Genomic DNA, 142,945 nt, shown 5'->3' on the forward strand with positions numbered 1-142,945 from the left:
GCAGCCTTGGTGAGGAGATGACAACCCATGGATCCTGCAGCACTGTCGGCTTTGGCCTGCAGCCTTACCTACAACGGTCCTGAACTTCACCCGCGCTCCCAAACCAAGCTACAGCCTTGGACAAAGACAGAGATATGAGCACAGAGAGAAACTCTCACCTCCATCACAAAACCAGCACGTTAGCAGTGGGGACCGCAGCTGCTCCCTACCAGGGGACAGTTGGACAACTCTTGCTCGAATGTTTCCCAGCAGTCAGTAGCCAGATATAATATTGAAAAATGAGCCCATTCAGGCAAACAGATTTTTTTTTTTTTACATAGTATTTCCTATTCCTTTTTGCCTGAGGGATGCTCTGAACAGCCCTGTTTAATACGCACCGTATCCAAATGATCTGTCAGATCATCTCACCTGGATGCGGGCGCGAGTCAGGGTGTTCCTCTCTTTTCCTGTCCAGCTTCATCTCCCATTCCCAGAAAAAGCAGGTAAGTCCTGTTATCCTGTCTGGTGAACCCTGATTATTTACTGTGATTTTTCAAGCCAATCATGATATGTTGGCCCCAGAACATGAGAAGAAGCCACTCATCTAAGAATATGGGTGGCTTTTCTGGAACACTTCTTGGGGATCAAAATTCACTCGCTTTTTTTTCCCCAGGTGGTATTATTCCCTTGGGTGGGGGTGTCAAAACCAGCAACACCAGCAGGAGAATGAAAGGACCTGTTATACTCTGGAGCAAGGAGGCTTTCCCATTCTTCATGAGGAGCATAAAGACCTTGAAACTTATGAGGAATCATACAAAGCAGGATTTATATGCAGCCTGGATTGATGAACTATATTATGCCACCTTTTAAAAAAAAAAAATCACAAAGCGATCCACACCCAGCACAACTCAGGGGAATAAAGGCTTTTAACAGACAGCTGCTGCTTGCGAATTGTTTAAAAAATATTCCATCCTGTCTCTACAAAAGGCTGGTGAGGAATTTACAAATGTCCTAATCCCCCTCTAATCCTTTAAAACGCCGAGCTGTGATCACACATGCTGTTTTGTGATTATGTGTCTTCAAGGGCTTGTTTAGATACTTATTAGGAGATAGCAACTCGCTTTTGTCACAGAAAGCCAAAATTGTTTGATATCTCTTGGTCGCACTTTACATTCTTCTGAAAAGAAACATCAGGTCTGCTTGGAAAGATGAGCCACCCCCATCCCGTCTCACATCCCGTCTCACACCGCTGCCACAGCTTTTGGGGACAACCAGGAGCTCTTCTCCACAGAGGAGCCCGCGTACTTCAAGGTTGCTGAAGACGCAAGCAGAGAAATGCTCCTCTCCTTGCTCTCACCTTCTCCTTCGCAAGCGGGGACAGCAATGGCTCGTCTAATTGTTGACAACATTTTAGGACCTACACAGGAAAAGCTCTGGCATTTTATTAGAGCGTTTGGTGGTGCCTTTAGCAAGCACTACATGGAGACTATGGCTGTTTTAAATTGTGTGTGACATTTCTATGTGCACAGATAACCAGGGCAGAGCCGACTCTTAACTGCTCATATGTGTTTAATTAGAGCTGCATTTTTAATCCTTTTAATTTGTATCTCTTTCTTAATAACCTCAGCCTGGCAAAGGTTGAAAAGGAATAAGTTTCATTTGAATATTGGGTAAAACTTGGTAACAGCAGAGCAGATTGTTTAGCAAAAAGGTTACAGCATGTTCTTTAAGAGTATGGGTAACAGTTTGGCTCCATTAAACTCTGTAGCTCGCTAAGCCGAGGGTTTTATCCTTTGAAAATAATTTCAGAGAAGCTTAATAAAAATACACTGGAGCTCGGTATGTCATCCGAGCTCGCTCTGGGAAGTTTAACTGTATCAACGGGGTGTTATTTGCCTGCAAGTAAGATCCCGGCAGCATCGATCAGTTTTTGCAGCGCAGTTCTGAAATCTTGATCCAATCGTGTTATAAATTCGTATTTAATTTTTGCCCCAAAGGAGAAAAAGTCATTGCAGACTATTGCAATACCTGCTGACGAAACGTCCTCAGAGGTTAAAAAAAACCCTACAGGAATGCTCCAAGCTGAATTAGTGAAAATAGTTTCGATAATCTCCAAATCTTGAACCCGGAGCTAATAGAGAAGAATGAACCCATTTCTCAAGCACTTGCTCCTTTGTTTCAGATAAATTTGAAACTTCATTTCAGAAAAAAGACCTGTCATTAAATACAGTGTAACTTTAAAAGAAGAGCAGATAAAAATCAGCAAGTTTTAGTTGTAACTACTGTCATGAGTTTTATCCAACAGACTGGTGGACCTCAGCTCCAGTATCGCAGGCAGACAGAGCAGATTCCTCAGCCAGACGGCTTCTGGCTTAGAAAAAGGCGAAAAGATCACCTTAAAACACAGCGACTCTCAAAGCGATGTTTCGGATATATTCTGTGGCATAATGTGTTTCTTGACAGTTTTGCTGGGCCATCAAAATCCAACCTTTTGGTGTTAAAAATGGCCGCACTGGAGCATTGTCTGTGCCCTTCAGACAACAACTGTTCGAACTCCATCTAAAATACGCAAATAGATATTTGCTGGTTCTGGTGTGTCTGACTAACTACTACCGGAGGCCAATCCTCAGCCTGTTTAATGTTGGTGATCTCCAGGCACTTCCCAACGAATGCTAGGGATCCCCATACAGTGAATAAAAGTTTATTTTCCTTTGTTATCATGCACAGGTCACTTGGAAATAGCCCAGGAATCCCCAGAGGCTGCTGTAGCTGGCTGGAAGGCAGCAGCGTAGGTTAAAAAAAGACCAAGTGTAAAAGCAATGACTTAATTTGTGCTCTGGCAAATCGCAGCATCCTTATCCTCAGGACAACTATCACGCTGACAGCAGCAACACAAGCTTACAAGTAACCTCATTTTTCATTTCTGAAGATGTAAAGAGATAGCCCATTTCATAGTCAGTCCTCAACTTCTGCTGTTACTGCCCAAGTCACCGCACTGAAGCTGCCCACCGCTCCTTCGCTTTTGGTATGATTCAATATGAATTCTCGTTCCAGATGCAAAAGGCTCACTATTACTTTCAGACAGCATTCCTTCGCCTGCAAGTGCTGATGCCTATACTTAAATTAAATATAAAGGCATGTCTCTGCACGAGAATTGTTGCAGCTGTTCCATATCTGCATTAAGTGATCTTCCACAGCCATTGTGCGAGCAGTGTGTCTGCACCACTTTGATTCTCTCTGACTATTCAAATTTTTCCTCGGATTGTTGTGGCCACATAGCACTGGGATGTTTTGAAATCAATAATCGGTGCTCTGGTCAAACTTCTTGCTCAACATTGCTCCATGTCTGTGCTGTCCGTGTTTGATGGGATATTTCATGCTGGGTATTATACGATACTTCCCAGAAGGCATCAGAGTTCTCAGACGAAATTATATAGTTTTCATAACTCCTTTTGTTCATCCCATCACTCAGTTGTTTTCATATGGACCATTTTCTGACATTGTTGAAGAACAAAGATCATCCTTGTGACCATGAAATGCCACCATCCTAGAAAAGCACGCCCGGCTTACCACACCAGCAGAGGGTTGCGATGCCTTTGTGCAGAGGCATAGAGGGCTATTGATACTTGCAAATACCCAGCTTCCACTTCGACTAGGAAAAAGCTAACTACTGTGATACCGAGGAGTTCAGCTGTCGAGGAGAACCTTTTACCAAAGAGATAAATCTCAGAGGGGGAGATGTCACAATAAGACAAACTGTACAATGTGGACAGGAGCTGGGCTGATGAATATACTTTCTTAGGAGGCAGCGGGTGGTACAATCCCACCTGATGCCCTTGTGTTGCGGTGCAAAATAGTGCGACAGACATGGCACCTTCAAAATTACACATTTGCATGTGCAGGGGGCTCAGAGGTGTGTTCTGCCTTTCTAAGTACAGGTGGTGGTAGTTTGTCTGATCCTTCCGGAGTGAAACAGCAAAGGATTTCATTATTCTGGCTGTGCGGCAGTGGAGAAGTCCACGTCTGGCACAGCTGCACTGACATGTTTCCCCAAGAGCAGCATCCAGCACAGAGGCAAACCGAGAGCGACGCGGGCTGTTCCCTCCATCACACGGGCAGTTGTTCCTAAGGACCTGCCCTCGTCCTCTCTGCTGTTCACTTTTTCCACTGTGCTTCCAAAATCTGCACCGCAACTATCTTAGTGATACAAATTCTTTGAATACCTACCTGCCTTGATTTCATTTTCTAGCAACATTATTTCCACGAGCATTCAAACCAACATTATCAACTTCACCTGAGTCAGAGCACGATGGCAGCTGCTAGGGAAGAAACAAGAGGATGACATCTACTCTCTTGCTCAGCCAACAGCTAAAACACTGTCTTTTCTTAGTTTTTAATTTTTTTTTTTTTTTTTTTTTTTTAAAAGCAACTCGGTGCTGAGTGCTGGAATCTCTCACAGACACAGCCCGGCTTCTCCTGGTAAGAGCAAATTTTGCAAACTTCCCAAAGTTTGACCTGGAACTGCCCTGACTCTGCAGTACTTCTACCAGAGCTGCAAGTGCTCCTCATCTCCAAGAGACACACACGCTCCCACTTTACTGCTAAATCAACGCAGCCGAAGCCCATTTCCAAAGCAGACTGACAGCACCGACTCAAATACGAGGGGCTGACATCAAGCATTGCTTCCAGATGCAAATGTCTTTAGTTTGAGTGAACACAAAACAACCTATAAGGATGGGAATGGAAGCTAATCACCACTGGCTGTGAGAGGTACGGGCAGTCCCAGCAAAAATGCAACCTGCTTTCAGTGCCAACGTGATTTCCACCAGGAGAGCATGCTGCGAGAGCGCACGGCCCTTCCAGGATCCTGCTGTGCCGCCACTTGGCAAAAGGCTGCTTGCTCAGACCTCTAAGGCCAAGGGAAGATAAAACAAAATTTACCAGACTGTGCCATGACCGCTTTGTATCGCATGTGGTCAACACAAAGGAACATGATAAAAGCAGAGCAAGTGCCTCCCTAATGCCCTACTGTCTGAAACGCTCTGAAACCCTACGCTGATGCCAACAGCTTCAGTAGGATGTCAACCTTGTGAGCAAGCCAGATCATTGTGCCATCTTCTCCAAAAATCCTTCTCTGCCTTTGATATGTTAATCCTGCGTAAGGCAAATTCTCCCATTAGAATGTAGTCCATTCTGGTCTCCACGCAATCTGCATTATCCAGTTCAAAGTTAAATTAAAAATCCCAACCTGTGTGAATGTTGCAATCACATTATGAAATCTGTAAATCTATTTTTAATGTCTTAATGCTGCTCTAGTTGAACAAGGCAAATAGACTGCTGCATTGCATTTGCTTTACACTTTTTTAGATTCTCATGCACTAGTTAAATATTCACCCTGCAGTGTTTGCATTTCCAGTACTGCAAGACCCTAAAATAGAAGACAAGTTTTTCTTTCCCTCTTTTGTTTTTAAAATTCCAACTACGGGCAACTTGACTTGGAGATCTCTCCAACTCAGATGTGGAGTACTCAATATTGCAGAGAGAGCTGCTGAAAACGTTTCAATGTAATACTGATGCCAGAACATAGGATTTAAATCGCAAACACGCAGCTATTTGCAGTATTTTTAGGGGGTGACGGAACCAAATATTTTATTTAATTTCAACTTCAAGATACACTCAATGTTCATTCTGTGAGCAGCTGGTTTTTAAGAGAGAAAATACGTGAACAAAGGTGGAACAACTCAGGCAATGGGCCCAGCTCAACTATCCCAAATCGATATTTTATAGCACTTTACTTCGGGGAGCAGTTGGTGCTCTTCATTCTGATCTGCAATGGAAACAAGCTCTGAAGCGCTGGAATTTTCTGTGCAACAAACCCTCTATTTTCTGACCAAGTCTCTTTGAAAAATCAGTGTATTAAACAGTCCAAATAAATCCTGCTGTTTTCACTTGAGAGCCATCCTATTAAGAGACGGGAACTGTTTCTCCACTCTCTTCTCCCTCTAGAGACGTTTCCCCTCTTTTTGCAGTCCATCTCTTTATTACATTAGTATTTATCCACTCATAATTACGATGCATTCCCTGAGCTTACAAACTACATACACATGAAAACACCCGGGAAAGAAGGAAAGGACAATAGAGACAGCAGATTTACCCTGTGCTGACAGATTCTTCAGGGCAGTCACTATGGCAAACTCCCGCGCTACCCAGCGCAGGCACCGCAGCTCTTTCTGCTCTCCGGGCCCCCGTGCGACGCTGCGACATCAGCTGCTTGTCCTCACACGGAATTAGGGGGAATTAGCGCACGTTTCTGCGGGTGACAGGAGGGAAAGCTTTAGCAATGCTGTTGTTACCTACAGCCGCTTATTAAGCTTGAAAACCGGAGGTGACTTACAGCCCAAGTTAGGGAGTTTCAGAAACTTTGGGCAGCAGCGAAAGGGAACGAGAAGGTCGCGGAGGGGCGAAGCCGGGCTTCGGCTTTGCGGGGGTGTCGGCGGCGGGGCCGGGCTGGCTCTGTGCCCAGCCTCCCTCCCCCCGCAGCCCAGCCAGCGCCGGATCCGACCCCGGCCTGGCTCTGGGCTGGGCTTCTGGTGCCACCGCATGGATAACGCCACCAAGTGCAGCCCGTGCTGGGGCGCCGCGGGGTTTTGGCGCAAAGCCAAAAAGAGTGCGTGTGGGGGTGTGTGTGTGTGTGGGGGGGTGTGCGCTAAGGAATAGATTCCGTCTAATGACCCGACCTGCTGGGGTTTCAGCTCAGCAATCGTTCTTCAGTTGGAGGGAGAGGCGTTTTACAGCCCCAGCTCTCCCACCCGGGGATGCTGCGGATGCCCCCGCCCGCTGCTCTGCAGAGCGCATTCGCCCGCAGCACACCCCAGATACATTTACAGGTACTTGTCCTCAGGTAGCCGGGGTATCTGTGCCTAAATCTTCACCCATTCACTCAAATTCCGGCTCTTTCCTGCGGTTTTGAGGCACAGGAGCGCTGGGCTGGTTCTGCCTGTGGCCCCTGCCCTGCGCGGCCGGCGGCAGCCGCTGCAGCCAGTCCGACGGGTACGTTTGAGAGTGTTTAATGATTCCTTAAAGAATGGAAACATGCAAACCAAATGAGCTATGAGTAGCTTAAATCTCAATGGGGAAGTAAATGGCTGCAGTTTAAGAGATCCAACCAGCCCAGCATGCCCGCTGCTGACCACAATTCAAATGCAAGCAGATTCTGTTTCACTGAATTAAACAAGAGTGCTTGTTCAAATATTAGGAAAGCCAAGAAAAAACGTTCTTGGAGAAACAAATCCTGCTGTGCTGGATCAGCTCCATGGACTAACTAATCCCGGATTGTGTCCTGGGAGTCACCAGCACCAAATACCTCTGAGAAAGGTGCAAGATACAGACACCTCATCTCGTCCCCAAACTGTAGGGACGTTAATAGTTAAGGGAAACGCTTACAATAAATATATAAGAATTAGGTAATCTTAAGTGGACACCATGAAAAATTAGAGCTCAACTTCACAAGCTTGAACAGATAAAGCAGCTTTAACGACTGGGTTTTCATCTTTGTTAGTGTAATCTATTGGTCTCAATCAGATCCCAGCTGGGACGAGGAGAGCCAGCTTCAAGGGACAGTTATGGGCTTACTACAAATAGGCGTTACTGCAGCAGGAATGCCACGTTCTCACAAGTAACCTGTAACACGAGGCCTGGCTGGAGCTGGGACACGGCACGGCCAGCACTGGCCGGGGAAGGGGTGTCACTGGGGGGGTGAGAGGAGCATGTGCAGGTACTGCCGTCGGCCTCAGCCAGCGCTAATCATCATTTCCATTCATAAGCATAAAAGAGTCAAGTATTCCCCCCCCCCCATTGCCATTTAAAAAGTATCTGACCTAATTATTACTATCCCTGTTGTGTAAATTCAGCACTTTGTCAGTCTGAATAAATGTACATTAGCCTTAACATGAGTTAAACAAGTTTAAACAATGAAGGAAGCTTTGTAAAGCTCCCTTGCTTTTTAACTTATTTGACACCACACTAAAGAGCCCATTTAGACTAAAGAGTTCAGCACATTTTGGGACCCATTAAATACCCAGGTTGAGACTAGATATTCCCTTTTTATTTTTTTAATTTGTCCTACCCAGTTGCTAAAGTCAGCATAATTGAGCAATAAACTGCTTTGCATTTCTTTAGCTTTGTAGGCGAGTTGAAGAAAGCTACGCCCATCCCGATCCCGCCCAGCGCAGCCCTCTCCACGCTCCTACGGCAAACCCCACTTATCACTGCAAAGTGGATATTAAGTGATTCCTCAGAATTACTTTTAATTATAAAAGAGGAAACTCATGGCATAAAAATGTGACATTCCTGACCGTTAGGAAAACGGACGCTGTCAAATTCTTTCTATTTTAGGGTAACAACATATTTCTTTCCGGAGTCCAGTCAGCCTTTGACAGTCCACGGAAGAGCATTCCTTGTCTTCCGTTTACAAATTACACTGCACCCTGGTACGGACATCTTCTGTCCCCCAAATGTAATAATTAAGCCTTAAGACATCCTCATACAGTGGGGAAATAATTTACATGGGAGAGAAGGGCATGAAAGACTGGACACCCATCCAAGACCACGGAAGGAAGAGGGAAACACCTTCTTATCAGTAACATGGAAAGGAAAGAGACTGAACATCTTGATGTGCTCCCCTGTGGGTACAACTCTGCTCTTTAAAAACTGCCACACAGGGAGCAAAATAAGAACTCTGTGCAGTGACAAGCTACGGGCCGATCCCGACTCAAACTGCCATCAAATTCAGGACGTGGCCTGGAAGATGGAGGAAAGTCCAGCTGGGCGAGGAGCCTCTCTGGCTGCGTAACCAACGCAAATCAGCCCCAAAGCGCTGCAAAACCAGAGCATCCATCACCCTGATCATTCCCTGTTCCTGCTCTCCTGATCATCATCAAGCAAAGCACTGTCTTATTCCTGTAAGCAGCAGAAACGAGAGATGCAAATGAGAAGGAACAAGGGAAAAACCGGGTGAAAAGAGAAGCGGTTTGGTCTGACAGATGAATGCGTCTACAAGGGAAAGGGGTTGTTTTTCACCAACCCCAACCCTTAACTTTTGAGAAAACCTCTTAGAGATGTCACAAATACTACAGAAAGGTTGGGTTCTGCTGGATATGTTACAAAGAGCTGGTAGGGCAACATTTTAAAAAGAGGATTTAATTTTACTCAATGTCACAGCGAAACTGGTTCTTCCCCCCAAAAGATCTGTAGTCAATTTGCAAATTGAATTCTGTCACTGACCTGTTAGAGATATTTTAATCCACATGAAGTTAAATGCTTGACAAAACCACAGCTATGAAATTGTTAGCAGTACCTCCACAGTAACTGGGCAGTCGGATGGATATTTAGATTAAAACCCTGGCTTACAGGCAGAATTCCCATCAATTGCAGATGGATTAGGATTCCATCCCTCTTGCTCATTTTAAAGGTTGGTAAAGTTTAAGACACAGAAAAAACCCAACTCAATTATAATTTCTAGCTGTCAGGAAGGAATTATATCAGTTCCATCTTACAGAAGGAAATCTGCGCTGTCTAGCAGTAATCAGTTCCATATTTGTGAAGCCTTCCAACAAAACACTTTTTGTCTATGATTTGTATTCATCTTAGGACATACTGATTTCAGACCCTCTGTGGATTGTAACGTATAAACAGCCCCTTTATTTTTAAATGCAACTAAGAAACTATTTGGCAGGGTCACCACAGTTCTGAATCTTGAGCAAAATATACCAACTGCAACTGGCGTCTAGGCTGCAAAGCAAGCAGGACGGGACACTTAAAGACAATTGTGTTCGTTCAGTTTCGCTAAGAATAGGACATGAATAAGAAATATTTTAATCTAACAAGCATCGTGTTTTGAAGAGAACTTTAAGCTTTCTTTGGTCAATTTGGCAGGCATGTCATGAACTCATGGCATGGAAGTCGGAGACCGAAGCAGAGAAGTTCCGAGATTCCAATAAAATCTCCCAACCATCTTAGCAAACCGCATGCATTTTCCCACTGCACGCCTCTCAAACTTTATTCCCATTAGAGAGAAAATAGTTCTACAATTACTTCTAAAAAAATAGTCAAGTGAAATAAAATTTAACATACTGTTACAGAATGAACTCTGCCCCTTGAAGCTTACTATTCACTAATGACAGAGTTTTATCAGCAGGATGTCACTAAATTCTGGTCTTTCCAGAACAGATACTACACACTCCTCCTCTTCAACTCTGCCTTCCCATGGCTGTCAGGGGTGCTGCTTCTTTTCTGAAGGATTTTAGTCTAATTTTCTAGAGATTCAAGGTTGCTACACCCTCACTTGTATCGGCAATGCTATAAATCATTGCTTAATTACAATTAAGACTCATGGAGATATAAAAGCCTTGAAGACGTGCTGTTCTTAGAGGTCTTGCAGAAAAAGATGGCTGGGGAGACAAGACCTCCAACAGCAACGTGCAAAAACCAGAGGTATTGGAGGTTAGGGAATAAAGGAGGAAAGTCACCTTTTCCTGCAGCCTGCGGGAGCCAGGAAAGAGGAATCCACCCCAAACCCACCTTTGCCAGCTCCAGGATGTCAGGCCTGAAAGGTTCCAGGTGTGCAAGGTTCACTGTCCTCCATGAAGACAAAAAGCCCCAGTGTCAGCGCCTTCGGTCCTCGTCGCAGATCAGCACGTGGCACAGGCGAGCCCAAGTCGGTCCGTCAGCTGCAGCAGGGCGTTAACAGCCGCTCCACACGCTGTTACGGACCATCAGGGACAAGGGGAAAAGGTAGTTTACAGGATACCCTGTGAAACAGCATGAAATATCACATCCCATTTGGTATGAGTAGGGAATTAAGCTGCAGCACTGAACACCGATACCAGGCTGATCTCTGCTGAGTCTGAATGTGTGAACACCCTCGGGTTTTCAGTTTTAGAGGTACCAATATTGAAAGGACTGAACACTCTACAGAGACAGGCAGTTCACAGGACAGTAATTGAGGATATATAGCTTTACAGCCAGAGAATCACAGAATAGTTTGGGTTGGAAGGGACCTTTAAAGGTCATTTAGTCCAACACCCTTGCCATAAGCAGGGACATCTTCAACCAGACCAGGCTGCTCAGAGCCCCGTCCGACCAGACCTTGAAGGTTTTCAGGGATGGGGCATCCACCACCTCTTTGGGCAACCTGGGCCAGTGTTTCATCACCCTCATTGTGAAAAATTTCTTCCTTCTATCTAGTCTAAATCTTCCCTCTTTTAGTTTAAAGTGATTACTCCTCGTCCTGTCGCAACAGGCCCTGCTAAAGAGTTTGTCCCCATCTTTCCTGTAGGCTCCCATTAAGTACTGAAAGGCCGCTATAAGGTCTCAACCGGAGCCTTCTCATCTCCAGGCTGAAGACCCCCAACTCTCTCAGCCTGTGCTCACAGCAGAGGGGCTCCCGCCCTCGGAGCATCTCTGTGGCCTCCTCTGGACCCACTCCAACAGGTCCGTGTCCTGATGTTGGTGCCCCCCCAGCTGGAGGCAGCATTGCAGCGGGGTCTCCACAGAGTGGAGCAGGGGGCTGAATCCCCTCCCTCGCCCTGCTGGCCACGCAACCCAGGCTATGGTTGGCTTTCTGGGATATGAGCACACATTGTCAGCTCTTGTCCAGCTTTTCATCCACCAGCACTCCCAAGTCCTTCGCCCTTTTCACTAGGGCATATCTGAGCCAGGTTTCACAACCAGAATTTGATTACTGGGCTATATGAAGGAAGTTGTTGAATTTCAGTCCAGTTCCCAGTGGGCAGGTTCCACATCACAAAAAAATCCCCCTATTATACAACTAACACTAATTGGATCCTTTTTAAGCTCTTCAGAAGAGAGGCCAAGGCTTGAACATCATGGAAACAGAACTAACTGTTCTGTGAACTCCCCAGAACAGAGACACATGGATGAAATGCTGTGGGAGACTTATGTGGCATCTCAAAAAATATAGGTTTCAGATTCTAAGACTTCTGCAGTCTTCAACTTTCACCAACATTCAAATTCACCTACATTAAAAGAAAATTAAATTGCCCTCCCCCACAAAAAGCAAACCACAACAAAGCAAACATCCTCCAGCAAACTATTCGCTTGAATCTATTAAAACTTGCCAAGTCAACGTTCCAGTCTCAACTGCCTAACCCGGCCTGCCAACAACAGAAGTGTCAGTTTTTTGCTCCTCTATTTTACATTAACAAAAGTCAATTGTGGCGATGAATTGCATCACATGCCAACAATATATCACATTCCTTCACAGCTGTTTTTTGTAAAGGGAAGGAAAAGACCTCATCAGTCACTGACAACACTTCTATAAACCATAAACATCCTAAGAACGCCATCCACAAAGTCAGGATGGTAAACTACTAAACACAATCCTAACTAAGTGGCATAGCACAAACCATCGATTCCAGATAATAAACCCAAGCGTATATGAAGAATCCATACATTAACCAAATCACAGCAGTCATGATCTTATTTTGATAGATGAGCAGGTCAGACGTAAAAAAAGAAGTCACTATTATGCCCCAATGAGGGGGAAAGCCTGTTACCAAGTCAGCAGGCTGGACTTTGCCTAATGTATTATCAAGAAAAAGGAAGCAAAACTGCTTATTATGTTGTCATGTATTCTTTAGCAAAGTAATAGCTAAATCAAAAGTATTAGAGTGAATTCCCCTTAGGATTTATTTAAATAAAAGAAAAATGCATTCCTATAAAATACTAATAGGGCTTTAACCTGTCTTGTCAAAACAGAATTAGACTGCAAATAAAGGGACTACTACAGTATATCTTTTAGTGCAGTAACTCAATTATCTGTAACGAACAAATAATAAAGGATAATAATGAAGAGGAAAAGACTACAGAATGGGGAGAACAAAGCTGATCACTAGACATGCACACAAAGTGTGGCTGAGTGCTTCCTGGAAGTTCAAGCAAACCTCAAACTGTTTGATGTGATGTATATATGCATTCACATCTTTGGAAAACAAAAGTGCTTACCACCATATAAATTCCACAACAAGCCAATTTTTAATTATACCTATCAAAATAATAATAAAATCCTAGCAGTTTCATTCAACATGCTTGAATCATGGAGACCACCTACGCAAATATAAACACAGCATCTGAATCGCCAATTAACTATTGCCAATTATAAGCGGGGACACTTTTAAAAATAAATTATGAGGATAATTAATCATTTTCACACACAAAGGTAACATCATGCAGTGGTTTTAAAAGCCTCCGACTTTCTGCTTAGTTTGTGCCAAGATTATAAAAGCATATTTTAATTTTAAAAGGAAGAGATGAAGGTGAAAAGCTTCCATCCCTCCCTCTGGTCATTTAATGTAGATATTATTGGATTCAAATATTCAGCCACTAAATCATTGCTATGGAACATTAACATTTAAAAAGGATTCCTGTGCTTGGAAAAAAGCTAAGAACAAAAGGCCCAAAGGAAAGCCCGTAAAAAGTTATTCTGTTCTAACGCTGACAAAATAAGCACTTGTATATCTGTTCAACAGAACACGAAGTGTTATGGTCAGATGACAACAGAAAGTTTTATTTAAATCAACGTCACAGGGATAAAAAGCATAAATATAAAAGCAAAACTGAGTGATGTCCTATGCTTAGCATCTTTCTGTAACAAGCAATTAACAGTCAAATAGTTGGTTGCTGTTAAGAATTTTATGTCAGAAAATAAAACAATGCGTACTGCAGATGTTGTGAAAGCAGCACATTTGAGTTGCCTGCAAGTGAAAGAGAAAGGTTCTCAGAAGCCAGCTCCAGCCTTGAGAAGGGTTCCCTCCATCAGCCACCAACAGGTTGGACCTGCAGGACACCGGTGACCAACTGTTTCTCCTTAAAAAGCCAGTTAAGATCTGCCTGCTCCTATTTGGTCACCACACGTTTTTCTCTGACCCTGTGCAAAGGCTCCTATTTTCATGTAAGTTGCTGAATTCAAAATGGCAAATTGCTCCGGAGATGTACACAGAACCTTACTGTTTCAGCAGAAAAGCAAAGAAACTCATACTTCTGTTCCACTGGATTCTGATCCTGTGACAAAAGAAAGCAAGCTCAGACCTGATACTTGTAACTTGAAAACGCCCACCCCCAAAGAAGACCCCCAAAACCTTTGTGGGAAAACAACAGCCTTACTATTACAGGCTCATCTTTATAGATAATGATTTACAAGTGAATCCCCTGTTATTAAAAACAGGCGACAACAATATCTACAATAAGAATGTTGTACAAACATTTTCAAGATTATGCTTTCATATATTCCACCCAAAAGCACCTACAGAACCTAGTTCTACTGAGGGCCCAGTCAGCTAGTACAAAAGAAAAGCATTATTGCTCTTTTTACTGACAGAAAGTTTCATAAAGTTTCAACTTCTGTACTAATGCATTGAAAACGATAGTTACAGTTGCGGCAAATACCAATAGAAGAGAACAGGAGGCAGATCCTGCTACTGAGGACACTGGCTAGTGTGACTGACAGCATCCAACTGGGAGAAGAAGAGAAAAATTTCTGTGCAAATAATCTATCATTTTAGAATGCAGTCTGCTGATACAACAGGGATTCTGGTGATCTATTTCTTATCTAACAGAAGTTGCATGTCACAAGTTTATAAACAACTTACAAACTGAATAATTCCAGATAACATCAGATTACAACAAAAGTCCTGTATCAGAGTTGTACAGAAAAAGCCTTAGGGAAGGAAAGCAGTAATGAATGTTACAATCAGGCTCATCATTGTTTCAGAAATAGTATGCTGTGTGAGTAATCCAATTGGAACACTCTTCCTTTGAACGTTTTGCTGAGCTGTGTGATGTAAAAATAGATTTGTATGCCTCAGATTTCTCCTCGCTGTCTGCAATGGATCTCTTCGTAGTAGTAGAAGCAGCTTTATTGACTTTTCCTGGCACAGATGAATTTCCATTATCTGTTAGAGAAAAAGGAATAGAATGAAGCATGCATAACAGCTCACAATTGAGAAAAGTATTTAAATAAAGACAGAAAAAAATATTTAAAAAATAAAGTGTACAGAGATGAAATATACACATTTTTTCAGGGCTATCACAAATATATCCCATAATTGTACTCAACAGCAAACACGCTCCTAACAGCAAACACATTCGTAGCTTTTAGAACTTATGCTCAAAATGCATTTAGAAATCTTGAAGAGAGAGGAATTCTTTCCTACTTGTGTAACCCCCTTGCACTGTAATTCAGTATTGACAACATTTAGTCCCCTAAGTGAAAAATGGCTCTGAACTCCAGTCTTAAGAAAGAAACATGAAAGTATTCCACCACCCTGAAGTATTGTTTAGAAATTAGCTATCAAATGACAAAAGCTAAACTTGTGACATACTGTCCCCAGGGAATCTATCTCCTCCCTTTATTCTTTGCAAAGTCATTTATGACCAATAACAATGGTCTGCATCATTTTATATTTGGGATAGGAAAATGCCCATCCCTCTGTTTCCAATACCATCTCTCTCAGTGTATTACACCTACTGCTACAACCTGCCCCCCCTACTTTTCTTAACAACGATTTAATCTTTTCCAAAGTTGAAGGATAGTATTTTAAAAAGCACGTGCGAAGTCTCTTGTGCAAAGACATGAATACATAGAAGCCTACAGAAACTCTATATATTTAGTTTAACTTAGGCACAACAGCATGTAAATAGCTAGTAGGGAGCCTGTCTGAAAATGCATTTAACTGATTGTATGTGCAACCCTAAATCATCATAGATCAGGCTCTTTTTATATTCGGAGAATGCTGCTTTTAATGCCAACAGTAGTTGTCTGGAAAGAATTACCAAACGCTGGATTTGAAAGAATGAATATGTATGCCGCAAGTCCAGAAACCTTAGGGTGCCATGTTCACAAATTAATTCTTATGCTACTGGCATTCCTCAGCCCATGGATTTTCCTTTATTTTCCCTCTCTCCTCTTAATCTCTTGCTGGTCAATGTAACTGCTGCCAGAAACATAAACCAATGACCTGACATTTCAAAAGGCATATTTTTTTCTTTTACACTCTTGGAAAAGAAACATACATCAAACATTATTAGAATTACAAGGTTCTTGAACATCCAAGAACCATTATAATCATCTGGAATGAAATATTTTTAAAAGTCTATCCTTTATAAAAAACAGACAGTAGGGGGCAGGTAAGGCATTTCTGATGGAAATTCTCCCAGCTCTTAACATAATTTATCTATAGCTCCTCACTTAACTATTCTCAGATTCTTCAGACAAATTATATTGACTTTTTTGTGGCTGTAACGTAGATGATCGAATACTTCACACAGAAACCTCTAACTGACTTTGAAAATGTACCCCTTCTGATAGTTCTGAATGAAAACATCAGTATGAATTGGAGACATTAAATAACATAATACATATATTCGATAAAGAGAGGGCACCATCCTTTGGACTAAAGGACTGCCAAGTTCACTCTTCGCTGCATGATGACTGTAGGTACCTCAGTACATCCTGAAGTTACATCCCGCTGCTCCCAGTGACACACAGCAAATTAGCAGCTAAAATGGAGGACTAAAAGTCAAGTCAGCAGCTCGGGACATTTTAATACTCCTCATTGAAACAAGCTGCCATAACAGATTTTTTTGACCATGACCACTCACACTTCAGGAAAATAACTAATTCTCCTCACACTGCCTCCTAGCCAATGAAACTGATATACCAAACCCTTGGCTATATCACTGTGTGAATAAGAACCTCTAATCTCATTCATTCAAGTTGGTTCCCCCCAACTTAAAGCACAGCAATGTTGGAGTGACATAAAGAAGCAGATCTGGCTTGTTCCGCAGTGGGGGAAAAAAAAATGCAATGTGGTGAAAAGTGTTTATTATTTTTATTAGTTATCTGCATCACTACAGCACTTGCCAGTCACACGCGTGAGCAGAGACTCTGTTGTTTTAGGTATTTTGTGAAAGTATACCAAAAAGCCAGTCCCTACGCTGGACTATTTAACTCCAAGTATAGGAAGATGGACAGTAGATGGGACAAAGGCAAACTGGGCAAAATAAGGAAAAATGGGTCCACAAAAGCCCTTGCACACTTTCTGCAGAGTCAGTTTTGTAGATTTTGCATATTGCAAAACAAAGCTCTGTATTAAGAAGAAGTTAAATTGACTACAGTTTCTATTGAATAAGGAGCTTTGTGCACGTTCATGAGGCAGCTTCCTACTCCAGCTTGGGAAGGCAGACTTTTAGGACAGACTTTTGAAAGAGGATGTTCTTTGAAACAGTGAGCCATGACATTATGCCTCCCTCGAAGACTGTCAGCTCCCACTTTTATCTTTCCTTTTTATTACTGAGAAAGATAAAAAAAAGGAAGTGAGAGGGTAGCTTCTGAAAACTGTGATACAAAACAGCCAGAGAAGGATCTCCCCTACAACACTTTTCAAAGCAGAACTATTTGTTCACGGTTTTCACATTTAGATTAAAGAATAAACACCAACCTGAACTTTTGGTGAAGATAATCTGCCTCTTTTCTCCAGAACTGGAACTGACAGAATCCTTTCCATTCTTAGCCTTTGATGGACCTGGAGACTCTATGAAAGAAAAGAAATGAAATCATGGATCTGCTTCGTGACTCAGAAGGCTACACATAATTAGTAGCTGTGACGTTACCTTCAGCGGTATCTTGCTGAGAAGCTGATTCTGCTGACTTACATTTCTTTGATTTCTGAAACAACACAAGCAGAAATCTGGTAAAGAGACCAGGACTGAAAGGATATACACGTCCCAACTTGTATTTGAGAGACGCACAATTTCATTTGGTACATTTTTAGGTCTTACACAGTGGAACTCTTCCTTTCACAATATTGCTCCACACTTTTGGTATTATTTCTATATGGAAAAATAATAACCTTGGCAACCTTGAAGACACCTTAAAGCAAATCGGGCAGGCTGAAACTAATCTGTTTGTATTCCGTATTTTGGTTTGTATACTTTGCAGGGGGTGTGTGTGTGTTATCATCATTAAGGTAATCTGATACTCTGAACCCACCTGGCAGGACAGTAAATTGCACGACATTAAACAGGACACAGTTAACTGTCATCAATAAAGATGTCTTTCAATAAAAATTTCTGAATAATCCTGCATCTCATACCCACTTAATTTTATTTAGTTAATTAAAAATCCCTCCTGGGTAACTTTCAATAATTGGGCCCTTTGTTGCAGGATTGTTTGGGAATAAAAGATGCAAATAGTTAATCTAAATTTTTTAAAAGCATCTGTGGACCACGTTTTCCAAGTTAATTTATTTTTGTCCAGATTAAAAAAAAAAACACAAAAAACCAAACAACAGCAACAAGAATTCCATTACTGACTTTGATTATATAAATGCCATGCCGGAAGAAAAAAAAAAAAGCCATTGGCATTATTAACACAAAAGATGACTCTGTATACATTCAGAATGGTGTATGGATTTCAAGAAAGCTACACAAACTCAAAGAAAATAAATATATTTAAATGCGTTACAAAAATTAGGAGAACCCATGCTGTCAAGCGCATGATTAATGCTTGAGGAAAAAAGTGCCATGGCACATGTGGTTGCAAAGCTCAGCCAGAAGGTGGTGGCAGAGGGTTACTGTTCTGAAAGACTCGGCTCTCTGGTGTCCTTCAGTGTACCTAGGAAACCTCTTTTCAGGGTGCTTCCACCTTTGTTATTATGGGTGGATTTATAAAAAACAGTTACCTCCCAATATCTGGCATCTGAATTACGAGATGTTTTTAAATATATGTATGCATATATATGATACACAATGAATATATATTATACATATTTCATCATGGGCACACATAACATAGTTGAGCTGGAATAATTTTTTATAGTAGTGCTCACTGTGTCTTCCTTATGCTTTGTGCATCCTGGTCCAAACACAGCAGGTCCACTTAGACTGCTCCCCTAGCTGGAAGAAGGAACTGAGGAAGAAGTCTTAAACAGCAGTGCCAATGGACCCCAAACTAGGAACTGCCTTCTGATAGCGGGGATTGGAGCTCACGGATCTCAGATTAGAGCGAATGGTGCCAGCGACAGTGGAGAGTACTAGTTCCAGCTGCAAAAAGATCAGGTGGTGCAGCAAGGCAAGGCAGTGTTGCAAAACACCACCAGAACTCAAGGGTGAAATACAAGAGGCTACTGAGAGATTTACAAATACTGTACCTGCCTGTAATATAAGCCTCCACTAAACAAACAAAAAATATTTGCATATTCACCTAAGGCATATAGAGCCCAAAGACCAAAGCCTGACTTCCTTCTGTCAGCCACCACGAGTGACTGTGCTGACACCGTAAGAGACAGAAGTGCTCAGCACACTTAGGTACTTCTTTATGGCGCAGAAGTTGGGGACAGCACCAGCTTTAGACTATTCCAAATTATTTGAACCAAAGCTATAGATGCTTTGTTAGGGCCACCTTCTTACTGAAAATTGGGTGCAAACGACCACTATTTTTATGGCTGATTACTCATCTACTGAGATCTGCTACGTTCCATCATCAAATTATCTTTAAAATTCTTTCAAACATTTAATTACAAAGTACAAAAAAAAAAAAAAAGAAAAGACCCCAACATCTAAAGAGACAGCATAAGATTTACAGTATTGCTCTTACACCAGAAGCTACGGGACACTAAGTGCAGAGGCTATCAACAGAGAGGAAACAGAACAGTAGCATGTTTGTGGGTAACCATCCTTTTCTTTTATTGCCCAGGCCCAATGATGCTGTATTGGTGCAGATGAATGAAGACCCTATGGTCTTTATTCAGAGAAGGAATCAGATGCTCGCTGGTAAGTAAACAAGTATTTGTTTCAAAAGAATCTAGGAAAACATTTGCATGCCACCTAATCCTACAGCCAGACAGAAATCAAGCGCAGTAACAGGGGTGAGATGATCAATTGCCATCTAAAGTTTCAGTTGCTGAAAGTGTCAGACAACGATGATTCACGCTCTTGAGATTCAAATAAATCTGTCTGCGCTCTGGACTGAGTCAACATTAAAGTTTTTGCTTGCTTTGTCATCCTCCAGAATAGCAATGCCACTTCAGAAAAAAATACCAATGCTGAAAAAAGTTTCAAGTGCAGCACTGTCATTTGACAGTACAGTACCACAGAACAACTACTACTGCACAGAGTACTAGTATACAGTAGAGTACACAGTAGAGCTGCAATGACTTTATTTCCATGGCATTTTGCCTGGTCAGATTAAAAAAAAAAAAAAAGAAAAAAAAGGCAAAGATCTCAACAGTATGGTAGGAATTAGCATCACCAGGACTATAAGACTCAGGACTAACTGTAAAACACGACAAAATTTCCAAACAGTGATCTTACAGAATCAGACCAGGAATCTACATATCCCAATATTGTGTTTTTGACAGCGGCCAGTAGAGGATACTTAGATATAAAATGAACTAATAACCTGCCATTAGGAACTACCATAAGAAATACAGGGAAGATTTTGCTTACTACTAGAATTAACTAAAACCAGCTCTTTGTTTCAAGAAAAACCTAAAGTATAGCTAGCACACTCCTCATTTTCCATACAGCATTGAATTCTGTGATTTTCTGAGCACTTTGTACTCCCTGTGAGTCAAGAGTAAGTTTCAGTACTTACTAACTTCATCATGTTATTAGCAAAATATGCACACAATCTGATTACTTTTAAAAGTAGCACTGAAGTACACAACACAGCTTACTGTAAATTATCCAGTCTGCATAAAGATTAGCAGACAAAGCTATGTGATCTAAGAGCTGATTGCATTACAGACAAGAATTCTTTCAGTTTTGTTTTAAACTATATATAAAATGATTACCTTTTCTAATTTACTTTTAAGTCTTCTATCCTCCATTCTTTTCTTCAATACTTCCACATCTTCTTTATTACCATTAAGGACAATCACATCTTCCTCTTGAAAGGGAACACCACACTTTAAAGGGGAAAAAAAAAAGAGAAGACAAAACTAGTATTTTTTTCAAGATCTTTATGCTGTTGAACCTTTGTTAGAATTAATACTGCGTTTAAGCTCTCCAAGGAGCTCTCCAATCCCTCCCCTTGCCTCTTTTCCAGTAGTTCTTTCTCATTTAATACAGTCTAATACTTCTCACCTAAAATGGCAAAGGGAAAATCTCAGCTGTTATTATCACTGAGCAAAACAATACTGATTGCCAGCATCCCTCTTCACAAACAGGAGAATAAATACTCACCTAACCAGTGAATTGTGAACTTTTGATAATCACATTTAAAAGCAGCTCGCATATAAATCTGCACAGCAAATTACAATTTCAGAAATACGCAAATGTTCTGTTCTTCAAAGCCCTGTTCCATGTAACAGGGCTATGGAAATCGCACATTTCCATATATAAGTCCGTTATAAACCACAGTCCACTATTTTTTCCTTTAAAGAAAAGGTCCCGTTGTGTATTTTCTGTTCATGAGTTCCTTGTTTTACTAGCATAAACGTACAGTGACTAGATTAAACAAAGTACTCCTAACTAGAAGCTACTCAATTTCCTGATCCCCATAGCTAAAAATCGAAACACTAAGGTACTTCCTGATCTTTTTAATTATCAACGCATTTGATTAAAATCTAGGCATTATGCCACTCTGCTCTAGAATTTGTCTTTCAACTCAGTAATACAAGAAACAACAACTGATAGGAGCAGTTCCTTTACACTAGGAACACCACTAACAGTGTTATTCCTCTACATGCAGAGCAGATGGCACCAGGCAATTTTTCTCCCCAACAGACAGTAAAACTTGCTTTCTTTGTTTTTTTTTTTTTGTTTGTTTGTTTTATTTTAAAATTATTATTATTAAAATTACTATGGGGATTGAAAGGGGTCATAAAAGCAGCGTTATTCATTAACCCACCCTTGCCTTCTCACTGTCCTTCATCTGATTTATTACACACTACAAAGTTTCAAAATACATTTATAAATTAATCTGGATAATGCATGTAAGGTGCTTCGTGTAATTCCACGTTTGTTTTTTGGTTGAAGACACAGATGTTTCACCGCACACGTCTTCAATCATCTGTGAAGCCAGCACATTGACTATGATGTTTTCTTTTATAAGATCTCAATTTCCTTTTTGTTTTTTTTTTTGTTATTTTGTTAAATCCAGCAGCTTTCTGTTAATCTGGAAGATTAGTTTATAATCCTGCCTTTGTCATTACTCTTCTGTTTTCTAAACAATGGTTTAGAAAGGTTACTCATGCATTTGCAGTAGGAACTAAACAAATGAAAGGACGTATGGACAGTACTTTGACTAGTGTCTGCCCGAGTGATGAACACAGCTTAAAAAATGAATGTGAACACAAGTGGTCAGAGATGTTATGAAGGCGAAGCAAGGGTTAGCGAGATGCACAGTAACTAACTCAGGCAGAATAGTAAGTCACACACAAGAAATGGGTGAGTAGCCCAAATTTTTCCATTGCTACTCAATGAGCTAGTGTTAGAAATACCAGCTTGGTATGATCTCAGACACTTGTGAGTGAGAAGTCTAGAAAATGAAGACAATCAGTCTCCGTACTGAGGCAGGAGCAACTGGCAGCTGTCTTGATTCTAAAGCAGCCCTACACCTTCATTTCTAGTGGGGTGTCTTCCGAATACAGCATGAAAGACTGGCACCCTCCTACAGGCTAGTAATTTAAAAAGTGATTTCTGCAATAATTTTTTAAAAACATATTGTGTTAAGTATACAAAAATAAGAGGAAATTTTCTCCAAGTACAAGTTTATGTCAAAGGACTTTCATTTCAGTAAATGTTGCTTTTTGAAAAAACAAGCAAATCCAGGTTCCCATCTGGAAAACACAGGCAGAACTGTTCTAAAATGAAAAGTATTTACAAGAAACAGGGAAATAAAGACAGTGTCCTCTTTCCGTTCACTGAAACAGATAGTTTTTTGCCATTACAACAGCCAGATTGTATTACAGAGACCAAAACCTTCTAAACATACTTTAAGTACAACAAGTAACAGGCATAGAACAAACTGCACCTTCCCAGGTTTCGCTACCTCCAGTAGGTACGATTTGTTGTTGCGTCATATACGTGCATCAACCATTTCTTAGTTGTCGCTACTGTTGGATGCAAAGCTTTAATTTTGATTTTTAAAAAAGCTCAGTATCCTTTCACGCAAAAAAGGAAAGATTTTTATCTCAATGTTTTGAAATGTTGAGATTAAGAGCAGAAAATAAATTCAGTTTTGCAAATTCAGAAAGATTGTTCCTTCAGATTAAGGCCTTCTGGGGCAGGTGTTTGTTTTATGATATCACAGGGTCTCCCTTGCTGTACCTTTTTTGTAGTTCCTTAATGCTTTTGCAGCACCTTGAATAGAAGACATTCCTAAATGAGACTGAACTTGAGAACTATCCTGAAATGGACGAAAGCATTAGAACGGCAGTTTGCAGATCTGAATGCAAGATTCAATCTGTAATTGAAGAAGAGTGGGATATTAACTGAAGGAGATGCTGGACAAGCAGCTTGATTTTCTTCTGAAAGCCCTTTCAGGGTCCAATTATAAAATTATGTTTGAAATTGTTTATATCTAAATGGCTTAACATGCTTGCATCAAGGAATTATTTAAAGGGTGTGCATCTAAGTCTGATACTCATAAATTACCTATTATGATACCCACCCTACCTATCCCATGTGTATATACATACATACACACACACACAGAGAAATCAACTTTACAAAAAACCAAACCCCAAACCAACCCCAAGACTTAAAACAACAAGAACAAAGCTATAATGAGTTGTAAAAGACCTACTAGTTTAGGCATAAATATAATATTTTAAACTTAAACTCATAAAAGAAATAGCAAAATTACTTTTTCAAATAATAAAGAACTTTTAAATTTCATGTCATTTTCATACGGTAGGATGGTTTCTCATCTTTCTTAAGAGAATAAAATACAAGAGATTTTCTTTAGTAACAATGAAACCTTAGTTTAAGATGATTTCCTGAATTCTAAAGTTCACAGTTTCTTCTTAAGTTTCAGCTACATAAGACAATGGTTGTACCTTTTCGGCTGTAAACTACTTAAGACAGCGATTTTTTTTTTTTTTTTTTACAGCTTCTAAGATGCAGTTCCGTCCATGACTACTCTAGCCTTAATATAAGACAAATAAACAACAGGCAAATATGTTTTAATATCTAAATGTTTACATCAATGCTACAGTTTAATGTCTTCTGCGAAACCTGAAAACTCCCAAATTACAGGCAGCAAGTTAACTCCTGCAGTCCTCCTAAATATGACCATTACTAGGAAATGCATAAAGACATGAGTACTTTTCCAAAATAATTCCCACCGGATTACAGAAGATGTATGAGTACAACCTGACTGTCCCTCTTCAAACTGGGTAGTATTTAGAAAGAGGACTGAACACACACCCTATTCCACCAAGGATCATACATACCACCATTCATTTACCTGTCACACAAGCTCATGTATTAAAGATTATTGTCTCTTGTAACAGTTAACTAAAAATGTATTTTAAGAGAGGTACTCTTCCAGAGATTTATGCATTAGAAAATCAGTAGTGTAAGATTTGATTAATGCAATTTTTGACATTGCCACCTGTGAAAAATAGTGAAGGTATTGTTGGCTTTCGCCATAATAACAAGGCTATAAGTCTTTGACTTATAAAGATAACAACTAACAGCAACTATGAAGAAAAACATCATGAAGAAAAACATCCGAGAGAAACAAAAGAGAACTCCAAAAGACTCCACAAGTGATTAACAGAAGGAAACAGATGCATAGAAGAAGGGAGTTGATGATAATCGATCCTACCAGAAGGAAACACATGCATGGGAAAAGGGAACTGAAGATCATCGATCCTCAGAAACAATTGTCAGAAGGAAACACACAAATAGAAAAGGACTAATGATAATCAATCATTATAAACAATTACTCTGCCTAAAATAGTGAATACGTATGCAATATTGAATGTATATAAGACATGGTTGAAGTGTTAGCTGGTGTGCCTCTGACTTGAGTCGTGCACCCAGCGCTGTGCTTTTCCTTTATCGACTTTGTCCCTATAATAAAATAAGTGCCATTTCTGTTTAAGGGATCTGGCTATTTATTACACCACCCTAGTTGGACATACGCTGTGGCAAAGAGTAAAGATAACTTGGTAAGAGTGGAAAGTCTCCAGATACTAATTCACAGAATGTGAACTTTCACTCAGAGGTTGTAGTACCTCCTACAAAAATACTGTCCAAGCGGAAGCTTGTATTTACAGAGCTTCCCTTAAAGTCAATGATTAAAGTCAACGATAATTTTGTATCTGCCATACCTGCAGCTGTGCCTTAATTTACTTTGAGGTTTTCTTTCTATTTCTTTCTGACCACCACGCTATTTTTATCTGAATCCACCAGCCTTCTTTCTTGTTCCTAGAACCACAAAGCTTGCTAATTCCAGTAAATTTAAGCTGTTAATTTTTCACTTATTAAAAATCACAAGAACCTTTATAAAAGCAGTAACACAGTAAACATTCCGTTTCAAAAGGAGAGATTTCATTTATTATCTTTTAAGCTTCCAGCTACTAGAAATGACCAGAAGCAATTCTTTGTTATACTTATTTGCTGCAAATTGGAAAGTTTCAGCAGGCAAACAGTTAAGAACCAGGGGAGGAGGAGGAGGAGAAGGTTCATTTCCTTTCCAGTTCTCATCATGCAGCATGCTCCGCTTGCAGTGCAGAGGTTAAAGTCTCTGAGGTAAAGGAATACTATTTATAATCACCAGCAAACATATTTGAAAGTCTGATTCCAGCCCTTTAAAGGCTGTCTCAGAAAGAGTGGCAATAGAAATTTGGAGAAGCTCAAGTTTTCTCTCATTATTGTGAAGCTGAGGAGGTTTATGAAGCTAAACAGCATTACTGCAGAATAAATATGCTAAGCATTGCGGGAAGCCAGATGAAGTCTTAAATGAAAACAGTCACGTTAATGTTTAACCCCTTTCACTGACGCGAGATTTCTCCACAAGCGACAGAATGAAGAACGCTGTCTGAATTCTGCTGAAGGACAATGGGACTCTCTATTCATTTTTATTACGCTGCTGTCTCCTGGCTAATTTTGCACAAGGTAAGACTGAATAAATTAGATTGTAGGACTTCAGGGTTTTGGTTTTCCTTTATTAAAACACAACATGTTTTAATCTTTGTAAAGGGACAAATACTTTCACTTCAGAAAGACCATTTCACTTTAAAAAAATACTCAAATCTGCACTAAGGGTACTAAGTTTTGTTTGCTTGGGTTTTTACTTTGTCATAGATATACAGCAGGGTGGAGGTCACTACTACTAGTGGTTTTTGTATCATAAAAATCACAACACTTAAAAATACTTGTTATGCTCTGTTGCAAGCAACTATTAGGGCTGTAAAAAACCTAACAGTTTAAATAGCTTTCATAGTATTTTTTTTTTAAATTGTTATGAGGTCAAATGAACTACACAAGTTAAAAAACAATCAACCAGGAAACCAGAAAAAAATAGCAAAGATGAACAGGTAAACCTCCATAAATCTGTTTAAATCCCAATGCAATATTTTAAAGTAAGAATGCTTTAAAAATTCTAAGGCAGTATTAATTGAGTTTGATGAAGAATTCTTTTCTTTTACTTGATGCGTGTCACAACACAGAGCAGACTTGGCATACTTAGCCCAGGCTTAAGCAAAAAGCAAAGCAAAGTAAAAAGCAGTTAAAAGTGCTAATTTTAACATTAAGTTTTTAGAGGACTGAATTAGTGTTCACTTGCTTATAAAAGATCTACAACAATGGCTGCACAAACGCCTTTCAGACAAAAATCAGACATAAAGGGATTTGGAAATAAGGAGTTAATGCCTTTTAACCATTTTATTAGAAGATTAAGTATTCCTAAGTAATTTGCTTCAGTGAATTATGAAGTCATACGAACTAAATGTTATCTGAATACTACTAATAAGCAAACACAAAAAGTACAGACAAAATAGAATATTTAGAGGTGCAATGATGCAGTCCAAAATCCTATGGCAGGAAGAAACAGTGACTTTTAAAATTGTTTGTTACTATGACACGTACAGCAAGGCATACAGCTAATGGGGCCTTGATGAACTGAGATGATATTTCACAGGCTTATTTTCAGGCATAAACATAATTCCACTTTTCTCGAGTTTACCTTTTTAATCGAGATGAGGAGCTTAGGCTTACAATGATTTTCTGTTAAGTAACATCCATAAAAGCAGCCACGAAGGTGCTTGAAAATCCCTACAAATAGGTTGTTTTTTGAAGAACATCAAACACTGCTCTTGGCACTTCTAAAAATTAAGACAACATTATCCACCAGATTTAGAAAACCTACCCATAACATAGAAGAGGCTGAGTTTCAGAGAGACATTCTGATAACAATAAATACGTGTTAACAGCACTCTTGCATAAAGGCAAGGTAGGCTTAGACTGGGTTATGCCTGGACAGTGGATCTTCTCAACAGTATGCCCTCTTCGAGGGCAGGGTGATATAGGGTAGCATCATCCTTGACAGCAGACAATATCACAGGGGCTAGAGGATTCTTCTAAGTTGCAAATTTCATACACAATGGGACTAACAGCTGCAACTCTATCTCTAAATCTGGTAAAACACCACCAGAAAACCAATGCTTTCATTCTATAATATACCCTGAGGCTGAAAGATGTCAAATCCTGTTCTTGTAGGCAAGGCTTCATCATTTAGTCATTCTCCACAAACGTGTTAACACTGGAGAAGGAATTGTTTCTCCTCCACCTGATAACGGGATGTTTGTGTACTTCTATGCTGCCACATAAAATACAGTTTCTAGATGTTCAATAGGAAAAATCCACAGTAAACCCTTAACAACCTGAAACATCCCTGGAAGCTATTATTTGAAGGGTAATAAAAATTTAAGTGTATGAAACAAACAGGTTATAGCTTGGTTCCCCAGGGAACTACCCTTTGCGACCTGCCCACAAAGATGCATTTAATGAAAAAAAAAACCCTGAGGAGCGCGCTCATTCTGTACAGATGTTCTATATTCTAAGCAGGTATAAAGTCCCAAATATTTCCATAACCGTCTCCAATGTAATTCTTATGTCCAGAATGAACCTTCCCTGCCATGTACCATAGAGATCACATCACATTCACTGATTTAGAGAACCTCAATGCTCCTCCTGTAATTAGTCGCTCAGAATGAAACAGTTTTTCTGACTCCAGGTCCACAAAACCCAGTGCTTCCCTAACAGACACTCCCTCTCCCTGACTTCTGCTATTGGTATATAATGGCCCTTATGCAAATCTATTCTCTGCTCTGGCAGTCGGCTGGTAGCAGGCAACAGCCCTAGTGTATTTTGTTTTTACTGTGAAAATCCTGGCTTTCACCTTTCAGCATGCCTTTTCTCCTCCTTTCCACACAATATGGAAAGGTTGGCGTGGATTTGATTTCCTGAGGTTTTTCGTTCAAGTGGATGAAAGACTCACATCAAGCTTGTTTACCCAGTAAACGTATCCCTTGGGAGATGTGAAGAAAAAACCCACAACATTCTTCTGGGACGTAATTTCCTAATGTTTTTCTTTGGCCTATGCATTCAACGCAGACTGAAGAGCGCTGCGGACTGAACATAAAAGCAAAATGGATGAACCCTCCACCTAACATACAACTCCACTTTCTGGAATGCTAAGTGGAAAAGAGGCATTCTTCCAGCATGAAATCCACTGCATACCAGTAAGGACAATAAGATAAATACATTCTTTCCCAACAGCCTAATAAGTTTTAAAATTGTGGTATTACAGAGTATCCATTCTCTTTGCTCAAATTCTGTATTTTTAATGCTTTTAAAATTCTATGCCTCATTTCTTCTTTAACTACAATGCCCTCTTTATTTGCAAGCTTCTAAGGCAGATGTATACTGAGTTTTCATTAAGAAAGTATTTTTCACTTCTTTCTAATGAAAATGTAGAACCTTCCAACCACAATAACATTCCTACAGAGAAATTACCTTTATAAAAATATGCTTGTTTTCTGTTCCTATGTAATAACAAATACGTTGTGATGTTGACAGCTGCAAAGCACAAAATATTTACAAGTGAAACACTAATTTTATTAAAAACAAATTCATGCAACAAAATAAAGAGAAAATTAATTCTCTTTAAAATAAAAATTTTTCTTAATTTAACTATTAAGCTTAATGGCAGTTGATGGACCCTTCCCCCAACCCTGGAATTTTCTCTAGCAAGTTCTATACCAAATGCTTCATGTAATTGCTGTGGGATTCAGGACTGCTGCACTCTCCTTCTGCTGACTTTTCAGCAAGGCATACAGGAGAAAACAAATCACAATGGAAAAACTCCTATGCCAATACTGATGTAAGTTACAGTTATCTCTAAATGCTAATACTGGCACTAGTGTACTTATCTCAGGATATGCACATATGCCAAAAATAAGAAATGAGTGTTGTCTGCATGTCCTGTTTTCCAAAGCACTAGTACAAAGATGTCAGAGACAAAAAAAAAAAAAAATCTCTCAGAGAGTTAGAAACATTTGCTGACTTTATAAGGATAAAAAATGGTGTATTTTGTGGATTACGTTTTAGTTTCTTCCTTTTGTTTATTTAATAATTTTTCTGCTGATTTAATTTACTGAATTCTAGTCCTCCAGCAGAACTTAAGGTTTCCCAGGCCTTAAGGAAATCTCGGCACCAGCCGTCCCTTGGCAGACAGTGCTCACTGCTCACACGTCTTACCTTGACCAGCCTACGGCACTGCACTCACCTACCGGCAAACACGCTGCCTCAAAGTAGAAGAAACTTCCATCCAGTGGACTAGCACTGCCCCTCCCCCCCCCGTTCAAGTAATGAAGTATACAAAGTCGTTTTGGGTTCTTTGGGTAATTTTGTCCTAAAAAGACTGCTTCGTGGCTTTGCAAGTACCATTTCCAGTGGTTGAGTACAGTGCACGTGGGCACACACACTGGAAATAGAGTAACCTCAGTGTTTAGAAATGCATCACTAATGGGTCATCTATTAAAAAAAAGTCAAAAAGTTTTCTCCCTCTCTTTATCTCACTTTTCCTTTCAGATAATCTAATCTGAACGCTTAAACAAACTACGATGAGAAGACAGTATCTGGAAAATAAAAGATGAACCCACTTGATGCAACAAAATCAGGATTTTTACTGTGCATTGCTGTCTGTATGTTCATCTACACTTTTATCTACCTAAAGGATACGCTTTCTGAGGAGCCAAATGAACAAAAATTCAATGCAAGTACAGCAGAGTGTGGTTTTTACCCAGATGAACTTTGTTCAGCTCTTTTTGTGGGGAAAACCGCTGCCTTTAAAATTGGAAACTTTTGCCAGAATACCCACCAACCCAAAACACTCAGCTGCATTCAGACGTCGTGCAACTGCTCCACGGTTTTGAAGACACTGCATTTTATCACAAGACCACTGTCAGATGAAGAAGGAAATTTCTCATTGGCATACATCATCACAATTCACAAGGAGTTGGAAATGTTTGTAAAGCTGCTAAGAGCTATTTATATGCCGCAGAATATTTACTGCATACATGTTGATGAAAAGTCACCAAAAGATTATAAAGCTGCTGTACAAAACATCGTTAATTGCTTTGAAAATATTTTTATTTCCTCAAAAAGAGAAAATGTTGTTTATGCAGGATTTTCAAGATTACAAGCTGATATTAATTGCATGAGAGATCTAGTGCATTCCAAAATTCAGTGGAATTATGTTATTAATCTATGTGGTCAAGATTATCCCATTAAAACAAACAAAGACATTATACGATACATCAAAAGTAAATGGAATGGTAAAAACATGACTCCCGGGGTAGTCCAACCACTTCATATGAAACACAGGACACAGGTTAGTTACAGAGAATACGTACATTCTGGAATGTCATACGTGTATCCAACAAAGAATATAAAAGCTAAACCTCCATATAATTTGACAATATATTTTGGTACTGCCTATTACATACTCACTAAAGAATTTGTAAAGTTTACATTGACTGATGCACGTGCAAAAGATTTGCTTGAATGGTCAAGAGACACGTACAGTCCGGATGAACACTACTGGGTCACACTGAATCGTTTAAATGGTAAGATATATGTTATTTCTACTATGAGTAACCCCTGGACAAACAGCATTGCAAGGTCTCTGACACAGAGAGCTAGTGAGCTCCAATTCAGAGCTTAACACCACCACTTAACTGAGTTGCATTGCATAAATACGGTGATTTCTTCAGCCTTGATGCTGCTCTTTCAAAAAAGTCACTTCTCCCGATGGCTAAGAAACAAAGCTTGATTCCAGAAAAGTACTACTTACGGTGCAGATCATTATCTACAAGGCTAGAAAAATGTTGACTAAAAGAGGTTTTTGGCTACTTGAAAGCTCATGCTCTCAAGGAATAAAAAAAAGTAGTAAAACTGAGAATTATGTCTGTTCTTATGATGTAAATATCTGCAAACAAATACTTAATTTAGCTACATTTAATAAGTCGTCAGTGAAAATTTTCGCTGTAAGTAGAAAGAAATCTCATCAGAACCGTATGTTTTTAAAGATGCACCAGGGGCGACACCCAACGCAGACTGGGAAGGGAACATACGAGCCATTAAATGGAAAGACCAAGAAGGAACCGTGCACAAAGGCTGCAAAGGTAATGTGAATCCTGATCGTGAACTTAAATTTGATTCACTGACTAGCATTCATTGCAAATTATGTATTATGCTTTAAACTAGCTATTAAGTGTGCCTCAGTGGTCACATATATTTTATTTTGGAAGCATTAAATAAAACAGCAAGCCACCCTACTAAATTACTCCACCGTATCCAATCTAAATAGCTTCTGAGGTAGTCTTGCAGAGATCGTCACAGTATCCATATACTGACAACTGTTCTTTCAACCTCCTATTACCAACGCTTTAACTTGGCTGATCGGTTTTCAGCGAAGAGTAGAGGGTTTACTTGACAAGCATGTTTGTCAGATACTTTCATCAACGCTGGATTAAGTCTTTTCAATTTGAACATTAATAAAAAAGGAGAATAGTGCTGACCACATGGAAAGCATGCAAAAAAATTTTTAAAATATGTAACTGTACAAACGTAGCACAGTAAAGTACTGCATTAAACAGGTATCTAAATAGAAGCAGGAGATCAGAACTTCAGCATGCCCAACTACGAGACAGAATATTAAGCAGAGCAAGGTGTCAGTGAGGCAGCTGGAGGTAACACATATCCATTTGTGTAAAATACAAACCCAAACCCTCGCCTTTATGTTTAAAATCTAGCGTTATCCTCTAGATATATTTCAGTGATGCTGTGTGTGAAATCAAAAGGTAATTTTTGTTAGTAACACAATAGAGTGAAACTATTTTTTTAACTGATTCTGTTCAGCTTGCTGCTGCTTTCAGGTACCTTCAATTTCTCTTTGCAGGTCATTACATCAGAGATATTTGTGTCTACGGGCTAGGGGATTTGCAGTGGATTATTGAGTCACCTCATTTGTTTGCCAACAAATTTGAGCCTGCAACATATCCACTTGTTATGGACTGCCTAGAGAGACGCTACAGGCTTAAAGTACTGCACCAGGCAGAAGTCCCCATCGAAGATCACTGGCGTTTTCAGCAAGAGAACTATTTCAACATGAAGCTGAACATTTGAGCTTAACTAATGTCTAAACAAGTGTTCAAAATACTGAGAGAAACCATTGACATTTTTAGCCATAGGCTTCACTCTGTGCATTACAGCACGAGGGTAAGCACAACACTGTCTGTACTACGGGTCTGCCAGTGAGATGAGGAGTTAGTTTTTATTTATTACAGTAAGATAAAGAGCAACAACTGCTAATGGGTTAATTCTCGAAGAAAATGACATGTCTAAATCTCTAACTTACTGAAGACATGGGGGAAGCTCATAATCCTTTAAGTGACTTATTTAACTGGAAAAATACAGATTCCTCATGTCTGCAGCCAAAAAAAAAGGACTAGCTGGTATGAAAATAATAAAATGGAAGCAATGACTGAACAAAAATAAAATATGAAGAGCACAAGTTAATGTCATGTCTACTGTATGTCTTATGAAATAGATTATTTTGAATAATGAAGTTCATGCTAAAATTTCAGACCTTGTAGATAAGCAAGTGACAACCAGTTTCATACACAGTCCGTTTCACTGTTGTTTTTTTTCATGGCCAGCTGCATCTCTAATTTCATTGTGTAGCGTGGCAACGTCACTCTTGCAACTACTCAGGCTTTGCTCTTAATGAAAGGGGGTGTGTGCCAGTAACAGTAGTTGGGGTCCTGCAACGCACGTTTACCTTTAAGTTCCTGTTTCTGAGTCTCTGCAGGAGCTTAGGGCAAGGAGACAGGAAATTTGAGACCAGGAAACAAAGGCAAACTGAGTGAAAAGCCATCTTTCAATCCCAGCATACCCAAATGAGGGAAACAAAACCTCCCTGAACCTTGCAACAGTCTGCAGCAATTGGAGGAAATCCCTAGAAGCAACCAGGACGAACATCTCATTTCCCAAACCTTCTGCAGACCAAATGCAGCACTTACTGGTCTACAGCAAGGAAGTGGCTTTCAACACACAACACCAGCAAAACCAGGGAACAGTAATAAAAAAAGAACAAGGATCCAGCCCTTTTCCAGGTACGAGTTGTTCTTTCTTCTTCAGGACTTTTAAATTAATCCTTTCACTTGTGCAACCAAAAAGATTAGAGGAATATGAGGAAACAGAGAGGATAAATTTGGTGGCTTTTTATACAATATGACAGCTCTTCCATGGGATTAAACCTTGACACCCTGTCTCCAAAGGTCTTTAGTTAGGTGCTACTGACAGAAAGAGACCAAGAGAAACCTGAATTGTGAGAAGTCATTTCAAATTGTTCATCCTCCTTTAGAGGTATTTTGTCAAGAACGTGAATTCAAGTTTCACTCCAGCACATCCAAACAAAGTCCCAATTATTTTGCACAAACTCTGATGGGAACTAATAAAATACATCCTGTTACTTACAAGCTCCCTTGATCAGAAACTACGAATTATAAATAAACAACTAGGAGCAATTTCAATTCAGATGTAAGCTTCAATATGCACCCAAAATATCACTCGGTTTTTATAGGAAAACTGACTTACAGATTAAGCGTTTTTTCCAAAAAAATTCAAATGAATCAACAAATGACCTAACAATAGAACAGAAAAGTTTTTATTACAAACTTATTCCCATGTTCCCCAAACTGTACTGCTCATTTTCCCACAGGAGTTTCCAAGAAACATAATTTCTTTCAAATGAACTTTAACCTACAGAAAGACCATCTGGTCCCTATTTATTTACAGAAATTTACAAACTCAACCCAAAGCCTGTACTCAGTTTCATGTATAATCCAGAACTTGTGGATAAATATTGCTGGGGATGGCTTTTTTATGGAGGGAAATAAAGAAAAGAAAAAAAAAAAAGCCATGCAGTATGTTCACACGAGCTTGTTGAGAGTCAGTCTGAAAACTATTATTGAAGCTAATGGGTCTCTGGCATGTATTAATCATAGCAATATTCATAATTAATTTCTCTCCAAACCACACCCAATCCACTGCAGGGTACTGCCAGCATTTATCCACTCTGTGTTTTCTTTTAAAACGTGAATGGAACACTCCTTGTTGCTGTCACTGCAGCAAATCCAGTATCTAGCTATCACCTTTCGTCACCATTACACAGAACAATTGTGTCTTACTTCTGAATTGCATTAAAAGGATAAATTCAATAGCAAGGTTCATATAATATGGGTTTGTTTTGCAGAAATGGAACCAGTCAAACTGGGAAAAAACAATCTGCACAAAACCCCCTCATAAAATATAATTTAGGTATGACTGTACACATGTTAATCCAAGAAAAGCACTGGAGGGTGGTCCTTCTTCCTTAAAGGATTTTGTATTTTAAACGAAGTTTTACATATATAAAAGCCCCAGGAAAATCATAATTAAACCACTCCATTCTCAATCACTAAGAAGCAGTATTCTACTCATTATTCTGAGTGACCATAACCACATTCTATTCTTAAAGATTTTTTACTTCTAACAGCAGTAAAAAATTAAGTAATAAAACTGCAAAAACTGAGAGCATTTAAACATACATAACAAGTTTTCATTAAGTTCTGTATGCGTTATCCTGTTGAGTAGATCGATCACAACTTTTAAATCTCAGCAACCAACATTTACTAACTTTTGGTGGCTGTTGATCTAAGAGCACATAGTGTCAATGTGACCTTGTTCAACGAACACTGCTCTATAACATACTGCACACCCATTAACGCTGTATCGGGAAGACGTACGCATAATTTCTGTTTCAAAAATCCTGTGGCGCATGTTCAATAGCTCTATATCTAAGTTAAACATTTGATTAAGTGTTTAATATGGCGCAGACTTTAATAGTTAGGGTATTATTCAAGTGTGTATTAGAGTCTGTTGACTCTGAAAACAATTGCAAAATAAATTTTGAAGTGATACAGCAAATTCCATTATAAAATGTAATCTTGTCCTTAACTTCCAGAGTGACTACCTGAACTCCCAGAGCTTCCAGCACAGATTCAATAACCACTGCCCTGTCTCCAAACTACCTCTAGCATACTGTTATACCAATAACTTCTTAGGCAGGAGAGTCAACATTAAAAATTGGCAATGGTGCCTTTTTTAACCCTCCAAAAGTGAAGTTAAATAGACGCTATATACTGCTAAGTAATTCTTTTATTCCATCATTTCTAGAAGCATAAATTTTGTCAAATAGCAGACTTCCAAACAAGAAGCCACCACAGATTGCTCATGCAAGAATCAGGAAGCCAGTCAGAACGGAAGTTCCAAAACTTTTAATCACTTTGGGTCCCACCAAAACCTACAGACCAACACAGATTAGCACTATTTTACAATCTCCAAGGTCCCGTAATTACAAAAAGAGTAGTAGGAACAGTCTTGCTTGTTCTTTTATTTTTCATAGTCTGATGGAGAATTAAACAGAACAATGGGTGAGAACATCCTATGCAAAAGTGCAAATTTTAAACTGACAGTTTCCGTGTCACACATAACTCTTCCTGAAGAACAGGAAGCAGCAGGAAGCTCAGGGCCTCACCAAATTCTGTTATCTGAAAGCAGAGTTGTTTCTCTTCCTACTGATTGAAAGTCCTATCCTGCATATTTTAGCATGTGACTTAGTACTGATAGTTTAAATTTTCTCTTCTTACCATACAAAACCTCAAATATATGGCTCAAACAAAATACACTTATTTGTAAAAAGGTACTGTAAGTTTTACTCGCATTCCCAAATTGCTCTGGTTTAGACAAAGCTCTTTTTCAACCCTTTTCATTCTAAATAGTTAGAAGCTTCAAAATTTGTCCCAAACACTTCACGTAACAAGCAAAATATGTTTTTTTGGAAGAGAACTTTGATAGAAAGACTGCTTGATCCTCCCTGTACCTAGATTCCATAAAGGCTTTCAAATGCAGTACAACAGCAAGTACCATCGAGATAAACCAAGGAATGCTGAATTCTTCATCTTGGGCTTTTTTATTTCCTTGAATTAGACAAAATCTGCATATGCATTCAATTTTTTTGTAACAATTATTTTGTGATCTGCATATCACTGGGCAAATGGATTGCTCTATTTCTTGTATGAGGTGCCACAGGAAAAAACAAACAAACAAGAAAACTGAGCAGTGAGACAACACTCTGTGGGACTTTCCACGGAGTAGTACGCATTCCCGTGAGCCAAGCCAGAAGGCCTGGTAAGGAAGCAATCCTCTGCTCTGAGCACAGGAAAATAATTGCCTACAGTTTCATAAGCACAACATTTTGTGATATGCATCTTGTAGCATGTAAATACACATTCATTGTCTAGTTCAGGTGATCTGGTTTAAAGTACATGAGCAGGAAGGTGAGAACTGCGGAACTGTTGTTTGGGCTGCTAGATATCGGTATTCCCTGGTGAATGCTTTCACTGCATCATTACAGCATCTGTTTGACAAAGTCCTGTGGGAAACTGTCGCTGTTTACAATTTAGCAGACTATCAAGACTGCTCTGTAGGCTCACAGGCAAAATTAATACGCAAGAATAGCTTGTTTTGAAAGAGCTGCCTTGAATTTCACAGTAGCGGGGAAGAGAACTGCCACACGGCTCCTAGATTGACACTTCTCCAGTTTACATCCATGCATCCCCTGAGATGAAGTGAAAACACAGATACTGCTAGCTGGAAAGAGAGACTGAATACACAGCATAAACAAGCAAATAACAGGATTATTCTTTTTGAACTGCTCTTAGCATGTCACTCTCCGAAGTCACTTTACCACATCTCTGCTCACACAGACGTGCCAGGGACACACAAGGACCAGCATCTGGGCACACACTGACAGACAGACGGTGGCAAGGGCGTGAAGAAAATATGCTGTGGCCCACATGGATCCCATAGAGTAGATTTTGGTTCAAAAAACGTGTGGTAATTCTTAAAATACAGCAGTTAGCACCAGTAGAAACATATGTATGGCAATCTGCAACATTCAAACATTCTGTAGTTCTAAAACTTTTTTGCATTTTGACAGAGCACGTCTCAGAAGAGGATTCTATTTATTAATCAAAATTTCTAATCCTAGCGTATGTACAATACATAACACCTAATTTTTTTTTCTTCTTCATTAGTTCTAGTTCATTTTACTACATGCCCCATTGCTGCATAGGTAGAAAGTGCTGTGGGAACGCTGCTAATTAATGCTTTGGATATAAACAAACTGTTAGCTACCAGAAAGCATGGCAACCAGTTCCCCATGATCCCATTTAGAAGAGTTCTGGTCCCTTTCTTGATTCTGAATACAGAATGAGATTATCATCAGTATATATCCAAAAATCTACCAAATCACTCTTAGACCTTAATCAAAGGAAATGTGGACTAAAACATGTTCTCCCAGCGGGTTACTATTGTCTTTGAGCACCAAAATCCAATAATGAAAAGATGACAGATTAGTATATTATATCCACTTCAGTATTTCTAGAAGCATCCTTCTGAATATTGTGAAGAATTCACATATACGTGAAAACAATTGCATGCAAATATGAGGTTATGATAAATAGTGATTATTAAGATAATCCAGAAAACATGTGGGATTCATTTAGTTTTTATAAGATTATCAGACAGGCCAAACCACAGACAAACCATCTCATTTGTGCATTTAATTACCAAGTTACATCCATCTATCAACAAAAATTTAGACGCAAGCAAAAAACCTCATTAAAAAAATTAGTACCTGCCAACAGGAAAGCAGAGCCATTAGGACTAAACCAGTATTCTATAAAATAAAATTAGCACTGAATGCAGCAATACGAGGCTAAATCTAACTAATAATATTCCACACCACCTGCAACAACTTACCAAGAAAGTTTTTCCTTCACAGGTCTTGTTTAATACAAGTACACTGTATGTTTTATCAAATATCAGGGTCTTCGGTGAAAAATAACTCTGCCTAACTGTGGCAACTATCACCACAAATTTCACTGATAAAAAAAGCAGCGACAGGAAAAAAAAGTTACTTGCAACTTTTATCATTGACCCTAGCTACAAAGAAACCAATATAGCGAGATCAAACCAGCACTGTATAATGAAATACAGTCAGTATTTTCTGGAATAATTCATATAATTGCTGAAAATTCTATGAAGAGCTCCTCCAAAAAAACAGACAACAGCAAGTTTCCTTTAAAAATAGAGAGATCAAAACATAACCTGAAAATGTAATCGGTTTAAACCCATAGAGCAGATGCTGATAAAACACAAACCATGTGCATTCAGGGGAAAAAAGCCAACCAAACCAAACAGCCCAAAAGCAAAACCAATCACCCTTTTTTAAACTGAAATTATAATCAAATATTTGAAAAAATGAAAATTCTAAAGTACTTACTGCAAAATCAAACTGCCTCTGAGAACAAAAACATTTGTTTTCACAACTACACATTTTTATTTAGGAGGGCCATATAGAATTACTTCAGGCCATCATAAAACAGAACTTTTACAAGTTCCACTTCAATTTGCATATTCAGATTAAAACCCCCACTTTATGATAGTGGATGTGAATGCAATTGTATATATATACACACAGGTATGTACCTATATCTGTCTGCGGAGGCCATATGTGACCCCATTGCTACTAAAGCTGAAGAAAAACTCACCTTGTGACAAACTTCCGATTTAATTTCTTTGAGAGCACGTTCAGAGAACACACAGCCACAATTTCTCAAGAAGCAAAACCTTCAAAGAAAAGATGAGACATACGATCGTTTTTAAGAAACCCTGCATCTAAAAGATATATGTGCAGTTCTGATTTAACACAGAAAGAACACTGCAATGAGCTAGCAGGGCCCAGTTAACTCTCTTTACAGATTCTTGCAGCTAATCAAGGTTTCAGCACCTATAAGTAGACACTTATTAATTTACACAATGGAAGAATCGAATAAAAAAATATTAGGTACACTAAACCACAACACGTATTTTCGTTCTCCCTATAATTCAGCATAGGTTTATGACAGTCTCTCCAGGAGATCTTAGCAAAACAGAAGGTTTTCAGATGTTTCTATACATTTGCTATAGGTCTACGCAGGTTACTCTGGAATCACCACCACAATCCATTTCACTTCAAAGTTATACTATTTCAGTGGTTCCACATTCCACCAAGCTTATTGGTTTCACTTACTTTGACTCAAGTTCTCTCCATCAAAGCTGTCAGAAGCAACCCCAGCCAGGGGCTGTTCTCCTGTGCCTCTCCTGTCCACACGGAAGATTCTCCAAGATTGTGTGAAGCAATTATGCACACGGTTTGTGTGATCTCCCTTTCCTGAGAGCTACTGTTAATCCTTTCCTCTCTACCACCCTCCACTGAACTAAAAAATACTAAGGTGTCTCTGGTAAAAATGGGTTTACTTTTCAGGTTCTCTTTAATTCCATTTGAATATCTCCTGGCTAATCACCCTCTGGAGGAAGAAATACTTTGCAACTATCAAGCTTCGAACCTGGCCTCTTCTCACTCATGAGGGTTAATATGCACAGGATAAAAAATTGCTAATTTGCCCAAACCAGGATGCAAAGAAATGTCCTTCCTCAGCCCAAGAAAAATTGATACTATTGCAATATTACAATAGACATACAATCCATCTCCATTCTGATCCTAACAGAGGGAGAGGTAGAATTGCTTGATGTGACACAAAGGGATGTCTCACCCAATCTTTTTCTGCTTGCCCATACCAATTCTCCGTGCTTTATCCCCCAGACAACTTTTAGTCACTTTTCCCTCTGATAACATTGCCCTCTCATCCTTCATTATACATATAAATTAATTTAGGAAGGGATTAACTTTTTATCTTTTCTCTTGAACATGAAATGAAAGGACATTTAGTAGTCTCGTGAACTACCTGCTTCTGAAAGGAGGACAAATATTCCCCACAAAGGCTTAAGTATATGAGTTGTAAAATTATAGATACAAATATTTTTTACCTGCTCTACATTAAGTTTAGTATAGTACTCGCTTCTAAAAACAAAATCCAAAAACTTACTGACCTATGTCTTCCATTCATTTCCAATCCCACCACAGGGCATATAAAGCGTGCAGACTGGATGTCATCGTATTTGTCACCTTTTATACTCTCTTTGTCACCGCTCCAAGCTGGATTATCTGCAAGGTTTAGTTCTGTTACATTCTGAAAAATAAAAATGCAAGCTTTAAGCTGTTTACGAATGAATTTTGAGCCATGACAACATTCCCTAAGACTTTTTTCCCTGTGGTTTACTATTTTTAATGCTTTTAGTATCTGGTGAGAACACAAGCAAATTGAGGTTTTGTAACATGTTTTAACTTTCATGGCACTCTTTAACATTAGACACAACCTGTTTACCTTAATGCTCTTGATATGGGATGCAGCTTCCATAGGAGTTTTATCGGCTGACTTGTCCAACAAAAACTCAATGATAGCATCTTTATTATACAACCTGTAACATAAAATTTTTAGTAGTCATATTTGATTCACATAACTTTCTTTTATTTATAAATTAATAGCTTTTAATATAGCAGCCCATATGGAAACAGTCATACCTGCCTAACTCACAGGCTACAATTGGTCGACATAACTTCTCTTGACTCAGAGCACAGTAATACCATCTTGCCACCAACTCAGCATTTTTGTCAACCTGAAGAAAAAAAATATTCAGGATTTTAAAACAGCTTTTATATTTGCAAATTATTTAAACATAAAATCAAGTAATACTTGAAGCATTAATCAAATCCCCAGGTGTGTTACCAAACCTACTTTCTGCATTCAAAGCTATTCCATAAAATAACTTCAGGAAAATTCATGACCAGTTTCGAGGGTTTACCTCTATCTATTGAACATGTTTCTGCATCTTGGGACCTATCTTCCTAACTCTAACTCAGTTTTCTTTTTTTTTGCCACTTCCACATGTCCTCTTCCCTCTCTATTCTTTTTTGTTCTTTGCATGTTCTCCACTACCCTCTTCTCTCAAGTTCTACATCACATCCCTGCTTGAGTCAACTATCAGTTCCACTCCCTGCAAGGAACAGGATAACAAGAAAAGCAAATCTGGGGATGTACCTGAAGCTCCAGTCTAAACCCATGAGTTTTATGACACATTAGGCCGTAAAAGAAAGGTTGAGATTCACAGCTACTCTGACAGTCAGGTGTGGGGAAGAAATGGATTTTATTCCATTATTTTACATTAGCAAGTGTAATTCGGCTAAGTCTTCTGCCATTCGCTGCGAGATTTTTCACGATCTTTATCACCTACCCACACAGGTGACGCCACTGTATATCCATTACCCTAAAACACAGAAACCCTAAAGATCATCTAGTTCCAACCCCCGTGCCATGGGCAGGGACACCTCCCACTAGACCAGGTTGCTCAACACCCCATCAAACCTGTCCTTGAACACTTAAGACATCCTTGAACATCCTAAAAGGAGAGCCCAAGCCCCTCTCAGAATGCAAGCAGATGGAATGAAGAAATGGTCACGTTCAACACCAACAATGGCCTGGTCACACTATCAATCTACCAAAAGCATTACCAGCAGACACTGTATCCCTAGGTGAAGGAGACCCCTAAACCCCACACGTTCATCATAATGACTTACGTCCAAAAAGCTTTCCAGAAGACACAGGGATCCCAACCGCAACTGCCACTAACACCCACAGCTACAGTCACCCAGAAGCGGTATCCGCACCAGCCCAGTGCCGGGCAGAGTGCGCTCTCCTCCGCCCTGCCAGCACCAGGAGTACCAGGCCGGGCTCGCAGGCGCCCCGGGTCGGGCAGGACCGACCAGGCCTCCACCGGGCCTTTCCCCGCCCGGGCCGCGGGCCACGGGCCTCGGTGAGGGCCCAGGCTCCCACAGCGGGTCCGACAGCCCCCCGCCACCCTTCCCGCAGCCCCCTCCCACCTTCTCAACTTTGCGGGGCCCCTTGACCAGCTCGTGTCGCTTGGGGATGGTGCCGCCATCGCATCCCATCTCGCTGCCCGCTGCGCCGCGCTTCCGGCTCTGCTTCCCCCGCGGAACTGAAGCACTTCCGGCGTGCCCTGAGCGCGTCACCGCTGTTCCCTAGCAACCACCCGGCTGGGGGCGGGGCGGGCGAGTCCCTGCGGGCCGGAGCCGGGCGGAACGTGCCACCGCGCGCAGGAGGGGCCGCAGCGCCGCCTCGCGGCGGCGCCTCTCACCCGCCCGCCCCTCAGTCGGCCGCGCCGTGGCGGAGCGGGCTTTTTCCCCCCCATATTTTGTGAGGAAACGGCCCTCAGGACAACCACTTTTGGGGGATTTAAGGCCAGATGAGGTGCTCCCGGGTAACGGGGGCTGCCCGCTGCTGAGGAGGCGCCTCCCGCCCTCAGCCCGCCCTGCCCCGGGCAGCTGAGGCGGGTGTGTGTGTATGATGGCAGGGTGTGAACACTCGGTCCTTCCAGAAGTGAATTTAATATAAAAACATACAAAGCCAAGGTGAAGTGCAGTTCTGCATTGACCTACGCAAACAGTAATATTTACAAACGTCGACGTTTAAATAACGGTATAAAACACAGCAACTGCCAAGTGAAAATAAAACAGAGGAAGACAACGGAGCTGGTTTTTTTCCACAGATACACCGCGTGAGCAAGCACTGGCGTGGTGCAAATTAGCTGCAACCACTCACAAAACTAATTGTCCGTTTTCAGGGCAAAGACACAGGTAAAACATTGCTAAGAAAGGCCAAAATTTCACATAAAAATTTTAAAATAAATTAATTAGGAAAAATACAAATAACATAGGCATACAAACAATCTACAGGGGTGGTTAGAGGGCCTCCATTGTTGTATTTCAGATCCAGCAAATTTAGGGATAATTTAATGAGCAACACAGACGGATGCAGCGATGGCGGGTGTAAGAAGCCCTGGGCAGCCTTGCCAGCCCGGGTGCTCTGGGTGCCTAACAAGAAATAACGCCCCTTTTCCAGTTCATAGGAAGAGCTTGTCCCAAAGCCTCTGCATATCCAGTTCTGTTTCAGTTGGAGCAATGCACATCTATGTGTACTATGTGTAGTACCTGACAGATTTTTGTCCCATAATAACATTCACCGCATTTGTGTATTAAAAACAAAAATTAGCTTTGCAGCTGTTTAAAAAAAAAAAAGTTGTAATTACGAATTTTGAGTAAAGTCCTCAGGAAACGATTGATGATGGGATATTGTAAGTTACAAAATGTTGTGCAGCATAATTTAAAGACAGCCTTTACATACCCAATTAAAAAAGAAAAAAAAAAAGAGGAAAAAGTATTTCTCTGACCTATATAGAAATTGAAAAATAAGAAATCAGTCAGATAATAAAATAATTTTGCTCTAATACACAGCAAACATTCCTGTCCAGCCACTAAGATGACATTTCCAAGCAGGATCTGAATAATGGAGAAGAAAGTATAGATTTAATTCTACAAATCCTGTTCTGCATCTGCTGTTGTGTGGATTTTCACCTGCTAGAAGTGCACCGGCACCCAGTGCACCCAGGGAACTGCCTGGCAGGAGTTCTTAGAGGTGAAAAAGTTGGTGTCACTGAGGTGCTTTTGACCCCCTTGGCTACCACATGCCAAAGGAGCAAAAACAGTGCAGAATGTGTAAAACCAGCAAAGTGTCTTTCATTCCATCATTGCTCTAAACTGCTGTGTGTACTTCAACAGCTCCTCAGCTTGATGCTGAAGTTCTCTCATGGCATCTGCATTGGGATATTGTATTGCAGCATTTTTGGTGGCGAGAGCCAGATTCTTCAAGAGGCTGCAAAACCGGCTGCTGCTGTGGAGAATGTCGTTCCGAGCATCTTTTTCTTGAGTTTCCTGGCAGAGAGAATCCACCAGCTTTTGTCCAACCATAATGATCAATTTGCTGTGGGATATGAAGATTTCGGGTGGCTGATTGTTGCTCAGACTATTAGTAAACACACCAATTGCCTTGTGCAGTGCACTGAAACACAGCTTACAGTGCTCGGGGAGAGCAATTTTCTTTGCAGAATCCTGCTTGCTTTGAATGTCAGTCTTTTTTGCAAATGGCAAAACCTGGAAAAAGGTTAAAAAAAAAATAAAAATAGACTCAGCATGGTGGCACACCATTTCTTTATTTGTTCTACCCTGTATTCTTCACATGTTTCTTCACTTCCAGGGAGTTTTATTAGTTAATAGTCTCCAAATTGCCCCAGCCCAGGAGTCTCTTACAATCATTTCTCTTTCCACAAAGTACTGGACTTTATGGAAAGTGGTATTTTTCTCACAATAGCCTTTTTTCCCCTAAACAAACTTCACTGAACACGATTTTAATAATGCATAGTGCACAAAGTGCTGTAGCTAATCATCAATCCTTTATACGGTCTGGGCTTCAGGCTTTCAGCTAGTACAGAACATTTGGACTCCATCTTTAATGGTGCTGACTTCATGAGGGTCATGAATGATTAAAACTGTGCAACAACCACCAGAGAGTCAATCCTTATACGAATGCATGACAAGCTATTTTGAAATACTAACTCTCACAGCCTTATCCCAAATGGTACACAAAGGCAAGCAAATAAATAGTCTGACTTTAAACTAGCAGGGTTCATTACATGTGAGGAAAATAAGTATTTTGCATGGGTTTTCAGCAGGAATTCTAAGAACCAGTTCTGAGGAAATGAACTATGAGGAAAGAAATAGATCTCTATGTATAGATATGGGTGTCCAAATGTAAATTATTTTGAATTTTAGCAAGCACAGAAATCAGGGACTACAAGTCCTCATAAGTAATAGTTTTCAAAATCAGAAATACCTTTGGTTTCGAATCTGTACTCTTCTTTGCTACTTCTTTGTCTGAAAGGATTTTCTGTGCCTGTTAAAAGTCAAAATGAAAGCAAAGTTGAAATGGTTTAAATAAAAGACTTAAATATAAATGTGTTTTGCTCTTATTTCAGGGAGAAACAACCACTTGCTATGCAGCCTTCATGTTACAGACAACGATACATTCATTAGAAGAAACTGTAGCATTTTTCCTACTAAAAATGTAGTGTCTGATGCTGCAAGATCTAAGACTGAAACCAACATTAACAAAACATAACATTTCCTAAATTCTGAGGACAAGCCAGCATTTCTTTGTGAAACCAAGAGAGTTATATTCTTTGGCATTTCAGTAATTCTAAGGAGAATGATTCTAACCACCAACAAAAATTATTCTAACTAATAAGTTTGATAATTCATAGTAACAGTTTAATTTGTTAAAGTTTTCTATGAAAACATGCTTTCCAATGCACCTCAAGTTAGGAAGTTAGTATCTCTTGTATAGTCACGTTAAGCAAACAAAATGTACTGGCAAGAGGAGCACTATTAGTCAAAAGAGAAGAAACAAATTGCTAACCCCCTGCTAAAAGCGGTCTCAAATGAATTTAAACAGGCAAGCTAAAAATATTTTCTCAGTGATGGCTGGCTGCCTGGGTGAATTCTCAAATGACAGTTTTCTTCATTACTTAAAATCACTGATCATTCTACGTATGCTATCTAGCACTCTAACAAAATCTTGAATTCACATAACGTCTAGAAGTACAGGAAGTAGTACAAACTGAATCTGGCACTAGTACAAAGATAATATAGTGCTAATGGCTTAATATCTGCAAACAATCAAGAATATAGATAGTAAAATCCGGTTATACTAACCTGTAACTGAACGTAATCACAGTCCTCAGTGTCATTTTCTTTTGGTTTCTCAGAAGAGACTTGACTTTGGTTGGGCTTATCAGAAGCATTTCTTTGAAGTGAATCTGTTTCTATTCTTCTTGGCATGATGATTTGTTTCACCATTTTGTATTCTGGGTTCACATTTGATTGTGTCATTTCTTGTGCCTTCTCATTCTTTCTGAAGAGGAGCTTTCCATTGGCAATGATGATAGATACAAACCTTTTGATATCATCTGGAATCGTGCGGGCTACCATAACAAAGCGATCAAGATCATCTGGGTTGTTCTGAGGTTTCCTGAGGACCAAAGCCTCCAGTGACCAGTTGCAGTTGTTTAGGGTTTCTCTTGTTTCCGTTAAGATTTTGAATGAGTTCATAAGAATTTCTAGCTGTTTTTTAATTCTGGTCTGAAGGTTGTTATCAGTGAGGTAAGAGGCATTTACCTTTATGACTCGAGCAAAGGCCAAGAATTCTCCCAGTGATACTTTTATGTGATCGACTGCTCTATGGATTTCTTCAATGCTTTTCTCTAGGTGCTCTTGTAATCTCCATTTACTACTCACAAAGATCATTAAACTCGCAACCGAGCTGGACACACTGTGCTGCAATTTAGTCAGTGTCTCTATGGCTATGTCAAGGTCCAGTTTAATTTCTTTGGCAGGCTCTTCTGAGGATGACATAGAAAAAGACTCAGCAGAAGAGTTTGAGGATGTAGAGAGTGTGCTGCTTCTGCTGTCCACACTAGACACAGATAATCTGTCTTGTTCTAATTTGGCATCTCTTGAGAGCTGTGGAGAAGCACTGTATGCTTGGTCTCCAGAACTATCACCAGTTTTTTCCGTCTCTTTCTTGGACTGCAAAGTGGTGGGGAAACCTTTTGGAATATCATAAACATTCTCTTCAGAGATCTGATTCTCAGCCTTTGGAGCCAGGAGACTTGAGGGTACATCACAGTTACCGTTTGGTGGCAAAAGGAGGACATCCCGTGAGGACGGAACATCATAAAGATGGATATCCGGAAATGTTAATTTCCGTTGAGTTGGTGGAATATCATATAATTGTGGATTTACAACTTTGCCTTCAGTATTTGTTGCTAGTGCCTTGTACCTGGCAGGTGGTATATCATACAGCACCTGGTTCTCCAAGGAATGGCCAGTAGGTTTTTGTTTTAATCCTGTTTTTTCAGGTGACACTGGAATATCATAAATCCATTCTGACTTTCGAGGATTTGGCAAGGTATTGTAGTGGCCCCAGAAATTTTTCTGAGACTCATTTTCTGAAAGATCAGTTTCTCTTTTGGGAGGGACATCATATAACTGCAACAAAGCACACAGGATTTATAAGCAGTGTTTTATACACGAAATAAGAAACAAAACTGAATTCTCAGAGCATGAATGCAATTCCAGTAATGTCAATGGAACTGCACCACAAAATGGCTAGCCCATAATTTTTATTATCTAAAATGCATAAGCCGCACATATGAAGGTTAAAATATTTTGAGCACAGGTGATTAAATTATACAGCAGTGTCCCCAACCAGCAAAATCTGTGAGCTCTTCCCTGACTCCGTCGGGGTGGGAAGCTTCAATAGTTTTCGGAAATGGCCACAAGAAAAGTGAAATACCAGTTTATTAGTAGGTAACGTTAAATACTCAGTTCTACAGAATGAAGGAGCTAAGACTTTATTAGCCTCTGCATAAGAAAATATTTGGTTTTCCAGTATCCCCACCCACATTCAGATGCATACCCTGACAAAAAAAATAAATCATCAACAGACACAACTGACCATTCTCAAATAACTGCAGTGAGTTTACATTTTTACTTGATACAGGTTCGCTAAGACAGATACAGATCTTGCCCAATGCCTTAAAAGTACATGTATGCACAGCTAAAGTTTACAAGCTGGAAAATGTGAATGCAAGACCACTTCTTTGTGCAAGAAAATACAGACTAATAGTAATAGGCATTTGGGACAGATCGCACCTGGATGCCTTACAAGCACAAAGCACAAGCATGAGGGAGTGCAGGGAGCTACAGGAATGTGCAGCAATAAGAAAGAACTGAAGGTACCACTACATAATACAAATTTTAGAGAGAACTGGCCAGGTCAGGCTTCTCCATCTGCAGAAAACAAGCATGAGAAGGGGAGCCCAGACCAAAGCCAGAGTTTTCTGAATTTCCCATGAACAAAGAATTTAAGAAAATTTGATTTTGGAAGCAATGATAAACCGTGTCTCTGAAAGAAAATCTGCTCCCAGGCTGTTGCAGCTGGTGGGTACAATTGCTAACAGCCATGAAGATGTCAGGAATACCAGCTTCAATTGCTGATCTGCCAGCACCCCAGTTCTGGGTAGCACCAGTCCTGCTGTCTCTGCTGATCAGACCCTGCAAGACCAGCTTCTCCAGTTGTGGGGCAGCTGTGAACCTACAACACTTCTCTTTAAATACACAAAACCAGGAAGCCTCAGATTTCTTCTGCTGGGATGGTCTGTCCTGAGGTCCCACACCCCAGCCCTGGGCATGTGCGCTAAGGAGCCTGTCAAAATTCTCTTGGATCCTAAAACCATGTAGGAAACCCGAAATATTTGGCACTCAACCAATAAGGAGTTCCCATCAAAGCATTTTCTTTGTTGTGAAATTTCAGATCATCCCTTTCTTCAAGGATGGTACTTGTCAAACAGTGAGGAAGAGATGGGAAGCCTGACCTCTCCCCAAAGCCAGGTGTGCTCCCCAAAAAGGTGGCAGGAGAGTGCTACATGGAATGGGGACAGTTAGTTTCTTTCTGTTTAAATATTATAAACAGACATATGAGAACGTAGAGTATTGAATTTCTTTTTCACACTGTCATAAAAAGAAGTTAAGGCAAGAGATCTTGTTGCTTGCAGTCTAAAAAGCAAATGCAAATGCAGTGGTACTCCTAGTCCTGGCAGGTACCCTGGCTATTCAGGAGCCAGGTAGTATTTCTCTCTTTAATGTGAAGGACAGAGTACTGCACTGAAGATGTGCTGGTCTTACCCCTGCCATCACCTTGAGGGAGGTTCCGCACATGTGCCCAGTGTCATAGTAATGAGAGATTCTCTTGTGTCCAATGAGTCTTACTTACGTTGCCCACTGATGAGTCTTTCTGGCTAACAGCTCCTGCCTTTTCTGGACTGGACGAGATGTTGTAAAGCTGCTTCTGCTCTTCCTGGAAACCCTCAGTGGATCTAACCAGCACAGAGCCCTTTCGTGTGGTGGGTGGAGTGGCACCGCTCTGGTCAAAGGGAAAAAAAACCCAGGTTGATTTCAATCCTTATTAAAGCCCACTGAAGACTTCGGTGGAATCAAAAGCTTTCAGGCCATATAGTGCATAGCTCCTAGTTGGGACGTCGTAGGTCAATCCCAAACAGCTGGAGAGCTGGTGGAGCACCTTTCCATAGCGCTGCACGGGAGGGCGGTGGGCACTAGGTGGTGCCAGGCAGCCGCCACCCACACGCCTGGCTTTGGCTCTGGGCAGGAATCACCCCACTTAAGGTAACAACGTGGGTAACACAAAGTCGTCTGTGGATAACTTGATAACAATTGAATTGGAGCGGGCTCAACCCTGCGCTGTCAGGTGCTGCCGAGGAGGGCAAGATGTGCAGGGAGGCTCCACAGACATGCTCCAGTCCCAAACACACCTTTGCGTGGTAGGTGACGGGACCGGGGCCTGGCCTCTGTCCCATCCTGGTGACCTGCACGGGCTGCAGTAAGACCTAGAGGAAACGTGGTGACGTTCACTCTCCCCAGGGAAGCACGGTATCGGTATCGAGAGCAAGATCGTGTAACAGGATGCTTCAGTGGTAGATGCAATCAACGTGTTGCCCTTACGCTGAGTGCGTCATGGTTACATGATCTAATCCCTTGCATTTTCTTGCCCAGGAGGCAGTTGGTGTGGGTGACATTTAGTTTCGTTTTGTACACACTCTAGTGACTCTTCTGTAACATCCTGAAATGTTCCTGATGAAATGACACAGAAACAAAGCACATTTCCTGATGGACAAACCAAGGCAAGAGGCCAACGCTGAGAATTCATCTGTTCCCTAGAACCCAGTGATGGCAAAACTGAAAGTGTGTATTAGAAACGTACCAAATTTAAGACATGCTTCTTTAAATGTCTAACAAATTCAAAAGAAAATTGCTTTAGGTTATGAACTTCCCTAAAAAGTATATGGGTTTCTGCCAAATTTTACAAAAAGCAAAGAGGGAAACACTAGCGTTTACCTTAAAATCTATTCTGTGGTCCTACAGGGTGCCAGCTGCATGGGGGGACCACAGCAGGACTCACCTGCGTGAGTAAGGACTCCCGGCGCTGTGCGGATGGAACATCGTACATTTCACTCCTGATATTTGGGACTGAAGCCCGGCATGCTCTCGGGAGAGTAAACAGGTGCTTTTAGGGGGGGAAAAGAAAAAAAACACAACAATAATGAGAAAGCCGCTGGGAGCAGGAAGCTCAGGACATCTTTAAAAACCTCAATTAGTTGAACAGGCCACCGTTAGAGTAATCATTCTAAAGTGACTAAAAACCTTTCATCTTTTCACTGATGGCGATAGACTGGGACTGACCTTACAAGCAGGCATGGTAGTTTTTCCCCATAGTTCTCCTTTGACAGCATTTCTGCTTTATTTCAGATAAGAATTGGCCCATACAAATCAAAGACAATCTGCCTTACTAACAGCAAGGGAGGGAAAAGATTTAGAGAAAACCCAGCTCAGTTATCACTTAAATCTTTAGACTACTCAAAAGCAGAACCACTAAAAAAAGAAAAGTGGGGGAATTTCTACTTCTCCACTCTCACAGAGCCGTTAGGGTCAAGCTATGTTTAGTGGGAGTAAGAGCAGCAAAAAGGTACAAGCTGAAATGCATTATTCTGTTGTTACGAAAAACGGACTCATTTGAAAGGAGTAAACATAGTCACCTCCATGTCCTGTCCAGCTCCATAGACAGAGAAGTCTCATCTGGGAATTACATTATTTGAGTCAATCACAGACTAATTCTCCTGTTTTCTTAAAACATCATTTTAAGAGCTCTGACCAGATCTGTGGGAGAATTTGCCAAGATGCCAGAATATGAATGTTGGGAAAGGACTTTTTTTAAAAATCAACCCCAAAAACATGGAGCTTGGATCATTTAGCATAGTTTTAGCCTGGCTCTCCACAGCTAGTTTATAAATGGAGTATTGTAAACTACTGATCCACAGAAACACTGCCATGTTACAATAAATTATGTAAAACTGGAGGTAGCGTTCTCCATCATGTGAGTGTTGTGACTAAGTTTAGGGGAAATATGGCAGAGGAACGAGACTCCAGCTTTACAACTGCTTGCTTGTCTTTGTGAGAGCTCTTAGCTCTCATCTGGAGAAAGGGAACAATGAGCAAACACAACTCCCCTCAGCGCTCTGTGGTATGAGCCATCTCCCTTGCAAACAGAGGCAGAAAAACTTCCCTGTGTAGAAAGGGTAAAAGCTCAGTGGTATCAAGAAAGCCCTGCTTAGCCCAGGTCCGTTTTCAGATGGACAAATCTTACTCGGTATATAGCAAAAAGGAAACTCACCGAATATCATATTTTCCTACCACTTTGAGAACAAATTATTTTAAAATAATTTGTTTTGCAGTAAAGCAAGAAGGTGCCCTGTGTATTAGGCAACAAATAAAGAAGCGACAAGGCTTTTCTATAGGGTGAAAGCACTTGGGCTCTGAGGGATTTTGTTTTGGTTTATTGCTTTCAGTCCCTCAAAGACTCACAGTGGCTTTTCCCAGCTGCTCAGAGGACAGCTGGGAATGCCAGGAGCTTTGCCAGTTGTCCCACAGGATCCAGGCAGGGCAATGCAGACCGTTCTGTGCCTGCACAGGCTTTACAGCCCAAGCCTCCCCGGGCATCCGTGTGTGGCTTGTGAGCACCACGATACGGCTGGTGCAGTGACAGCTGTGACGCTGGGCCAGAGGCAGCTCAGGCAAATCTGAACTTCTAAGTAATAAAAGCAGGCTAGGACACTCCCCACCCCCCATCTCTATTAGGGAAAACAAGATCTAAGTACATAAACTCACAAAATGACAGAGAGACAGGAACAGCCAAGGAGCTCTTCTGTTGGGCCATTCATTCAGATAAAGAATTACAGATGATATTTTCAGCCTGATTTGCTGGCACAACGTGGAAAATTTCTATCAATCTCACATTCAATTTGCAAATGCCTTCTTTAGGGTTAGGAATGGGGAGAAATCAGATCACAGCAAGCGCAAAAATATCTTCTGTCACGATTACTCAGTTTGAGCGTGCAGTTATGGTGACTGTCCACAAAGGCTGAATGTGCAGCTGCAGTGCTGAAAATTGGCTTTCAGTCACCAGAGATGCACTGAGTTTGCCTGTTTTCCAGCACCCATTTGCCAGACAGAAGGAGCCATCACCTCGGTTTCCATAACTTTCCTTTTAGCAGAGTGGGAAGAAAGGTGGCCAACTGAGCCCATAAATCAAAGGATCATTAAATCAGCCTAAAAGGCTATATAGTTCAGGGCTGAATTTCTTTCCTTTTTCAATTAAAATTTCTAACATGATTTTCATACACAGAATAAAGAGCCACCCGGGGCTGAAGAGCTCATGGGACTGAACAGAAACTTGCACTTTAACTCCCTCTCCACCTGATCAATTTACCTTTTATAATAAAAGATTCCCCATTCATTTTACGCTGAAGAAAGCACAAGTTTTTGATGTTAAGACAATTGACACAACATTTAGTCAAATTACATGTTCCACGTACATGTTCCATTTGAACACCCAGTGAAGGGAGAGAGAAGAGGCCAAGTTGGGCAGCTGTAACGAAGCCCTGGAAAGCCAGGTTTGCAATTCCCCTCTGCAACTGGGGGGACCAGTGGCTGCTGTCATCCCATACACCCCGGTCACTGTCTCAGCAGCAGCAAGAACAGGCTGGGAGAGGAATTGATTCAGGCCATGCAACCAAACCCTGTGCCCTCCAGCATCTCCAAAATAGGCGCCGCCGCTTTGTGCGAGTGCGGTGACAACCTTGAGTAGCAGAAGAGAGAGGCAGCAGTGCTCTGAGCTTGCTGAGGTGCTGGAAAATAGTAGAAACCAGACCAAAGGCAGCAATCACACAGCAAAGAGTGATTTTTTTTTTTTTTTTTTTAAAAATTACAAATCATCTTCTTGTGCAGATGGATGCAGAGACCCCACATACGACTCTGGATAGATGCATGCTGTAGATCAGAGGAGAAAGTTCTATGTTTTGTTATTTTAACTTTGAGGTCGGTTTGTAAATCATTTCTAGATTCTTCCAAACAAATGGTATATTCTTTACTTCCTGCCCTATTTTACAGCTGCTTTAAACTGTCAAAAAAGTGAGTGACTACAGAACATAGAGACTCTCATCTGTTGCCCAGAGCAGCATTTCTCACATAAAGCTATAAACTGTAGTAGAATTGATGGGAGTTTCCTAAACACCATTTATTTGAATGGCTTTGCTGCAAATTCCACTGAAATGCTCAGGCTGATAGCCTTTATTATTTTCCCCACTTCCCAATGACTGTTTTAATAATAACATTTGTTACTTTTATAGCTGCTTATATTTTTACCTGGCTTGTTGAGCTTTTGGTCCTTTCACTGAGCAGCTGTGCGGCCAAGGCTGGTACCTGGTAGATTCCTTGGGCAGGTTGGGTAGAGACCTTGGCTGGAGATTTAACCCACCCCTCCATCTTCTCATAGGTAGACGATAATACAGTAGGCTTGGGGATGGAGGGAACCTGGTAAATGTTCTGTTGGCCTGCTGGCGACTCTGCAGAGTCGCTTCGGGTGGAAGGAGGCAGGAGGACAGCCTGAGAGGTGGCAAGGAGCTGGAGGCGGTTAGCGGGGGCCAGGCCCTGCCTGCCGTGGAGGGAGCATTTCCACCAGCCATCACTGCCAAGGACGTTTTGGTCCAGAACCGTCAGGATGTCTCCTTTGCGGAAGGCCAGCTCATCTGAGCACTCCGCCTTGTTGTCATATAGCGCCTTCGCCAAGGTATTCTGGAGAGAGAAAAACACCGGCATTGCACCGTAACACCAATACAAGTCATAGAGTCGTCGAATCATTTTGGTTGGAAAAGACCTTTAAGATCATCAAGTCCAACCGTTAACCCAGCACTGCCAAGTTACCACTAAACCATGTCCCTCAGCAGCACATCTACACATCTTTTAAATACTTCCAGGAATGGTGACTCAACCACTTCCCTGAGCAGCCTGTTCCAATGCTTGATAACTCTTTTGGTGAATAAATTTTTCCTAATACCCAATCTAAACCTCCCGTGGCACAAAAATGTTAATTAGTTTCCAGTTTGGTGTTCATCTCCACCTTAATTTCAACTTAGTTCAAGTCCACCAGTTTTCACATTAAACACTTCTCAGAGCACTGGTTTCAGAGAGTTAAACATTTGCAGCCTGTGTCTGCTATCCTCAGTGCACTAGAGAAGTAGATCGTCATAATACTGCAATACGTTTCTTCACCACCTTTCCCTCCAAGGCTCTTGCAGAGCATTGTTAATGTTCATTACTTGGAAAAATAGGTGATTTTTCCCACTGGCATTCTGGGAATTCTTTGTCAGAACCTGCAGAGAAAATGCATCCACCATCCAAAAATAAAACACAACTTGTGCCTCCCTGCCTGCTACCCACGTTGTCTGAGGACTTCAGCTGCACATGAGAAAGACTTTTTTTTTTAGGTAAGAAATAATTAAAGTTGCTTATTTTCCTTTAATTCCCTCCCTGCCAAGAGCCTTGTGAAGGCAGACCTCCCAGTATCATCAGCACTAAGGGGGTGAATAAGCACCCAGTAACACCAGTGGCGGAAATACTGCTGAAGAGCCACGGTGGGCTGCAGTACGTCTGGAGACCCAGACTCCAGCTAGCTGTGTCCGTGTCCACCCCAGACTAGAAAGTCAGATTCTACTGATTCAGAGCATCCCAGGCTAATGATTTATGTGACACATTAGCTCAGGGAAACATCTAATTATCCACACAGTGACACCAAACAAATAGCTCTGCTGGCTCGTAAGTCTTCACGGCAGGTCACTGTGTTTCTGAGCTTATTTTCAGGTAAGGGCACCCAAAACTGTGTCTGCAGTTTTCTCCATCACACAGACATCACCTGTATCTGACTATTTCTGTCTCCAGTATATCTTTCAGCATCTTCATAGAATGCTCTTATTGTAATTTTTTTTAGACAGGAAACTTAGGAAGAGTAGAGTAAGCAGCTTTCCTAAGATCACAGAAAACCTATGAGATAGCAAATATTCGTGTTTCCCAGCTTCTTCACCACAGGGCAGCCCTACCTGTCTCAGCTGAAGCCCATAAGTTTCTGGCAATCATGAGTGTGTAGATCACCATGTTTTATTTTTAGCCTATTTATTTTGGGTATTTGCTTACTCATTACAAGATGACAGTTAAAAGAACAAGAAGCAGCAGCAGCAGGTAGCTTTATTCACCCGAGGCATTTGTGCAAAGGGTAGAGAGCACTGTGGACCTAGTGGTTTTCAGTACAAGATACCGTTGCTTTCAGCTTTAAAATGAGAGCGACTGCTTCCCAGTCAGCAGGACGCTGGCTGTGTTTCAGCATTAGTTTCTTATCAGAAAGTGCAAGTAGTGTCCAAAGAGATAGTACCCAAATAGGAAACATGATGCCTTGTATTTTTGTCCAGAGCATTTGCTGCAAAGCAACAGCCGGCATGACCTTGCAGCAGAAGAAAAACAATTTGTCAGCTGAGCTGATGAGAGCGGCCTGTTGTTAGCAGCATGCGTTTCTTCATCAGGGTGGCCATGAACAATGGCCTGTTTATGATACATGGGCTTGTCCAGCAGCAGCTGCCAGAGATGGACAACAGTCCCATTTACCTTATGTCCCAGCCTGGTTAAAACAATCTCCTCGCCTTGAACATGGGAGCCCACTTTCTATTTGGACAATGCCAAATGCTCTGAGCCACCTGTGTTGATGCCAGGCCTTCAGGAATCCCACCACAAAGTGCTGGGTTTGGGCTTCACACGACATTGTTGCAATTGTGAAAAAAGGAAAAGAGCCAACTTTTCCTATTATTCGTCAGCAACGCTTCCAGATCCGGCCTAACATTTGATCCCTTCTTGCCGGGCACTGTACAGATACTCGGAAAGACAGACGCTCTTCTTCAGGCCTGAGGAGGATGGGCAGAGGGACACTGGCCCTTCTGCAAACGGGCGACTGAAATGTGAAGAGCCTTATCCAGGCACACGCAGGAAATGGGTGGCAGAGCCAGGAAGCCCCAACGCAGGAACTGAGCCCCTGTCCAGTGCATGAGACAACAAGACCGACCTTCCCAGTTGCACCAACACAAATAAGAGGAAAATTTAGCTCACAGCGTGGTTTTAACAGGCATCTGGATGCTGACATTCCCCCAGCTAATTCTTTCTTGTGGAAACAGTACACTAAACACATTATTGGGCATAATTAATTAATCAATGCATGAAGCTAGGCAAGTCTAATTTCAAATCTCATTTGTTTTAGAGTAAATATGCTGATTTTCACTGGGTCAGAATTTGGCCTGTACACATCAGTGAGAATTTCTGCAAGTAAGTGCTGTAGACTACAACCTAAGTTATGCGGAGTGAGGGGGCACTCCTCCCATCAGTGATGCTTCAGCAACAAGCAAACGCGACTGCAGCAGGTATTAGCAAGAGAAATAATTCAAAGTATTCTCCCATCTCTTTTCCTAGACGTTGCTAGGTCTGCTCTGGGGCAAAACAAGTGAAGCAAGAGAACAGCCAGGTCAGTGAAAGCTCCATTCAACAGCAAAGGTATTCCACAGAAGGGATGCCAAAGTTCAACTGACCAACAATTCATTCGCAAAGTCAGATGCGTATGTTCAGGGGTGCTCACATGGAATGAAAAGTTAAGTTTTAAACTTGCAGCATGAAAGTCATAAACCTTTGCAACAGAGGGGTCTCTTCACTTGAAGCACAGCACTCATCCCTTTGGTTTTGCCTGTAAAGCTGTGCAGGCATCCAAAGCCGAGTAGCCCACAGTGAGATACCAACCCAAAGCAGAGCACAGCGGTTCCAATTTTGAAAGGTGGTCTCTGATTTGTGGAGCTCAAATTAGGGCATGTGGGCTCACATCTGTAGGCAACACAGTCTGTTTCTGAGACTACTCAGAAATAGGCTAATACCTAACACAGTATTTCTGAGAATACTCAGAAACCTTTGAAATAATTTCAACTGCAAGCCAAGCAGGGGATAAGGTAAAAAAAAAAAAAAAAAAGCCCAAAAAAACCCAAAACACCGTGGAAAAACTGACCTAGTTAGAACAACAAGTCTGTTTATAGATCATCTCATATCCCAACTGTAGGGCTGGAATCCAAAAAATTAAGAAGTTGTATAGAGAAATGATAGAGACAGGCCCCAACCTCCAGACTACAGAATATGAATGAATTAGAAGACTGTCAGACCTCTGCAGGTCAGCAGAGCTCTCAAACAGCAGAGGGAAAAAAAAAAAAAGAAAGAAAAGCAAAGGTTCTTCTATCCAAGGCAGCGCTAAATTAAATTTCAAGTTGCAGGACACACGGTCAGTATTATTGAGTTGGAGAGCAAATCTTTTCCATCCACTCTCAGTTTCAGAATTGCGTAAGCGCACAGCAACATCATGCAGTTCTTCATGTTTGCCTGTCAGGAGTACCAGCCCATCACTGGCACAGTCACCCAGCCACCGGTACAGTTCCGGGTGACAGTGAAAGGCATTATGATCTAACTGGCCTGCAGGCCTTGGTGACATTTTTCAGTACATTTTTTAAAGGCTACAGAAACTTAGGAAGGTATTTTAATGAAGATTTCTTATCCTTTTGACTTAGAACTAGTCTCTGAAAGAAGTTATAAAAAGCCTCGTGTTGCAGTGCAATATGTGGATGCAATTAAAAAAAAAATCCAACCACTAAGAAAAAACAAAAATCCAACACCTTCCCCAAACAGACGACTCTGTGTATTTTCAGTGCCCGCCGCCTGGCAGAAAGTTGCAGCAATACATTGAAAAACCAATACGAGCAGCACCACGCCACTGAAATAACTTCATGTCTGCTGAATTCTAGTCTCCCCAAAAACACAGAAGGAGGAACATTTTCACAAGGTATAAAAACAACAGGTCAAACGGGTCTGCCTTTATATTTTCCCCTGTTCTCCTTTGCTTCTCTATTTACAGGACTACTAAGTCCCCTTTATTTCTTGTTTCCTTACCAAGCATTCTGATGGCTCACCCAGCCTCTCAGGACCTGAGCACACTGGGGCTGGTCTGGAAGAGACCTGTGAACCATTTCTTTTATGTAGGGCTATTGCCAAAGGAACATAGGCAATACCATTCCTATAAGCTCCATTAGTTTTTCGGAGTCCCGGCTGTGGATTCAACAAGCATTAGCCCAGGATGCTGAAGCAGATGTTGAAAAAAAAAAAAAATCACTCTAATACTGGTAAAACTGTAACAAACCCACAGCAATGCTTGGCATCACAGCTGCTGATGCGTTTACCTATTTTATAGGATATACCTAAAAGCAAGCACTGAACTAGCTGGCTTCGGTACTGGAAAGCGCTGTAGTTCTGTCAGCGAAGAGCTTGCTCTGGGTTAGCTGATTGCTAGTGGAGTTTGATGTGGTACTGAACCCCATGGTGCTAGAAGAACCTGCTGGAGCCACCGAGCTGGCTCAGTTTGGAAAGCTAAATTGGTTATATCCATGTTCCACTGGAGCTTAACCCCCAGCAATAGTCCCACGAGGAGGGTACGGCCACGCTGAGGAAACCAAAGCACTGCGAGGTTGGGCAAGGAACTGCCACTCTCCCATCTGTGCCACGTCCCCTGCTGACAACCAGCCCACGTCCCACGGGCTCCATCTGCTCGTATGAAGAAATAGAGTTACTGAGGAGCCACTGGAGTTACTGGATGCCAAATCTGTTACAATTTGCTTTCCAAAGAAATCTCATTTTTTGAGACACTTTTAAGAGAACTCATTCCAGGCCGTTGATTTTGTGATCCCAGTAACAGCAGGAACAATTTTATAGACAAAACTTACAGGAGGTATAAACCCGTAGGTGTGTGTGAGTGCTTGATCCAACCACAGTAGAGATGGCCAAGCGGTACCAAGTCCCTCTCCAGTCACATGGAGTGAGGTTATCTGCAGTACAGGCTCTGGCTTATCTAATGTGGGGCTATTTGTCAGAAACCGGGCCCTATCTACACTTTCAGCTGCCTAGGACATATGTAAAGAATCACTGTGGCAGCCCCTTTTATCATGTAAGCAGAAGCATCTCTGACCTGCCATTAACTATAAACAAGTACTGCATTCCCAGGATCGCAGAGACCTTGCGGGATGCTTAGCTTAGGAGGAAGCTGTGCTTCGGGACCAATGGGATCTGCATTTTTTCTTTATTACCAGAGGAGCGGAAACTGGCTGTCTAACGCTATCATCCACAAAATGCCATCTAGGGCCAGCTGTGTATAGTTCTTCATTATTTTATGCGATCTCGTTAACGTGTCCTTACAATAACCAACATGCAATAAGTACTAAAGCAACACAAATGAGATCAAAGTGTTGGTTGTTTTTCCTTCTTTGACATTCGTTGCTTCTTCCCTGTCAGCAGCCCTGAAAAAAGCCTCCCAAGACACAGAACATCTTAAAAGCCAGTTCACGGCCCCACGAGAAGGCACCTCAGCAGACAGCGCCGCTATTCTCCTCTCACTGAGCAGATTCTAACAAGACGATGACAGAGCACAGACATAGAGAACTGCCTTGCGTCCTCCGCAGCCTCCTCCCGAGACACTCTTCTCCCCCATGCAGAGTCCGTGACCTCGCGAGAGCAATGCACATCAGTCACATATCTTGAGCCAACCTTACTGAAAGGATTTGCAATACAAGACCTCGGGTAACACAGGTTCGGTTAACTTAAGTATGAAGAACAGTTTTTGTGTAGCTGGGAACGTCTCTCCTTTTATCGGACTGTAGATCAGATGTTACGATAGTAACTCCCCCTACAAATCTGACTTTCTACATCTTTATAGTTTGTGTATCCTTCCCCAGCAACGCTCCCACTGCAAAACCTAACAGCCCTTGGGAGTCTTCCGAATGAAAGCTGTTAACTCCTGTTTATTAATGAGGAGAGGGAAAATTTTAATTAGGAGTCAGTAAAGCTGATAATTATACAAATTTGTACAATTCTATAATATAAAATTCTATAACCTCAAAATGGGAGGCTGACACCTGTGCTCTATATACACACAATAAATCCCTGTGATAAGGCAAAGAAACCCCACTGGTACCAAAATCTTCTGGTGCCTCTCCTATCGCAGTCCCTATCATCAGTACTTTGCAACAGAAAAAAACCACCAAAACAGAAAAAACGTATGCAGGTGCTGCTAGAAAAATCCTTCACAACTATCAAATGATGATCCGAGCATCTTGCCTGCAAGCCTGCCAAAATTATTTCTGTACTCCCCTCTTCCCACTCAGCTTGTGTTTGGAAACTCCAATTCACTACTACAATCACATACTATTTCGTGCGATACGTAGGTACTGTAGTACTTCACAGCACTTCGCATAACAATAAATTAATATATTTCATCTATTGTCTTAAATTTGCTTCTTAAAAAAAAAAAATCTATTGAATAATCTAAAAAAATAGATGGTTTTAATCATGAGAGTTTTTATGGAGGAAGATAAATATTTCTCAGCTGCATTTTGCACATAAAAAAAATATTAGTAAGCACTTTTACTGCAGGAAAATGGGACTTAAAGTATTTGAGAAGGAAAAGATACGACTAAAGGCAGCGGGCTGTGTTTGCTAAACAGTTATGTTCATGCATCAGTAACACCCTCTGACATGTTTACAGAACTGTTTCCAGTTAATCTCCTCACCTCCCAGCAAAGCTGGAGAAATAAACATTCTCCATCGCGCCGGGAGCTGGGAACGCGCTTCCCAGAGCGGTCCCTTGTAAATGGCAGGCCACGGTGAGTCAATTTAAGTTTTGCCCAATTCAGCTCATTGTGGAGAGGTTTCACATGGTCAACATACACAGAAGACAGACGAATTTGCCTTAAATGCCCAGATCTTTACTTGCACGTGTCTTCCTTGTAGCCGTGGGCTTTGCATTGGATGTGCTACATTTTCTGTGACTTGCAGAAGGTCCTTCAACTGCATTTTTTTTTTTTTTTTGCATAATTTCAAAAATAAGCATTCTTGTTATACAGAAGTTTCAGATGTTTTTGTACAACCTTCAACAGGGAATGGATGCCAGGACTTGCTTTTATTGCCTATTCAACGGGTTAATTGATTTTTGGAGGGTGGAACCGGGGGCTAATCATGAGGTTTTAGGTTGTGAATGGTCAAGTGAGTTTTTGATAAAAATAAAGAACAACGAGTTTCTAAACTTCAGGCAGAACCACCTACATGGAAATTGTGCAGCTTCACACTTGTCAGTGCTGCAGGGGTGGGAATTACGAGCCAGTTCTGTTAGTTTTCCCCAAACTCCCTTTTCTCCACAAATGAAGTTAATCAAGTTCTAGCTGTGTTAAATCAGTTTTCAGTGCAATCAGGATTTCATTCCCATTTGTAGCATTTTTGCATGTGTGCTCTTATGCCCAAGTTCAAGGAAAAATAAACTGCCATTTCTGATACTTAAAAACTGAATAAGTGTGAATTTCTGGGTTTGGGTTCCTCCTACTATCCAAAGGTTTTTGCCCATGTGCATTAAGTTACGTCACTTTTTTGACTTTTCTAAACCTTTTAGTATCTCAAGCACATTTTACTACAACATTTATTTCCAAACACGGATTTAAAGATACAGAAGAGTCTGATGAGTATGAGTTTCCTTCTCCTGCCTCACACACAAGAGCTGCTTCACACAGCGCCATCAGAGCAGGGTTGTTGCTCTCCTTCCTCCGCCCGTCCGGGGAACGGGCGAGAAATTTCCAGGACAGGTTGTCAGGAGCAAAGAGCAAATTTTTCATTTGCGGTGACAGCTGTATATTCTTCCTCCTGGGTGCAGGCGCGCGTTGGGATGCTGTCCCTGCATCCATCCCATCTGACCTGCGGCAGAGTTTCTGCCCATCCCCTGGATGCGAGGGAAGAGGCAGAGGCTCCGGGGGGGTGTTCTCTGATTCATAATGAATCAGCGACACCGCAACTCCCAAACGCTGCCGCTTCCTCCAGCTCTCACACTGCAGTTATCTGCCCAAAAACGTTAATTTTTTTTTTTTTTAAGACCACCCTTTTGGACAAAGCTTCATTTATCTAAAGTTTTAACATTTCTCTGGGAAGAGAAGGGGGTGGATTTCCCCGTGCCCTAATCCCTGGCTGTGTCACCGCTCCCGGGCGGCAGCTGGACGCTGCCCTGTCATTAAGGCACTCGGTGACCGCACAGACCCTGCCCCGAGTCCCAGCTGCCAGGGATCAGCTGTACCCTCAGCCTGAAGGGCCCGGGCAGCCTCACAGCCAAAGAAATCCTGCCCAGCACAAAGCAAGCTGATGGAAGGCGTCTGTGCACCCTGTGCTGGAGATCTGGGCCAAAACATTAACGTAGGACTATAAAGTGGATTTCCTCCATCTACTTATTCCCCCCTCCTCCCAGAGCAGAGCAGTATTTCCTAAAAATGAGCACAGCCACCACTCCTTTCCTCTTTTGAGCTGCAGTTCTCTTTGCAGAGAGCGCTGCAGGACGTGGTCAGTCGTTATCCGAGAGCGCACGGGCTTTCCCAGGCTCACAGAACTCATGTTGAAATTACTTGGCATTTTCTTCATCAAAGGGTGACTCAAGTTGTTAAAACATTTCCAGACCCATTTCCTAGTAGTCAGCATGAAAAACCACATAATCTTTTCTGAGATAACATATAGCTGAAGTGTTAATCATTTAAACTCATTATTTCCAAGAAAATACAGAAAGCAAGGGATGCTCTAATGGCCAGGGTCATTCATAGTAAGCTTTTTAATAAGGTACATTATCACTTAATATGTATGGTACAAAACCTTACCCTTCTTAATCACACTGCTGTTCTTGATAAATCATTTTTTTCAGGTTAACTTGGATTGCAAGAAAAAAATTAAGACCACATGCTCTGTTAGTAACACGCAAACAGGATCAACAGCACACTTTGAAAAGCAACCCTCCTGCAGACGCGGATTTCACACTACCCACACTTCCACTACAAATGAAACCAGCAAAGCCATTAAATCAAGCACAACAGAAATAAAATAACCCAGTACTTACATTGACCTTCATTTTGCTGTCTCCTGCTTCCCTGTTACTCCATCCCCTCAGGAGGCGGCTGTGACCCCCCCAGCCCGGTTGAGCAGAGGAGGCAGGAGCAGCGGAGGCGCTGGCTGGAAGCCCCGAGAGCAAATGCCCAACCTCCTTCCACCTCCTGCTGCATTTGCTGGGAGCCCCCAAGGAGAGCAGCTATTGGGGACGAAGGGAGCTAATTATGTAGCAAAATTATCTCCAGGGTGCAATTGGCCTGCAGCTGCTGATGCTAATGAGGGCCTGGTGCAGGACACACAGATGTCCCCGCTGCAGAGCTCCCCCCCCCTGGGAAATGCCTTTTCTGCTTTGCAACTGCATCTGACCGGGAAAACCAAGGGCTGTGGGGGTGAACCAGAACGCCAGGATTGGATTTTAAAGCAGTTTTGCAGAATCATTTTTTACCCCTGTTGTTTGTTTGTTTGTTTGTTTGTTTTTTAACTTAGTAGTGGTTTGGTATAATTTGAAATTTTCACGTTCAAGTCCCTAGAAAACGGAACAGATGCCCTTTGTAGTTATGGAAATCACTGCAAAATAATCACGCTCTTCAGGGGCAGAAAACCTGAGGAGGAAAGCTAAACATTAACGGCAGCTGAAGGGCTTTGTTTCTTTGATTACTTAAAAAAATTCTTTAATGTTATTAAATAATAGTGTTGTTTAAAATTATCCATAATTCCTGTTTGCTCAGAACAGCTCTGCCCAGGTTATGCTTATGCAAATGCACAGGTTTTACCGCTTTGTACTTGTGAATATCTTGAGGTTTGCAAACTTTTACTGGTTTTGCCTTTGTACGTTCTGCCTTTTCTCTGGCAAAAGCCTTTTCCTTCCTCTTTCCACGGTAGCTTCAAGATGAAATTAGACGCTCACTCCCAAACCCACAATCACGTAACTAGAAAAGCAATGCTTCTTGAATAGAAAATGCTGAATTGAAAATGCTTTCTCAACAAAATCCACACCTCAGGGCTGGGGCTGGGAGCAGACAAGCAGCGAACTCCGTTGTCCAAATGGGAAAGAATTCCTGGCACAAAGCAGCTCATTTGAATGCCTTTGGGGTTTTTGTTTTCTCTCTTTTTTTTTTTTTTTTTTTTAATATTACTACCGGCAGTTTCACTAGTTTGAACACTCCACGCAGAGATAAGAGCAGCCCTTCATTTGCTACCGTGGAATTATTCAGGTGCTACCAGCGTTTGAAACCAGCCAGAAATACAAATAACAAAGCCAGAACTCGTGTCCACAAGAATATTTTCAAATACAATTAAATGTTCTCTTGAATTAATCCCAGACAGGCCCGCTGCCGTGCCGGGGCAGGGACACCCTCTGCTGACCCACGTCGGGACAGGGACCCCCTAAGGGACGGGGGCCATGGTGTCCCATGCTGGGACAGGGATGGAGGAGTGGAGAAATCCAGGCAATAATCAGGGAGCAGCAGCATCGGGCAGGGGTCTTTTCCCCAGCCCCAACCTCCTGTGCCACCGTCACCTCCCTGAAGGAACTGGGGCGGGCTGGGTGTACCCCGCAGGAAAATAAGGCAAGTTGAGACTCGGGAGGGGGAGGAAAGGTGTTCACTTAAGTGCTTGCTTAATTGTTTATGGTTTATTCTCTCTCAGTCATCCAAATCAGTGATTAGAAGTTTGTGTTACCTGGCAATAAATTACATGAGGTGAAAATTCCCTGGGTCGAGACCGTTTTGTCCATGGCAGAACTAAAGTGTTACCTCTGAGATTCGCCCAGGAAAGCTGGGCATCGCGTCTGCCTCCAGCCACCTGCGTCCCTGAGAATCGCCCCAAACTTAGCGTCCGAGGCCTGGGAAAACGGAGACTTCACCATTCTCACCAGTATTTCCTCTTGGCTGGTTAAGTAACTCTTAGCTCAATATATTAGCTCTGGCAAATCCTATTTTGAAACACCAGTTTTCTCCCAAATGGTGTTGGAGGTGGAGACCGGGGGTGGCAGTGGCTGTAGGTGCAGAGGAGTGCACAGAAACATCCACACTGTCCTTCACACACGCGTTTGGGGACAAGATGGGAGTATGGAAACTGGGGATTTTGGAAGGAGGGGCAAACTGCAGATCAATTTCATGTGTGTTTAAAAAAACGCTCCTCTTTTTCTTTTGGCATGAGCACAGCAAATGTGTCAGACAGGGCGAGAGCTGTTTCCCAAGCGCAGCCCGTCGCACTAACTCGGCTTTAAGTTGCGCCAGGAGGTGCAATGTTTCCTGTGCGGACTCTGTGGCAGGTGTACATGCAACAAGAAAGAAGTACCACCAGTTCTCTGGCTGTTCTCGTGCGCTGAATTCATTTGCAGAAACAGTTTTCCTGGCGAAGGTGGAATAGTCGGGGCATGGCAATAATGGCAAAGTGTCACCTGCCAGAGCAAAGCTACTGATGGTTGGCACATGGTGCTTCAACAAGTCCAGATAGTAGGGAAAAACACATCCTTAGTATTTTCCTATTAAGTATAACATTCAAATATTATACTAAACAGTACTGCTAGGGTAGTATGAACCTTATAAACAGTTCAAAAATGGTACTGCAGAAAGAAATTTGACTTTTTCAATTGCTGTTCCAGCTGAACGTGAGCGGGTGTGCTCTGGCTGTGCTCAGGGATCTCACAGCAGAACAGGGACCCTCATTGCGTTTCTTTAGCCATTGGCAGTCCATTTAAGAAAACTGAAATATCGTACCTAGAAATAGAAACTCTTCTCTGTGTAGAAATGAAAAATGTCCTGCATCAGTTTTTTCAAGTGTGAAAAATAACCCTCTTCTTATCTTTACGTGCCTCAACGGAAAATTTTGAGTGCAAAAAACCGACTCATCGAGCTACTGCTAAGCTTTGTTCCCCCACTACATTTTGTATCAACTTTCCAGGAGGCAGTTTATTTACAGTAAACATTGAGATCATCATCCAGGATGAAAATAATAATTCCATTACGTTGCTTATTAGACTTGCACATGGTTGGACAATCAAGGCACTGACTTTGAACCAAGACTTCAGCATTCTCTAACCCTTATAGTTGCAGCAGGGTATTTTATCTATGTATATATGTAAAATTATACTAGATGCAATATGAATACACAAATAAATATTAAAAAACTTATAAACTAGTTCCAGTCTTTCAAAAGAAACAAATACAGTGCTTCAAAAGTCTTTCTGTGTGGTGTGTAACAGGGAAATTATCCATCACGCAACAGGTCGCCTGGGCTGTCACAGAAAGTCCCTGACAATAGACCCCCATCTCTAACGTTGCCACAGGATAGCAGTAAGTCAGGTGCAACGTTGAAGTTATATATTTATTATTTCACAAATGTGTTTATTCACAGGTATTTGCTGTTTGGGAATCGAGCTTTATTTGGAGTCCTCCCCAAGAAGACATTTCTTCCAATTAATATTTTTGTCACAAGAAAAAGTGGAGGGAGACAGTAGGTACCTGAGCATCCCAAAGAGCCCTCCGTCCCCCTCGAGATGAGGGCACCAAACATTTCCAACATCCCCGAGCGTTATGCGGAACTCAAACACCATACCTATTCTAGAACCCTTTGTACTCAAAAAACCCCACCAGACGTACCTTTGCAGCTCTGTTGATTCCTATGCTTTTATCCATGGTTGTCATTCCCCAGCAGCGTCACTTTGAGCAATGCAGATAATTACGGCAGGATGAAGAGACTTCAGCTCTGCGCAGTCACTGCGTGTTAGGAACTATGTCTCAAGAAAGCTCATCTGACAGCTCGACCCCTAAAAGCATTTAGGAATTTCTAGAGAAGATTCTCATGAAAGATAATTTCTATGACAGCAGGTAAGATTGAAAGAACAGAACGCAAAACAGAAGCGCCCTGTTAGCATCTAAAAGTGAGAAAAAAAAGTCTGTCTGCAAGTGGAATTTTCCTTGATCTCTCTTGTCACCAACTTGTCGCAATTAACCGCAGTCAGAAGTCTTGCCCTTCTGTTTTGCTGCGTGTTCCTGTATTTCCTCTTTTAGCAATGTAATGAATACAAGAGTACTACGCGCCACGGGGGTGGTACAGTGCTGGATAGAAAGGAGCTGCCACAAGCATCTCAATTCAGGATTTCGAAGATAACGTTTTTCAAACCTTCCAAATTTGTCTCAGCATTTAAGGCACTGATACCATTTTTTGTTATAAAGGGGCTTTGTGAAAACTTTACGCATTACCATCTGTGCCTGGTGAAGGACTGCTCCTGGCCCAAGCACGTACACAAGCAGACGCGGGGGCTTCGCCTCCCGTCCTGCAATACCCGCTCAGTGAGTCGGTGGTTACGCTGCAGCATGTTTGAAGGGTCCCTTACAGCCCCCCGGGGCCAACTTCTGAACCTGAACTACAATTACCTGAACTGCTTTTCCTTTATTGCGCTTCAGTTTTCCCTGGGATTCAGTCTCCCAGGGCAGCTCTGGTGGGAAGACAGCCGCTGTGTGCAGGAAATGAGAAATACTTGTCCCAGACCAGTATCCCCTCTTGAGAAGGTCTGAAATCTGTGTCAATGAGTAGCGAACAAGCCTAATTTCAGGAGTGGCCTTTTAGGAAAGACTTTCCCTAGAGCCAAGGAATGCCAAAGGCTGAACGATATAAAACTGTAATTACGATTTGTCTGCAAAGCTCTGCTTTGCTTTCAGGAGGGCACGGCTCGTTGGCCTCACGTGTTAGCTGTGGCATCACCTCGCCACGTTTCCATGATAGCATCTCCTGAGGAGAGGCAAGAGTAGGTTACATGGCAGATGGATACAACGGACCTTCAGGGAGGTGATGGAGGCTTTCTCGAGGAGGCGATAAATCCCCAGGATGACAGAGGTGCTCTGAGCAGAGCCGAGCTCGCTGGGACGTAGCTACCAAGAGGTACTGACTGCAAAACTTGTGAAGGGCAAGTGACCGCAATGGAATTTTAATTGATCAAATAGAGGTTCGAGGTGTGAAGCCGCTCTGACTGCGGCAGGAAGCATGACCACACGAAGAATGTTTACTTAGATACTTCCAGCTTGCACAGTGAAGAGAGGTATTCCCTGGCAAACAGGACGACTACGTGTGTACACAACCTTGTTCTTCCAGACGCAGCTATGGCTGCCCTTTACCGTACTTCCACGCAGGCTTGCTCCGAATGCCGAACAGCGCCTGGCTCCCCCCAGTCTCATCCCCAACCAACCACGACTACCGGAATGCTGCTGCCACGTTGTAGTGCTGAACTCTTTCACTACAGGGCTGAGTTATCTACCGAAATAGGAGGAGTTCAGTTTCTTCCAGCCCTTATTTCTTAAACAGAACCCCCCCAACTTCTGGCCTCAAGCAAGAAAGAAATGAAAAGAAAGGTGCCCATGCCAGGATGTTTTTGCATTAACAGAATAAACCTCTTAATTCTGCAAAAGACCACAGAATTACGGAAGCTCGAGGTGTAAACATGCTGCTAACTTAGCAACCACAGCAGTGGTTTAATAAATAAGCCATCAAAATAGTTTAAAAATAGAAGAGTTTGAACACCTGTAGCAAATGTGCTACTTACAGACAGCTTCTTTAACAGAACTGAAAAAAAATGTGTCACTCCAGAAAAAAATTGCCACTGCTATCAGTTTAGCTGCTGGCTGTAACAGCAGCGGCTGCTGTCACTGAGGGAGAACAGCACCCGCTAATAACTGTGCCAGGACTTCCCTTTTCCCTTCCACCAACCTCTGGGTCTCATTGTTCCTCCACCAAAAAAGCCACCAGGACTGCCATCTCACGCCCCCCACGCTCAAGTTTTAGAAACCTGAAGGGAGGCAGAGGAGGAGCGAAGACGACTGCTATGGCTAAGAATGTTTTGCACAGCAGTAGCTTTCAAGCGGAAAACTAAATTTCATTCTCTACCTCTTTTAGAAAACCACCCTGCATTCTATACTGTAGGTCTCCAGTTATGTCCAATGCAGATTAACACAACAAACTAATTCTTCAAGCTTTAACATGTCCCCAGTATTCATTTCTCCTTTGTTATATAGAAAAGAAAACTAATACATTTCCTTCTTTATATATTAAATAACTTCTTAAAAGGTAATCTTTATTTAAATACAGACAAAACCTGTACCCTCATCAGCCCTTGACGAGACACTTCATCAGCGGTAATGGAAAGTTAATCCAGCAGGAAGAACAATCTTACATTTAAAAATTCCTCAGGAAAGCAAGTGCTGAACTTTTGACTTGAAGGAAGCCTCCCAAGGGGCAGCCCCAGAGCACCCTACAAGCATGCCTGAATGAACACACATTTCAAACTTTGCACGGGCACCTATCTGTGAAAGCAGGTAGTGAATTTTTAAACTTTGAGAGGGTTTAAGCACAGTTTTCTTAATGATCTTTACTTCTGTTGAATAGCACGAGGTCTGGGAAACTTGGGCTAATAGAGATAACAGGGAGAAGAAACCGGATCTGGGTTTTTGAATAATAATAAAAAAGAATGTAATTCAAGTGCTGTATAACAGACTTACAGGATGACAATTTCTCACATTGACATTTCTGAGGTACATATACAGAAATTAATATGCACAAGTTTCTTTCTTTGAGAGGATACTAAAGGTCTCTATAGCAACATTATTCTTATTTTCACATGCTGCAGCACTGTCACATTTACAGTTGCAATGTGGATATTCCTTGAAAATACCATTAATTTACCTTAGGGTCCCACTTGTTAAGATAAATTCAAAAGAAGACGCGATTTCAAGTCTGAGCTTTAATACCAGAACTAGAACACCATTTCTCGAATTCATCTAAACAATTTAAAATCCTCTTTCAAATTCTTACGGCACAAGACTGGCTCAGAATTGAAGGTCCACTTGGCCAATTAGCAAAAGAAAAAAAAAATCCACCAAAAAAACCCCCAGACTAAAAGATACAAAACAGAGCTTTACAAAGAATGAATCAGAACTGAAGGCAGCTTAAGGCTTCATTAAAGTATTTGCCACGTTCTGCTGTTACTTGTGTAATCCATTCATTAAACAGACTTCAGTGGGATTGCACAGACACAAAGCAGAGCAAACCTGGCTCACACTGCCCAGTTTGAGCAAGACACAGTCACATTATCTTTCGTGGGATTTATAAAGACAGGAGAACAAGTTTAATCCTTCCTGCAAGGATCATTTTATTCTCCCCAACCCCCTCCTTGAGTACAATTAGAGATGACTTACAAAAATTAATGCCACACACACTAATAAAAAAAATTAGCGTGGGGCAAAACTTAGTCTCAGTATTTTGATATTTTTCTGCCACATTTGACAGAATTAAAAAACAGACACAGCACGGCTTTCATCTAGGCATCTGTTGGCAGTACAATCAATACAAGATGATATAATGAATCTGGATAATCACTGTTTTATAAAGCTGTCCTTAGTCTGTCGTTGACCTTCTGTACCAAAATCTAGCCCTGTAGTCGTCACTGCAGGTCATGAAGCCAGGATTGGTAGGAGAATGGACGATACAACGGACAATGCTGTTGTGCCCAAGAGAAAGAAGATTTCTCCGTTCAGCAGTTCTTGAATCCCAGCAGCAGAGACTTATGGTCCTTTCATCTGGAAGCAGCACATAATCTTCTGTGTGGTTGAAGACAGCTTGTGTCCTGTGTACTTGTCGTCCACTCAAACCAGCTCCTAAATGCATACAGCAAAATATTAACCCAAACAGCATCGGTTTTAGAGAGGTTCCAAAGACCTAAGAATAAACATCTCATAGGTATCAATTTCTGCAGTCTACAAAGGAGCCTTATTTTCTCAGTTAGTCTACCATTTCCACATACAACAGATGAATCAATAATGAATGTTTTTTGTGGTTATATACATGGTATATTCTAAAATTTCATAGAGGACAAAGATTAAATGCTTCCCCTGTGTCAGTCAAGTCCAACCACTCAGTATGAGTGCAATCGCTTAACTTTAAGAGCACTTTTGCCTTATATTTTTGGTATGAGGCTTACAGCTGGAACTAAGGACCACAGATAGTGGAATACAGAGATTCTCATTGCCAGTGACAACTTTTGTTTTTAATGTATGTATCATATGGCACATTATATAACCTACCTTGGCCGTACCTTCCCTCTGTACCCTTCAAATAAAATGTGTGTTTCATACATAGGTATTTACTTTGCAATGCACACACCTGCATCCTACCAGATATCTTACAAATGTTTGCTGAGGAGGTGCTGCACCCTGCTGGTTGAGAGCAAAATAGAGCTAGCGTACAAAAAAAGGACAGTACAAATCCCAAAAGCGGATATGCAAAATTTTCAACATCCTCTCCTCTTTCATGCTATGACTCCTAACGCTTAAGCACATTAGTGCTCGACCCAAGAGCTTCCCCCATCACACAGCTGCTATCGCATGCCAAGCTTCTATATCCTTCACCAGTTCTTAAGTCCTGCTGAGATCAAAGCATGGTATTGTCAGCACGCTCTGAGTGTGACTACCTTGCACACAACTGCATCCTTGGGAAAAAAAACACAAAAGAAAAACAAACCCAAAGAAACCCAAACAAAACCAAATGACCTGCAGCTATTTTTCAGAATATTGCCAGGGCACACTAGAGCCGTCTTTTGCACATGAGTCTAATGGTTAAAACAACTGCCCTGAAGTAGGTTCAGTTCCCCATCTGGGCAGGTACTCTGCAGGAGAGTGGCCTACTCTAGCCAGGAACGATTAGGTGTTAGTTTTGACCCTTCCAGTTTCAACTGTGCCCCTAGTCTAGCAATAAATAGAAAAATTGCAAAATCAAAATGATCACCAGCAAGAAAAGTGGCGATGCTGTTCTGTTTTAATAATCAGTGTTTCTAAAACACGCTAAAGAAAAACTAGAGAACAAATCCCTCTGCAGAAGTGTCCCAGTCCTTAGGGCAGCATTCCTTTTTACTTTTCTCTCTAATTTAGTGATAACTTCCCTCCAAAGCAATGGAGTAATGATGTCAGAAAAATCTCCAGGATCTACTCAGACTAAATACATTCACACTGACAGACATACAAGAATCACAGCTTCTCTTCTCTTAGTCTACATTAAGTGTTTTCCAAAATTTGGGGCGATTTATCCTCAAAGCAGCAGTGTCCCATTGCCCTTAAGAATTCTATTCTTCTGACAATATTATCACTCCTGATGTGGGTCAGTACCTAAAAAAGAAGGTACTTGGAAGGTGACCTACCACATACCTGTGTATTTGACCAGTGTTCGACCAGTGGATATCTCCCAGAGTTTAGCTACAGAGTCTTTTCCACTTGACAAGATATACTTTGAATTTTTGGAAAAAATAGCAGAACAGACTTCAGCTCCATCATGTGCCTTCTCAAAAGTAGTGATACAGCGATTCGAAACACCATCCCACAGTTTGATGCATCCATCCTTACTTCCTGTCACATACATGTTTGCACTTGCGTTGTAATTTACTGAACATATAGCGTCAGTGTGCTGATCTTGAGGATTGCAAGACACAAAACACTGGAAAGTATTGATATCGTACAGTCGTAAAGTAGGGTGCTGGGTACCAACAAGTATGAAATCTCCAGAAGGGTGAAAAGAAATTGAGCGCAACATCTCTGCTTCCTGTTTGATCAAAAATACATAATTGGTGTAAGAAAGAAAAAAAATCTGAAATGGAAGTGTAAATTCTGGTGGCATTAAAGTGCTAAAAAACCTAGTTAAATTATCAGTTAGCACAATGTGTTCTGGTTTTGCAAAACAGAAAATGCCTCCTGTAGGATTAAAACGACAGGCTACCTTTAAATGTATCATAGTTTTTGTCATAGAGCAGCTTGCAGTGCCTGCTCATTTTTGGGATAGATATCGCACAAAAGTGACAGGAGACTGTCAGCCAGTCACACACCCCAGAGCCCACCACCACATAATCCCAAACTCTCCTCCAAAACCAAAATAATATAATTGACTTCAAAGTTACCTATATTAGATTTGGTCTAGATTAAGAAAAAGCAGACAGGCACTAGATTTAAGAAATATATAGGTGTCCATTATGCACAAACTCTTAACATGTAATTACCATAATGTCTGCAAATTTTGTAGCTGCATACTCCTACGCACCTAACCACTTATCAACTCAGACACAATTCAACTCACTGATAGCTCAGTACTTAGACATTCAAGCTTTGGTTGCTCTGAACTGGTATTGTATCTAACCTGTATATATTTGAAGGCTCTTTTGGCAGAAGGTTTTGAGTAATCAAACAATTTTAGTGTGTAGTCCCTTGAACCAGATGCTAGGATCTGTTCTGTTGGATGAAAAGCTAAACACGTAACTTCATCCACATGATCATACAGAGTCCGAATAACAGGGTGATTTTCCATGTTTTGCTGTGCTGTCTCATTCATCATGACCTACAAAGAACATTCAACAAGTTAGACTGTTAGAAAGCAGAACACGCTTTTGATAGGAAAAGTAGGTTTTATACTTGCCCAAGTGGGAAACAACAGCTACCTTTCTGACATATGACTAGGCCCATAATCACTATTATCTTGATTATTTGAAGGCCCATATATTGTTATCAGGTAAGATCCCTGCATCTTAAAAAAGTCAACTGACTTGCTCAAGGACAAACTAGTTTCAGTAGCGGAGAACTGATGCAAGAAAACGCATCACCTTCTTCATAAACAGTCCAAATCAAAATATGTATTGCTGTAAGAATTAAGGTAAGCTGGACCAACTGGGAAAACTGCAACTTTTACTCATACTGCTGAGAATTCGGTGCGCAGTTTATGCAAAAAAAACACCCCACCACCACCAAAGAACAACCCCACTTTTAAATTGCTACCTGATAACTGTATTAGAGAAAATTGAAGCAAATGAATATGTATTCTGTGAAACAGTTCTAAAACACAGACACTGGAGTCTGTAAAGGCCAGAAGTATAAGTGGGGTCAAAAATGAACTGTGTTCATACAATATAGCAATTATCAGCAACTATTAGAAGCTATTTCTGGCTCAATCCTCTAGGCTGCTGACAGAGGTTACACAAGTATACTTGCCCTATTTCTTCTTCCTTTTCTTCAAGGGTACTTTATGAGCCTCTGTTGGAGTAGGAAATACGGCGAGACAGATATTTAGTCCAACCCACTGAGCCAGCCACAAGGCACAGACATGGCATGAAACAGACAGCACCTCAAGAATTCACAAAGTGGTTACGATTCAAGTCATATTTTACCTCAATAGGCATAGCACTTTTGGCCAACATTCTCTCTGTGTCAAGAATTTTTATTGAGGCATCAGCAGATCCTGTAGCTATTAACTGTCCGTCTCTGCTATACGTAGCTACACGACACGGTCCTTTATGAGATGTGACATAACAAGTCTCATATTCAGAAGCCTCAGGAGACATGGTCTGTACATCTGCATCAAATTCCAAGTCAATTCCTGTGCCCGGAGCTACTGTATCTGACCGTCCAATTGCATATTGAACAGCACTGTCATCGTTCTCCATTCCTGAAAAGAGAGAAGTTGATGCACTTAAACCAGGTTGAGCTTCTCCTTAGACGGATAGGCTGTGGCCAGATCTCTGATACAGACTTGTGTAACAGCTACGAGTCAGGTTTTAAGAGAGGCAGCCCCTGTTGAACAAAGCTAAGCTAGCAGAGCAGGTTTAGTTACACAGCAGTACCTCCCGTGAGAAATGAGAGGTGCTTTGGCTATGCTAGAGCAGAACACAGCTCTTAAAATTAACGGTGCAAATACAACCAGCAAATATTGTAGGATGGCAAGTACTGATAAATGCACTGACAGTCAGTTACTGAAGCCATCAAGGGGCCTCTGGTCAGCTCTTCAGAGGGAGAAACAAGCCCCAACATTATTACATATGATTTGAAGTAAAAAATTGAAGCATTTATTGATTCTTTTCCTTTCTGGTTTATTGCATTGAAGAAGAAAAACCCACAAACAACTATCCCAGCATTGTAAATGAAAATGTTTACTCCTCTTCACACCCACTCTACAGATTTTTAAATTATTATTTCCAGGATGCATCTACAGAACGAGGACAGTTCAGCACTGGAAGTCGTAACAGGGCAGACACAAGAATTTTCAGCTACGTGCCCAGCTGTGATCATCAACTGATCAAATGCAATAGAAAAGTTTTTGTTGCTTTCATCTACAAATTGCAAGTCTAGCATTCTTATTTCAAACAGACACAAGGCTTCACATATTTATGCCCTTGGAACTCAACTCGTTCAGGCAGCAGAACCAGTTGAGTCACAATACAGAGAAGACATGATGTTATGGCTAGACCTCTTCCAGTAACTTAGTCAGCTTGTTTCAACAGCAGCTCAGGTATTTTGACTGCATACTGCAGCACAGACACAGATGTACTTTCAGAGAGAAAGATACACAGAGAGAGAACAGGCGATACCTTTGCTGCGACCCTAGACTGTGAAGCTTATTTTCTCGAGACTGATATGTAAAAGCCAGTGAAGATTGCCAATGGAAGGGCTTACTCCCTTTCCAACACTGCCAGGAAGAATCATATAGAAAATATTTCTAAAGTCGACAAAGAACTGTGGGGGTCAGTTTTCTATTAGGTCTGTGGACTCAGTGATCCCGTTGTCTGGAGCGTATTTTTAGAAAGTTGCCAGTCACCCAGGACCCTGAGCAGGTGTTTTTAAGTGTTACGGAAGTTCAAACAAACAGATTTTGACAATACTCAGTAATGTGCTTTGCTTTTAATGCACGCTAAGGAATGAAACACAGAACTAGAATGCCCTTCAAAAAATGCCACGGAAGCAAAGGCTGTATCTAAACATATGAAAGTGTTATGCTATTACTAGACATAACCTTTGCATAGAAGATGTCTTTTCAGTAAGATTAACCTCTTAATTCATAAGTATTTAAGACAGGGATTTAGAAACTGGACTTTTATGTTAGCTTTTTATTCCAGCTTACCTAACTTAATTAGGTGCAGCAGTTGTTCAGATGGTGCACAGACCGATTGTGGTTTTATCTCATTTATCAAGCCATTGGCAATATTTATGTATCCATCATATAGCAGCTGACTAATTATCAGTTTATAAAGTTGCTGACGGTCTTTCAAACTGACTTTTGTTCTATACATTGTGAGCAAGGAATGCCTTGGAGGGGCCTGAAATAAAGAAGAAAAATCACATACAAGAGAGTTGCATGAAACAACCACAACCTTTAAATAAAGCACATCCTGCCGAATTTCAGTGCAGACACCAAATACTACCATATTTTAGGTAAGAAAGAAATGAAGTGGGGGGAAAAAAAATAAAAGAAAATAAAAGGAAAAACCTGTTGCACTTGTTTGCTGTAGAAATGAAAAATCTCACCAATAAACGGAACATGAAATGTATCAAGGAGCAATAGAGAAGGCAGAAATCATGCGGCATTGGTCAGCAGGAGGATTCTGTCAGTGTCTTTCGCCGGAACCAGCGGACCCAGGCGCCGGGGAGACGATTAACGTGCAGGGAAGTCAAACGCCTCGGCACCCTCACCCGGCCCGGTCCCTCCCTCCTCCCTCCCCGGGAGGCCGCATCCTCCCGCCCAGCCCGGCTGCAGGACCAGTGCCCGGGCGCGGAGGGGGCGTGGGGGAGCGGGACTGAATGAGGGCGGGGAGCGCCGAGCCGCAGCGCTCACGGGAAGCGGGGGACGGGCACGGGACCCGGGGCGGGCAGCGGGGCCGAGGGGGAGCGGGGGCGCGGGGCGGCGGCGGTGGTACCTACCGACCCTTCCTTCTGCCTCCCTCGCTCTCCCCCTAAAATGGCGACCGGAGCCCTGAGCGCATCGATCGGCGGCGGCGGTAGGGGCGGAGGCGGCGGCGGCGGCCGGGACCGCAGAATGCTCCTCCGCGAGGGCTGCTGCATCGAGCGCCCGCAGATCGATTGGAGGCGACTCTTGAAGGAGAGGATTGTGCAGCGTCACATGACCGTGACGCCCGGCGCGCGCGCCCGGGCGCCGGCAAGGTGTGTCGGCCTCCACCCCCCACACCCCGTGTCACGTGACGGGTGACGCGCCGAGGGAGCCCCCGAGCGGCGGGGAGGGGGCCTGGGGGGGGGGGGGATCCGGCCAACCGCCGCCTCCGGGGTCCCTCACCCTCGTCACCCCTCCGGGGAGGTCGGGGCCTCGGCCGGCAGAGCGGCGCTGGGGGCGGGATGCGGGCGGCAGGCCCCGGCCGGCTGGGCAGCCCGGGGAGCCGGCTCCCAACGGAGGGGGGGGGGTGGGTGGCTGATGGTGGGGGCCGGGGGTCTTTTGTGTCCCAGCTGCAAAGCTCCGAAAGGCTGTTTCCGCCGAGACACCGGAATCCCCAAAGGCGGGGAGGTGAAATAACAAGTGGCGGGCGCTCTTGCCCCGCGCCACAGGCCTCCCCCACAGCTCCAGCCGCTCGGGCTGCACAGCCACAAGCACTGCGGACGGCCAGGCTGCACGGTCTCCCCGGCAGGCCGAGAGCCTGTCCCCAGAGCACACCGCCACCCAACCCAAAGTCCTACTCACGTCAGCCTCAAGAAACGGCAGTCGAAGTGGACGCGGGTCAAGGAGGGGGGATGCCATGCTACCCATGCCCCGTGGCAACTGACGTCTATCGCACGCTGCGGCCACGCGCCGACCTGACATCTTCTTTTTACCTATCCTGTACCACTTGTAAACACCAACACACACACCAGGGTCGCCTTCGCACTTGTTTTCAGCACCGCAGAGACAGTTAAAAGTTGCCTTCAAGCACGGTTCTTCAGAGGCCCAAAGTACTGAACTGAGTTTCGGCTGCTGCTTGTCGCTCAGCAGCCGAGGTCCCCCTCACAGGCGTGAGCAGGACCGCTTGGGCACCCGGCAACTGAGGCGGCACAGCAGCCCTGCGCTCCTCCTGTGCTGCTACTCACGGACTGTGCTGGCCGATCGGTGTCGTCCCGCTGCCGCTCAGCGTCTCCTCGAGCACCTGTGGTGGTTTTGGAAGCTGGCGGGGGGCCGCAGGTCACCGCTGGTGCCACACGAGGGGTCAGTGGGCTGGCGCAGATCCCTCAGGCGGGGGGCACGTCCCTTTCGCACTTGTCCTCGAGAGCTGCCGGCACGTGGAGCGCTGCCCTGGGCCGCACGTCCGGGCACAGGCGAGGCCGAGGCCTGCTTCACCCCTCCGCCCGTCCTCCCGCTCCTCGGGGCCGCCCGCCGCCACCCGGGGCACCTCCCTCGCCGGCTGGACACAATGGCCCCCGGCCCCACTCGCGCTCGGCTCCACGCGAGGTGGCAGCACCGCCTCTGCCGCGGCCCGGGGCGGCGGGTGCGTGTGTGGAGGAGGAGAGGGAAGAGGCCGGTGCCTGGCAGGATGCGGGACTAACCTGGCGCCCTTCCCCCGCCGGCGGCGGCACGCTGCGAGGCCTCGGTGGCTGCGAGGAAGGGAGGGGAGTTGTAGCGTTGCCACAGGTGGGTGGTCTGGGCGTACGCGATTTGCGTAACGGAAGACCCGGCCAGGCAGAGACTTTGCGGAGAAAAGTGTGTAAGCGGGGCGCCGATCCACGCAGTTGGAGTACGGAAGGAGGCAGCGGCGGAGGGACGGTACGTAAAATACGCATGTAGCGCAAACACCGCCCTCGGGGCGGGCGGGTTGGCCCTGCTCGGGATACGCAGCAGGCTGCCGTTGCGCATGCGCTCCAGGGACCGGCGGCGACGAGGCTCAGCCTCGCAACGAGCGGAGGGTGCGGAGAGCCAATCGGCGGGCGGCCCGGTTGCAAAGCAGCCAATCAGCGGGCGCGACTGGAGGGAGAGGGGCCAATGGCGAGCGGCGTCAGTTTAAAGGGGTATTTAAGGGAGGGCGGTTTGAATTCAAACGGCCGCAGCAGCCAGAGGGAGCGGTGGTCGGGGGTGAGCGGGTGGCTGAGTCGGGCGGTGGGACCGCGGCTTGGCGGGGTATTGCCCGCTGGAGACGCTGGCGGGGACGGGCCTTGGCCGGTGGGACGCTGTGGGCGCAGGCTGGCGGTTGCGGGGTAGGGGCGTGAGGCGGAGCGCTGCGGCGGGACGCCAGGCCGCGCCTGGCCTCGGGGCCTCCCGGCGTTGGAGGAGGAAGGGGACGACGGGACGTTTTGAAGAAGTTCTCCGAGACGTACTGGTTTTTGTTGAACTGACCCCCCTTTGCTACGTCTTATCCGTAGGCTAAGCTATATGTAGCTGTTCTCCTCAGGCGCTATGGATAAGAACGCGAAAGAGAACCATTCCGGATACCCGAGTCGTGCTACGAAGGTGAGCGACCTGTTCGGTTTTGGTGGGTGCGTTTGTCCTGATCGCGCAAGAGCTACAGGTTTCAAACTGTCTGTGGCAATTATTACCTGTGCTAAATAGAAAAAAGGGGAAAAACTGCCTCGAAACAACTTTTTCTGTGTGCAGGAATCAGTTGCCAATTTTGTATCTCAGTAACTTTCTCTTAGAAGTGCCCAGGGAGGGCTTCCTTTTTTAATTGTTAATATTATTATGTTATACTTGAATTGGGAAATTCTGCTCATATTTTAAGTATAATATAAGATCTTTCAAAGAGTGGGCAAATGTGTGTAGTCAACTTAATCCAGATATGGCATTCAAAAGCAAGCACTGTATTAATGTCACTATTTGCATGCCTGTGCAGTAGTACTCAAGATCACCCTGATCACATATCTTTCTATATAGAAACATGGGCACTTTCTCACTATTTTAATTTAAAACCTAATAGATCCTGGTAAGGTTTCAGAATAGCATAAGCAAAGCTTCTTTTTAACTAAGCTGTCAATATGATATTTTTAATGAACTGAACCAGAAGACAAAATAATATCTAGGGGAAGAAAAAAGTATCAACTGTTGCATAGGTGTTATTAGAGGGTCAAAAATATGATAAGCTAATCATTAGCATTTGAACTTAACTGTAGGGAAAGTATCCTAGAACAACTAAGAATTTCTTAAATGTAAGCCTAAATTGCCTTCCCTTACTGGAAGCAAAAGATCAAGAGCAGAGAGCTGAACCTTATTAAATAGACTTGCTTTGTTCTGCTGAGCTCCCATTGCAGTGCAAGGTATATTAAGATGAACAGCATGAAAATAAGCATGACTTAAAGCAGTGTATGTTTTTATAGTAAGAATCTACTGTCTTGATACCTTTGGCTGATGTTCTTCAGATGCATGTGGAAAAGTTCTTCTGCTAGCTATGCATAAGTATGCTGTTGTAGAAAACTACTAATTTTTTCATGTCAATGTAGAAATTTAAGAATGCTTTAATTTATAAAACATAAGGTTGGACTACCCTAACATCTCTTGTTAATGTGCCTTGTCTTTTTTCCCTGCTTTGCTGAATGGGGCCATAAAGGTTATAGTATGCTGTTTTACAATTAATATATAACTTTTCTTTTTGAAGATTGCTAATCCCATTGGGGATGGCCCGAAACGTGTCCCTGTGTCTCAACATTCTGCTCAGAGCCGGTTTCTGAACAGTGGAGTTCAAGCGCAACGTGTTCTGTGTCCTTCAAACTTTGCCCAGCGAGTTCCAGTGCAGTCACAAAAATCTGTACTGTCAAACCAAAAACTGTCTAATAACCAGACAACGCAGCAGTCCCGACCAATATTTCCTGTCCAAGTGACTGCTAGGCCTCAAGTTCCAAGCAAGAGCAATGAAAAACCTCAACAGGCTGCAGTACCTGGTAATTCTGAAGATGATGTACATATATTTTATACAGTTGTGACACTTGTGATACTTGTGCTCTATGAAGCAGAGTGAAGTGCAGAAAACCTAAAGCCAATGTTGATGTGTGACAGTTTTGTAGAGAAGTACTTGGCTGTGCCCCAAAGCAGAATAGCAGCACATACTTCAGTTTAGATGTTACTGCGCTATCCTTGTTGCCAGGATTACCCATTTACAGCCAATATAGGTGTTTAAAAATTTCCAGATGCTCAGTAGTCAGCTGCGAGTTAATGTAATTGGCACTCAAATGTCACAGTTTTTCCAGTATTCATGTTAATCTCTTATACACAAGACTACTGTGGTTTTGGGGGGAAGCTTAATGTTTTTTTATTTTTAAGAAATCTTTTAAAATTACATTTTGATAGTACTGATAACTGCTATGCTGCTTTGCCAATAGTAAGCTATGCTACATTGTTTAAGATGTAATTGAATGTATTGTAAAAACTGTTGCAGATACTGCACAGAGGTTAGATTTGCTCCCTGTGTGAATTTTTGTGTTGTGTTCATGGGTCTGGTTCATAAAGTTGATCTACTTCTCTATACATAGCAAAAAATTCTGAAGCAGAAAGCACCTCTAAACAGAAAAATGAAGAAACTGCTAAAAAGAAAAATGAAGAGACTAAAAAGTAAGTTTTGTGCCTAAATTGTTTTAGCTAACTGAGTCCTGCTGGATTAGGCTTGTTTTTAACTTCTAGGACTTCATACTGCAACTGAGTTGCAGCTAAGCTGAAGGCTACTTGAGCCCCTTGGTTGTGGAGACCAGTGGCCCTCCACTCTGCAGAGACAACATATGAAACTAGGAAAGCTTACTTTGCCCTGATAATTGTTGGGAACAAGGGCTTCCTGTAATCTAAAGAAAACTTTTGGCTAAATGAGCAATAGCTCTTCTTGTGGGAGAACACTGATAGCCACTGCTCCAATCACAAGATGTACACTTGAAAACAAAGCCTCCTTCATACGTGCAAGAGACTGGAATCTAACAAAGGGTGAAGCTGGATTTCTAGTATGGCTAACTTAAACAGTTCTGACACGCACTAGTGATTTCTCTGTATTAGTGTATTGAAATGAGTATAGCTTGGTGTACACAGTCTTGATCTTGTACTAGTGTGGCTGATGTTAGTATCTGTGCATAAACTTCAGGAAGGAAGAGACTAACTTCCATAACTTTCTCTTGAAAAGACTTGATGCATATTTTTTCATCTTGGTGTTCCCTTAAAGACTAAAATCTAGTTCAGATCACCAAGTATCTATTGAACAGGAACATTAGAGACTGTAAACCTAGGAGTCAAAGCCCAGGCAAATATCTAGCTTTTGTAACATTCTGTTTCCTCTTGCAGAAGGCAATGGTCTCTTGATGATTTTGAAATTGGTCGTCCGCTGGGGAAAGGAAAATTTGGAAATGTGTACCTAGCACGTGAAAAGAAGAGTAAATTTATTCTTGCATTGAAAGTGCTCTTTAAAACACAACTTGAGGAAGCCGGTGTAGAACATCAACTACGAAGAGAAGTTGAAATACAATCTCATCTTAGGTATAGTGACCAATTACACTCTTTGCTTTGTTTGTGTTCAAGTAAACAAAGTAATGTTTTTTTACGATAACATACCCTGTTGAAGAAAAGAGAAGTTTCTTTTTAAACACGTGATACCTTCAAATGGCTGGTTTAGTATTCTTGGCTTTCTGCACCAAGATTTACCTGTGTCTGCTTTGCAATGAAGTAACCTCTGATAACAAATCTTATTACAAAAAAGCCCACCCTTTGCTGCTTGTATTTACGTGGGTAACTGCAATTTCTCAAGAGTCTGAACTTGTTTCTGGTATTCTGCTTCCTGGAAAATAAGCCCAGCTTGCTGAAGAAATTGTTTTTCACAGAGAGTGTTTTAAGCTTAAATGCCAAAACCCATAAGGATTGGCGCTTTCAATGGTAGTCTATTCTTCCATCTGCTGTAGAAAGGTATGTTTGAGAAGATATGAATTAGCCAAAGTCTTGGCTAGCTGCTTGCTAGTAGGGAGTCTAAGCTGCTGCTTTGATAAACACCATTTACCTGCTATGAAGCTCTCAATGGATATGTTGTGAGCTGAAGGAACATGTACAAGGTGTTGAAGTTCCTATGCTTGCCTTGAAAGGGGGGAGGCAGGAAAGGGAATTAAAATTATATGGACAAATACCTGGTTCAGAAGAATATTTAAATCTTTTTTGCAGGCACCCCAACATTCTCAGATTATATGGCTACTTCCACGATGTTACAAGAGTCTACCTTATGCTAGAGTATGCACCTCGTGGAGAAGTCTACAAAGAACTTCAGAAACTTACCAAGTTTGATGAGCAAAGAACTGCTACTGTAGGTTGTTCTAGCTTCTTACATGTTACGTAGTCTTCATATCTGGAATATCTGAAGCACAAAGCTAGCTCTTCAGATAAAGCTCTGTATTCTGTTGTGTGAAACTGAGATTCCTTAGTTGCTAGTTTGCTTGTGCACTTGTAATGAGTAAGTTGGGAAGACAAATTCTGCATGGCACTAATATAATGATGTTCAGCATTGCTTAATAGCAAGTGCTTGGTCACTTCAGGCAGAGCCTGTATTGCCAGACTTCAAGGGTTTAAGGAATAATTGTTCTAACTTAAACTACTAATTATGCCTAGCAAAGGCTATACTGTAGCCAGATAAGCTAGAGTGACAATGTCTTTATACTTTAAAGATTTGTTCTTTTTCTAAATACAGTATGTCACAGAACTAGCAGATGCCCTATCATACTGTCATTCAAAGAGTGTGATTCACCGAGACATCAAGCCAGAAAACTTGCTGCTTGGCTCAAATGGGGAATTAAAAATTGCTGACTTTGGATGGTCTGTGCATGCTCCATCTTCTAGGTGAGAATGCAATATTTATCTTATGCAGTAAAATACTTCTGTAGTGACAGTGTTAGCTTTCTTGTCATGTAGTTGTGGAACGGAGATAAATGTGAACTTCCTAAAATACTGAGGGAAAAAATCCTTTAAGAACTGGGCCACTCCAGCAAAGGTTTTAACACTCCCTCTCTGTTACACCAGTTCCTGTTATTATCCTGTTTCTTTTCAACTTGTATAGTTCAAAACTTGCTGACCCTGAGACAAGTGAAGCTGGTTGGTGTATTATTATAGGGTTATAGTGTTCCCTGAGATGAGACCAGCACTTGTGTTCAAATATCACACTAGCAATATATTTAATGCATATCCTTAATTAGTCTGAATTGCACCTGACAAAGGAAGGCTATATTTGATCTAGCAAGTGGGATGAAAAAAGGAAGAATAAGACTGACTGCAGTGACTGAGATGCTTTAAAGCAAAAGTAGAAAATTTACTGTTGGAAGTTCTTTACCAGGTATTCTGGTGGAGCTGAGTCTATGCAGCGTAGACTGCACTGAGGTACAGTTGATTGCCAGCATTAGCTTCTGTCTGGCTCTTGAAATGCGTCTTATAATTGCCATAATCAGTAAATGATTAACTTAAACTTTTCTTCAGGAGAACAACTCTCTGTGGGACACTTGACTACCTGCCTCCTGAAATGATTGAGGGAAGAACACATGATGAAAAGGTGGATATTTGGAGCCTGGGAGTTCTGTGCTATGAATTCCTTGTAGGGAAACCACCTTTTGAAGCAGAAACATACCAGGAAACCTACAGAGCTATTTCCAGGGTATGTGACAACACTTCTTTGGACTAGCTGAATTGTGCTGCCTTACAGTTCTGTTGTCTTATGGAAGCTTAACCAAATAGTCATTTTGAAGAAGGGTATGTATTGAAGTAGAACTGTAGCAAGACATAATGCATAAAACTAGATCTCTAAAATGGTCTTCAGTCGTTCAGTAGAATGACTGTAAGAGACCTGAAGACACCTTGCCTCACTTCCTTGGTTCTGCCCTGTTTCTTTCTGCAGCTGAGCTTCTAGCTCTCTCATAAAGCAAATAATCTTCTCCACATAATTTTCTTCTAATTTGTAAAATGAATATTTAACGTTCAAGGTGTTATTAAAAATAGATAAGCTTAACTTTTCCTGTTGCATACCCTAGAAATGTTCCAGCAAACTAATCTTGTTTGAAGAACATAGAAAAATACACTAGTTCAACTTCTACCAGCAGTGAGAACCTTGTTTTCTTCAGGATCATGATGAAATTGTTTAACCTTATCTCAATAGGCATAAGGTGCATAGCCCACAAGGCTGACACAGCTTTCCTTACCTTGGAGTCCTTTGTCTCTCTAGTTTGGTTATTACCAAAGAATTTTTGCATCGTCTTCAGTGTCCTTCTTTTTCCTTAGGTGGAATTCAAGTTTCCTCCATTTGTATCAGAAGGTGCAAGGGATTTAATTTCAAAGCTTCTGAAGCATAACCCATTTCATCGACTGCCCTTAAAGGATGTACTTCTTCATCCCTGGATTACAGCGAACTCTACAAAGATGCCTGACAGCACAAAAAGCAATGTTGCTGCCTCATCCAAAACGCAGTCTTAGCAGGGGTAACTTCATGGCATCAACAAAAGGAGTCTTGTACTGTGACTACTGTAATTATTACAATAGGAAAAGCAGGTCTTGGAATCCGATGGCAATTGGAATGCAGATCTCTGGGTTGGCTTTTAATTGTCTTAAACTAATTGCAATGTAAAATTATTTGACTTTCAGCTGGAGGCTGTGGAATACTTTATACTTGAAATCCAGTTACATGTGGGCCAGGTTGGTTGACTTTTTTTTTTAAGTATTAAGCTGTTCAAGGCTCTTATTATGTGGTCTGTCCTGGTAATGGTTCATTGTTCCAACAATAAGAGGAAGTTGTAGTTCTAGCTTATTGAACAGTGCAATATTCTGGAGATACCTGCCTCCTAACTTATTGGGCTGCTAAGGGTATCATCACTGTGGTGTAATCTGAAACCGAGTGAGGTGAATGCATTTCTCCAAGTGTCCTAGAAATGATGTGTGCATTATTTTTTGTCTATTTTGTCTTAAATGTGAGCATTCAACTTTTTAAATAAATACTTGTTATATGCTGCCACCAGCATGGTAAGTTCCTTGTGGCATTTATCGCTTCCACTGGCTACCTCTAGCCACTTGTTTTTAGCATCAGTACAGCCTTACTTCTTGTCTATGATCACAAAGTAAGTTTACTTCCCACCTCTGTCAAAAAGGAAGCTGGTATAAAGTTTTGCTTGAAGTGCTGCTATGGCAAACTAGGTGTAGTCATTTATTATTACTCTGCAATCACAACACAGAACTATAAGGTAAGTACCAACTGTTGCTACTTACCTTGGGAGTTTTCTACAACCATTTAAATCTAGGCCTGCTTCTTCCTTTTTTTTTTTTTTTCATGCAGTTAATCAAAGTCAAGATGGTCTGAAAGCATTTCTAAGAAAGGTCTGGAAACCATTGTTATCAAAGGGGATATGTAACAGGAACTAATGTTAACATCTAGCGTTTTAAGACATTGCCTAAAATAGAGCAAGGGTCAGGCCACTCACAAAGAAAACATACAAACCAACTATTTTCCAGTAAAACACTTCAAGCAAACTAAAAGAAAGCAATTTATTGTATTTTCAGTGTAAGACTTCATGGTCATCTTCACTATTTTACAAACCACTTTAAAAAATGATCCTTTTACAAGCAAGGATTCTAGAATTCAAAATATATTCTCAAATTAATTTAAAATATACTCTGGAAAAAACTTCATCTAAACAAACTGCCAGTAGTTTATACAACCAGGTAACTTAAATGAAGCTGTTTCTTTACTGCAAGAAGTCTCTAGTGAGTGCTGGTGACTTTTAATAACTTCTAGGTGCATTTGCTTTAAATGATTCCTGCTTTACAGAAGGACTTGTTTGAAAAAGTTTGAGTAGTCCTTTTCTGTTAACTTTACGACAAAACATACTTATCAGAAATGACTGTCTCCCTCAGACAGCTCTCATCCTAACTGCATGATTCCTTCCTCTCAATTCAATAAACTTCAGCAAAAAAAAAAATAAATTACTGTGATCACCAGGGTAATTTCCTGCTATTTTACTTTAATCAGATTTCTGTACGAACAGATCTGTGTCAGAGCCACCTTGGCATAAGTGTAAGCACAAAGACAGAGGAAGACAGTGTAAAAACAGCAGAACTGGAAGGAGGAACAGGTCCAAAAGACCAGTAGGTCTGGATCGAGCTCTCTCACAGAAGCACAGTCCTAAGTCTGAAATGCAGGTTTACCACAGAATGTTATGCTGACTACCTGGTTTTGGGATCCAGTCTTTAGGTGAACTGAAAGGTAGTAGGGGAATACATGCGTGTGCAACTCCATTCTAATAGAAATAGTGTCCAAATAAGGAAACAAAAAGCACCTCTAACTGCTACATCCAACAGTCTGTCAGACAAAAGCACAGGAATTGCTCTTGTGAAGCTATAAGTTGTAATGGCTGCAGATTTGAGTTTCATGCACAGGAACAGAAAGCTGCTAGGGTTAGTTTTCAGATAAAAATGTGTCTCCAGTACAAAGCCAGGTCTCAATACTTTAGAAACCCACAGATACCTTGCCTCTGACTTGATGATCTTTGGAATATGTTCACATAAGAGGTAATTCTGGTTACACTGTTTTCAGTAGACTCAGGATTCCTTCTGAGTCTATAGACAAAAAAAAAAATTTAAAAAGGATTTTACAGAAGGCCAGTTCCTAGCCTATAAATAAAGCACATTCTCAAACTATGAAGTCTTGAAACATGGGAGCACCACACTATTGCACTATCACTGCAATAATTAAGCATCCAGGTACTCCCACTTAAGTTAGTTCAGCATGTGTGTTGTATTGCAAGACTGGGGTCATAATATATGTCTTTTATAACAAAAGAAACACGCACCTGCCACCTTAGATTCCAATATGTACCCTTACCAAAAGAACTATTCATATAGTAGCATATTGTTTATTCCAGACTATTAGGAAGGGACTCTTACTCTGTTTCCCAACTACACAGTAATAAACTAATGCTGCCACTCTTGTTTTGACAAGAAAAAAAATTAAGGCCCCAAAAGCTAGATTATAAAGACCCAAAACTGAATGTTCTAAAGAGATTGATCATTGTCAAGCATTTATGTTACTACTTGCAGTGGAAAACAAATACCATTTTAACAGGTTTTTCTAAAGAGGTGGCAAAAGGGAAAGAAGATGAGGACAGCACTTTTCACAGTGTAACATTTACCTGCAAGAACAAGCAAGAAATACAAGAGCAGATCAGCATTAACATGAATCCAAGTAAGTCTTCCAAAGAAATTTAGCAATCTGAAAAGCTACAGGGATATAGAGCACTTAAAAAACAGAGTAAAAACCAGTAAGAGATCATCATGGATTTGGGGCAGGAGGTTTGAAGAAACCAATCTTCCGGCAGTATCGGACAATAAATGGCACAGAAACGATAGTAATGCTGATTCGGACTGGAGCAAACAATTTGTGAATAGCATATGCCAACACAAATGTGCTGGTACCAGCAGCCATTTTAGATTGCAACGATGATTCACTGAAACCAAGTTTGAAGAGAACTGCAGTCATATCCACACCACTGGGGAAAAAGAAAACAAGATATCTTAGTTTATTTTAAGGTTGTGTGCTAAAGAATGTAAATTAAAAGTGCTATTATTTTTTAGGTAATTTAACATGGCATACTTCCAATTCTGGAATTTATCTTTAAATCTAGATGTTGTTAAATAATAAAAACAATGAACAGTGACAGCTCAAGTTACTTCTGTAGCAACAACACATGCAATAATTTCAGATGCACGCTTTTTTTCTTAAATTGACAAGTTCCCTATGAAGTCAAATATGTTCTTAGTTTTACAACTGTAAAGCTGCAGTATTTGCATGGAGAATACTCAGCCCCTTGCTCAACCTTCTGATAAAATAATCTATTTCTCTGCTTCTGAGTTTTAGAAAAGTTAGAAATTTGTGAATTTGTGTTGGAAATTCATCTTCCCAAAATTTACAGAAAAGTCTATTCTGTGTCTTGATGACATTTATCACATAAATATAGATCAACCCAAACCAAACAAGGTACTTGTTGTTAGGGTTAGAATGTTCTAACAGAGGAGTACAAAGCTGTTCAAATGGCAAGTATCTTATCTAAAAATCTAACAAGGAAGTATTATGGATCTCAAATAAGCATTATCCATCAAATCCATTAATGTTTTAATTCTCTATAGACAGCTTTCATCACGGTTCTTACGTTTGGAGTAATTTTTCAAAAGAAGTTGTTACTGTAATTTTCCCCCCTTCACTTGCCAGTATAGTATCTTGTAACTGAGAGTTAAATCATACCTGAAGGAAAAAATTTTCACTGTCACCCTGTGCCACAACGTAGTAAACGAGAGAAATTAAGCATTCACATGTTCCCACTGAAATCAAGCATAAGCGGCAGGGTATGTTTTGAGAAACAATGTGTTTCTCTGTTTCCTCAGTTGAAACACCTCATGCTCAACAGACATATCTATAACTGATGCATTCCTACCAGAAGCCACATAATTTCTACCTGACTCCTACACAGTTATCTAGTATTTTCTTTTTTAATCTAATCCTGGTTTAGTGGACATTGCCTTCTGCAGTTGCAACTGCAGAAACTGAGTTCAACACCCAGAAAAATAAGTTTATCTCTAAGCTCCAGCACTTTTGTACAGCTTTATCTTTACAGACCATACTACCGTTTGAGAACAAAAGATATCTCTGCAGAACAAAAATAAATTCTCTCATGTGGCTAGTTACTCTGGTGCAGTCTCTATTCTGCTGTTCGCACCTGCCCACCACAGATCATGAACCTATGCAAAAAGACCATGTACGTCTATGTTCTCTCATGCCTGATGGGAGATTCAGTCCATTTATGGATCCATCTATACACAAAATTCAGATTACTCTGTATGGATCAAATAGATGTAAAGTACATGTCTCCTTCCAGAAGTAAACACATAGGTAAGATATTTTTCTTGGCTAAACCATTACCTAGAGGCTACAGACAACTGTACAAACCTCACCTTGACACAGCCAAGTAGAAGATTCCTAGAGATACTAAGGAAATTCCAACATGGAATGAAACCCCTACAGCACCATATTCCTTAAAAACTTGTTTCAGTTGCTGGGATTTGTTGAGTTTCTTGTTTTCATCACTGGGATCCGTGGCTGCCTTTTCAGGGGATATACCTGCATCCTAAAAAGAAAACAATTAAAAGTATTTATTAGCATTAAGCACAATATCATATTCCAGTCAGTTGAACCAATCTGAAATAATGAAAGAAGTGGCTTGCATACAGTGCCATTCAGAATGCTTTGGGAAGATAGTAACACACTTTTGTTCTTTTGCATCACGATAGCAGATGCCTGTGGCAGAGCCCATGCAAGCTCCCTTTCCCTAACTATTCATACCAAAAGGATGCACTGAGCTTGATGTAAGTTCTTACACAATGCAAGTTTCATAATTAAAAGGAGTTGTTATAGTCCCAGTCTTCCATTTGATCCAAATGTGTGCCAAGGCACACCCACACAGTTGCTTGAGAGATGAGTCTGAGGTACCAGAGATCTTTGCTTACTCCCACTGCTCAGCTTTGAACAGTGAATTCTTGTAACGTAGCTTTTTGTTCAAGGGCAAAGCAGCTGATGGTGCTGGAAGCCTACATAATACCACGCTGATGCTGGCTTACTAACAACTTACTGATAGAAAAGGTCCAACATTTAACGTCCCATAAGTCACCCTCTGCAGATTCACTCAAAAAAAGGAAGAACCAGGAAACTGCTACTGTTGACAGCAACAAGCAATACTGTTGCCACGATGCAGACAACAGCTACACAGACATGCCAGTGCCAGAGTAAACAGCCTAACTACACTGAAAGTGTTTGCCATTGTAAAATTTATTCACAGCTTTTTATTTGGGTAAATTGAAAGTGCAGAACTTCACACCAAAACATACCCCAAAGCCATCTGATAGCGCAATGCAGGCAAAGAAGGGCATATAGGCTGCTAGTACCAAGTCAGCCCTCGGATACCTCCTCATACTTGCTATGGAAGAAAAACTAACTGGAGAAAGAAAACGTTTTGACAGACCTCAGGATTTTTCTCTAATTAGTGAGGAAAGATTAGACGAGTCCTTTCTTTTCATCTGAATTCAGCAGCAGTCGTGAGAATATGACAGCCAGACTAAAGGCCACTGTTTCCCACAGGACAGGTACAGCTACCAAGTGCCTGGCACTGCTTTGTCCTACTGTAGATTGGTGTCAAGACATACAAAAGAAGAGGCATAAGAAAAATACTTTTGATTAATCCTTGGACATGGCAAGATTGTACATTAGGATAAAAAAACAGGCTCCTCTTACAACATTCATGGTAGAATGAACTCGCTTTAATCAGTGCTTTTAACCACACCGACCACACCACCACCCAGCCCCACAAAAAACCTATGTTCGCTGCTGGTTTTCTCTTTTTTAATTGTAATTTGTGTTACTTTGTATTTAATTTTGACAGGAAATCACACTGATCCACAAATACATATGCAGGGATTTGTGTAGCTCAACTTATTCTGATTCTTGCATTTTTAAAATTTTCAAACATAATGGGTAATGTTAGATTATTTTTTTTTTTTGCTCATGAGCCAGAGCAATATTTGAATAGAAACTGAAATTGACTAAGAAAGAAAAACATCCAGTAGAAAAAGAAATCCTTTATTGCTTAAACCAAGCAGTTTTAATACCAGAAGGTAAATGAGGAAAAATATTCAAATACATATATTTTGAAGCAAGCTCATTAAGCAAAAGAATGGAGTCATAGTTAGATAATCTAATTACTTTCAGCCACTGGAAGTAATTAGGTTCCACACATGGCTGTACTACATGGCTGCTATTTCACCATGCTTCAGAACTCATTCTCTTACCCTTCAGGTGGGGGAAGAATGCTCTTTTAACTCCCCGTCTGTAAAATTTAAATACTGAGTTATTGAATGGAACTAGTTGAATAAACTAACAAAATAGTCTCATAATACCTTCTGCAAAAAGCTGTCCTAACAATTCAATCAAGAATACTAATTTATTCAACAGTGTGATTTTCTTAAAAGCCAAGTGCGGTTTGAATGGTATTTTAAGATTTAATAGCTTATATGAGTTTTTCATCCAAACAAAGATGATAATTATCTATGTAAGGAGCCAAATATGAAGATTTTCTTCAGATAGCTGCCACAAAAACAGGAGCTGACAATCTACGGAGATACATAATTCTCAGAAGAACCCTGGGTCTTACAGCCACGCTTGCAAGATGGATCGTAAGGACTGAAAAATAGCTTGTTCTCATCATGCAAGTACATTTCAATTCACTTATGCTCTCAGACTCACCTGCTAGGCAATTTCTAAATGGTATCGAAGCAAGATGTTAAAAAAAAGTACTACTTCAACAGATATTATTTGGACTACCCAGTATGGTCATGGCCTGAATAATGTACAACTTAACAAAGCAAGCTACCTATTTTCCATATAATTCTGCCATAATCTTTATGCTAGAAAGCAAATTTTATTCCCATTCTTTAGACAAAGATTCAGCTTATGGACAAACGGCAGCATGAAAACAAATCTGAAACTTCATGTTACGCTTTGTAATGAGGCTGCAGAAATTAGTCTGAAAATTAAGCTGTAGAAATTAAACTGGAAATGAGGATTTGTATGGAAAGCTCACATTCATGATCTGGGCACAAGCAGGTGTAAAGCAGGTCCCTGTCTCCTATAAAAATCAAACATAAAAACGATTTAATAATCTACTGCCATGTAAAAACCAGTTACATGTAAGGCCTTCATCTGCTTTTCTCCCTGAGTCAATTGAAAATTAAAACCAAAACAATGAATGGTACAAATTCATGCAAATTTTTCCTTCCCATGTCCAAAAAAATCATCTGAACGTAGAAAGCACGGTGAAACACATAATTAACCGGGTGCATGTTCGTATTCTCTCTCTCAGCTAACAAAAAGGCACAGAGTCAGGCACAGGACCTCTCTCTGTGGGCACCCTGCCAGCACGCCACCCGTTGTCATTTTCAGGGGCTGAAACCCATGGCACTTTCAGAAAACCCTTTCAGCTACCACCACCAGGAACATGCGGGCCTCTCTGCTTCTGCGTGAATTACTGAAATCCCCTTTTTTTAATTCTTCATGGCTCACCTGAAGTGCTTGAACTCTGCAGCCCCCAGGAAACACACACCACCCCCCCCACCACTGAGGCAGTGCGGGCCAGCTGAACCCCTCATATTGAAAACACCCCCAAAAACTGGAAAATACTCCCAAGCCAGGACAACTTGTCCTTTAATCAAAGGTACGACCTGCTTCCCCACCAAAGCATAGAATTGTCTAGGTTGGAAGGGACCTTTCAGACCATCGAGTCCAACCATCAACTTAACATTGCCAAAACCACCACTAAACCATGTCCCTCAGCACCACATCTACCTGTCTTCTAAATACCTCCAGGGATGGTGATTCCACCACTTCCCTGGGCAGCCTGTTCCAATGTTTGATAACCCTTTTGGCAAAGCAGTTTTTCCTAATATCCAGTCTAAACCTCTCCTGGCACAACTTGAGGCCATTTTCTCTTGTCCTATCACCTGTTACTTAGGAGAAGAGACTGACCCCCACCTCGCTACAACCTCCTTTCAGGAAGTTGTAGAGAGCGATAATGTCTCCCCTCAGCCCCCCTTTCTCCAGGCTGATCAGCCCCAGTTCCCCCTCATAAGACTTGTGCTCCAGACCCCTCACCAGCTTTGTTGCCCTTCTCTGGACCCAGCTCCAGCACCTCAGTGTCTTTTTTGTGGTGAAGGGCCCAAAATTGTACACAGTATTCAAGGTGCGGCCTCACCAGTGAGGAGTACAGGAGGACAGTCACTGCCCCAGTCCTGCTGGACACACTTCCTGATACAGGCCAGGATGCTGTTGGCCTTCCTGGCCATCTGCACACACCGTCGGCTCATATTTAGCCGGCTGCCAACCACCATCCCCACGTCCTTTTCCACCAGGCAGCTCTCCAGCCACTCTCCCCTAGGCCTGCAGCATTCATGGGGTTGTTGTGACCCAAGTGCAGGCAACGAGCCTTGCTGAACCTCATACCATTAGCCTCGACCCATCGATCCAGCCTGTCCAGATCCACCTGGAAAGCCTTCCTACCCTCAAGCAGGTGGACAATCCCACCTAACGTGGTGTCATCTGCGAATTTACTGAGGGCACACCTGATCACCTCACCCAGATCCTCACGGGGGCTCCCAGCCTCCCCCCTCCCCCCAGCCTTACCTTGGTGGAGGTGCCGGCGGCGGCTCTCAGCCTTACGAAGGGCAGCGGCGGACTGAGAACAACCCGGGCGAGGCGGGGACCGTAGCCCAATGCTCGGGGGAAGCCGGCGAGCGGGGGGCTGCGCGGGATGGCCGGCAGCCGCAGCGGGCCCAGGCGCACCAGGCGGTACATAGCAACGGCGCAACAACAGCGCAGCCCCCAACTCTGCGCGCCGAGCGGGGCGGGTGATCAGACCCGACGAGCCGACCACCTGCCCCTCCCGGCGGCGGGAGCCCTCCTCCTTAAAGGCGCAGCGTCCCTTTTAGGGGCGCTACGCCTTTAAGGAGGAGGGCTCCCGCCGCCGGGCGGGCTGGCGGTTATTTGAGGGAGGGCGGTTACAGGCGACGCTGCCCGCTGAGGCGATGGGGGTGAGCGCCGGGTGTTTTTTATTTCCTGAGGAAAAAAAGTCTCTAAAAGGGGTATTTTACCACTCGGGACGGCGTGAGGCCGTCCCCCGCCTCGTCTCGGCTGGTTAAACCCCTTTCCAGCGCCTTTCTGGAGGGAGCTGTAGGAGTTTGAGCGCAGCAGCTTTTCGGTGTGGCCTTCCGGGTAGCTCGCTAAGGGGGGAAAATTGCCTTTTTCAGTCCCCCGGCGGGATTTAGGCTTGTAAACCGTGGAGGGGAGGTGATGCCTGTCGTTTTTCAGAGTGCTCCCTGAGCCTTCACCTATGTTAAAATGGTTAGTGCCATCCCTGCTGCAGTTCTGGTGCATGGGCTCACAGTGCAGGCAGTTCGTTTAATTATTGACTTTATCTTGAAGAGCTCTAGTAATTTGCCAAGGCTTCATGGTCTAGGGCAGAGTTTTTCCAGTCCCAAAGGGGTCATAGCATCTGCGAGACTAGAAGAAGCTTTCCAACAAGCGCTGCAAAGGTCTCACATTCATAGCTTTCTTTCTATATTAAGACTGCAACAGGAAAAGTAGTAATTAAAAATGCCATTGAAGTATAACATCACTGTGGAAGAATTGTAGATGTCGAGGGGGAGGGATATTCCTGGCAGGGGAATCCCAGTGCCCTGGGGAGCTCTATTTCAACCAGTGTGGCTTTGGTTGCTGGGAAAGAACCGTCCACATGGGGTAATTTTCAGGATCAGTGCATAACCATGGTGATTTGCAGACCTTTTGTGGTGTTCCAGTCATTCAATGTTAATGCCACTGAACACGGTTTAATATCTGCAGGTTGACTGCTACCCTGCACGATGCCAAGGCTTTTCGTAACTGCAATCTCTGCAGCTTTCTGAAATGGTGGCTCTTTGCCATCACAGACAAAGCTGCTCACTGCAAGGGGAGGGTAAATATTGCATAACTATATTAATGTATTGAAACAATGCATCTGAATGCTAAGCTCTGGCAATAAAATACTTCTCTTTTCCTAATTACTAAGCCTTTCCTCTTCAGCACATTGTTGTTTTTACAGTGATGTAAGCACACAGGGCTGAGTACAATAGGAGAACTGTGTCAGATAAATAGGAGGTTTTCCCTCCGGAAGAGCTTGCCGTTTGGGAGCACAAGCTGGGACTGCACAGGGCAACAGTGAATGGTACAATGCTGAAACGGCATGGTGGGTGGCTCTTGTTAAGTGCAATGCACCACAGAACAGATGGGTTTCAAGGAGTATCTTTGGTGAAAAGAGAGCTTTGCATGCATTAAAAGAGAGTCTGTTCTGGACATAAACAGCACTGCCAGTTCTAGGGTTTTACACTTCCTTTAGTTCTTGCTTCATAAATCTAGTCTCTCTTGGAATGCTTTGTAGAAGAATAGTTTCTAGGAACAGGATTTCATTTATTTATTATGTTCACATATTTATTATGTTTATTACTGTTCCAAAGCAACTTGCTAATGTGTTTTCTGTGACTATTTATACACCAGCACCACCTGAGTAGACAGATGATAATGTGGCAATGCTCTAATCACAGCACACTACAATTTTGTCATTTTTTTCTGAATTATAAAAAATTGCAGGACTTAATTCTGGTCTCACTCTGTAAAGGAGATATCAGTCAAGTTCCCCTGGCATGGACCACCACTGGGCTCTGCACATATACACTGGGCACTTCCCTGTGTCTGGAGACCCATTAGAGCCATTGCATGGTTGAGAACACAGAGGTGCTCTCTGGTGGCGTATGTGTTATGCTGCTGCTAGACTTTTAGAAATCCTGGGCAAGTGCAGAGAGGAACAGGAGGTCAGTTAATGAGGCATAAAAGCATTAGAGTTGGCAGTTTTATATGTGCGGTCTGACTGTTTGTTCTCTCCAAAATCTCAGTGGGAGATCTTGCTTAGAAGCAGGAAGGAACAATACCGTAAACATTAAATGATACATGGTCATTGAAAAACAAGCAAACAATCTGGCTTAAGATACCTTAATGTGAAGATTGTTTACAAGTGCAGGGAAAAAGACATTAGTGGCATCCTGCTCACTGTAACTGAGACAAAAGTGAGAAGGTACAACTTTCAAAGACAGCTCAAGAAAGCTTCTGCACAGACACACATTTGTGTTATTCTGGATGTTCAGGTCCTTCTGTAATATATACGTTAATGGTTACTCCTTACATGTCACTATATTTACCTTTCTGCCTAAAGTAGTAGGACTTGGGGCCACCTTCCATCTCGTTATTTACTGCCTTAAGTCTTCAGGCATTGCCAGGACACCTAGAATCTGACCTATAAACCTGGAAGTACAAGTAATCCTGATGGTGCTGCTGAAAGGCAATTTGACAAGGAAGAAGTTAAATGGAAGACTGATGAGCCTGCAAATTCCCTTGCAATTCATATAATCATAGAATCGTTTAGGTTGGAAAAGACCCTTAAGATCATTGAGTCTAGCAGTTAACCTAATACTGCTAACTCCACCACTAAGCCATGTCCCTAAGCACCATGTCTACACATCTTCTAAATGCCTCCAGGGATGGTGACTCAAGCACTTACCTGGGCAGCCTGTTCCAATGCTTGACAATCCTTTTGGTAAAGATATTTTTCCTAATATCCAATCTAAACCTTGCCTGGCACAACTTGAAGCTGTTTCCTCTTGTCCTATTGCTTTCTACTTGGGAAAAGAGACTGACAACCACCCAAATGAAGAGTGGGTCGCTGAAAAAGCCAACCCAGAGCGCCAAATGAGAAGCTATCCCCTGGAAAAGCCGACTCAGAGCCCCAAAGGACTCCTTTCAGATAGAAAATGTTTCCCCTCAGCCTCCTTTTCTGTAGGATAAACAACCCCAGTTTCCTTAGCCACTCCTCATAGGACTTGAACTCTTGATGCTTCATCAGCTTCGTTGCCCTTCTCTGGACATGCTCCAGCACCTCAATGTCTTTCTTGTAGTGAGGGGCCCAAAACTGGACACGGTATTCGAGGTGGGGCCTCACCAGTGCCGAATACAGGGCAACAATCACTTCCCTAATCCTGCTTGCCACACAATTTCGGATACAAGCCAGGATGCTACTGGTCCTCTTGGCCACCTGTGCACACAGCTGGCTCATTTTCAGCTGTCTGTTGACCAACATCCCCAGGTCCTTTTCTGCCAGGCAGCTCTCTAGCCACTCTTCCCCAAGCCTGCAGTGTTCATGGGGTTGTTGTGACCCAAGTGCAGGACCCTGCACTTGGTCTTGTTGAAACTCATACCACTGGCCTCAGCCCATTGATCCAGCCTGTTCAGATCCCTCTGGGAGATCTGCAAAGCAGATCAACCCTCCTGCCCAACTTGGTGTCATCTGCGAACTTACTGAGGGTGCACCTGATTCCCTCATCCAGGTCCTTGATAAAGATATTGAATAGAACTGGCCCCACTGCTGGGCCCTGGGGAACACCACTTATGACCAGCCGCCAACTGTATTTAACTCCATTCACCAAAACTCTTTGGGCCTGGCCATCCAGCCAGTTTTTCAGCCAGCAAAGCATATGCCTGTCCAAGCCACGAGCAGCCAGTTTCTCCAGGAGAATGCTGTGGGGAATGGTCTCAAAGGCTTTAATAAAGTCTAGGCAGACAAAATCCACAGCCTTTCCCTCATCGGGTTAGTGAAGCAGGACCTGCCTTGCATCCTAACTGGGCCTGATCACCTGGTTGTCCTGTATGTGCTGCATGATGGCACTCAAGACGATCTGCTCCATAACCTTCCCCAGCACTGAGGTCGGACTGACAGGCCTGTAGTTCCCTGGATTCTTCTTCTGGCCCTTTCTGTGGATGGGCATCACATTTGCTAACCTAATTTGTGTGGCCATTTGGGAGAACAAGACTTTAAGCCTAACAAAGAACTGCCTTGAACTTGTATTTACTAGCTGTTAACATGCTAGATCCCATGGGAGGACGTGACGTTGTATCCATCAGAGTGGGTGCAATAGCACTTGAAGGCGAAGGAGAGATTCACTTTTTGGTAACTGAATTTCTCTATTACATTCATAAAGTACATTTATTTTTCATGTAAATAGAGGTGACTGCTATTGTTAGTGAGCGGGACCGACTAGTAATTTTAATTTCTCTAAAATGAACTCAAATTGTCCTATTGCTCTTTGATAATTACAGTATCAGTCTTTATAACATGTCCCTTTTTCAAACAATACCTTAATAATTTATCTTCTTTTCTCTGTCATTCATTTTCTCACAAGCACTCATGTATTAAAATGTTTTGGTACCTATACTAAATATAAACTGAAAAAAAGGATGCTACAAAATGCTAAAGTATTTACAGATCTCAAAAGTGTGTTCAGCAGTCCTGAAACAAGAGCACGGTGTGTCAAGATGTGAACCCCAAATCAAGATGGCTTATTTAAAAATAGACTTAGGCTGATGATGCACTTGGTCTACTGCATTTGTGTCCTGTCTGAACCACTGCTTCATCCCTCAGCCTCTTGCTATGTAGATTTACTATTATTTTCCATTTGTAATTTTCCAACAGCCAGATAGCGCTGCTCTGGTTTTGTGTTATTCATGTTATTATTGCATTGTTAATTGTTTATCAACAGTAAGTTTATCATCAGTTAATTGTTTATCATAAACTGGGAATTAAGATGAGAGATTGCCAAATAGGCAGTAAGGAAAATGCCATCAGAAGGTGCATTTTGATTCCAGTGCAAAGACTTTTCCATCATGACAGTTCTTGTACAATTTGTCAGAACTGTTTGTCATGCTTTTATAAGAACATTTATAATGAAGTAGCATAGGGGACACCCTTAATCAAGATATCTGTTATAAACCCCTTGCATAACATTTTCCCTTCCATAATTTGGCTTTTTGAAGTCAAAATCTCTCTTGGTTTTACAGTGTTGTAGGAACAGTGACAGAACTGAAGCATGCTATAACAGTGCAATTTCTGTAACTAGAAATCCACGTGGCAGAATTGTTCAATCTGTGGCTTGCCAAGAGTGCAAACTAAGTACTGCCATTGGTGCTCGTGGGACCCTGCAATGAGCTAGTTCAGGAGTTACGTTCGTTTGTAAGGATAAATGTGATTAGTAATTCAGTAACAGCTTACTTTTAATAATGTCTTAATCGAACTACCATGATGTTTTGATGATGAAGAAATCTTAGAAGTCTCCCAAGTTTTATAAATTGCATGAGAGCAGATTCATTACACGTTTTTCAAATCATTTAATCTACAAATAATTCAGAGATTGTGAATGTGATAGTTCCAAAATATAATGCCTTCTAATGGGCAAGTAGAAACTGGTTCCTGTATGAGAGTGGGAGGCAATTGCTTATGCGTGATGGAAGCTGTGTCATTTAGTATTATTACAAATGTAGTAATGCCATGTACATAAATATAATGAGAGAAGTTGGGAACTGATCATGAACCTCATTCAGAAAAGGAGCTAAGGTAAATTTTTTTATATTATAGTAAATTAAGGGCATGGCATATGAACTAGTTTTAAGTGGCCTAGTTCTTTAGTACATTGGGTTTTTCACATCATGTTCCAAGGGAGCTTAAATTATGAAAATGAGATAATGTGGGTAGTTGATAAGATGAACATGAATTAAAATGATCTCAGGAAAGGAATATAAGGAAATTTTATTTCCTTGAAATTAACACTTGTATCTGTGCAAAGTATAGCACAGTGTCTGTTTATTATTTGAGGAATTCATATGCAGTTTATAAACATATTTTGTAGGAAATTTTTGTGTCATAAATGCTTGACTACATACAGTTAGTTTTCAGGGACATCTTTCTCAAACAAAAACAATGAAAAATCATTAAAACTTGTATCTTCTATTCAATAGGAGAACACTGAACTGCTGGGATAGCTCAATCCAAAGGAAGCCAGCCCAGGGATTTTTGTCTGTAAGAGGAATTTAGGGTGAGAAAAATCTCCAAGCAGGACAGCAAAGAAGGAATGTTTTGCTTTACTTACTTGCAAATCCTTGAAGAATGGGGCTGTTTCATTCCAATGCCCTGGAGATGTGTCGGAACTTCCATTGCAGACCTCTGGTTGTCCAAGCAAGGGGAACTATGGCTTCAACCCAAATCCCTCTAAAAGTGAATCTGGCGATTTATGTGATGACTTGTGGGAGCCTCTGCACAAAGATGAATTTCACCTACTAAGCAGATCTTGCTCTTTGTCCATTGACGCCCTAGTTCTCTTGAGCAAAAAGGGTTGTACAGTAAAAATAGAAGAAAATAGAAGTGAAAACATCCAAATTGCTTGTATTTATGTGACCCGCTGATGATTTAATGTGCCCATCCTTGGCATGCACGTGGAAGAGCAGACTTTCACTGTTGAGTAGTGAAGGTGTCTCTCTCATGGAAGCGCAGTTCTTTCAGATCTTTGTGCTTCAGTTGATACAACAAGTCAGCAGCATTAATTCTACTCTCCACAAGAGTCCTCTCTGGTAATCTTCTGATGAGACATTTTTTCATTTGGATGGTGTGATGTATAGCCATTTGGATGTGTGAGTGAAAATCACATCCAATATCTCCTGCTAGGTGTGGGATTGATAGCCCCGGCAAAGCAAGAAGGTTATTTATTCACAGAACAGATAAACTACAGGGAGTGGCAGCAGAAGCAGCTTCCATAGCACCCACTAATGTGCTTCACCCTAACGTGGAGGGTAACTCAGTCTCCCTGTCCAAACCGCTCTTTCCCTTTTTGCCCTGTCTCCGTGTAATAATGTTGCCACTCAAAACACACAACTTTCTTCATAGAAGTCACTGGCTGTTCTCACCTTTCCATAACTATTAACCTGGGTTACAATTGAAGCAGCAATAATTGCTGTACCCACTGCTAGTTCCTTCAGACATTTCGTGGCATACCCATTCACAGTTTGGAAGACAGGCTTTAGCATTTAACTCAAGTCACCTTCTTTGGTATCCAGCAAAGTTTCCATTCCTCATGTCTGTGAAGAAGTTACCATCTTCTGCCCTAAGACTGGTATTTATTTTGCAGTGAAGTGCAAACAATTCATTCAGGTACCTGGGGTTTGGCATTTGGATAAGATTTCAGTTGGCTATTTAATTTATCATTCAGTGCAGCCCACTCTGAGGAGAGGTGTATGTTTTAGACCCCTACCTCTGGAAAATAGCTATCAGACTTCTAAAACAGATGAAGTCATCTATCCCAGCAAAAGAGCAGTGTCTTGTGCTGATGAATATAACACAGAGAGGGATGCCAAATGATCAAATGGTGCTGTTCAGTGATTTTTTTCTTAATGTCTGCTGCTGTTAAAATAGGTAAAGTGGTGTTTTGTGAATTGAAAAATTATGGGGCCAAATTTGGAAGCTGAATATTTAAACTGTTTTGCTTCCTCAAGCTGTTTTACACCTCTTCTGATTCCCATGGACATTCAAACCTGCACAGACTCCTTTAGATTTATTTTTTTGATTTGTCTCCCTGCTGTACCAGTCATAATTTAGCTTCATGAGAACTTACGAAAAATTACGCAAGAGACATGTTTTGTATTTGTTTTTCTAAATGTTCAGCAATTTCAAATTGTTTTCACAAATAAAAAAGCCAGTTGTCCTCTTCCCCTTAAAAGCTATGTAAATAGTTGATAACGTTCTGTTGTAGCAGCCCATGACTCAGATTCTCAAGTGCAGATTTGCCTGCCCTTTGCTCCTTACCAATATTGCTATAAAGCAAATTGTCAGCCTATTTAGACGAAAGAAGTAACAGGCAAGGCCAGATTCCCTCTTTTCTACCTCTCACAGCATAATGCCGTAATGAGATTCTGGCCAAACCACTCAGTGCAGTGCAATATTCAATCTGCAGTGTACTCAGAAAAGGCTGATGTGAATTACTAAACACAGTCATTAGCCCCTATTTGTATGAGGTTACTGGAAATTGTTCCCATATCTTTCATCTGGTTACGCTGCTGCACTGGGACACATCCTCTCAAAGTAGTGACGCAGCCAGTCTGTACTCTAATACATACAAGTGAGTTTACCTTGTAGCTTTTGAATATACGCCTTTAGTTTGCTGAGGAGGTTGTGATGTGACTGGCCATAAGGAAAAAAAGCCTTCTGTGAACTTCCTTAAAAGCATGGTTAAAGGGGCCAAAGTGGTCCTTAACTCCTGCCCGTGCCACAGAGCCAGCACTCAGGAACAGTGCAACAAGAGAGCCTTTTGCAGAAGGGTAGGTGCCCATGCTGGTACCTGATCTCTGTCCTTGCATCAGAAGAATTGCGTCAATAAGTTTCCTGAGACCAGAAGAGGAGCAGGTGCAGGAGGAGAGTGTTCCTTCATTTGGTGTCATCTTCTCCTGGTTTTTTTTCAGCCAGAATTTGAGTTACACACAAAATTGTAACTCCTTTGAATTACCAAACCTTAAATAATAATAATATTACTTGCATTGATGCAAGCATTTAATAGATGTGGGTGGCTTATAATATGACCCCCTAGCTCGAGAGCATCGCAGGTCACAAACCACAGCCTTTTGGTTTGCTGAACTTTCTAACAATCTCTAACAGTGGGGAATATTCTTTTAAAGCATCTAACCTATCACTTATAAAAGATTTATGTCATATTTTCAAGTGTGATTTGGTAAAGAAGGACCACTAGAAATAGAGTCATTCTGTATAGGGTTGTCAGCTTTCAGATCTTATAAAGTAAGGAGCCTTTTCTTGGGCTCTGGGCATGTGATCACCCTGTTACTAGTTGTATTAGCAGTGCCATGTTATTGTACCTGGTTCTGATCTTGCATTGTGGTTATGCTTGTTGTATGATCTCAGCAGGAGAAAAGGAAAGAGCCTGTTCTTTGCCTCTGGGCATGTGATCACCCTGCGACTTGTCATGTTCTTCTTGTGACACTAGTTAGCTGGCACAAGCACCCATCCATCACAAGTCAACAAGTGTGAACAGATATTCTGTCTGTAGGAGTGAAGTCTTTTAACATGTCTGGCAGCTGTTGCTTGAGACCAGGCATTGTAGAAACTTGTTTGGGATCAGAGTCCAACATACAAAGACTTTCTTTGGCAAATTTATCTGTAATAGCGAGAAGGCAGAATGGAGAGATGTTGCTTGTTCAGTGGTACCTATTTCTCCCCTGCCAAGCACATGCCTTACAAAGTTTAGTCAATGGATGGCACTGCTGGCTTTTCACAGCTGGGCTAGTTTTGGGAGCTGGCTTGTGCAACGCATTTATGACTCATTGTTCAGTTTAAACCATGTCTGAAAAGTTGCTATTGCGAAGTGGTTGTTTCAATAGTAGTCATGCAGCCAGCTCCCCTGGAACAAAGAGGGAGTAGATGTGGGCCATCGAGGAGCTCTATTAGGGAAATGTAACTGAGTCCCCAGCCAGTCCTCATTCATCACTCCCTAGTTCTCATTAGGAAAAAGGCATTTTGTACCTCTTCCTGTGTTGGTACAGAAAACAAAGTGGGATTTTATTTTATTGAGAAGGCCTACAGCACATTTTACTGATAGGAGCTCAACCTCCTTGGGCTCTGAGATAACCAGAAATCGTGTAAGTGTTCTGTGCTGTGCTGAGCTAATGAGCTCTGCTGAGAAAAAGCTGTATTATTTCAGGCCCGATCCCATGCTAATGTGGTTACTCGACTTCTAATAAAACTGGGAGCCGCTGCCAAGTATGAGAATATCTGCTGGGAATATGGGCAGATATCGACTAAATTGCTGAATGGTTTTTTTACTGCTGCAGAAGGTTCTTGTTCTTCAGATATGCATCCAGTTGCCAAAATATACTTTCAAGAACCACTGTATAAAATATGCTACAGTAGCAAGTCTGAAGGAAGGAGGGCTCGGAAGGTACCCTTAGCACGAGGGAAAGAGGGAGGAAAGCCATTCTGCTGGATTACTTCCCATTATTCATTATTTCTTACTAATAATGAATAAGACATTCTTAATTATTTGTTATCCTATGGGATAGTACATGAAAATTCACTTATTATTCATGGATTTAACAAGTGTATCTTTTTATTATAGACTACTCACTTGATCTCACTGAGGCAAATTATTAATTACACTGTTGTAGACCCAGAGTTTGTAAAGTGGGAGAGAAGAACAAGGAGATATAGCCGTGTGAATTTAAATGGGTAATCAGAAAGGAGACCTGAAAAATTGAAAACAATAAGGATCTTGGATAGTGTTCAAAAGTTATTAAGCATTCAAAGAAAAGCAGAAACAGAAAAAAATGAAAGGGGAAGGTTAGAAGAAAAGCTGTCTATGAACAGATCCTCTTATTCCAGAAGCCTGGATGAGTTTTAAAAAATAACCCAATTTCAAAAGCTCCTAAAGAAAGTTAAGCTGATAGCACTTTGTTAAGCTGGATGCAGTTAAGTGAATAGCGTTGCAATAGTATAAAACTGTCATAAATTAAGAGTGATCTGTGCCTTAATTGGCAGTCTGCCATAACAGCATATTAGGTCCTATGGAAACCCCAAGTGGTTTCCATGGTACATCATCCCCCACATACTAATAGGTCACTTGTCTTCTAGGAATACTTTCAAGATAATTAAGAAGAATAATAAATGGGTAGGCCATTTTGCTTCTAATTGGGAGTCAGACATATCGAACTCTTGAAAATCTGAAGGTTTTGCTAATAATCAGAAACAATCAGCATCCTATGGTGCTACCTGCTTTGTTCTTAGTTGTTTGTGAAGTGCCAAATTTTTAATGGATGCCACATGCACCACAGATAACCAAGAGACGATGGTTTTGGGGAAGCTGCTGTGCTGTCAAAGTGGAACTGAATTTTGCTGGCCTTAAAATAAGGTATTTCTCACCTTTGGGGTTACAAAACCCAGTTTTGTCTATTATTAGAAAGGCCTTCAGCTGCCTCTGACAGGACTGCAGGCAAAGTAATGGGAGAAAAAGATCTAACAGTATACAATGACTGCTAAAAACTTCACCAGGTTAAGCAGTTCTGTTTTGTACTGACTCATGAAGTAAATAAACATCAGTGTTTATCAATTGCTGGTAACTGTCCATATGAATTCAGCTTTTTGATGCAGCCTTTGGGATTTGGAGTTGTTTCTGGCTAATGCTTGAACCCACAAACATTAGGCATGTGATTGTAAGCAGTTTCCATGGGAATAGCATTAAAAGCTATTTAAAGAATGAAAGAAAACTGAACACATCTTTTGTAGATTTTTATGCCAAAATAATTGGTCCTAAAAGCTAGTGTGAAGCAGTTCACACGCTGACACAATGGTGAACAGAGATGTTTAGTTCTCCTTTTGTTAGGGGTAAAGTATTTATAAGTACTTGTGACAGGCAAACACTGTGCAGACAGAAGTTATATGAACATTTATAATTCTGCTCTACCTTCACTTTACGTGCAGAGGAATTGTATTGATGAACACTGCAGTCTTTCCTAAGCCAGTATTTAATATTACTATTTCATTCTCAGTGAACAGAAAGAGCTCAGGCCTAGTTCAGGTTGTGTCCTTTTTTGTACTCAGAATAAAGTCAGGAATTCAGGAGGAAAAGAAAAGATAAACTCTTTGGTCTTTTTTGAAGTTGAGGAGGTGGCACAGGAGTAACAAACCAGGGCACTGATCACTCACAAATACCCTAGAATAATAAACCAGCGTGTAAACTAACAGTGAACAAAAAGGGGGAAATCCAGCCTGTGCAGCCCTTCTGAGTAACTCTGCTTTTACCGTGGGTAATCGCGGGGTGCAAGGAAGGGAAAGAAGAGGGTGGGAACAGGGTGCAGAATTGATTTGAGAAGCAGAATCTCGTTACAGTCTGCCAGGGAATAGTAGCTAATAGGAAATGTAAACGATGATTTCAACGAGATCTGGGAAATGCCTTCTCGGTGTCATTTTGAATAGGGTTCACTGCTGTGCCAGTGCAATATCATCATCAGTGCTGGATATGGTGAAACTAATAGAAACTAGGAACATTAATTATGGACCAGGTCAGCTGTCTTTTACTGTTAGTGACAGCGTCATCCAGCTGTGACACCTGAATAGACTTTCTTACACACTATTGGCAGACACTAACTTTTAGGAGCTGATAGACTCCAGATCAATAACTTACCTAATACGTTTTCTGAGCCACCTACAAGCAACTTTACACGTGTGAGATTGGAAAGAAATAGTCTTGAGTTTATGATACCCCATTCCCTTACAGCTATTTCCCTTGGAATAGGATGTTCTCCCCAGGCATCAGAGGGTGCAGGTCCAGCACTGCCTCTACAGAGGTGCAGCTTTGGCTGTGCCCAGCTTCCCCGCGCCCAGCCACGCAGGCGGCATCTCCTGCCTGCTCGTTTGAACTGTTCTGTGTTGAGCACCACCATCAGGCTGGAACTGGGCCAGGGAAAATTCACTCATTTCAGAGTTTCCCTTTTACAGTGGAACGGATATAAAAATGTGATCCTTGAGGCACATGCTAACATTCGCCTTGCTACGGGTTGCCAAACAGGGCAATTAAGGCCTGACCTTGTGGCAAACTCAGCATGTGCTGCAAGAGATGCTTAAAAAACCTTCAGACTTTTCAGATCGTTATTTAGAGGAATGAGGAGATAATCAGTTCACAGGATGTACTTCAGTGGACAATACCAATCAAATTGAAATTCTAAGCTGTATATTCATGCTCGGCAATAGATTTTTTTTTAAAATGATGTAAAATGCTAGCTAGAAAAATGGTTTCCATGTAGGTTAACAATAGGAGCTCTTGCATAAGCCACTAGAGCTTAAAAAAAATGCTTAAAAATGATTTCCTGAAATCTTCTAAGTGGAACTGACTGAAGATAAAAATTGAAATTGTTTCCTTTGGAACGTACATTATGTTTAACTTGTTGTTATCGACATTTGAATTGCATTTCTGAGGCAGCAACCTTTTGTGCTCACAAATTACGACCTGTATGGCATGCTTTTGTTTTTGTAGTTAGAAATGCTCCAAATGAAGGCACGAACCTTTGTTATTAGGAAAAATACTTAACGATAATTAAAAATCCACACCTGTTCCAACTTGTTATTTCCTGATGTAGACTACCAGGAGCCAACTTTATATTTCTCTTATGCAGTTGGAGCATTTGTGTATTAGTAGGGTACAAGAAGGTCCAGCAGGGAAGATATTCAACTTGGTGCAAATTTGTTGAAGGTCATGGAACACTGCCAAATGTTTTTCTCTTCTGAACATCTAGTTGTACATTTAATAAATATTACAGAATTTGTAATGTTACCAACCCCATATCTGCCTTAATATGAAAGGACCTGCAGGTTGCACATTTCCATGCTCAAAGGTTAATATCCTTGGCAACTGGAAAACAAAACTAGATGATTAGCTTGTAATGAATACTGGCCTTTTTTTTTTTTTGTGACTCTGGGAAAAAGTCTGATTAACAGATCTGTCTTGTCTGTTTTCAAAAGGATTCAGATTTCTTCTTCACTTTCTTTCTTAAACCGTAGTGTAAGACTACTGTGTGCTCTCAGGCAGATGTTTCATTGTACCTCAAAAGAATTTGGTGACTTTTTGTACCTTCAGGCTTTTGACTCAAGCCTCTGTGGAAGGCAGCTGCCACTTTCCTGCTGTGTTTTATCTGTTGAGGTCCTGGTTTAGTACACGCACGCTCTTGTTACCACCAGGCCCAGAAGGCGAAGGAGAAAAACGTCAATTTTCTTTAAAATTCACTTTGAGTTCGATGTGGACTTTAGGAGATGTAGTTGCTAAGGATCTAGAGGTGATTCATCCATTATCAGATAATCTGCCTTTAGCTGAAATTATTTAAATACAGTGAGTCGAAGACAAAAAACTGATCTCCTCGAACAGAGAGAACTTCATGTAGAAACGAGTAAAGTATTTTAAGTTAATTGAACACTTTCAACCTTTTAAAAAATCTGGCTGCTTTGGACTGCTCAATGGAAGCAAAGCAGAAGGAAATCGGATTTACCATGCATTTAGATGGGCTTTGCAGCTTTTTGTTACTGGAGTGCAAAGTAGCAGGCTGTGACTGGTATATCTGGCTATTAGTTTTAACCTCACTTTTCCTTTTTTCCCTTCAAAAATAATAACTGTGGAACGAATGTTTCTTGGACTTGTTTTAATGTTTAAAATGAGCAGATGCTCACCTAACATAGCTTAACATCTATTGATTCTAAATTTTGTTTCTGTTTCATCGGTTGTATCCTGATTAAAATGGCATGTACCATCTTCTGATGTTTGACGTTAGAACTTCAGTTTTGTAAAATCTCTTGTGTTTTAACACTCAAAAATCAAGAAGCAGAGACAGCTAGTAGCCTGAGTTCTGAGGGCAGTTAGGAAAATCTGTGGACTGGCACAACAGCTTTAATTGGAAATAACCAGACTTCCCATGGCTTTGGACCCTGACATTTATTTTCAAGGATTTCTCACTAATAATGTTTTTCTTTCTTTTTTTCCCTTTTGTATGTAGATAGAAATGTTTCGTTTAATGAATTTGTCAGCTTTCCCATCCTGTTAGAAATAAGACAAACAATCACTCATTTATAATCGAATAAGTAAGGCAAAGAAGTGGTTTACGTATTGATATTCTGTGCACCTAAAATATCTTGAGGGAGGAAACAAATTGAGTGTCTGATCCTGCAACTCTCTTCACAGCAAAGCTCATATTAAGTCCTAGATTTTCCATGAAGAAGTCATAGTCGTACAGAGTATTAATAAATAAATCATCTCTTCAACTTACAGGCTGGCATTAATGGATGAGAAGTTTCATGTCTCACTTGATGTATCTGGATGAGAATGTAGCTTGGAAAGTGCTCTTAAAAGTACTTCTATTTCGTAGCTTTACATACTGCTGAAGGTATGTATCTTAGTTATTTTTGTATTTATAAAGGAATACATTGATGAGAAACTTTATGAGCTTTTGAAGAACCAGTGATTATTTTAATGTAATGCTTTTTTCCAGGGACTTCAAATCTCTCTTTGACATATTCTGGATCTGAATCACTCTTAATCTGAAGTTATATATTACTGATGAATTCTCCCTTGTATCACTTACAGATCATTTGTTTCTTTGTCTGTTGTGTTTGATTTTCATCTTGCACTGATGAAAACTTGCAGTAGCTCTCTAAGGGTGGCTACCCCTGTACCAAACTAACATAAACAGAGGATTCTTCTCATTTCCCCTATTTGCTGTTTTTTAATGTAAGCAGCCATAAAAAACCACACAAGTGGGATCTAACTGTTGAATGATGACTCCCTGCCTCCTCCACATCCTTTTTTTATACCCTTCTTCCATTTTCTGTGCTGCCTGTACTTTTGTACCCTGTGATGACAAAGCTGACCTCAGCAGGTTGCCAGTTCTGGAAAAGTGCTTAAAAATCACTTGCATGACTGAGAGGAATTTGTGCCAGCGACTCCTTGATTACCAGCCTCTCTGCACAGAACAGCAGCCTCTTAATGCTGGAGGACACTGTGGTTCGGTGCCCTGGACATGGCAGGGAAGAATCAGAAGAGGGATCCTTCCCATGAAGAGAGGCCAGTCCATGGCCATCGAGAGAGAAGGCAGGAAGGAATTTCACTAACGTTGAAGCAATGACTGTTTCTTTGAATCAAGGCGTGAAGTTACCCTAAGAGATGAGGAGGAAAGAAGAAAGAAATAATCTCTGGACTTCTTCCATCCACCCTGACTCTACCAACAGGGCTTTTTTTTTTTTTTTTTTATACTTTCCTTTTTAGAAAGGAAACAGTGATTTAAAAAAAGGCAACAACAAAACACCATACAAAACTTCTCAACTAACCCCCTTTACTAAAACACCTCCTTTGTGCTGTTCCGCCTTTCTAGGACTGCGATTAACAGTGCAGCTGAAAACTTGGGGGAGACCTTGTGTCAGTTTGGGAGTTTGGAGGGCTGAATTGCAGAAGCATTCAGCCAGGCAACTGTTCAGGAGAGTGCACCCAAGGGACCAGAAACCACATCCAGGCTCTGCCCAGGCCACACCAGGGCTGTTTACAGCAGCCAGAGACTATGCAGAGAGGACCGAGTCAAGAGGTGACAAGAGTGGGAGAAGAGAATGAAAACATAGCTGCTAAATGACTCAGTGCTGCAGTCAGTATATGCACAGAACATCGGGCAACATGTCATCTCAGTCATACAAATAACTCGGCAGTCCCCTAATGATATGATGTATTACTGTATAATTGCATAGGTAATTTGGTAGCAAGACTAAATTAATTCCTTAGTGTAGAGGTTTGCAAGATACACTAGTCTTTTCTGTTGGATTTCCCTCAATTAATCTGGAAAGTAGCCAGATAAACAGCTTGTGATAATAATGGTGTTCTTGTTCTCTGTCAAATTTCGAGTGTTAGAAAGAAAAAGCCCGGCTTTCCTGTACTGCGGCCAGACATAGTTGTCACTCTCTTCTGTTCCACCAGGTGGAGAGGCTCACCAGTGTGACTAAGAAGAAAGGGAGATAAATGCTAAGCAAGCCTTGCAAAACAAGACTGCTCCAGACCAAGAAACCTTTTGTTTTATTGTGAGCCCAAACGTCCTATTTTTTTAAGAAAAATGAACTGATCAACAAAAGTGTCAAATATAACATCTTATTTTCTAAGGGAGGAAGAAGACTTTCACATCCAAAGCCCTCACCCAAACTAATATTGCTTATTGCCATCACTTAGTAGCCTTTTGCACCTATAATGCTGAAAGTACTTTTTAAAGATGGGTAAAATCATTAACCCTCTTCTATAGGGGGAGAAGCAAGTAAAGGCTAAGCATCTTTTTTGAGGTACGCTATAGATTTGTAGTAAAGACAGTGAATCATCCAATTTCGAGTTACACCTAATGAGACTAGGAGCACCAGCACAGGAAAACTGACAAAATAAATCATAATCCTGCATAGCTTTACAGTGAGTGGAAACATGTGTCATGAGCACTTCTCAAACTGAGATGCCTAATTTGATCCCCAGTTAGGTGACAGCACACTATTTGCTTTTTCCATTTGAATTGTGGGCAGAGAATATCCTTTGAAATGTCCACCGAAAGAATGCGCTTTGAAAACTGTACCATGTTGTCTGATAAAACAGGTCGGGGCTGGAGGCTTATCAAAATTAAGAGATAAAGGCTTGGCTTTGTTGTTGAGATTGGATGTTGAGCAGGGTAGCCCTACAGAAGTTCCAATCCCAAAGCTGTTCTGAATGTACAAGTATGGGATTCTGGACGCTGGATTGAAGACATATCAACATTGGCAGGAGCAGACAGGCATGAGTTATCTCTGGTTATGTTAACACTCCAACTGCAACTTGTGGGATCATTTGCGCCAGGCTCTTCTGAGCTGGCAGGATCTAGCTATCCTAGCCCAGGGTCAGGGCTTATAGCTAAAATACAGCGTGAAGCTAGTGAGAGTGCTGTGCCAGCTCCGTACATAGGGCATCTCTGGAAGCTATCCACTTGCAGTATGGCAGATCCTCAGGGCTCAGGGCAGTGCTCAACACAGGGAGCTTATAGGTTTATGAATCAAAGTTCTCTTCCAGGTTTCACTGTCTTGAGAGAAATGCTTGACCTCAGTTATCTCAGTTTACTTAGCCGTAGGATAGATTTTACTATAACCACTTAGAGTAGTCCAGCTGGCTAGTTTAAGGATTAAGTGAAGGATTAAAGGATACATAAGCAACAGATGATCTGTAAGAATTTCTTCTTTTGAAGTATAATCCTGCCTTTTGATGTTGGTTGGCTCAAACTTTGAAAGCCTAGCTCTGGGAAACTGGACCTTAACCCTACTCCCAGACTTTCTGAATGTGTCCTGTTTACTGAACGTCTGAATCCCTTTAGCATCTATCATCGCTCTTCTTGTCTGAATCTCACCTTCTGCGCAAATCTCAAGAATGGAGAACATGACAGTTAGAGCATGATAGTTTTAGGTTGTATCAAGATGAACTCTGTACTTTCAATCTGTTATAATGTTTGATCTTTCTGACCCAATATCAAAGCTATTTTCTGAAGCATTACCATGGTGATGCACAACATAGCATATTGTCATTGCCAGGGCTTTTAGAGCTTTATTGAAATGCTTTTGAGCTGAAGAAAAAGATATATATGAAATAACAGTATATTATGTTGGAGATTGACTTACAACGGGATGCTATATGAAATATTTAATAGACTCTCTAAAATTACATCAAAACAAGTTACCAGAAAATTAAAAATACTTAAGTATATAGAGCCGCAAACATTGACATTAGTGTGTGAGTACAACCAAGCCTCTCCTTCCAAAGCACTGAGGGAAGAAATGTTTGCTAGCAAATTGAGTAATTGTTTCTAAAAATTGGCAGCTATCTAGTTTCTGGGTAAACCTTCAGTATTATTTATTCCTAAGAAACTTCTTTGGATTCACAGAGTGCTTACTATTGTGAAGCTAATAGATATGTTTTTGATGAATACATTTTTCCATTTGAATTGTGAGAGCAGTAACCTTTAGTCATACACAGACAAGATCATTTCAATTCTAAGCTTAGTCCAGCAAAATTGCTTGATTCAGAATCTGATATGTGCATTGGCTTAATTATTTTTGAGACTTTTTTCCATTGTGATGATTCTATGTGATGATCAGATTGTGAAATTTATTTTATGTGCATGGTAAGGTCGTCTTAGGTCTTATGAACTTATTTCTCCTCTGCTCTCCCCTGCTCTTTAAAAATATGCAGGATTTCTTGTATTTCTTTTTGGAACACCCTTTGTAAACATCATATTCTGTAGATCTAATCCCATTTTCCCCTGAAAACCAGCAATGGATGTTTGATGTGAAATCCTGACCATATTCAGGATTCAGCAGGAGTCTTAAACCATTATCAGGTAGGTCAGTCTCCACTCAGTGCAAATGAGGGCCAAATCCCATTCATTTTCCTAGGTTAGGCAAGAGTCCTAAAGTGAGATGTGCAAGAGTTGACTGATCTCGCTTGAATCCGTGTGTCTGCTCTAATTTAGGCTAGTAAAAGTGCAGTCAGTGCTATATGTTTTGCCTTGTATTTTGTATTTTACTTTGTGTTTTGTCATTTCCTGTGAAAATTCATTGAAGAGAATGTACCTATCAAATTTACATACATCAATGACTAAGCAGTTATGTTAACCAGATTGTTAAAAAGATCAATATTACTTGAAAGTAGGTATAATTAGATACTGCTTCACATATTGGGCGTTATTTCTGTCTGAGTTGTAATGTGGCTAAATTATTATTTTGATTAAGTTGATGAGTTAATTCTCATTTATCTCCATTTATCTCCTTCATTCTGATTGATTTCATTCAGAAACTTTTAAAATCTGCATAGATGTCCCACTCTGAAAAGCCTCCCACTAAAGTTCAAGCAATACAGTGCTATTCTTCATGAGGGCAGAGCTATTGGAAACTGGGAGGAAGACAAGAATGGGATAGGATATTTTAAGTCTTAGGACTGAACTTCCTGAGTGAATTTGGGAATTACTCGAGAAGTATAAGTTAATGGAAATCAATGGAAATTAGTTCAGCTTTGCATCCAGAAATCAAATAAATGGGTTGAACTAACAGACTGGAACTTGTTTGTGCTGACAGTCACCCTAGTTAGCTCCTTTTTCCCAGCAGGTCCTTACTAAGACTAGAGAAGTTCTAATTTCCTAATTTTAATTTCCTAAATAATAGGAAAGATTGCACAAGTTCTTTCAGAATTAACTGGAGCTCTCAGGGTGGGCTCTTGCCACAGAAATGGTGGGACTGACAGGGCAGTCCTGCTAGTTCTTATCCTCTCCCCATCATATGAATAAGGGTTCCATGTGGTCGGTAGGGAACAAAGAACGAAGCTGAGTGCCAGAAGACTCTCCAATCCAACTCATAGTGTGTTTGCCTTATCTAAAGAGGTGACTCAGCTCTTCCTTTCCACATCCTTTTATAAAGCTCATTAACACCTTTTTTATTAAGTAATAATAAAAAAATAGAAGTACAGCAATCAAAAGAACAAGTTAGAAATTATGGGAATTGCGTCTGACCATTAACGCTCATGTGGTCACTTGCTTGGACCGTACCCAATCACCTCCTCATGTTGCACATCTTCTAGTTAGACTGTAAGTAACTATAATTGTACTTGTTAAGCTGAAGCTTTGCAGACATGGTTATAGGTAAAGGACAGCTCTTGTACATAACTGCTGTTTGGGCCATGTAGAGCTTCATGTGCTATTAACTGGAGGCGGGTTACCAGACATGATGCTGGGTGGTCTACCTGTGATAGCGCTGCGGATCTAAAGGGCAGCGGCTTTGCCTGTTACTGTTGTCATACTGGGTTGGTGCTACTCTGCTTTGTAACACCAACTAAACGCTTCAAACATTGCTGATGGCTTCTGAGCTTTGCCAGAGCTCTCTTCTTTCCAGCTGTGATGTCTGGAGCACCCACTAGCAACATACTACAGAGAAGTGACACAGCTACACTGGCTTTTCCTTCCACGCTCCATGTCTGACCTTTGCACATGCAGTAGGAAAAAAGGAGGGAAAACTTGTTTAGCAATTAACTTCTCCGTTCTTGATGGCTAGCTTAAGGGTTAACTATCAGCAACAATAACATGTTAAATAAACCAATAAATGGATTAAATACTGCATCGCCTGTATATGAAAAAAAAATACTTCAGATAAACAAAGGGTTTTTTGGTTTTGGCTGGATATGTTAAGCCTAGTCCTGCTCCTAGGTTAGTTATAGCCAAGTACTCTGTGGCTGTCTTCTCCCACAGGAGGACCCGTGCCTACTGCATGGAGGTTGCCCCATTCCCCAGACAAGCCAGTCTTTGTTTCTTGCTTTCTCCTTGCTTGAATGCAAGCTGTGCACTAGCTCTATCTCCCCATCCTTTTGCAGTCTGGATACAATGCAGAGTAATTTAATTAAGGATACTCTGTGGGGAAAAGAGAAGGCTGCGGCAACCGGGGGACAGCACATAAAAGCAGAGCATCAGCTGCAGCTAAAGGATCAATTGTCTTGCAAAAAGAATAACGGATACTGTGACAAGTTGGCAAAATGTCAGTTTATATGAACTCACATGGATCCCATGTCATGCTCAGGACAAGGACACAGCACATTCTTTTATGAGCTATTGCAGCAGGCAGTGTGAGTGTTGTATCTTTGTGTATTGCTTCTTTTTCCTAACTGGGCCATGACATTTAATGAAACTGTGGGTTTTTTTCCCCCTCACTAATAATGCAAAATATTTAAACAGTATCTAGCATTGCTTTTAGAGGCTTTGCTGATAACTTCCGTTGCTCTTGGCAGGACTGTTTAGCCTCAGTAACAGGATAGTGTGGTCATTCCAATGAGTTTAGAAACTGCAGGGCTCCTGTAGAAGAATCTACAGTCCTGTTTTGGGACCTGATTTTCCCACATGATGTATCTGGATGCAGAGCCATCTTGAAGGAAACCTCAGGTAAGAACACCCAGAAGAAGTGTACGTATGTTCCACCTTGGCATGTATTCATCTCTTTTTTTCTTAAGACTTTTATCTCTGTGTGTGGCACAGGCTAGTGGGTCAGGGGATTGACAAATCTCCATTTTATTACTTCACTTCTCTCATAAAACTTCCTAATTCCCCGAGGCTTTTAGAGGGAGAAGGGGCCTCATAACTTGACTCTGGTTTCAAATAGACAGAAATTCAAAGGTCCACATTCTCCTCCCCACACTTGCTGTGGCAGTATCAGGGCAACTATAATTGCACTGACGCTAGTGGCAAGATACCTACTTCCAAGTTTCCCCATTGCATTGGGAATTTTGAGACTATTGTGATGCTTAAATTATTTTAAAAGTGAAGTATTGCATGCAGTTTCAGGAGCTGGCTTAAAAAACTATAAATCCAAACTCATTCCAATGTTAATTGCACTGAACTACCTACTGGGCTAATTGCAAAGCTTTTAGCTATGTTGGTTGTCCATGCACTCCCTACTTCCCTGCCTAGGAGTCCCAAATTACATATAATGGAAAAATTTAAAACATTAAATGGTTGCTGCAAGTGGCTTAGATTGCAGTCAGCCATAACATCTACGTCATCTGCACAGGAAACAAGAAGTGTTATTGTCTGGAACATTTCCATTCATCTAAAAGACATTGGGAAGGCCTAGCACTTGATTTTACATGAACAATTCTTTTTCTTTAGATACTACAAAACAGTAAAAGGGTGTTTTCTTAGGATGTATTTGTGATTCTGAAAGATAGCAGAAAGCTGTACTAAAGAATTGCAGATTAGATAGTAAAAAGCCTGAGCAAAATAACAGAAATTCCTCAGTTTTGGTGGCTAACATTTTAGGTACCATGTCTTGATACAATAAAGCGATATACCACGGTGTCACTTTATGGTGGGAGGGCTTGTCACTGGAAGAGAACAAGGACAAGGACTCCTCCCTGTTCCTTCTCTAAGTCCTCAGAGGAGGGGACTTACATAAGTGGCAAGGCTATTTTTGTTGAGGCCTCTGCTGATGCAAGAGACGCTGGAAGGTTTTCAGAGCAATAGGAAACATGTAACCACCTCTCCTGTTCTTCAGGAAAGAATGATGCACGTACTACCTAGATGCACTCTGCAAAATAGGTCCAGACACATTCCAAAGCTCCACCAAACCTCAGCTCTGGCACAGTGTGAAAGAGGTCATCCAGAGTTGGTCAGGCTGGAATGTCTTCAATACATTTTACTTTCACCTGGCACTGTGAGTACCCATCTGATTTTCTTGTTGTGGAGGTCAATTAATTGTGGTGTGCAACAGAACTAAATGGCTGCAAATATTTACCCATCTTTAGTTTTTCCATGATTACTGAAGTAGTGCTTGACTTGAAGCTGCCATGAAGAATCATGTTTTCACCATAATGAAAAACAGTCTACACAAATGATTTTTCATTGCTTATTTCTATTTCCTACATGCTGGTAATGAACTGTGTAATCTGGCACCAGGTGGACACTCCAAACCAAGTTTTTCTGGGACTACAGCAAACCAGACATGTTTGCTAGTGTGTTACATTCAAAGATGATAAAAGCATCCTCAGCACCTGTCAGTGATCAGAACAGACCCTGTTGGAGGTCTGTGCTTGACTGACTGCGTCAGCATAACCAGAATGAATGTATTTATGGTGCTCAGCAGGTATCTGAAAACAAGTTTTCCTTGAAAACACTGTGCTATATTGTGTCCTCCAATTACATCCTACTGCTGAAACTGCTGGGAGAAAGATCTTTGCCACTGATAACAGAGGTGTTAAAATTGAACGTGCACTCCAGGATTTTGCTTCAGTAAGTCCTAGAAAAGAAGGGAACCAAGTCTTCATGGTTCTTTGAATTTTTGGTCTCACCTGATTATTCTACTCTGCAGTTATGTCCTTATCCCTGTATAGCAGAAATATCTTCATAAAACATGAATTTATCTCCTGGGTGAGAAGGAAACAGGAAGCATTAAGAAGTCTACTACAAGAAAGAGTATGTGCTTTTCATGCTCACTCATGATCTATGGCCTGCAAGTGTCCCTACCTGTATTATAACTGTATCCAGTCCTGATATGAAACTGCTGGTCTTTGACATGAGCTGCATCATGGCATGCCATGAGCTTTGACATGAGTTGTGTCTTCGACATGAGCTGCACCATCCATGATAGACTGGGTACAGTCATGCTTTCCAAATAGAACATAACCCTTTGGAAACACAGCTGTCAGGAGTTCATGATGTCAAAGACAATCAAAAGCCTTGGGAAGGGGCAATAAAATGGTTAATTCTCCAGTATCGGAAGAGGCTAGAGAGGCCTGTTGCTTTGTGCCTCTCTACTTGCTCTAATTACTGCAACAGGAACTCTCCTGCAGCTCCTCTTGAAGAGAGTTTATGGAAAACTGATAATCAAATTGGGATGATTTTTAACTGATCACTCTACCGAATGATGTCATTAGGAGTGTTGCAAAATATCCACCCACCCAATCAACCAACGAACCAACGAACCAACCAACAAAAACTACAAAAAACACAAAAAACCACCTCCCCCTCCAAACCCCCGAATGCGTTGTATTCTTGCCTTTGTTCTGCAATGGCAGTTAGAACAAGATATTGAGGAAAACAGGTCTCTCTCTTAGAACAAATTCAGCATGAAATATTCAGCTTCTATGACACAGGCCTTCCTTTTTTAGATTACTAGTGTCCTGAAGGTAAGATCCTGCACATCCACTTGACAGTTCTGCTGGTCTCCCTTCCTAGTCTACGCTGTTCTCAGACATTACTGGTTGGTAGCAGTAATCGCAAAGTCCTTCTGCATTCTTTATTTTAAAATAAGTGTCATGCAATTTCGGAAACAATGTACAAAGTCTGCTTTTTTTTTTCTACGGAAATGGCAGTATCTTTCCAGTCTTTCTTCCTTTAATTATCTGGAGAAAAAAATTCCCTTTCAAGTGCCTCATGGCAAACCTTTAAGTGACAGCATCTCTGAGATGAGAGTGTTACCATGTTGGCGCAGTCCGAGTAAATTGGAGTGAGCTTGGATGACTTCTTCCTGTTGCTCAGAAACAACACTGCGAGCCTCACAGCATCTGGTTTTTTGCTTTGCAGGAGCACCCCAGAGAGAAGATGATCATGTATTGTCAAAAAGTAACACCTTTTCTAACAAGAACAGTAGAATTAGAATCACGAACCTGGAATTATGGCAGCATGTTATAAATGAGAGTAGCCAGGAGGCAACCAATGCACAAATCTTTGCTTCCTGAAGAAAGTACAGGAAAGATACAATTGGTATCAACCAAGAGAATAAAAGCTGCACGAAAAGAAATTACTGATGAGTGTGAGAAATACTGATGCATTGAAAATGCCTTTGCTCTCCTTCCTTCTCCATGGACACTTCCTTCAACATACTTGTCAATCAACTGCAGGCAGTTTAGTTTTATTCTGAGAAAGCAGTAGTAGATACTTGCATTTCATCAACCGAATTCAAACGACTCTATAGGGAAATGGGCCACCTGCACTGCTCTTGTGTCTTCTAGCTGGTCCCATTCCCACTGGTCAGTGTTTCTGGGAGGGCTCTTCTCCCAGTGAGGCTTCCAGAAGCAGTCGGCAGACGGAGCCCTCTGGAAAGCATACTGACATTTTTTGGGAGTGGTGACATTTTCAGGGGTGAACTTGCTGTTTAGATGCTTAGGTGGGAGCTGAGCTGATCTCTTTTGAAAAATCTGGCTCAGCGAAGTCTAAATGGCAAGACTGCTGATACCATAGTGCCACCAGGTTTGAATCATGCCACCCTAGTTTTATGTCTGTCTCTCTAAACTCTTGCTCCTGCCCTTTGCTCTCTTGGTTTGACAGTTGCAGGTGGTTAAACCATGCGAGTCCATGTCACTGCTGAAGCCTAATTTGTGGGTAGTTTCCTTTTCTTCGTGGAAGTTGCTGTGCTGCTCCATGCGGGCAGAGTGAGAAGGCGGGCGGCTGACTGCCTCGCTCTCTAGCAGTGCAGGATGATCCCAAATTCAGGCAAATGAGCAGCCATGGATTGACTTTTCAGTGAACAAGATTCTTTGGCAATGGGATGGAGAGGCCCCTGACAGCGAAGTACAAGGGCACTGACCATGACAATTTTTCTGGAGAGGATTTTTGATCATTAGGATTTTCCCCTATTGAGATTAGGTGACATTCTGAAGCATTTTCGTTACTGTTGTTGAAGGTTCTGATCTGAAGCTGGCCGGTGTAATGAGTCAGGGCTTGAAGCATTTGCTTATACAGAATAGAAAAAAACCCTGCCAGTATCTCACAGTATGGTGCCAAGAAAGCCTTAATCTTCATGTGCTTGACAGTAAGAGGTAATTGATTTGTAATTTGTCTTGGGTTTGTGGTTTGTGTGTGTTTTTTTTTTAATAAGAAACTTCTTTAATTGTCATTTAATGTACACTGTTGCATCCAATGATTATCTTTTTCCACTTGAGTGATTCTTCCCATTGTGTTGTCTAACTCCGTTTAAAACTGAGTTTTTTGTCAAACTAGATTCACAGTGGCTCCATAACCTTCCTCCCTTAAAAGAAAGTAATTATTCAACCAAAATATATTTACTTTGGTTATTATACCAACATACCCACTTCCTGCTGCGTATTAAACCGTATTATTCCTGGAGTCTGGACTAGGAATATGATTAATAACAGGTTCTGCTACAGAAGGGAGCAAATGAAGGCAGAGTAATAGTAATTTTTCATTTGAATCACAGACAAATTGGCTGTTTCACAGTACTTGTCTATGGCAATTATATGTTGTTTTGCTTCCTAATGCTGATTTCCTTCCACAGTTTATTAGCATGACTGTCAGGAAAACACTAGCATATTGGTTTTGTCTATAAACACTTATGGCCAGGTGGAGAAGGCAGCCCTATCTGAGCTGCTGATTAGATCTGTTTGAATTCAGGCACTCCTGCAAGACAGTGCCTTTGCTGAGCGCCTCTGATCCTGCTCGTGGTGTGGCACAGCAAGCTGCTCGCAGCATCAGCCTGTTCGTGGTGGCCATCTGTGAATGGCCTGATTTGTGGCAATCTGGGGAAAAGATGTGCAAACCTTCTGCAGACGCAGTTCGTACTGAAGGCCACATCATCCTTCTCTGGCTTGCACAAGTCGTCCCGCTGAGTTTGAACTGCAGATTCGCGCTCTGCCGTGGAGCTGCGCCAAGCTGCTGGAAAGGCTTGTCACATTTTTGTTATTCCAAAATAGGATGTTGAGCTCTTCAGAAACGCTGACCTGCTGAATTAGATTTGCAATCAAACTTTGTCTGGATTTACACAAGGGATGCTCAGCAGTTCACATTTTGTGGTGCTTAAGGTCAAGATTCTATACTCTTCCAGAACTCAATGTTCCCAGCTTTCTGAAGAAATTTGGCCCCAGCATGCCTTTAAATATACAGAGGAACTAAAAGGGGGAAAAAAAAAAAATTGCTTTTGTTTTCTAATTTCTCCCGTAGAACAGTTGTATTTTGTAGTTCCACAAAACAAGATGATAAAAGTTGAAACAGCAGTTGGATTAAGTTGTCAGAGGCTCTAGACAAGAACCATTGAGATTTAAGCTTGCCACAAGAAGTAGGTAGTCTTAATCTTTCTAAGTAAATTGTAGGTTGCTTTGTGACAGTTTGTCTTAAAATGATCATTTTAAATCTGTGGATCTCATTTGTTTTTCACATTTTAATTCAAAGCAGCTAGATGTAAGGCAGGCAGCAGAACAGAGGATGCTTAAATTCTTACTAAAAGAACACAAACGAATAACACTCATACATGCAAAGAGCAAATGTGACTGCAAAAACCAGTTAAATCCAGATTGTCTATGAATCGTCAGTGGTTGGTTCAAAGTGTGCCTTCATAAGGAAAATGAATATATGGTTTGTACGTATACATATGTAAGTGCACAGATATATACGTAAATATACATATTATATAACTCACGATGATGGGAAAATTCGTAACAAACTGCTATTTTTTACTGTGAGCTACTAATTGTCGGATGTTAAAGTACACATTTTAGCTACTTAGACACCATGTCGGTCTGATTACATAGGTCCTTACACAATGGGCAAGACGCTGTTGGATTCACAATGTAAACAAAAAGATTTTTGAAAATGAATTTATCGCAACATTAACATGGTCATGCTAAGCAATATTTTCCAAACAAATATATATTTTGCAATGACAGTTTCTCATTATGATATGGCTTGTTTCTAGACTTTTCCTCCTCTACAGAAATTTTTGCTTTTAACACATGCTCGCTCATTATGCAGATGGCTTAATGATCTTGTATTCATTGCTATATCAATATGGGGACTGTATTCTTAGTTAATTCCATCTTTTCCTTTATTCAGAAAATCTAATTGCTCAGAGTTCTTTGATGTGGTGATTTTGATCATGGAGAGCTTTCACGCACCGTTTACAGAGCTGTCTTAATGTACTTATCTCTTCAGGAAAAGTAATGTTAAAACCTTCTGTTACGTGTTGTGCTCTTACCAGCTTCCAATAAAAAAAGAAAGTGGGTAGTGTATCAGTGAATTAATTTTCTAAATAGCAATATTTGTGCATATGCCTAGGAAGCTATTTGCCTTTTCTTATTAGTAATTATACAACAAATTGGGAGTAACTGTCACATTAGAAGTAAAGTATTACTTCAGTATATCAGAATAATTTTTCATTAAGGAGAGCTACCAAAGGGACAGTATTTAAGAAAACAAAACACAAAACTGTCACATAGCTCCAGCTATCCCAAAAAATTCTGTTCCCTGAGCTGTCTCTTGGCTGTTACAATCTGGAAAATACTGTTCCCTGAACTAAATATCCTCCCTGCCAACTTTACTAGCTTCTGTGTTTGACATTAATTAAGAAATGGTCCCCCACATCTTTTCCAATCTCTTTGCTAAGCTTCGCAGAACCTTCAAAGATGAACACTTATAAGCAGCATGTTTTGGTGGCTAAATAAGAAATCCTGTCGTTTAGGAGGGGGTAACAGCAGGAAAGTACGTGGAAGATGCTTCTGCCCACGGTACCAATTAAGTGGTATTCTGGTCTGTAAGCCAGCAACAAGGGAAAAACAGAGCCTTGTACTCTAGTTTTCCTTAAGCAAAACAAACCAAAAGTCTCCAGTACAATATTCAATATCTCTTCACATATTGCTTTGTAGATAATAATTGAGCAGGTTTTGAATTTCTCGTACATTCGGACTGTCAGTAATTTCACTACCCTTAGATTCTGGTAAGGAGATGCACTTAGGTCAAAAAATGATATTTAAAATCCAGCATATCTGAGAAATAATTAGTTCCATTTTGATTACTCTGTCTCATTAACAGAGACAACATTGATTTTCACTGTACTTGTGTTATCATACGGAATTCAGCTTGTGGATATTTCACTCTAAGTAACATTGTTACTTGGGTTTTTTTGCCTTAAATGTCTGTATTTTGTAGGCTTTAAGTTTTAAAGGATATTATTGGCTTGTCATTTAACCCTTAAAAGTACAGTGTGTATTTAGCTAGCACAAATTAAGAATACCTAAATGTAGAGGCCAAAGCTACAGGGCAAAATTTTCACACATCCCTTGGAGGTTTTCTGTTTCTGTCTCTTTGGGAGTAAGCAGAGGTTAGGACTAATTCCCATCAAGCCAGATGGAAGCCGTTGTTCCTGGATAAAATAATACAGAGTCTTCTTGCTAGCAGAACTGAGCAGAGGCAAGTGTTCCTGTGTCTCATTTGTGTGATTGCCTTTGGAAATGTATAAGCCCGGTAAGTGCATCTGGCATAGTTTTTTTTGTCAGACAGCAAAGGTGGTATTTTAATGCAAAAGAAAAAAAATCTTTACAACGCGAAGTCATAGTGACATGTCAGCTCCTAGTGACACTACACAATAAATGATCAGAGGTGGTAAAAATCTAACCTAAACCAGTTTAAATTAATATTATATGAGATGAGAGAAGAAAATGATGAATCGAAACTCTGAGAACATCATGTTTTTCCACTTGGTGAATTAATTTTTAAAAAGAATATTTAGTAACTTATGTGTGCACCACCTGATACCATGTATGTGTGATTTCATTTCAATAGATTTTGTACCTAATTACTACCTAGTTGCAGAAATTCTGAAAAAAAAAAAAAGAAGAGAAATACAATCTTTTTTCTCTTCATAGAAAGTCACTGCCCTATGAAAGTTTGCTTTTGTTTCCAATGTCATTCCCATTTCTTCTAGCTTTTGATTTAAAATTTGGGTTTTTGTAGTTACTAACTTTGTAACAGAATTTATGACCTATCTGGTATATAATTTTTAAGGTAAGTCTTTTAATAACAAAAGAATATACGCATTTTGGGTAATAACAATATGATAGAATTATCAAATTGCATGCCAGATCATCCATAATGAGGCTAAATTATATGAATCAGTGCTGGAAACAATGTTTGTATTGTTGTTACACCCACCAGTCAACTTGTGTATGCTCTCAGTGGTATATGCTTGTATAGGATTTCAGTTTCAACTTAGCTTGCTTGCTTAATGGAAAGAAAAAAGCCCGTGCTTTCTGATCTAAATGCAGTTAGCAGCAGAGAACGATTGCTCATTAGTAAAAGCTTTTTATTATTGAAATATGCAACTGTTATTTGGTATACATATACACACATGCTTCCAAATTTAACATTCTCAGTTCACTTTTTTCTGCTTCATCTAGTCTGATTTTAGTCAAGGGGAACTTTTTTGATTTCATAAATAATCCAATATGGTGTCTTATTGACTAATTGCATTTACCTGAGTAGATTTTAAATGTTTACTTCTGTACTCTCCAAAGTATATTAGCCTATATGAAGTTCCTCAGAGTTGCTCCTGTGCACACACCTGCTTTTTTTGCATGAATAGTAATGACACACCAGCATATGAACTTGAGTCACAGAGTCGTAGATTTATGTAGAGAAATGGCAGGTTTGTGCCAGTTGTATATAAGGATTATTGTTTTTTTTCTTGCTTAGACCTCATCCTGTGAAGTTCTCATTTGCTGTGCATGACATTAAACAGGGAAGTAGTGTCAAACAGTACGTAGGAAATGGGGTGAATTATTTGTCTGTTTGGCTATCATTTGAGTAACAATAGCCATCAGTATAGAGAAGGGTAATAGCTGAGAGACTGCATTTGATGCATAGGGTTGAAAACACTGTGGCATGGCTGGCAAGGAGGCACAGAATAGCGATCAAATGACCAAAAGAGCATCTTCTAGTCAGATTTTGTTTGTGACTGCCTGCTGCGACAGGTGCCACAGGGAGCAGCGTGCTGTCCTCATAAGCTTAAACAAACTTGAGAGAGGAAAGTGGATTTTAGAGAATTTTAGTTGATTCTACTTAAGAAAAATGTATTTTAAGACTGCTTAAGTCCGCTGGTGGACGCTCTGCCCCTCTTTGCTATTCCTCTCCCCTGGAACTGAATGTTCAGGTCATTGCATAATGCAGGAGTTGGTATTCTCCCTTGTTTTGTGCTTTTAAGTAGCACCTGCTTTCATGATTTTGGTACCGGAAAGGCACTTGTGTCTTTCAGAAGAAACAGGCTGGGCTCATGGATATCTCTTTAAAATGGGCAGACCTCTGGACTCTGTCGCAAGGCTAGTATGCCCTGACTCCTGAATGAAAAATGCCAGGACCAACCTGGTTGGGGAATACCTTTTTCTTAAACTCCCCGTCTTTTCCTAGGCTAAACAGTTTTTGCTTGTGAATCAAAATAAAACTAACCACCACCAACAAAAAAACCCTAACACCTCTCCCTCCAAAAAAAATACTCATATACCCGATCTATTTTGACATTCAAAAGCTTGTGCCAAGCCTACACGAATTTTCTTCTTTGCACCCCTCCAAATTTATGCAATTTCCATAAATTTAATTTAATGATTGATATTGGTGATAATTTATCACCATAAATTAAATCATATGTTGATTTACTTTGCCCATGATCTCTTAGAAAAACTGGATGATTAATAGGCTTTAAAGCTTGTTTAAGCATTAGACTTTCATAACTCTATGCAAATGCTTTTCATTACTGGAATTGTACTAGAGTTCTGATAGCTGGTTTCTCAAATGAGGGATATGAAGGTGGTTAATGGTGCCACTGATAGCTTTTGTGGAATACATGATCACAGCTACTGATTACACATTCTTGACTCAGAAGGAAATGAAAAGCAATATAGTCACAAAGGCGAGAACTAAGGCCCCCCGCCTCATACCTGGCTGCAAACCTGGAAATGTAGTAACAGAGACTACTTAACAACAATTTCTTTTAAGTTTGGGAGTATCTTTATACGTTAAAGAACAACCTTTGTGTTATATAATGTGCCTTTCTGATTAAATAGATGGTCTATTACACAAACATAAAAATACAATGCAGTACACTTTATTATGACAGTAGTATGGTGTTTGGTTTAATTTTTGTACATCAAGCTGTATATGCAAATCCATTAATTGCTTTCGTATGTATGAAGATACGTTTACTGCATGCCTTGTGTTTGGTCCTGCCTCTTGATTTGATTTACCAGAAGTTTTGAATTCCCAAGTCTACCTAAATTGCTTTCATGCAGAGAAATCTGAAAACAAAAGATTATCTTTATTTACTGTCCATATACCACTTAAGAACTTTAAATTATGAGTCCTTGATTTAGAGCGCATTTCCAGGTACATGCTGTACAATTTTAAGATTACTAAAGGCAAATCTTTTCACCGGCATCACATAATTGACTGCGAAGAAGAGGCAGGCAATAAAAGGCTGCAAGGATTGGTCTGGTGTTTGGCAAAATGAAGAATAAGTTCTGCCTCATTTTGAGAGACAAGTGTTTTGTGAAGAGGTGCTTTGTTCTTAAAGGGTGAAGACAGGAGTAGCATGTAGGCTTTGTGAAATGAGACAGCAACAATGATACAGATGAAGTCTGCACTAATTAGCTGCAGACTCTTGATTTCACAGTTTCACAGCTGATAGCCACTAAAGATATCCATCCTCAGATCCTCTCCCATGTCTCAAACGTCACTACGTGCCTCCAGTAGCTGTTTTGCACAGCTGTTCAGACTTCAATTTCCCAACCAGCTTTCTCTTGCCTCTCTTTTTTGCCCAAAATTCTCTTAGAGATGTTGATCCTTGTGGTGACAAAAATCTGAATTGGAACGACTCGTGGAACTAGCTCATTGTACGTTGGGACTCCTGCCTGTTGGCAGTGCTATAGCTCCAGGTCTCTCAGTGTTTGGACAATCTCAGAACCAGATTTTCTCTATAATCTCAGAGGTGATGGCATAACTGGAAGGGATAGAGATGCCTCTGCCTGACCCTTTCTGTCATATACACATTTCATAAAAATGAAACTTCGTAAATTTTTCATGATTTAATTTCAAATTTGGGAAGCTTAAAATCTATCAGGTTGGACAGAAATTCACTGTCTTTCACTGAGGTAGAGATAAAAACAATCCTTAGTTTCACAGGCAAGTTATTTCAAAAAATCGTGCTCCTTCTGTATTTTTTCCTGAATATAGAATTTTGTGTGACCACTTACCTTGAAAAAACTAGCAATTAGGTAAAAACATTTAGCATGCTAAGTTTTAGAGTCCCTGTCAGGTCTCTCTAGCTGAAGAGGAAAATTCTTCCTGACATAGATACGGTGAAGCGGTGGCCTAATTTGACTTTTCCAGACAGTTAATAAGAGTCTCATCCTCTTCAGCAACTGCTGGAGAGGAACCTCCTTTGGGAATACTCACCACCATGCAATAAGGTATTATAAAAAGAGAAAAAGAGTTAAATACACTTAAGAGCTGAAAAAGTCCTGAGATGACCCTCACAGCTGTATGCTAATGGCAGAGGAAATACTGTGTTTCTTAACGCGCTTATTCTGAATCACACTTGGATACTTTTCTCAGCCTGCACTGGAGCAGCTTGAAGTCATACACACCAACACTGATGCAAAAACTCTGTTAAGGTGTAATATGAACCTCTAATGAAATGAGTGCTAATAGGCCCTCACTGCTTTTTCGCATCCCAGGAAATAACTGTTTGGGCTGATTCTCCCAGCTGCACCTTTTCACTGCTGTGATTATCAACTCACTCAGTATAATGGCCCCTTTGGGGTAGGTTATTTCAGTAGCACAGCTTTTGAAGGTGGAGAGGTACTGCAATTGCTACCCAACTGCTTGTATGAAATGGGATAGTGTTGAGTGAACAAACTTGACTGGGAACATGTGTAACAGCAGGTGCATACAGGCGGGAGGTCTCTCGTTGTTCTGCCTCACCTACAGTTTCTTGTACCTCTGCAAATATGTAAGTCTCAAGAAACGTTCATTTCTTAGGATGTATGTTGGTTTACCTGTGCTTAAGTGTTAATTCAAGTTAAGTTAGTGAATTTATGTAACTGGAAGTGTTTCTGATTCATTGTGTGGGCATTTAGTTAAAAAAAACCCCACAAGGCTTTATCCTGTTAATTTAAATTGTATTCATTGTTACATCAATTAATACTTTGTTGTAATATTTATATGTTAATACAGAGTGGTCTCAAGTCCATCGTGTTTGGCCTCTGACATTGTAGTTCAGTTGCAGTTTACCCCCAGTGTGTATCCTTAAAACTGTAGTGATTATATCAGTAATGTGTTGAAATTGTGCAGCTTATTATACCCATTACAGTCAATGAGGACTGCTCTATATATTTTAATTTTTTTCTAGAATGTTCATTTCTGACCTTGAATCACTAATACATGTATAACAAACCATAATTGTATCAGTTAGGCTTGAAGGTGAATACTGACTGTGTTTATTACTAATGGAGAGAGTTTGAGCAGTAGAATCATGGATTTATGGTTTTTCTAAGTAAATCTCAGTTCAGCAGTGCCTTCTTTGTATTCACAAGAGAGGAATAGTGTGTTTTTTCATAAACAAAGAAAGTGTAAAACAAGAAAGAAAAAAGTTGGAAATTCATAACTGCTTAGGGCAGATGCTTAATTGTGGCACTATGAACAGTCATACCAGCAAAATAGTAGATAATAAATAGATTTTCATCACCATCTCAGAACAAGGAGGTGTGTCCTTGTGCACAGTCATTTAAATGGGTAAAAATAGTAAGTACATATACTTTTGTCATTAGCGTTTTCAGAATGACATGAATGTTATAAATTTATATCTTAACTCTTAGAAGTCATGGTTCAGTTCTTACTGTTGAAGTATATACTTCTGGACTTCTGCCACGTTGACCAATACAGCACTGCACAAACACCAAATCTGGAACTGTGTTCCAGTATTTATGGTTTCTGTTTCAGAGACATTTCTAATTCACCTGCGATATACTGGTCTCCCCTTATCAGGCAGGTTTAGGACTACTTTGCGTAGCACTGCATCAGTGAGTGTGATGGAAATACGCCTTTTGCTCAAATCAGTGCTGGTGTCAGTAGCAAAGTCCTGTGCTGCTGCCTTACCCAGTGATTTTAGGTTGACTCTAACAGGTGTATATTATAAGAGTGATGAATGAGCATATGCCTGTGCTACAATTTAAATTGCATATGAAAAATATAATGACTGTGATGATGTTGAGATGGTGAACGGTTATGAAAAGCGGATTTGGAGCAAGCTTCCCTATGCTTGTTATTTCTGGAAAAATTAATTTTAAATGAGAAGAATAAAAAATGCTTGTTTTCCAAGCAGATTTAAAGCATCAAAAGCTATGTTTTTCTCTTTGGAGTGAATCTGATAGGGCTTATTTTCATTCATCAGTGTAAAGTCTGACTTGAGCTGTGACCCCATTACACGGCAGCCTAGGAGAGAACACAATGAAATGTGCAGCTGTGATGCTGCGAGGCTCCCAGTGCAGTGAGCTTCCCCTGTGCAAATGGGCTTCACTCATAGCTCTGGCCTTAAGACTCTGCTTTATCTTCCTTCCTCAGTGCCTCTGTCCACTTAATGTACATTATTAATTGAAACACTTAAAAAGAAGGCTGTATTTTAAGCTTTTAATTTTTAACTTTCAAAATTGATCAGAACAGCACCATGTGAATGTTCTTCACAGAGCCATATATGGGCAGGAATTTTTATTAGTATTTGTAGTGTTTTTAGTTTGAAAGCTGTTTCTTTCATCTGCCTTCCACGTGAAAGCCTATTGAACACAGGTATTGTGTTAGAGTCGTGATGAGGAATTAGATCCATGCCTGTACCCAGACCTCTTCTGAAGAGGGAACACCAGGGACCCCTGTTATAACTTGGTAGCAAAATTTACAGTGGTATCTGGAGTTGACCTTCAGATTGCTAATACGAGCTATGTGAGCCTCCCTGCCCTGCACCCTGTAGCCCACTGAATGTTGTCCAGATGCCTACGCCTTATTCAGAAGGGATCATCTTATATCAATTGGTGCAGCTTGTCTCTACTCTTAGGTTGGTGGAGACAGGAAGGAACAGGCTGTTCTGGAACTGTTGCCTCTGCTGTACCAATGCTGGGTGTCTTGGTTCGGTGCCCAGGTTACCTGGTTTCTCTCATAGTGTCTCAGAGGTGTGGAACTGAGATTGGGATGGGTTGCCCAGCAGAGGGGCTTGCAGCGTATGCTGTGAAGCAGGATTCCTTTGTGAGTGAGCTTCAAAATAACCTTCAGGGTTTAGGTGTAGCTATGAAACCAAACAGCTAACCCTGGTCCTGAACTAGGCTTGAACACAGAGAGGTATCTTACTTCAGTGAAGAGGTAATCAAGGTATTTGTACTGATGACCCTAATGATGACCTTAGTTGACTGCAGAATTCTATGCCTGGACTTTGTTATTTATCCACTAGGAGAAATGCTTTCAATTATAAAATATTTGGACACTTATCAATGGGAAAATTGCATGCATAGTGCTGAATTTTATATGAAAGAGGCAAATCTGGTTGTAATTTGCAGAATATATGTTGAGTTGGCTTAGGAGGATAACTCGTGTTCCTGCTAATTCAAATATTTGTCTGAATATATGAGGGTTTTCTAACAAGTCTTCGAGCAAATAGTAATCCGACAGTGCTTGTGAAGTGCCTGATTTTCTTGCAGAAAAACTGAATCAATAAATCCATGTGAACGGCACCTTTAGATGAAAAGGATATTATCTCAGTCTGCCATTTCTCATACTATCTAGGGGGAAACTGCATATTATCTTGTTCAGCCCAGCGCACTTACCAAGGAAGAAACATTTCTTATGAATAGATTATACATTCGCTTAATAGTAACAACTCTGGAAGTGTTCACGTTTCACTGCGATTGTAAACAGGGGCAGATTCTCAGCAGACAGAGATGTTGCTCTGGTTACTAGCATACGTTAAAGGGCTGCTGCCCCGTACTAGCATGCGTTGCTGTGATGTCTTTGTTCTGCTGTATGTACACATCTATAGGGTGCAATGCTGGGAAATTATACTGTTTTGGTGGGCTTCTGGCGATGTTCCAGTCCTTGTGTGTCTCTTAGGTGAGTCCCGACTTGAGCCTCAGCTCTGTCCCTGCGGACTGAGGATGGCTGAACACCAGTTCCAGGATTCCCTTTTCAGTGAAGTGTTAAGATCTGGCCCACAGCAGCTGATTGCGGTGGTATTTCCTTAGAGTGCAGTCCTGTTCTTCCCGTCCCGTTCACTTCATACCTGGAGCTGTAGCTGTTAGTATTCTTTCACTACTTCCTATTGTGGGGTTCTGTCCCATGGAGACTCTTTCCCTTCCCATCAATGACAGGCTGCTGTGTTGTGGCTGCTATCCTGGCTCCATGCAGAAGATTGCACCCTGAATTTTCAAAGTATGAGTTAGAGTTGGGAATCTGGAACTGGGGCTGGACAAACCCACCATCCATCTCTGGATAACCTGTGGGGAGGAGCTGCGCCTTCACCAGCTGGTGCCAGAAAGTGTGAGATACCTTTGAGGGATTTTTATGGATTCTCTTCCCATTGTGTTTGCATGTAGGATAGAGGCATTTGGCTTTTTTTTTTTTTTGCTCCTTTTTGTGTAGCTCTGTAGTCAGCATGTAAAATTAGGATGTTTTTGCCCACTGTTGCCACTATTTCTAGTGTTGTGACCCAGACCACCAGGACTGCAGTGTGACATGGCATGGTGCCCTGATAGAAGCAAACAGGATTCTAAGTGATGTCTTCAGATTGTTTTATTCAACAGATGTATGTTTTGCTTAAAGGCAAAGCACAGTATGAATCAGTCTCATCTAAAATCACTTTTAAAAAGAGAAATAAGTAGGACATTAGGTACGATAAATGCTAAATAGACAATAACCTGAGGCAGAATATCATGGCAAACCATGCTTCAGAGTAAAGAGGTACGTAACACTGACAACGGGTAGTGTTTTTTACAACAAGTAGGTACAGTCTTTCCACACCAGAAAAGGCCAGTTGTGTTGTTTCCTATGCCGATTTGTTTCAGTTCATCTTGACGTGCCACATCAGATGTAGCAACATCAGACAGGCTGAGCTAACAGAACAGATCTTAGTACTGCTGAACTGTAATTTGTGAGACGGAGATAAGGCTGAAAGCATTCAGGATTAGCTTACTTGCCAGTTGGTGGGGTTTTCTCTGGTCTCTACCTGAATCGTGGGAGAATTTTCATCTGTGCCTGTTCTGCCACATGCTCTGCAGTGACCTTGGTGGTTTTTTTAGTTTAGTGGTTTTTTTTTTCTTTTAATTAGGGGTTATGAAACTAGGTAAGTGTTGGAACAGGGGAGTGTTGAGAAGGTGGAAGTCTGGAGGATGGGATTATGGGAGGAAATGAGAACTCAATTAGGGAATTTAGGGTGCGATCAGAGGGCAAGGGAAATAGGGAGCATGAGGTTGGCTTGGGCTGATAGGCAGAGTGTGGGTAGAGCACAGGGAGAGATGGGTCTTGGCGCCATGAAAATTATATGCTCCATAGGACGGGGAAGTTAGGTTGCTCCCTGTGTAGGTTGTAGGATGCTGAGAATAAAATACAAACACAGGCCAGTATTTGCAAACTGTGGGATGTATTTTCTCCATGGACAGAGCTGGGTTCTGGGGTCAGCAGCAGTGAAACACCATCAGCCTGGGTTGTACCAGGACTAGTGTGTGAAAGCACATCTGGAGGCAGAGTAAACTGGGAAGCTCTGGTCTGGATAACTGTTCCTAAACCGACAGAGGGGATCCCCAGAAATAACAAGCTAGCAACTCCACTCAAAGAAAAAAAAATAAAATTAAAAAAATAGTGTTAAGTCAAACAAGAACATTTAAGTGTTTGAAAGCAATAGAACACCCCGAGGGTTACTGCCCCTCTTAAAAGCGAGATACCAGAAAGGTGCTAAGCAGACTTTAGAATGGCTTATAGTTTTCTTAGTCTGGCATTGTCCGTGATACTGTCTGTACGCTGCATTATATACAAATCGCATCAGCCTTTGCTCAGTTACAATGTGCTATTTGAAGGCCACTTACATGGTTTATTCAGGCAAAGACTAAATTATTGTAGCTGAAGTTGCATGATTTACATGCCACCAACTTACACACAGAGTTTGAAAATGATTGCAAACAGCATGTTGCTTTCTTGTTTCCAATGCAGCAGTGTCCATCCACCAAACGCAGTGTAAAACTCTTTAAGTAAAAAGAGACCGACCCATGATGTATATTTCTCAATGCATAGAGGTCATATCTGCCATACACATCTTATTTCCCCCAGGTGCATAACTTAGCCAAATGGATGTCTCTAAAGACTCCATGGAGCTTTTACACAAAGCTAAATTCAAACTATTTTGCATTTTAGCTATTCTTTATGTTCAGATCTGTGTAGTCTTAAAAATTTTTGAGGGATGGGTCTCATTGCTGACAATTTATCAAAAGGAGATTTCTGTGACTTATTAACATACCAAATACTACACTGATCAGTGCATTCCGGTTAAAAAAAAATAAAATTAAAAATTCAAGGATATAATACTCCTATATCACAATAAGTAATGTAAATGCCTTCTTCATATGAGTCACTTCTACCAGGCAACTGTTTAAGTCACACTATCACTGGTGGTTCTTCTTTATTTAACTGATTCTGTTCCTTTTTATTTAACTGATTTCTACTGAAAGAATATTTCAGTGCAAGAGGAATGTTTACTTTCACCCTTTGAAGATTTTATCCAGGTTGCTTTATAGCAAGCAGCATAAATGTCAATCTATTCTTTTAATAAAAGGCAGAGGCATGGGAGTAAGTGTAGAGCAATGCTGTTACCTGTTGATGTTTTGATTTGTCTTGCAAGTGAATAGCTTTCCATAGAGGTTACTAATGAAAGCTTTTAGAAAACACTGACTTGTTGATAACGGCACAGAGGTAAAGCAACAGGTACAAATAAATGGTAGAGATAATATTATTTCATTCTCTAGAAGGTAGAGAATCCCTTTCAGGATTCATTTTTCCAGTAAGTTTCTTCAGCTATTTTGTAAGCCACTCTGGATTTCCCTGTTATAGCTATTTAAATAATTTCAAATAATTTAGTTGAATCTGATTTTAATTTTGAAAAGTATGAAACAAGGCATCAAGTAGAAGGTAATTCTTTCTTTCCTGTGCACTTCCTTCGAGCACCGCTTTTAAAGCGGAGCTGCTATGTATCTAGATACATATATATATATATATTCATATACCTGTTGTGTGTATCCTCTCTCTAATCTCAGCACAAAGCCAGATGTTTACAGCATGCACTGTCCCACACTCATGCCATAACAGCAACACACTATTTCTTTGAAAGTCTTTCTCATCTCCAGGCTCCGGAAAGCATAAATGAGTGGATCAATTACTGAGTTGCACATTATCAAGACCAGATAGGTATTGAAGTGTGAAGTGTAACAGATGCAGTAAGGATTCATTGGGCAAGAAATGATGAGAATGAGGTGAAGGAAGAAAGGTGCCCAGCAAACAATGAAGACACCAAGTAATATAGTGATGGTGACAGCGCCCTTCATGCAGGTACGCTGGTAGGGCACCCCATCCACGGGGAGGGCTGCAATCCGCTTAACATGCAGGCGTGCAAACAAGAACATGTGAACGTAAAGGGAGGCCATGAGAAAGAGCATGGTAAAGAACATGGTGATGAGACAGACAATGACAGTTTTGCTTTCTGAGTAGGCAATGAATATGATGCCACAGATGATACAAGCAATCCAAATGACCACAATCAGGGTTAAAGCTTTCTTCACAGTCATGATACTGTGGTAACGGAGAGCATAGAAAATAGTTATGTACCTGTCAATGGCTATAACCAAGAGGTTGCAAATTGAGGCTACCAAAGAAATACAAATCATTGAGTCAAAAACATTGTCCATATGCTGGATAAAGTGGTCATCAATGATCAAATAGCCGTTGCTCAGGATTGCAATCATGATAGTCTCCAAGGCATTTGACATGCTCACTAGCATATCTGCCACAGCCAAGCTACAGAGGAAGAAATACATGGGAGAATGTAGGTTTCCATTCTTCAGCACTGCAAGAATGACAAGGATGTTTTCCAGGAGGCTGATGATCCCTAAAGTCAAGAAGACCTCAGCTTTTATGAAGACCTGCTCACAAAATCCATCACCACTTCTGTTGTTCAGAATTGAGTCATTGAAGTCTTCGGTGACATTAAGCACAGGCTGAAATGAAAATGCAAAGTGTGTGGTATTCATTGTCGCAAAGGAGTTGAATTCACAAGTGATTATGGACCTGACAGAGCACAGGCTAAAAAGAAAAAAGAAGGGGAGAAAGAAAAGAAAAAGGAAAAGAAGTCCTTCCAAGTTGTTGCTGTGCTCATGGAATGGAATCAAACAAGAGTTTTCTGAGGTTGCTTTCACAAGTAGAAACATAGAAATATCTGCATTTACAGGGAGTTTTGTGTCAGTCACAGGCTGCTCTTCTCCTTTATAAGAAAGTCAGCTTTGAATCTTGCAGGCATCAAAGAGTTTTCTCTGGAGGGAAAAATCGGCAGCAGCACACTGCTGGTTCTAGCTCTCCTGATGATTAAAAGCAGGGAGTTTTCTCATCTGGCATCATCTGCTGGGGCCGGTGCAGGTTTGTTGCCAGTATGTTGCAGGCTCGGTGAAGTATCTCTTGCTATTTCAGTGGCAAGAAAGGAAAAGGGAACTAAGGGATTTATACATGCATGAAAGAAAAAACAACTCCTACTTAACCCTCCGTGCAGAACATTGGCCATTAGAGAGCAGGCACCTTTCTGACTGACAGCTGCGAACACCAGGTACAGCATCCCCACCGCTGGCTCCACCAGCAGATCTGAAACTGTCTGGCGCCCTCTGCAGATAGCGGATAGAATGGATTTGCCTTAAATTCCGTCTGAAAAAATGGGATTTTCATCCAGCAAAACTTTATGCCTGCTTTTGGCAGCCGGGTCCTGCCCGTGGAAGTGAGCAGGGGTGGGCAGCTGGAGGTGGCAGGGGTTCAGGGGCAGGCAGGATGCCCATACGCTGCCCTGGCCTCTGCTCCTCTCCTGCCTGGAGCCAGAGCTCCTCTTGCCTGATTCGAATGAGCTCTTTGAGCCCTGAGCTGAGTAGAGACAACACCTCACTTGAGGGTGTCCGGGATCACTTGGGTTTTGGACCGTGCAGTTAAAGAGAACAACCTGAGGGTGGGCTGTAGCACAGATGGGATGTGGGTACAAATCATATGCCCATGATATAGTTGCTGAGGTGCTGCAAAGGCTGTCATTAGCTAGATAATGGTGGTTTCATCAGAGACAAGCTCCCAGGGATTTCACTCCTTGCCACAAATTGTTTGGGTTTTGTTTGTTTACTTTGGTTCCTAAATTCCTTGCTCACAAGTGAAGCACAGGTGCGAGTCTCCACACTGTGCTCTCTCTGTCATGACTCTCCAGCTCTGCCGAAGGATCTCAGACAGCCTAAAGGCTTAACCAGCTTTTGTGATTTGATTTTTCTTTTTTCTTTCCTTTTTTTTCTGTTTTTTTTTTCCTTTCCTTCTCCCTGTCTGCAGAAGTGTGCTATGTTGTACTGGCAGAGAAGGGTCATCCCAGGAGGGCCAGAGGCTCAGCTCGTTATTAAACCAGTTACATGGAAGTTAATTTGTAGCTGAACAAGGACAGAGTTGTTAAAGTTCAATTGCCTCAGTTAAACATTTTTTTTTTAGATTTTATTTTCTTTTCTTTTTAATACTATTGCCCAGTTCGTGAGAATGGACACTTATTGTTGGTCTGGTTTCCTTAATCTCCAACAGCCTGAAGCGTTCTGACCTAACTGCTCTCGAATGTTCTCATCATCCCTCAAATCTCTATAAAGTCCTTTATTCATTAGTGTAAATGCTGTCTATGTGGGACTGCTCTGATATCAGACCACTTCTAGCGAAGGTTCTTTTAGTGACCTTCATGGGCAGCCCATGTGAACACAGAGCTATGAGATGTGTTGGTCTGACCCAGTGTGATACTGAGTTGCTGGGTCTGTCTCCAGTATTTTGGCAGGCCCATACACCCTTGGGCACCTGTACTAGAAGTGCTGCCCAGCTAGACATGTCTGATGGAGAAATTAAACAAGCTTCCATGTGCCCTTTCCTTTCTTTACTCTTTCAAAAGTAATCCTTTGCCCCAGCAGCTGCCTTTTCTCACAGGAGCCCGCCATAACTGATCTTCACTGGAATTGTACTGACTTTAAGCCGATGAAGAACCAGGAAGATTGTAAGTTATCATATGTCAGCAGGCAAACGTAAGGTAGATTTTCCTTGCACATTATTCACTCACTGTATCTCTGTAGTGAATTTTGTTAGTTTTGATTTTTTTTGAAAGTGCTCACTGATGTCTACATATTTCATGACTCGTGTTTTTGCAGAAGTACTTTAGAATCAAAGCAAAGCAACACAACATCACCTATACTGATGTATGGGATTTCTATTATAGGTTTGTTAGCTCCAAAAGTCACAAATCTTTTCCAGATTTATTTCAAGCCCACAGAATTATTATTATTATTCACCCATAATTCAATACCAAGAGGCAAGAAATCTCAAATTCCATCTCCAGATGATACCCACGAGGTTGCCCAGTTAACATTTTAAAGATCTTAATCAGTTTGTCCCTAAATTCACAGTGATGTATTTCAAAGCAGATAGCTTAAAAAAACCACTCTCTCCCATGCATCTAATCCCATGGCAGGGAAAAGATATTCCCTCTGTTCAAGTGTAGCAGTTATGGATTTATGCCTAGAGCAGCTGTCTTTATTTTGTGCAGTGAGCCCCAGTTGCTTCTTGCCACTTGCCTTGACCTGATGTATTGCACTGAAGATCGTGATTTCAAGACATAATGACTATCACTGGCCTTGTAAGCATTGTTTTCCCAACAAGCAGGAGCCCATCTGCAGGACTGGACAGATGTCCCTCCCTGCCAGCTCCGTCCTTGGGCACTGTCTTCTGAAGTGGCAGGTGGAGGTTGTATCCTCCCAGGGTGAGGACAGGATCGAAGGCAGAGCTCCCATTCATGGAGGAGAGCTCACCCTGGAGAAGCAGCATCCTTCTGGGCTTGGCTCTGCTTTACCTGCTGATGGAGGGGCACTTATGTTTTGGGCACCCACATGTCAACCAATTCATAGGAGATCTTTGCCATTTACATTGTAGTCCTGTCTTCCCCATCTGGTTAGTCTCAGCAATATACTGCATTAGTCCTGTAAATATCGACTCCAGAGCGCTTCATCCCCTGTTGCCACACTCTTTCAAAAGACTGCTACAGATTTCCCTGCCTTTCAGCTAAATCTGAGAATAAGTCATTAAATAGATTTCATCATGAATTTCTGAATGGACCTGACAGCAAGAATCAAGCTACCATTTGCACTGAGATGCAATTCGAAGTGGAAATTAAATGTTATATAACAAAGTGGATTAATGGCACTATTAGCTTTGCCGTTAAGTGCCAAAAATAGTGGGCTAGAGCCTCATGTATCTGATTACAAGCTCAAACTGATTCTAAGGTCCTTGCAAAAATGGGAAGAAGCTGTGTTTGCATAAAAGGCAGTGACATGTAAGGCCTTATTGTCAAAAGGTGTAAGGGGATTTCTCTGCTCAGCATTGGAAAACCTACGTGATCTGAAATTTTCCAATATATTTTACAATAACATATTATAATAAGTTGCTGCCCCTTAGCTGTCAGCTCCTGCTTCATTTCCAGAGATATGGTTGGTGATCATATCCACTGCAGTGCAAAATAGACAGGTTGCTCTGACATCCACTGCAGCGTTGTGGTGCATTTGCATCCTGGCATTTGCTACATTACATCTGGGGAGTGACACTTATTAAAACTTACTAAAATGACAGCAGACATTCATATCCTCAGTCTTCTAGATAGTGAAGTCCACTTGGGTAGGGGAGCAGAGCCATGGCAATTGTTGCAGCCCAGGGCATATAAAATGAAATAATACTTGGTTTAGGTCCTCCCTCCACCAAAACCTGGTGAAGAGAAGATTGGAAAGTTAGACAGATGAGGCATCTGTGTGTACTCCCCAAATATTGCCTTATGCATAGCTCTTCAAACCTATTATACCCAAGGCCTCAAGGGAAAACTCAAAACTGCTGCCTGGGATGCCCTCAGGACTGTTGTTCAGAGAAGATCCAGTGTGGAAGTCATGCAGGTTGAGTGGGACCAGTCAAGGTTTTGGATGTTTGGGATTTGCTCACAATACATCTGAATGTTTCGTTGCAACTCTGTTAATTTATAGAAAGTGTCATCTATTTTAAATCAGTGAATAAAATACCCTTCTCACCTCTTGTCTTGGGCTCTGCAGTCCATGATTAATGTTACATTTCATAGCCTTCTCTCCAGGTATCCTGAGAGGATGTTTATTTGGCACCCAGGGAGCAGTGTTGTCTTTCTGCTGTGTTCCTGTTTATTCCCCGCACTCAAAAACAAACTCACTGTTGAAATTATTGACGTTGGTTTTTAATCATCTGGTGTGCTGAATGAGAGAAGTCCTTGGGTTCTGTCCCTGCAGTTGCTATGCAACTGTCGTCTACTCTTTGTGATGTGGTGCCATGTTTAAGTCAGACAGCAGCGGGGGCCATAGGTCAGAGGAGAATAGGTGCATGAGAAGGGAAAGCACCTCTTGCAGCATTAAGTTCAGTCCCCTGTTGTATCAGTTATCACTGACAATTCTATCGCCACCTTCTCATATTTTATTCTTTCAACTCCCAGTCCCAAATTCCCAAAATGTGTTGTTCCTTGCAGGTGGAGAGGAATCTGTGTATTTCACAAATTTGATGTGACTTTGATTCAGTTAAGCAGATAGAAATATCTGTGGTTTTCGCCTCTAGAATTACCCTTCTCCTTTTCTGATTTTTTTGTTATTATATTTCTTATGATGAGTCTTCACACACCCAAAAGTTTATAGAGGCAAGGGGTGATTTTTATGCTTGTTTTACTACGGGGACTTAACGGCCTGTACTCTGATTCTGAATACAGCACCACTCTTCAGCCTCTAGAGTGATTTACCGGAGGTGGATTGTGGAGATGGTCTTCAGGGTCTCACTTAGAAATCTTTCAAAATGCACCTAGAGCTCAAATCTTGCATTAGTTCTGTATACAAATATCATCATTTGGGTAGACTGCTACAGTTAAAATCAGTTCTTTAAACAAGTGTGATCTAACTTAGACAGTTTTTACTGAGGGAAGTGACCTGTGCTTCTATAAATAATAGTTTAAAAACACATAAAAAAGAAAACTTTTATCAGCTTGAAGGCCAGATTGCAAAAAGGAACATTGAATTTCATTATGCAAATATGTCCCTAACTGTGGAAGCATTTGAACTCAATCAGCACCAGCATTTTGAGCCTTAAAGTTTTCTAAATACTAAAGATTTCTGTGTCTCAGCCTGTGCACGTCTCGGGTTTGGCTGGTAGAGCTTCTTGTGTCTAATCCTGACCAGAATCTGCCTGCCGGCAGGGTAGGCAGCTGCAAGTACTCTCTCCTCACTACATTAGAGTGACTACCTGTGACCAGATTTGACGATATTTAGCAGTGGCAACCTCCTCTTTTTTTAGAATGGCCTCAGAGAAAAATGCATCTTTGCTGTTTTCTATTCTGGGCTACTGATTAGAGCATAGGATATGCAAGACCTGATCTTCATTCCTTTCTATGCCTGAAAAGATGAGACAGTTTAAGCTCATATTTTCACATATTGCCAGCATAAGCCTTGATTCTAAAATGTCAGGGCAACCCGCCCCAAACCCACAAAGATGAAATGGGTAAAATGTGGAGATTAGATCTGTCAGGATGTTTCTTACCAAGGAGGCTTTCATTCATGTCCTTTTTCTCATCATTTGGCCCCCAAAAGAACTCCCTTTCCAAGAAAAAAAGCTGTAAATAAGATGATGACAGCAGAACTAATGAAATATTGGCTCTGATGAAATTAAAGAAAAACAAATAGTTTTCTTTGTTAAAAAACTTAGTCATGTTTTAGAAAGCAGTTAATATTATAAGGTTTCTTTTCTTTGTATGTTGTTATTTCTTGCTTGTTTCTTCACTAGTTAAACTATTTAATCTTTAGGGAAAGGCAAAGAGAAAGTAACATCTTTTGCTAAGTGTGGATAATGTAGTTTTCTAGAGAGAATTCCCTTGTGAGGTTGTTGAATGAAAAACCTTGTTTAACACTCATCATGAGATTCAAGCTGATAATAGCTGATAAATGCATATAATTTTGCTTTATTTTCACCCTTTTTCAACAATAGTTTGTGCCAGGTGAAACTGGAAATTTTAAAGGAAGCTGGAGGATAATAAACAGTCGGTTGCTCCCATGCAGCCAGGTACCTACTACTCTCCTGCAGTTCCAAGTACCTGAAATAGTGAAATACTCTTGAAGACTTCTCCTCAGTTTTATTCATTTTAGGAAAGGACTTAGCAGATAAAATGTTTTATCTTAGCAAAGCAAAAGCAAAGTACGCTGGTTTTGAATTCTGTGCACGTTATTTTAGAGGCTTTGACTTGGAATTATCTGTAAACATGTGCTTGAATTCATCACCTGGACACTTCATCATGATGGTTACTCAGCTCTCTATTGACGTACAGTTATTTGATGCTGAAGAGCTGCCTTAGTAGAGTTTTAGTTTTTGATAATAGAATATTTGACAAATGCAACAAATTAAACTTTAGATCTTATTCACTAAGTAAGTGACTTGTAAATCATGAACCTCTTGAGTATTGACTTAGTATTTTTATCTGAAATCATGAAGATATCACTAGTTATAATAAATTGTGGAAGTATGGTTTGGGCTGTTTTTACTTGGAGATTATCAAAATCCAACAAAACTGGAAGTAGGAGCCGCAGAAGAATCTGTCAAAGAGGACATACAATGACCGTGTTGTAAACACTCAGATGATTAAGCACTGTCTTTTTCTTTAATGTCTTAGGGTAGCAGCTTTCTAAGAGCATTTTTAGTAGTCAGATTCACAGACTGCAGAATCACTTGCAATATTAGATATGAAATGCAATATTGGAAAGATTTCAGTTGTATTTTTCAAAGAAGTTGTAGTTCATACACTTCACAGTCATGTCCGTAGCTAATGATGTTACTCTATAGTCTAAGGCTCACTATGACCTAAGGCAAGAATGAATCTGGCATCAGCTGAGGTCAGTGGAAGTTGCATATGTCTGTACCAGATTAATGGAAGAGATTTTCAAATTGGAAGAGTAGATCCTCACCTGATACAAGCAGCTGAA

The 142,945-nt window shown here is 41.3% G+C and overlaps 7 protein-coding genes across 17 annotated transcripts; 2 read left to right on the forward strand and 5 right to left on the reverse strand.

The window, feature by feature from the left end:
• Positions 1-13,013: 13,013 nt before the first annotated feature.
• RTF2 (replication termination factor 2) lies at positions 13,014-42,657 on the reverse strand. Its single transcript, XM_063349635.1, has 9 exons — positions 42,506-42,657; positions 41,150-41,244; positions 40,953-41,046; positions 40,618-40,757; positions 39,237-39,315; positions 20,850-20,963; positions 17,668-17,722; positions 17,496-17,588; positions 13,014-14,948 (listed from the first exon to the last, which is right to left on the reverse strand). Exons 1-9 carry the CDS (start codon positions 42,572-42,574, stop codon positions 14,764-14,766), a joined length of 924 nt encoding a protein of 307 aa, XP_063205705.1. The 5' UTR covers positions 42,575-42,657; the 3' UTR covers positions 13,014-14,763.
• LOC134522223 (beta-1,3-galactosyl-O-glycosyl-glycoprotein beta-1,6-N-acetylglucosaminyltransferase 7-like) lies at positions 25,703-36,500 on the forward strand. Of its 3 annotated transcripts, XM_063349633.1 has the most exons (6): positions 25,720-25,761; positions 26,030-26,127; positions 28,627-28,754; positions 30,106-31,142; positions 31,605-31,700; positions 32,477-36,500. In XM_063349633.1, exons 4-6 carry the CDS (start codon positions 30,167-30,169, stop codon positions 32,701-32,703), a joined length of 1,299 nt encoding a protein of 432 aa, XP_063205703.1. In that variant the 5' UTR covers positions 25,720-25,761; positions 26,030-26,127; positions 28,627-28,754; positions 30,106-30,166; the 3' UTR covers positions 32,704-36,500. The 3 variants fall into 3 exon arrangements, with proteins under 3 accessions (XP_063205702.1, XP_063205703.1, XP_063205704.1); XM_063349632.1 differs by having other exon boundaries at positions 25,703-26,127; XM_063349634.1 differs by lacking the exon at positions 28,627-28,754 and having other exon boundaries at positions 25,723-25,761.
• Positions 42,658-42,749: 92 nt separating the features above from the next.
• On the reverse strand, positions 42,750-67,455 carry CASS4 (Cas scaffold protein family member 4). 5 transcript variants are annotated; one of them, XM_063349627.1, is made up of 7 exons: positions 67,132-67,455; positions 53,873-54,301; positions 50,574-50,678; positions 49,371-49,520; positions 46,250-47,584; positions 45,372-45,431; positions 42,750-44,632 (listed from the first exon to the last, which is right to left on the reverse strand). In XM_063349627.1, the coding sequence occupies exons 1-7, from the start codon at positions 67,174-67,176 to the stop codon at positions 44,219-44,221; spliced, it is 2,538 nt and encodes an 845-aa protein (XP_063205697.1). In that variant the 5' UTR covers positions 67,177-67,455; the 3' UTR covers positions 42,750-44,218. The 5 variants fall into 5 exon arrangements, with proteins under 5 accessions (XP_063205697.1, XP_063205698.1, XP_063205699.1 ...); XM_063349628.1 differs by lacking the exon at positions 67,132-67,455 and adding an exon at positions 63,537-63,648; XM_063349629.1 differs by lacking the exon at positions 45,372-45,431.
• A 2,791-nt stretch (positions 67,456-70,246) lies between these two features.
• On the reverse strand, positions 70,247-79,074 carry CSTF1 (cleavage stimulation factor subunit 1). 3 transcript variants are annotated; one of them, XM_063349893.1, is made up of 8 exons: positions 78,850-79,074; positions 78,014-78,575; positions 77,245-77,415; positions 76,448-76,643; positions 74,721-74,998; positions 73,700-73,897; positions 72,721-73,111; positions 70,247-71,178 (listed from the first exon to the last, which is right to left on the reverse strand). In XM_063349893.1, the coding sequence occupies exons 2-8, from the start codon at positions 78,131-78,133 to the stop codon at positions 70,919-70,921; spliced, it is 1,614 nt and encodes a 537-aa protein (XP_063205963.1). In that variant the 5' UTR covers positions 78,134-78,575; positions 78,850-79,074; the 3' UTR covers positions 70,247-70,918. The 3 variants fall into 3 exon arrangements, with proteins under 3 accessions (XP_063205963.1, XP_063205962.1, XP_063205964.1); XM_063349892.1 differs by having other exon boundaries at positions 78,014-79,074; XM_063349894.1 differs by lacking the exon at positions 77,245-77,415 and having other exon boundaries at positions 78,014-79,073.
• Positions 78,937-86,496, forward strand: AURKA (aurora kinase A). 3 transcript variants are annotated; one of them, XM_063349897.1, is made up of 9 exons: positions 78,937-79,066; positions 79,660-79,747; positions 80,886-81,168; positions 81,757-81,835; positions 82,547-82,738; positions 83,411-83,549; positions 83,931-84,079; positions 84,710-84,884; positions 85,505-86,496. In XM_063349897.1, exons 2-9 carry the CDS (start codon positions 79,694-79,696, stop codon positions 85,694-85,696), a joined length of 1,263 nt encoding a protein of 420 aa, XP_063205967.1. In that variant the 5' UTR covers positions 78,937-79,066; positions 79,660-79,693; the 3' UTR covers positions 85,697-86,496. The 3 variants fall into 3 exon arrangements, with proteins under 3 accessions (XP_063205967.1, XP_063205966.1, XP_063205965.1); XM_063349896.1 differs by lacking the exon at positions 78,937-79,066 and adding an exon at positions 79,184-79,308; XM_063349895.1 differs by lacking the exon at positions 78,937-79,066 and adding an exon at positions 79,317-79,372 and having other exon boundaries at positions 85,505-86,495.
• Positions 86,497-86,744: 248 nt separating this feature from the next.
• On the reverse strand, positions 86,745-94,786 carry FAM210B (family with sequence similarity 210 member B). Its single transcript, XM_063350342.1, has 3 exons — positions 94,491-94,786; positions 90,218-90,390; positions 86,745-88,758 (listed from the first exon to the last, which is right to left on the reverse strand). Exons 1-3 carry the CDS (start codon positions 94,659-94,661, stop codon positions 88,542-88,544), a joined length of 561 nt encoding a protein of 186 aa, XP_063206412.1. The 5' UTR covers positions 94,662-94,786; the 3' UTR covers positions 86,745-88,541.
• A 40,158-nt stretch (positions 94,787-134,944) lies between these two features.
• On the reverse strand, positions 134,945-135,919 carry MC3R (melanocortin 3 receptor). Its single transcript, XM_063350081.1, has one exon. The coding sequence runs from the start codon at positions 135,917-135,919 to the stop codon at positions 134,945-134,947; it is 975 nt and encodes a 324-aa protein (XP_063206151.1).
• Positions 135,920-142,945: the final 7,026 nt, after the last annotated feature.

This window comes from Chroicocephalus ridibundus, chromosome 12 (assembly GCF_963924245.1).
Source record: "Chroicocephalus ridibundus chromosome 12, bChrRid1.1, whole genome shotgun sequence".
NCBI lineage: Eukaryota > Metazoa > Chordata > Aves > Charadriiformes > Laridae > Chroicocephalus > Chroicocephalus ridibundus.

Bases quoted from the DNA above. Each gene is read 5' to 3' on its own strand.
- LOC134522223 (XM_063349632.1), top strand. From the start codon at position 30,167: ATGAACCCACTTGATGCAACAAAATCAGGATTTTTACTGTGCATTGCT. The intron at 31,143-31,604 runs GTAAGATATATG...ATGTTTTTAAAG, and splicing joins CACACTGAATCGTTTAAATG to ATGCACCAGGGGCGACACCC. The intron at 31,701-32,476 runs GTAATGTGAATC...TTCTCTTTGCAG, and splicing joins CGTGCACAAAGGCTGCAAAG to GTCATTACATCAGAGATATT.
- RTF2 (XM_063349635.1), bottom strand. From the start codon at position 42,574: ATGGGATGCGATGGCGGCACCATCCCCAAGCGACACGAGCTGGTCAAG. The intron at 41,047-41,149 runs GTATGACTGTTT...TTTATGTTACAG, and splicing joins GTAGCCTGTGAGTTAGGCAG to GTTGTATAATAAAGATGCTA. The intron at 17,723-20,849 runs GTAATCATTTTA...GTGTTGTTTCAG, and splicing joins TTAAAAGTAAATTAGAAAAG to AAATCAAAGAAATGTAAGTC.
- CASS4 (XM_063349627.1), bottom strand. From the start codon at position 67,176: ATGACAACCATGGATAAAAGCATAGGAATCAACAGAGCTGCAAAG. The intron at 47,585-49,370 runs GTAAGTAAGACT...GCTTTGTTGCAG, and splicing joins AAGACTCATCAGTGGGCAAC to TTATATGATGTCCCTCCCAA. The intron at 44,633-45,371 runs GTATTTCTGATT...ACCTTTTTCCAG, and splicing joins GTACAGATTCGAAACCAAAG to GTTTTGCCATTTGCAAAAAA.
- CSTF1 (XM_063349893.1), bottom strand. From the start codon at position 78,133: ATGTCAGGTCGGCGCGTGGCCGCAGCGTGCGATAGACGTCAGTTGCCA. The intron at 77,416-78,013 runs GTGAGTAGGACT...CTCTCCTTCAAG, and splicing joins TGCCGTTTCTTGAGGCTGAC to AGTCGCCTCCAATCGATCTG. The intron at 73,898-74,720 runs GTAAAATATGAC...TGTTCTTTGTAG, and splicing joins AAAGTGCTATGCCTATTGAG to GTCATGATGAATGAGACAGC.
- AURKA (XM_063349897.1), top strand. From the start codon at position 79,694: ATGGATAAGAACGCGAAAGAGAACCATTCCGGATACCCGAGTCGTGCT. The intron at 83,550-83,930 runs GTAGGTTGTTCT...TTCTAAATACAG, and splicing joins ATGAGCAAAGAACTGCTACT to TATGTCACAGAACTAGCAGA. The intron at 84,885-85,504 runs GTATGTGACAAC...CTTTTTCCTTAG, and splicing joins CCTACAGAGCTATTTCCAGG to GTGGAATTCAAGTTTCCTCC.
- FAM210B (XM_063350342.1), bottom strand. From the start codon at position 94,661: ATGTACCGCCTGGTGCGCCTGGGCCCGCTGCGGCTGCCGGCCATCCCG. The intron at 90,391-94,490 runs GTAAGGCTGGGG...TTTTCTTTTTAG, and splicing joins CCGCCGGCACCTCCACCAAG to GATGCAGGTATATCCCCTGA. The intron at 88,759-90,217 runs GTGAGGTTTGTA...CTTTTTCCCCAG, and splicing joins TTCTACTTGGCTGTGTCAAG to TGGTGTGGATATGACTGCAG.
- MC3R (XM_063350081.1), bottom strand. From the start codon at position 135,919: ATGAATACCACACACTTTGCATTTTCATTTCAGCCTGTGCTTAATGTC.